Source organism: Ranitomeya variabilis, chromosome 2 (assembly GCF_051348905.1).
Source record: "Ranitomeya variabilis isolate aRanVar5 chromosome 2, aRanVar5.hap1, whole genome shotgun sequence".
Taxonomy (NCBI): domain Eukaryota; kingdom Metazoa; phylum Chordata; class Amphibia; order Anura; family Dendrobatidae; genus Ranitomeya; species Ranitomeya variabilis.
Window position 1 is genome coordinate 970,302,347 of NC_135233.1, and position 144,179 is coordinate 970,446,525.

Consider the following 144,179-nt stretch of genomic DNA (forward strand, 5'->3'; position numbering starts at 1 on the left):
GTAAAGTTGCATTCAACTTACCAATTGTAAAGGGAAAAACAGGCTGGATATTCCAAAGAACGTCACGTAGGATAATGTACTCTTATTTTGTTGGGTCATTGACAGGCGAAAACGGCGACTTTGGTAATGTATTTCGGCAGCATAGGTGGGGAATCAGGGTCCACAAAATACACTATTGTAATGCACAGCTCAGGCCCTATTTAACGGTATTTTTATCTCATACGGAAAAAACGGGGTGACAGGTTCCCTTTAATTAATATTGTGAAGTTTTTACTTTACTTACTAATTTCCTGCTGGACTTCACGTGTACTTTAATCATAATTGGGGAACATCTGGTAGCATATGCGTCTCCAAGCTGTATCCTTTCTATTGCAGTCCGCATAATGGGCGTCATGTTGAACCCATATTTCAGACCTATTCTGCACCAGAGCAATCAGCATTTCCACATTAATATGTCTGGCCATGTTGCTGGTGTCCGTGGAGGCGTGTTCCTGGCTTTTTTGTAGGTTGCCAGGAAAATTTGCATGCTAAGCTTCCTGTTCTTGGCTGATGCAATTTCCTGTCAGCTGGAAAATATGTGCGTATTTGTTGCAAGCTGCATGGATGGTCCATGTGGCATCCGAGTTACTTCTCGCACACATACGCTTGCATTGGTGATTCTCAGACATTTACCCATACAATCACAGTATGCTGCAATTTTACAGTGACGTAGAATACGCCTGAGAAAAAATACGGTGATTAACAGTTGTCCGAGTACTATGCAACGTTTTCTCGCATAACAGTCATCCGTATTCTACAGTAGTGTGACTCCGGCCAAACAGTTGCAGTTCAATTTTGGAGAATTTTGTTTATGCATTGGTAAAAAATACCCTCCTTGATAAAATACAGTAGATTACATAAGAAACGAAAACTATTGTGACTAGCAAACACACCATTTCTGACTAATCATGATTTCATTTTTTCTGTAAAAAATATTATGTTGGGTTACTGCTGCTGCTTTGCAGTGTATTTTGAATTAATAAAAAAGTTGTAACTGTAATTCAAATGCAGATACAGTAGATGACACCTACACCAACTCACTGATCAATCACTAAGTCTGGCACTACTGCTGGAACCCCTCCTATTTCACACCCCATATCAACTGAATCTCCATTTTGTTGGCAGACTACTACTCTCTTCTTTTGAGTGCTGCAGTTGTACCACAAAGTACTGTCTGGAGTATTTGTCTAATGTTTCAGGACTTTCCCTTCCTGTCTGCATTGCTGAGGTGTGAACTCTGATTTTGGCTCACTATACTAAATCAACCTAAAATGGTTATATAAGCTATGATAGTCCTTTCTGATTGGCTGCAATATACAAATCCAGATAATGGAGGATGCCCACATCCTGTGGAGTTAGATCCTATGACCCAGTGTAAAAAGGAAGAAAAACTTTCAAAATAAAAGCACAAAAGAGAAAAGCCCATAGGCAAGCGGCGATCAAAGAAACTTTTATTCTCAAAATAAAAAGGACCTGCTATTTTACCTAGCTCTAACTCGTTGTAGATTTTCTCTCTTGCTATATCTGGATGTTTTGACAGGGAAGGTAAATTATCAACTACTTTGCATTCCATCCCTTTAAAAGGGGGGACTTTGAAACCCTGGGAAAAACCATTAAATAGCAATTCACTTCTCTCCCGAACTGGATACCTGTCTAGCCAAATTACCATTCTTTCCAGTTTCACTGGTGTCTGAGCTTTTAATGTTAAAAACTTTAGTTGCTGATTGCTGTACATTCTGTTTTCTAAAGCATTTGGCCATGGGATGTGAGCCCCCGCAGAATGAACATTTGTGGCGAAATCTACAATTGTTAAGCCATCTGCAATATAATTCATTAAAAGCAAAGAAAATGCCTTTCTTAGAAAAATTAAGAGCAGGTGGTCTTGCCACTGAATCTCTTTGGAGCATTAAATGAATCCAAAGGCCAACATCCTTAACACCCCAAGTGACATCAGGATGAACTGACAATTTTTGTTTGAAAGCCTCATTATAATTAGGCCAGGCCAACTCACCAAAATTACAATACACTTCCAGTATTATATTGTTATGTTGGAACAATTTACTACATAAATTAGGGAACTTTTCGTTAAGGACAGCTGAGTTTATTGAGAAGGCCTGGAGCCAATTATTGAAAGACTTGAGAACTCTGTGCTTTTTTTCATCCGAATCAAACTTCTCTAATCTAGCAAGCTGTTCTATAATTATTTCCCCAAATAAGCTCCTTGACAGAGGCACTCAAGTGAAATCCCAAAGGACAAAACTCACAAGTGTGTGCCTCCTTAAAAGGATTTTGAGAGACCACACTGCTTTTAATAGAAGGAGCAGTTACTTTATCTGAATTACACTTATTAGCTGAAGGAGAAGCAGAATTAATTGCTTCACCTAAAGCTTCAGCCAAAACACCCTTAATAATGGAACGAAAATTAGAATGGGAGACAGACAGGGGTACGTTGAACATCTCACCCCTAGTCATGGTCAGCGTCGCAGCCCACACTCGAGCCCTGCTAGCAGGGCGAGTGCAGCTGAAGGTCAGCTGTAGGAATTCAGTCTTCTTCCCTGTCTGACAAAGGGGTCAATAAGCTGGTTGAGGAGGTCAGATCTGGGACATTGCTCAGGTTGGAGACCGGAGCCAACGCAGCTGGAAGATGAAAAGCCGCCACAGCGCTTTTACGGCCGTGGCGGTCACAGGCTTTGCTGGCAGCTAGGGTTGAGCGAAACGGATCGTTCATTTTCATAAGTCGCCGACTTTTGGCAAAGTCGGCGTCTCATGAAACCGAGCCAATCCCTGTGTGGGGTCTGCCATGCGGTACGCGACTTTCGCGCCAAAGTCGCGTTTCAATGACGCTAAAAGCGCCATTTCTCAGCCAATGAAGGTGGACGCAGAGTGTGGGCAGCGTGATGACATAGATCTCAGTCCCCACCATCTTAGAGAAGGGCATTGCAGTGATTGGCTTGCTTTCTGCAGCGTCACAGGGGCTATAAAGGGGCGTTCCCGCCAACCGCCATCTTACTGCTGCTGATCTGAGCGTAGGGAGAGGTTGCTGCAGCTTCTTCGGAAGCAGGGATAGTGATGGGCAGGGTACATAAAGCCACAAACCGCTTGTGCTGTAGCGATTTCCACTGTCCAATACCACCTTTTGTTTGCAGGACAGTGGAAGCTACATTTTTTTTTCCTCAGCGCTGTAGCTCATTGGGCTGCCCTAGAAGGCTCCCTGATAGCTGCGTTGCTTTGTGTGTACGCCGCTGTGTAAACCAACTGCTTTTTTCAAAGCACAAATCCTGTTTTTCCTTCCTTTCTGCACAGCTATCTTGTGTGTTTGTCCACACTTTTGTGTGCAGCAGTCCTTTTTACAGCTGCCTGCCATACTTTTCTGAGATAACTGCAGGGAGATCAATATTGGCAAGTCTGCCTCCGTGCCATTGCTGTGTGTGGCATCTCTCTCTCATTGTGTGGCACCGAAAACACTGTGTAATACTTGGCCTTTTTTTTTTTTTTTTTCTAAATTCTCCCTTTTCCAAAAAACAAATTAGTGGGAGATAAATATTGGCAAGTCTGCCTCCGTGCCATTGCTGTGTGTGGCATCTCTCTCTCATTGTGTGGCACTGAAAACACTGTGTAATAGTTGGCCATTTTTTTGGGGGGGGTACATTCTCCCTTTAAAAAAAATAAATAAATATTGGGGGATAAATATTGTCAAGTCTGCCTCTGTGCCATTGCTGTGTGTGGCATCTCTCTCTCATTGTGTGGCACCGAAAACACTGTGTAATACTTGGCCTTTTTTTTTTTTTTCTAAATTCTCCCTTTTCCAAAAAAAAAAATTAGTGGGAGATAAATATTGTCAAGTCTGCCTCCGTGCCATTGCTGTGTGTGGCATCTCTCTCTCATTGTGTGGCACTGAAAACACTGTGTAATAGTTGGCCATTTTTTGGGGGGGGTACATTCTCCCTTTAAAAAAAAAATATATATATTGGGAGATAAATATTGTCAAGTCTGCCTCTGTGCCATTGCTGTTTGTGGCATCTCTCTCTCATTGTGTGGCACCGAAAACACTGTGTAATACTTGGCCTTTTTTTTTTTTTTTCTAAATTCTCCCTTTTCAAAAAAAAAAAATTAGTGGGAGATAAACATTGTCAAGTCTGCCTCCGTGCCATTGCTGTGTGTTGCATCTGTCTCTCATTGTGTGGCACCGAAAACACTGTGTAATACTTGGCCTTTTTTTTTTTTTTCTAAATTCTCCCTTTTCCCAAAAAAAAAATTAGTGGGAGATAAATATTGTCAAGTCTGCCTCCGTGCCATTGCTGTGTGTGGCATCTCTCTCTCATTGTGTGACACCGAAAACACTGTGTAATACTTGGCCTTTTTTTTTTTTTTTTCTAAATTCTCCCTTTTCCCAAAAAAAAAATTAGTGGGAGATAAATATTGACAAGTCTGCCTCCGTGCCATTGCTGTGTGTGGCATCTCTCTCTCATTGTGTGGCACTGAAAACACTGTGTAATAGTTGGCCATTTTTTTGGGGGGGGTACATTCTCCCTTTTAAAACAAAAAAAATTATTGGGAGATAAATATTGGCAAGTCTGCCTCCGTGCCATTGCTGTGTGTGGCATCTCTCTCTCATTGTGTGCCACTGAAAACACTGTGTAATACTGGGCCTTTTTTTTTTTTTTTAGGGTAAATTCTCCCAGAACAAAAAAAAAAATAGTGGGAGATTAAGATTGGCATTTCTGCTTGAATGCTGGGCCTGTGTGTGCCATCTGTCTCAAATTATTGGGCCACAGAAAACCTAGTGTGTAACATTGGGCCTGATTTTCCTTTCAGTGTCAGGCACCTATAAAGGTATATATAAATCCTACAGAAGTTTGAGTTCACCTTATAAGTTGTTTTACAGTAACAAATAGTGTTACTTTGGTTACGTTTTGCAAGCAATGAGGAAGTCTAGTGGAAGAGGTCGTGGCCGTGGGCGGTCATTGTCAGCTGGTAATGATGGTAGTGGTGGTGGAGCATCAGGTGGTCGTGGTAAAAGCAGTACAGCACCTAAGTCTCGAGTTGTTGAGCCAGGTTCATTGTCTGGCTACACAAGGCCTCGAACGCTCTCTTTTCTGGGAGTAGGAAAACCACTTTTGAAGCCGGAGCAGCAGGAACAAGTATTGGCTTTCATTGCTGACTCTGCCTCTAGCTCTTTCGCCTCCTCCTCGCAAAGTGCCAAATGTCAGAGCAGTGCATCGTCAGTGGATGCTCCCGGTCAGGGACAAGTCGCTTCCTTGTCTTCTTCACCCAGAACAAGAGAGAAGGATGTGTCAGGAGACACAACGGGTTACTCCATGGAGCTCTTTACACATACCGTTCCTGGGTTAGACAGTGAAACAGTTAACAGGCCATGTCCATTAGAAGTTGAATCGGACATGGAGTGCACAGATGCACAGCCACAGCCAGATTACTATGCTGTTCCTTTGACTCAGACCAGAACATTGCCCTCGCAGTGTACTGAGGCAGAATCAAACCCAGCGGAGACTATGGTGCCCCGTCACGGACGCTATACCACCGGCTTACACGGTGACACAGACGAAATCGCACATGACATAGAAGAGGAGGTCATAGATGACCCAGTTGTGGACCCCGATTGGCAGCCATTGGGGGAACAGGGTGCAGGCGGCAGTAGTTCTGAAGCGGAGGAGGAGGAGCCGCAGCAGGCATCAACATCACAACAGGTTCCATCTACCGGGCCCGTATCTGGCCAAAAACGCGTGGCAAAACCAAAACCAGTTGGAGGACAGCGTGGCCATCCGGTTAAAGAAGCTCAGTATGCAATGCCTGAAAAGGTATCCGATAGTAGAAAGAGTGCAGTCTGGCATTTTTTCAAACAACATCCAAATGATCAGCGCAAAGTCATCTGTCAAAAATGTTCAACAACCTTAAGCAGAGGTCAGAATCTTAAAAGTCTAAATACAAGTTGCATGCATAGACATTTATCCACCATGCATTTGCAAGCCTGGACTAACTACCAAACGTCCCTAAAGGTTGCAGCACCCTCGGCCAATGAAGCTAGTCAGCAACGCTACATCCCTTCCCTCCCTGTAAGCCGACCATTTCCCACACCACCTGCAGTATCTGTGCAGCTTTCGTCGCCAGGCCAAAGCAGTCAGGGAATCACCAGGTTAGTAGTAGGAAACACTGCATGTAGGGCACCGGCAAGAATACCATCTCCAACCCTCTCTCAGTCACCCATGTCCACCGGCACCACCGGTAGTTCCATGATCTCCAGCTCTCCAGTCCAGCTCACCCTACATGAGACTCTTGTTAGGAAAAGGAAGTACTCATCCTCGCATCCGCGTACACAGGGTTTGAATGCCCACATTGCTAGACTAATCTCATTAGAGATGATGCCCTACCGGTTAGTTGAAAGCGAAGCTTTCAAAGCGCTGATGGACTACGCTGTACCACGCTACGAACTACCCAGTCGGCACTTCTTTTCTAGAAAAGCCATCCCAGCCCTCCAACAGCATGTTAAAGACCGCATCGTCCATGCACTCAGGCAGTCTGTGACTACAAAGGTGCACCTGACAACAGATGCCTGGACCAGTAGGCATGGCCAGGGACGTTACGTGTCCATTACGGCACACTGGGTGAATGTGGTGGATGCAGGGTCCACAGGGGACAGCAATATTGGGACAGTTTTGCCTAGTCCACGGTCAAGGAAAGAGTTGGCTGTAGGCGTTCGCCCCCCCTCCTCCTCTTCCTCCTCCTCATGCAGAAGCGAGAGCTCGTCCACACACCGCAGTCGCACATCCACTCCATCCGCAGCTGCCACTGTTGCACACCAGGTGTGCCATTATGGGACAGCTAGTGGCAAGCGTCAGCAGGCTGTATTGGCAATGAAGTGTTTGGGCGACAACAGACACACCGCGGAAGTTCTGTCAGAGTTCTTGCAGAATGAAACTCAGTCATGGCTGGGCACTGTACATCTTGAGGCAGGCAAGGTTGTGAGTGATAACGGAAGGAATTTCATGGCTGCCATAGCCCTTTCCCAACTGAAACACATTCCTTGCCTGGCTCACACCTTAAACCTGGTGGTGCAGTGCTTCCTGAAAAGTTACCCGGGGTTACCCGACCTGCTCCTCAAAGTGCGCAGACTTTGCTCGCATATCCGCCGTTCGCCCGTACACTCCAGCCGTATGCAGAACTATCAGCGGTCTTTGAACCTTCCCCAGCATCGCCTAATCATCGACATTTCAACAAGGTGGAACTCCACACTGCACATGCTTCAGAGACTGTGCGAACAGAGGCGTGCTGTTATGTTTTTGTGGGAGGATACACATACACGGGCAGGCAGTTGGATGGCAGACATGGAGTTGTCAGGTGTGCAGTGGTCGAAGCTACAAGACCTGTGTCAAGTCCTTCAGTGTTTTGAGGAATGCACACGGCTGGTTAGTGCAGACAACGCCATAATAAGCATGAGCATCCCCCTAATGCGTCTGCTGATGCAAAGTTTGACGCACATAAAGGAGCAGGCGTCTGCAGCAGAGGAAGAGGAAAGCCTTGATGACAGTCACCCATTGTCTGGTCAGGGCCGTGTAGAGGACGCGGTAGCGGGCGAAGAGGAGGAGGAGGACGAGGAGGATGATGGGGATGAGTACTTTTTTAATGAGGAAGCTTCTCCTGGGCCAACAGAAATTAGTGGCGTTGCAAGGCCGGGTTCTGTTTTTTTAAGGGAGACAAGTGACGTAGATTTGCCTGTAACTGCCCCTCAAACCAGCACAACCGCAGATTTACCAACAGGAACTTTGGCCCACATGGCGGATTATGCCTTACGTATCCTCAAAAAGGACCCACGCATTACTAAAATGATGAGCGATGACGATTACTGGTTGGCCTGCATCCTTGACCCTCGCTATAAAGGCAAATTGCTAAATATTATGCCACATGAGAACCTCGAACAAATCTTAGCAACCAAACAAGCTACTCTTGTAGACCGTTTGATTCAGGCATTCCCAGCACACAGCGCCGGTGATGGTTCTCACACAAGCTGCAGGGGGCTACATGGCAGAGGTGTTAGAGGTGCACAGATCAGAAGTGGCGTTGGACAGAGGGGTTTTCTGACCAGGTTGTGGAGTGATTTCGCAATGACCGCAGACAGGACAGGTACTGCAGCATCTATTCAAAGTGACAGGAGACAACATTTGTCCAGTATGGTTACTAACTATTTTTCTTCCCTTATCGATGTTCTCCCTCAACCGTCATTCCCATTTGATTACTGGGCATCAAAATTAGACACCTGGCCTGAATTGGCAGAATATGCATTGCAGGAGCTTGCTTGCCCAGCAGCTAGTGTGCTATCAGAAAGAGTATTCAGTGCTGCTGGTTCAATATTAACCGAAAAAAGGACTCGTCTGGCTACCCAAAATGTGGATGATCTCACCTTCATTAAAATGAACCACTCCTGGATTTCAAATTATTTTGCCCCACCTTTCCCGCCTGACACCTAGCTTTCCTATAAAAAGGTCTTGCTTGTGGACTGGTCTTACTGAGTGTTCCAATCTGTTAATTTGCAGCAGCTGTTTGTCCAGCATACGACATGTTTACACCTCCCCCAATGGGAAAAATCCCCCCACGGGGCCGTTGTCTCGCCACTTGGCGCAAGCACCCGTTACAGTGCTGATTGTCTGAGGAGGTGGGTGTGCCCGCTTTTGGTTGACGGCATTGCCACTGGGTCCCTCATAGTACAATGTAGTGTCTCTGGCGGTGCGCAACCAACGTCAGACACACCGTTGTAACATGAGGGGCCCTGGGGCGGTACCGCCGGCCACAAGAGAGTTCCCCCCCCAGCTCAAACTGTGCTCTACCACGTGCAAAATTATCTCGCACAGCTCCACCAATGTTTAGTCTATGCACTGACATCATTCAATGCCTGGCACTGACAAACAATACCAATTTGTTTGCATCTATGATGCTAGTTAAAGTAGTCTGGGTCAGTGTCCTATATTGACACCAGTAAATACTAATTTACTGCCAAATTACTTTGTCATAAACTCTGCAGATGAGCCCACCCCTGTACCTAAGCATGCCACCCTTTTTTTACTTATAGTTGTTTTGCGAGACATTAACATCTATTTATTTTTTTGGAGTACTAACTGTGTCAGACACTCCTTGCAATACTCCTCCACTGACCACAATGCTGCCTGCCTGTGTATCCATGTAACCGATGTAAAACTGCCATGACTGCCTACTGTTTGTTATTTTAGGCCTTTGTGAGCCTGTCTGCGGCCCCTACTTGCAATACTCCTCCACTGACCACAATGCTGCCTGCCTGTGTATCCATGTAACCGATGTAAAACTGCCATGACTGCCTACTGTTTGTTATTTTAGGCCTTTGTGAGCCTGTCTGCGGCCCCTACTTGCAATACTCCTCCACTGACCACAATGCTGCCTGGAGTGCCTGCCTGTGTATCCATGTAACCGATGTAAAACTGCCATGACTGCCTACTGTTTATTATTTTTGGCCTTTGTGAGCCTGTCTGCGGCCCGTACTTGCAATACTCCTCCACTGACCACAATGCTGCCTGCCTGTGTATCCATGTAACCGATGTAAAACTGCCATGACTGCCTACTGTTTGTTATTTTAGGCCTTTGTGAGCCTGTCTGCGGCCCCTACTTGCAATACTCCTCCACTGACCACAATGCTGCCTGGAGTGCCTGCCTGTGTATCCATGTAACTGATGTAAAACTGCCATGACTGCCTACTGTTTGTTATTTTAGGCCTTTGTGAGCCTGTCTGCGGCCCCTACTTGCAATACTCCTCCACTGACCACAATGCTGCCTGCCTGTGTATCCATGTAACCGATGTAAAACTGCCATGACTGCCTACTGTTTGTTATTTTAGGCCTTTGTGAGCCTGTCTGCGGCCCCTACTTGCAATACTCCTCCACTGACCACAATGCTGCCTGGAGTGCCTGCCTGGGTATCCATGTAACCGATGTAAAACTGCCATGACTGCCTACTGTTTGTTATTTTAGGCCTTTGTGAGCCTGTCTGCGGCCCCTACTTGCAATACTCCTCCACTGACCACACCAATGCTGCCCGTGTACCCCTGGAACCTATTTAAAAGTTCATAGAGCCTAGTTATATATTTTATTTACTAATAATAAGGCCATGATGGACTACGCTGTACCACGCTACAAGCTAACCGACACTTCTTTTGCGAGAAAAGCCATCCCAACCCTCCACCAGCATGTAAAAGACCGCATTGTCCATGCACTCTGGCAATCTGTGAGTACAAAGGTGCACCTGACAACAGACGCATGGACCTGTAGGCATGGCCACGGAAGATTACGTGTCCATTACGGCGCAATGGGTTAATGTGTTGGATGCATGGTCCACAGGGGACAGCCTACTAAGTCTGTCTGCAGTCCCTAATTCAAATTGTCCTCCACTGTCTAAATCGGAGCTTCCACCTTCTGGCTTTCGGCCTATAGTATCAGAAATTAAACTGCATTTGGCCTTCAACTTTGGTTACGGCCTACTAACGGTGTCTGCCCCTGCCTGGTGTTTTTCCTCAACTGAATAAAGCTGAGCTTCAACCTTCTGGCTCTCATTAAGTGCTGTTATTTTAAAAATTGGTGGTTAGGGCCTACTAACGGTGTCTGCCCCTGCCTGGTGTTTGTCCTCAACTGAATAAAGCTGAGCTTCATCCTTCTGGCTCTCATTAAGTGCTGTGTTTTCAAAAATTGGTGGTTAGGGCCTACTAACGGTGTCGGCCCCTCCCTGGTGTTTGCTCTCAACTGAATAAAGCTGAGCTTCAACCTTCTGGCTTTGGGCCTATAGTATCAGATATTAAACTGCATTTGGCCTTCAACATTGGTTACGGCCTACTAATGGTGTCTGCCCCTGCCTGGTGTTTGCCCTCAACTGAATAAAGCTGAGCTTCAACCTTCTGGCTCTCATTAAGTGCTGTTATTTTAAAAATTGGTGGTTAGGGCCTACTAACGGTGTCTGCCCCTCCCTGGTGTTTGCCCTCAACTGAATAAAGCTGAGCTTCAACCTTCTGGCTTTGGGCCTATAGTATCAGATATTAAACTGCATTTGGCCTACTAGTGTGGTTGGGCCCTTAAAACAGTGTCTGCTGCTCCTGGGTTTGCTACTCCACTGAACAAAGCAATGCCGCCTGTTTAGTCCTGTCCTGTTACCAATTTTGAACTGCATTTAGCCTACTTTATTCTTTGGCCCTATATCTGTTTCCTCCTCATCCTGCCCATTGCCCAGCCACTGCTAGATGAGTCTGCTGGTACATTGACCTAGACCACTACATTCCCCTTGCACTCTACACAGCCAGAATCTGACGCTGCTGAAAGTTAGGTTCCCCTTCCCGCATGTTATACCACCTTACACAGGGACAAAGAGGAAGGTGCAGATGAAAGTGCAGGTTCCTTCATCAGGTGGGGGGGGCATACTCGTTGGCGATGTCACTGGCACAGGGCCCCTCAGAGTACGCAAAAGTGTCGCTGGTGGGAGGCGCCCCCGCCGTGCAAACACACCGCTGTACTTTGAGGGGCCCTGTGCCAGTGCCAATGCGAACAAGTGTGCCCCCCTGCTTGCTCAGGATCACAGCACTTGCAACGTTGAAATACTTTCCTCTCCCTGCTCCACCGCCGTGACGTAGTCCACGATTCCTGGGCCCACTAAAACCTTGAACCAGCCCTACCCCCCACAAATTTGCCAAATGACCCCCAAGTTCCATTGAACAACTATTATTATAAAGTTAATTAAGATTGACAAGCTTCAGAAACAAGAATGGATGTTTTTGGCATTAAAATGGGCACTGTAGGTGTTTTCCTGGCCTCCACTCACTGCCGACTATGCTTCCCCATTGACTTGCATTGGGTTTCGTGTTTCGGTCGATCCCCGACTTTTAGCGATAATCGGCCGACTGCACTCGACTCGACTCTGGACAAAGTCGGGTTTCACAAAACCCGACTCGACCTTAAAAAAATGAAAGTCGCTCAACCCTACTGGCAGCCACTGATGATACCCTGGCACAGCAGATTGACAGTGATGGAAGTCTCACACGAGGCTGCAAGACTTCTGGCAGCGAGGATGTCGGAACTTCGTGCGCACTTCATGTGCGCGACTGCTGGACCTTGGTGAAGACAGCGGCGGTGAAAAGAGGTCCTGGGCTTCCTAATTCGGCTGGCGCTGCTGGTCCTCCGCGACCTAGGTATGGAGGAAGGGTGGCTTTGGAAGTCTATATAGACTCCAGACATTTGATAAAATCCAACATCATAGAAGCTAACAGGAGACAAGCATCCATTGGAGGCGGATCCTATACAGGATTATTACAAGGAACTAAACAATAATAAGAGAAAAAAGTAATGGATCTACCATCTGGGAGTATAAACTTATGACAACCTTTGACACGCTCAGTGCAGGAATGAATGTGTTGCATGGATTTATGTCTTTTTACATCAATTAAGGAATTTGCTCCTCAGACCTTGTGGGGGCATCACAACACAGAACCAGACCCCAATCACAGGACAATAAAACATTTACACTCCTTCTCTATGAACTGTTCCAATATTTATGGCCACAACTGTTGATCACTCTCCCATAATGGTACTTCTGCTTCACATCACTTGCAACAATGACCTGTGATGACGTAGTGGTCTCACGAGACCGCTACGTCATCTGGGGTCATTGTCACGAGGCATTACTGGGAAAGGGAGCATCGCGAGGAGTGGTAAGGCTGCGGGGGACGCCGGAAGGTGAGAATATGATGATTTTTTATTTTTTTAATTATTTTTAACATTAGATCTTTTACTATTGATGCTGCATAGGCAGCATCAATAGTAAAAAGTTGGTCACACTTGTCAAACACTATGTTTGACAATTGTGACCAACCTGTCAATCAAACAACATCCAAACAGATCGCTTGCTTTCGATAGCATTCTGCAAGCTAATTACGCTTGCAAAATGCTAGTGTTTAGCGGGAATATGCATGCCAATTCTGCATGTATATTTCCCTAGGCAGGGAGTTGCAGAATTGCTGTGGAAATTTCCGCGGCAATTCTGCAACGTGTGCACATAGCCGCCTTAAACCTTTTAACTTCCTAACATAAAAAATGATGTTTCAAAAATTGTGCTGATGTAAAGTTGATATGTGGTAAATATTATTTATTAACTGTTTTGTGTGATATATCGCTTTGATTAAATGGCATAAAAATTAAGAGTTTGAAAATTGTAAAACTTTAAAACTTTTCACCAAATTTCCATTTTTATACTAATAATCACAAGTCATATTGAAGAAATTTTACCACTATCATAAAGTACAATATGTCACGAAAAAACATTCTCAGAATAAGTGGGATCCGTTGTTCCAGAGTTATTACCTCATAAAGTGACACTGGTAAGAATTGTACAATTTGGCCTGGTAATGAAAATGAAAACAGGCTTGGGGGGCAGAAGGGGTTAAAGTCTACAGTGACTATTTGTGACTGCGGACTTCTGAAACCTCACAGGCTTCGTACACTAGGAGGATTCTTTGGTGTTGGCAGTGGGAGTTGGTGATGGTGATCATGTGCAGTGGCTTACTGAACAGCATGGGCCCCAAAGCATTGGTGTTTTCATAAAGGCCAAAGGGACTTTTGGGGCAAGAGAGGCTCCAGGGCCCCAGTGTGATTGTATCCCTCGCACCTACTGTAGTTACACCCCGATTATGTTACCGCAAGTATGCGATTTGCATACATTAGGTCACATGCTAACTAGACGTACATGGCTTCTCTCAATACAAGTGAAATTAGCAAAGCCTAATACAATTAGTTGAAATGTGGCGGAAGGTGTGTAAATTGCATACTTACGATAAAATGATGGCCGCTTCAAATGCTGGTATCAGAGAATCTTTACAGTGTGCACTATGAGGATTCATAAGTCTGAGGTTAATGTATATACACTTTAACCCCTTTACTCCCAAGGGTGGTTTGCACGTTAATGACCGGGCCAATTTTTACATTTCTGACCACTGTCCCTTTATGAGGTTATAACTCTGGAACGCTTCAATGTATTTCGGTAATTCTGACATTATTTTCTCATGACATATTGTACTTCATGATAGTGGTAAAATTTCTTTGATATTACATGTGTTTATTTGTGAAAAAAAAACGGAAATTTAGCAAGCATTTTGAAAATTTCTCTATTTTCCAACTTTGAATTTTCATGCCCTTAAATCACAGAGATATGTTACACAGAATACTTAATAAGTAACATTTCCGACATGTCTACTTTACATCAGCACAATTTTGGAACCAAAATTTTTTTTGTTAGGGAGTTACAAGGGTTAAAAGTTGACCAGCGATTTCTCATTTTAGAAAATACCAAAAAGTTACACCATTCTAAAAACTTCACTCCTCAAGGTGCTCAAAACCACATTTAAGAAGTTTATTAACCCTTCAGGTGGTTCACAGGAATTTTTGGAATGTTTAAAAAAAATGAACATTTACCTTTTTTTCACAAAAAAATTAATTCACATCCAATTTGTTTTATTTTACCAAGGGTATCAGGAGAAATTGGACTGCAAACGTTGTTGTACAATTTGTCCTGAGTACGCCATGGAATTGAACTAGGACGCCATGTCATTTTTGGAGAGCCCCTGATGTGCCTAAACAGTGGAAACCCCCAATTCTAAATCCATCCCAAACTCCAACACACCCCTAACCCTAATCCCAACCCTAACCACACCCCTAACCCAACACACCCATAACCCCAACACACCCTTAACCCTAATCCCAACCCTAACCATAAGCTTAGCTAACCACACCCCTAACCTGAGAACACACCTAACCCTAATCCCAGCCCCAACACACCCCTAACCCCAACAAACCCCTAACCCAAATCCCAATGTAACCATAACCCTAACCACACCCCTAACCCTGAACCAACCCTAACCCAACCGTAAACGTAATCCAAACCCTAACCCCAACTCTAGCCCCAACCCTAACCCTAACTTTAGCCCCCACCCTAACCCTAACTTTAGCCCCAACTGTAACCCTAACCCTAATGGGAAAACAGAAAGAAATACATTTTATTTATTTTACTAATTTTCCCTAGCTAAGGTGGTGATAAAGAGGGGGTTTGATTTACTATTTATAGCGGGTTTTTATAGCTGGTTTTTATGTTTGGAAGCTGTCACACACTAAAAGACACTTTTTATTGCAAAAAATAGTTTTTGCGTCACCACATTTTGAGAGCTATAATTTTTCCATATTTTGGTCCACAGAGTCACGTGAGGTCTTGTTTTTTGCGGGACGAGTTGATGTTTTTATTGGTACCATTTTCGGGCACATGACTATTTTATCGCTTTTTATTCCTATTTTTGTTAGGCAGAATGAACAAAAACCAGCAATTCATGAATTTCTTGAGGGGGGGCGTTTATGCCATTCTGCGTGTGGTAAAATTGATAATGCAGTTTTATTCTTCGGGTTAATACGATTACAGCGATACCTCATTTATATCATTTTTTTATGTTTTGGCGCTTTTATATAATATAAACTATTTTATATAAAAAAATATTTACTTTGCATCGCTTTATTCTGAGGGCTATAACTTTTTAATATTTTTGCTGATGACGCTGTATGGCAGCTCGTTTTTTGCGGGACAAGATGATGTTTTCAGAGGTACCATGTTTATTTATATCCGTCTTTTTAATTGCGTGTTATTCTACTTTTTGTTTGGTGGTATGATGATAAAGCATTGTTTTTTGCCTCATTTTTTAATTTAATTTTTATGGTGTTCACTGAAGGGGTTAACTAGTGGGTCATTACGGACGCGGAGTTACTAAATATGTGTACTTTTATTGTTTTTTTATTTACATAAAGAAATGTATTTATTGGAACAATATTTATTTATTTTTTCTTTATTTAGGAATTTTTTTAAATATTTTTACAGTGTAATATATGTATATTTTTTTTTACTTTGTCCCAGGGTGGGACATCACTATATAGTGTCAGATCGCTGATCTGACACTTTGCAGAGCACTGTGTCACATCAGCGATCTGACAGGCAGGGCATGAGGCTTGCCGGTGCCTGGTCTCAGCAAGCACTGACAAGCCACCTCCCTGCAGGATCCAGAAGGACCAGTGGCCATCTTGGATCCGGGGGCCTGCAGGGAGGAGACAGGAGGAGATGCTCGGAACAACGTGATCACATTGCGTTGTTCTGAAGGTCTCAGGGAAGCACGCAGGGAGCCCCTTCCCTGCGCTATGCTTCCCTTTGCCACCAGAATGCTGCAATCATGTTTGATCGCAGTGTCCTGCTTGTTATAGTGCCGGGAGCAGTCACCGCTAATGATGAGCGAATATACTCGTTCCTCGAGATTTCTCAAGCACGCTCGGGGGTCCTCCGAGTATTTTTTAGTGCTTGAAGATTTGGTTTTTCTTACCGCAGCTGAATGATTGACATCTGTTAGCCAGCTTGATTACATGTGGGGATTCCCTAGCAACCAGGCAACCCCCACATGTACTTATGCTGGCTAACAGATGTAAACCATTCAGCTGTGGCAAGAAAAACTAAATCTCCGAGCACTAAAAAATACTCGGAGGACCTCCGAGCATGCTCGAGAGATCTCGAGTAACGAGTATATTCGATCATCACTAGTCACCGCTCCTGGCACATAGTGCCGGATGTCAGCTGTAATAATCACCTGACACCCGGCCGCGCTCCTCCTGTGAGCGCGGCTGATCGCGTATGACGCACTATCCTATCGATGGTCATACGGGCCCGGGTCCCCTCGACGGGATAGTACATCTAATATCAAAAAGGGGTTAAGCTCAACCCCTAATAATTAGTATGGTGGTATTATCAATATTATAAATGCTGGTAATATTTGGTTATAGTTTGTTGGTATTTGTCTGTAATGTTGCAATATTATTATTTTGATATAATAATTATTTAATAATATATAGCAATATTGTTGGTATTCGTAGAAATATTCGTCTTGTCGTACATTTTGATTTCCTTCAGGCAGGGTAATATTAGTAATATATATATTTCCATCAGGTGCTTGGGGGAAGGATAGCATGGTCTTGTGTGATTTCAAATGCCGGGGCTGAATTTCAGACCAAACGCTGCGGGAGGAATAAAGTTAATTTTCTCCCTGCAGCGTTCAGGTAAGTGCAGGTGCTATTAACCTGCAGATTAACCCCATATCTGCAGATGAATAGCATTTTTTCTGGTGACAGGTTCCCTTTAAGTGGTGTTTCATTCATTTTAGAGGACAAAACTGTTTTGCTTCAGACTAGAGATATTATGTTTGCTCTTGAATGAGAGATAAAATGTTATCTAGTAGAATCTGGATAATCTTAGAATAATGTAAGATAATCACATGTTGTCTATTGTAAGAAAATAAAAGGAAAAGAAACAAGTTAGAAGAAGCCAGCAGACAAAATGAAGCTGTTCCTACTTTTGTGCTGTGTTGCAGCCAGTCTCAGCGTCCCTCATGGCCGGCGATTTGACAAGTACTGTTCTTTTCTATGCATAGTGAAACTTTCTTTGAATGGATGATGTGCTGATCTGTTAATATGGACAGTATTACATTTTTTTGTTTTTTTCTTATTGTAATTTATATTCATCCTTTTGCAGTGAGAAACTATTTCATGTTACTCCTGGAAATGAAAATGAGGTGGAATTCATTAAATATTTGGGCAGCATAATGCAGGTGAGTAGTTTGATATCTGGATATACAGGTCCTTCTCAAAAAATTAGCATATAGTGTTAAATTTCATTATTTACCATAATGTAATGATTACAATTAAACTTTCATATATTATAGATTCATTATCCACCAACTGAAATTTGTCAGGTCTTTTATTGTTTTAATACTGATGATTTTGGCCTACAACTCCTGAAAACCCAAAAAACCTGTCTCAATAAATTAGCATATTTCACCCGTCCAATCAAATAAAAGTGTTTTTTAATAACAAACAAAAAAAACCATCAAATAATAATGTTCAGTTATGCACTCAATACTTGGTCGGGAATCCTTTGGCAGAAATGACTGCTTCAATGCGGCGTGGCATGGAGGCAATCAGCCTGTGACACTGCTGAGATGTTATGGAGGCCCAGGATGCTTCAATAGCGGCCTTAAGCTCATCCAGAGTGTTGGGTCTTGCGTCTCTCAACTTTCTCTTCACAATATCCCACAGATTCTCTATGGGGTTCAGGTCAGGAGAGTTGGCAGGCCAATTGAGCACAGTAATACCATGGTCAGTAAACCATTTACCAGTGGTTTTGGCACTGTGAGCAGGTGCCAGGTCGTGCTGAAAAATGAAATCTTCATCTCCATAAAGCATTTCAGCCGATGGAAGCATGAAGTGCTCCAAAATCTCCTGATAGCTAGCTGCATTGACCCTGCCCTTGATGAAACACAGTGGACCAACACCAGCAGCTGACATGGCACCCCACACCATCACTGGCTGTGGGTACTTGACACTGGACTTCAGGCATTTTGGCATTTCCTTCTCCCCAGTCTTCCTCCAGACTCTGGCACCTTGATTTCCGAATGACATGCAAAATTTGCTTTAATCAGAAAAAAGTACTTGGGACCACTTAGCAACAGTCCAGTGCTGCTTCTCTGTAGCCCAGGTCAGGCGCTTCTGCCGCTGTTTATGGTTCAAAAGTGGCTTTACCTGGGGAATGCGGCACCTGTAGCCCATTTCCTGCACACGCCTGTGCACGGTGGCTCTGGATGTTTCCACACCAGACTCAGTCCACTGCTTCCTCAGGTTCCCCAAGGTCTGGAATCGGTCCTTCTCCACAATCTTCCTCAGGGTCCGGTCACCCCTTCTCGTTGTACAGCGTTTTCTGCCACATTGTTTCCTTCCAACAGACTTACCATTGAGGTGCCTTGATACAGCACTCTGGGAACAGCCTATTTGTTGAGAAATTTCTTTCTGGGTCTTACCCTCTTGCTTGAGGGTGTCAATGATGGCCTTCTTGACATCTGTCAGGTCGCTAGTCTTACCCATGATGGGGGTTTTGAGTAATGAACCAGGCAGGGAGTTTTTAAAAGCCTCAGGTATCTTTTGCATGTGTTTAGAGTTAATTAGTTGATTCAGAAGATTAGGGTAATAGGTCGTTTAGAGAACCTTTTCTTGATATGCTAATTTATTGAGACAGGTTTTTGGGGTTTTCAGGAGTTGTATGCCAAAATCACCAGTATTAAAACAATAAAAGACCTGACAAATTTCAGTTGGTGGATAATGAATCTATAATATATGAAAGTTTAATTGTAATCATTACATTATGGTAAATAATGAAATTTAACACTATATGCTAATTTTTTGAGAAGGACCTGTATATATATATATATATATATATATATATATATATATATATATATATATATATATATATGCTGTGTGTGTGTGTATATATATACAGTTGTGGTGAGATGTTTACATACCCTGGCAGAATTTTTGCTTTCTTGGCCTTTTTTCAGAGAATATGAATGATAACACCAAAACTTTTTCTCCCCTCATGGTTAGTGGTTGGATGGAGCCAATTATTGTCAAACTAATGTGTTTTCTCTTTTTAAATCATAATGGCAACCCAAAACATCCAAATGACCCTGATCAAAAGTTTACATACCCCATTTCTTAATACCGTGTATTGCCCCCTCTAACATCAATGACAGCTTGATGTCTTTTGTGGTACTTGTGGATGAGGATTGTTGTGAATTCTGCTCTTGGGCTCCCTCCGGTGGTTATGAGTGGTAGCGCTGCTCTCTTTGGATCATCAGGTGTCTCCACTTATTACAATTCTGACTGGGCTATTTAGTCTGGCTTGACCCTTTAGCCAGTGCCAGTTGTCCATTGTTCCTGGAGGATTCACATCCCTGCTTGGTCTCTCCTGCTTGCTGTTCATTTCAACAAAGATAAGTTCTGGCTTTGTTTTCTGCAGTCCACTTGCTGTGGGCCTATAGTTCAGTACATTTCCTTGTTTTGTCTTGTCCAGCTTGGTCTGTATAAGGGTTTGTTCAGCCAAGCTGGTATCTCTGAAGATGCAGATATACCCTCCATATCTTTAGATAGATGTGGAGATTTTTGTATTTTCTGTGGTGGATATTTTCTAGTGTTTAATACTGACCGCATAGTACTCTGTCCTATCCTTTCTGTTTAGTTAGACCGGCCTCCTTTGCTAAATCCTGATTTCAGTCTGCGTATGTTTTTTCCCTCTCCTCTCACAGTCAATATTTGTGTGGGGGCTGTCTATCCTTTGGGGATTTTCTCTGAGGCAAGATAGTTTTCTGTTTCTATCTCTAGGGGTATTTAGTCCTCCGGCTGTGACGAGGTGTCTAGGGAGTGTCAGGTACATCCCACGGCTACTTCTAGTTGCGGTGTTAAGATCAGGGTCTGCGGTCAGTACAGGTACCACCTTCTCCAGAGTATATCTCATGCTGCTCCTAGGCCATGTCGTAGCTGTTTTCATTCTGACCCAAATGTCAGCTGACAGATCACCAGTGAGGCCTAATTGTGGAATTACGCCCGTTATTTTACAAGCGCGCTTGGAGACAAAGGACACCTCACACATATCCTGTGAGCAAGTCACTTTTATCTGATATATTAAAACCAAGGCAATGCTTTACACCATTTACACAAAATGCATTTCAATGTAACTCATGTAGCCCCCACCAGCACCCAGGGCCACACCGACCTTTATTCCTCACAACGTACCAAAAACATGTTGTGACTGACTATTGAGAACATACATGATAAGAAGTGTAGTCTCCTTGAAGGGGAGACCATCAGACTACTGCGTTAGCAGATTCTAGTAATTCTAGCAATTAAAGGCAAGAAGCACTTAAAGGCAAGGCAGTTAAAGGCAAACTATTAACCCTTCTATAACAGCCACCAGATCATAACAGAGGATCTTTCAGATGGTAAAGCTGCCCACTCTTCTTGGCAAAAAGCCTCCAGTTCCTATACATTTCTGGGCTGCCTAGCATGAACTGCACTCTTCAGATCTCCCCAGAGTGCTTCAATGATAGTGAGATCTGGAGACTGAGATGGCCATGCCAGAACCTTCACTTTGTTCTGCTGTAGTAAATGACAGGTCGACTTGGCCTTGTGTTTTGAATTGTTGTCATGTTGGCATGTCCACGAACGTCCCATGCGCAGCTTCCGAGCTGATGATTGCAAATTTGCCTCCAGTATTTGCTGATATTGTGCTGCATTCATCTTTTCTTCAACTTTGACCAAGTTTCCTGTGCTCTCACATCCCCAAAACATCAGCAATCCACCTCTGTACTTTAAATAGGAATAGTGTTCCTTTCATTATAGGCCTTGTTGACCGCTCTCCAAATGTAACATTTATGGTTGTGACCAAAAAGTTCAATTTTGGCCTCATCACTCCAAATTACCTTGTTCCAGAAGTTTTGAGGCTTGTCTCTGTGCTGTTTTGCGTATTGTAGGTGAGATACTTTTTGGCATTTGTGCAGTAATGGCTTTCTTCTGGCGACTCGACTATTCAGCCCATTTTTCTTCAAGTGCCACCTTATTGTGCATCTTGAAAAAGCCTCACAGCTAGTTTTCAGTGAGTCCAGTATTTCAGCTGATGTTATTTGGGGGGTTTTCTTTGCACCCCAAACCATTTTCCTGGCAGTTGTGGACGAAATTTTTGTTGGACTACGTGACCGTGGTCTTGTTTTTTGAACGCTGCTGACTGACATTATCAATTCCTTGGATATCTTTTTGTACCCCTTTCCTGTTTCATATAGTTCAACTACATTTTCCTGTAGATCCATTGACAATTATTTTGCTTTCCCCATGGCTCACAATCCAGAAATGTCAGTGGCTGGATGAACGATGCAAGAGTCTGTCTGGTTCCCAGAAACTCACAACATTAAGAGCAAACTCACCAAAACCTTATCAGCTGACAATTTTTTTTATGTCAGCTGTTTTTGATATTAGAGTAGGACTCGCAAGTTTATGAGGACCCTTGACGTTGGGTTGCGAACTTATCCATTTTGACCAAAATTGTAACTAATACCTCATCTAATGTATTATATACATTATTTAATTTTTCATCTTTTTTGCACTTTTTATCATCTTTTTGCAGGGTGCAGCAGGGCCCCTTTATGTTGTTCCTTGTGTGTTGCATGTATACATATAGTCCTGGACGGCCCGCCTGCTAATACTATGGGCGTGATCAATAGGTTGTCCAGACACTGTGCATCACATTTATCTGTGTGAGCAGTGTCTTATGCAAGCCTTACCTGTGTGCATTTTTGCTACTAGGCAGCCAACCCCTCTAATGTTTGGGCGAGCGGGTGGTTTCTCTCATCAGTAGCTTGCACCTGTGCTGCTTTAGCATTTATTATCATGGGCCTGCTGCACCCTGCGAGTGTATTTGTCATCTGACAAGGTTTTGGTGAGTTTGCTCTTCATGTTGTATCCCAGAAACTCACTCAGCATTTATGCACACATACTGATTACAAGTAAACAGGTTATAGGTGAGGATGTTACCTTTAGTAGCCATTCAAACCCATTTGTGTCAACTTATGTGCATGTATTAAAGCCAAAATCGCCAAGGTATGTAAACTTTTGTTCAGGGACATTTGGATGTTTTGGGTTGTTGTTATAATTCAAAAAGCGAAAACACAGTAGTTTGACAATATATGGCTTCACCCAAAGCTAACCATGAGTGGAGAAGTTTTGGTGTTATCATTCACATTCTCTGAGAAAAGACCAAGAAAGCAAACATTCTGCTGGGTATGTAAACTTTTGAGCACAACAGTATGTATATACACTCACCGGCCACTTTATTAGGTACACCATGCTAGTAACGGGTTGGACCCCTTTTGCCTTCAGAACTGCCTCAATTCTTCGTGGCATAGATTCAACAAGGTGCTGGAAGCATTCCTCAGAGATTTTGGTCCATATTGACATGATGGCATCACACAGTTGCCGCAGATTTGTCGGCTGCACATCCCAAAGATGCTCCATACAAGGCAGGATGGATCCATGCTTTCATGTTGTTTACGCCAAATTCTGACCCTACCATCCGAATGTCGCAGCAGAAATCGAGACTCATCAGACCAAGCAACGTTTTTCCAATCTTCTACTGTCCAATTTCGATGAGCTTGTACAAATTGTAGCCTCAGTTTCCTGTTCTTAGCTGAAAGGAGTGGTACCCGGTGTGGTCTTCTGCTGCTGTAGCCCATCTGCCTCAAAGTTCGACGCACTGTGCGTTCAGAGATGCTCTTAGGCCTACCTTGGTTGTAACGGGTGGCGATTTGAGTCACTGTTGCCTTTCTATCAGCTCGAACCAGTCTGCCCATTCTCCTCTGACCTCTGGCATCAACAAGGCATTTCCGCCCACAGAACTGCCGCTCACTGGATTTTTTTTCTTTTTCGGACCATTCTCTGTAAACCCTAGAGATGGTTGTGCGTGAAAATCCCAGTAGATCAGCAGTTTCTGAAATACTCAGACCAGCCCTTCTGGCACCAACAACCATGCCACGTTCAAAGGCACTCAAATCACCTTTCTTCCCCATACTGATGCTCGGTTTGAACTGCAGGAGATTGTCTTGACCATGTCTACATGCCTAAATGCACTGAGTTGCCGCCATGTGATTGGCTGATTAGAAATTAAGTGTTAACAAGAAGTTGGACAGGTGTACCTAATAAAGTGGCCAGTGAGTGTATATATATATATATATATATATATATATATATATATATGTTTGGAGCGGCCCCCAAATGCAGGGCAGCGGGGTACTCGGTACCGGGTCCTCCCGTCTCTGTTCTAGGGGTGTCACGGTGGCCCGACCCGGTCCATGGCCCTGCGAAGGGGCGCCCAATTAAAGGTGTAGGTGAGAGTTTGTCAAGTGTTTGTGACGCCTCCTGTGGTATTCGGTCAGGGTGACCGACGCTGCTAGGGGTCCGCTGAGGTGATGGAATGGCAGCTAGATGGTGAAACTTCCAACAGGTGAAGTATGTCCCCAGGGCTTCCCTTGATGAGTAGATGGTGATGGTGTAGGTCGCAGTAAATGACGAGGACACAGGGTTGCAGTCTCTTTACCTTTTTACTGAAGGCTTCGGCATCCACAATCCAGAGCACTGCTAACAGGGCTGGCTGAGACCGGCCGGTCCGAAGGCACATCCAGAGTTCCCTTTGCAGGTGGAAATCAGTAGCCTTCCTACTAGCGCCTGTGTGTTGTATTACCTCCCTGCTGAGCACCACGGGATACTCCTCACAACTGTCGTGTATGTTTCTGTTCTCTCTCTCCGTCCCCCAGATGGTTTGGATAGGACGCACCCGTATGACGGCGTAGGCCTGGAGTTATTTTATAGGGACCCTAGAGACGCCCCTCTCCCACAATTGCCTCCGTTGTCTTCATTAGGTGTAAAGGTGAGACAGCCAACCTAGAGTTAACTGCCCTGCCGTAGTTCAAAGTAATGCGTAGAGCCTATTACTCCCTCGGCGTTCCGGCCGCCGGCTACGCGCCTCAGAAGGATGTTGCCGATCTTGGGGCATGACTCCTCGTGGTTCTATCTCCTTTGTGCTGTGATCTCGTTTCTCACTTCTCCACAATATACTTCGCTTCATGTCCTTTCTTAGGATGCCGCCGCAATGAGGTGCAGGCATGGCTCCGTAACCATCTGTCTCGTGCTAGGCCACTGTCAGGATCCCACCCCTGACAGGGACCTCCCTGAGTCTTCCCAAGCAACGCTCTCTCTCACTAGATGTTACCTGGGCAAAACCCAGTCAGCTTCTCTCTAACTTCCTATCCGACTCCCAGTTTTACCAGAGTGTGAGGAGTGGCCTAATAAATAGAACCTTTTGCTCCCCCTGGTGGCCGGAGTGTGAAGTGTAGTGTGTGAGTGTGATACCTGGTCAGGTGAACTCCTTCAGTGCCATCAGACGTACCATCACTCCCCTTAGCGGCAGAGCAACGTTACTGCAATGACCAGGACTCTGGGGCGCTGCACTTATATATCTTTCAGTGGGCATGGAAAGTATTCAGACCCCTTTACATTTTTCACTCTGTTTCATTGCAGCCATTTGGTAAATTCAAAAAAGTTCATTTCTTTTTCTCATTAATGTACACTCTGCATCGGATCTTGACTGAAAAAAGTGGAAATGTAGACATTTTTGCAAATTTATTAAAAAGAAAAGCTGAAATGTATAAGTATTCAGACCCTTTGCTCAGACTATCATACTTAAGTCACATGCTGTCCATGAACTTGTGATCCTACTTGAGATGGTTCTACTCCTTCATTGGAGTCCAGCTCTGTTTAATTAAACTGATAGGACTTGATTTGTAAAGGCACACACCTGTCTATGTAAGACCTCACAGCTCACAGTGCATGTCAGACCAAATGAGAATCATGAGGTCAAAGGACCTGGCCAAGGAGCTCAGAGACAGAATTGTGGCAAGGCACAGATCTGGCCACGGTTACAAAAGAATTTCTGCAGTACTCAATGTTCCTAAAAGCACAGTGGCCTCCATAATCCTTAAATGGAAGAAGTTTGGGACCACCAGACATTTGCCTAGACCTAGCCATCCAGCCAAACTGAGCAATCATGGGAGAAGAGCCTTCATGAGAGAGGTAAAGAAAAACCCTAAGATCACAGTGGCTGAGCTCCACAGATGCAGTATGGAAATGGGAGCAAGTTCCACAAAGTCAACTATCACTGCAGCCCTTTACCATCCTGGGCTTTATGGCAGAGTGGCCCGACAAAAGCGTCTCTCCACTGCAAGACATATGAAAGCCCGCATAGAGTTTGCTAAAAAGCACATGAGGGACTCCCAGACTATGAGAAATAAGATTCTCTGGTCTGATGAGACGAAGATGAACCTTTTTGGTGATAATTCTAAGCTGTATGTGTGGAGAAAGCCAGGCAATTCTCATCACCTGCCCAATACAATCCCAACAGTGAAACATGGTGGTGGCAGCATCATGCTATGGGGGTGTTTTTCAGCTGCAGGGACAGGACAACTGGTTGCAATTAAAGGAAACATGAATGCAGCCAAGTACAGAGATATCCTGGATGAAAATCTCTTCCATAGTGCTCTGGACCGACTTGGCTGAAGGTTCACATTCCAACAAGGAAATGACCCTAAGCACACAGCTAAAATAACAAAGGAGTGGCTTCAGAACAACTCTGTGACCATTATTGACTGGCCCAGCCAGAGTCCTGACCTAACTCAATTGAGAATCTCTGGAGAGACCTGAAAATGGCTGTTCACCAATGTTCACCATCCAACCTGATGGAACTGGAGAGGATCTGCAAGGAAGAATAGCAGAGGATTCCCAGGTGTGAAAACTTGTATCATTCCCAAGAAGACTCATAGCTGTATTAGCTCAAATGGTGCTTCTACTCAATACTGAGCAATGGGTCTGAATACTTATGACCATGTGATATTTCAGTTTTTCTTTTTTAATAAATTGCAAAAAATGTCTACATTTCTGTATTTTTTTGTCAAGATGGGGTGCAGAGTGTACATTAATGAGAAAAAAAATGAACTTTTTGAATTTATCAAATGGCTGCAATGAAACAAACAGTGAAAAATTTAAAGGGGTCTGAAAATGTTCCGTACCCACTGTAGTACATGACAAAATGTGTAAATGCAAGCAACTAACAGAAAAAACTGTAGGAGGGGACAAACACATGGTAAGGTGAGGGTAGGGAGAAGGGAGGGAAAAAGGGAGGGGTGGGGAATGAAGTAGGTCTTGAGGATGAGACTGATTGATTCTTCTAGATGAAGGTAGTTCATAGAGAATTAGAGGTGTTTAAACCTTTAAGCATAATGGAGATTTAGCAAAGGTGGTATGGTTGGTGTATTCCACGTAGGGTAGGAACATTTTTTTCAAATCTATGTACTATGTGAGTACAGCTGATAGCTTTTCATTAATCATATACTAAGTGTGAGGCAGTGAAGGGAATTATATGCGAGGGACAGTATGTATCCCCCAGGATGCGAATAGAAGCATTGAGCCTACTGGAGTGCATTGCAGTCACAGACATAGCTGTGGTTGCAGAGCAGGATAAAAGTAAGTTGGGAGTTGGTCAAGCTATTTGGCCAAGGCAGAATTAAGAAAAACCGGCATAGGGTTTTATTTTTGGAGTGAACTACAGGATGGCAGTGGAGTGGCTCACTCCCTCCAGCCGGGTCTTACAAGTGGCCCATGGCCACAGATCCCATTTAAAAACCCTGCAGCACAGGTTTGGGTGTTTTAGTGTTTGTTTGCAAGCTGCAGAGCAGGTGGCTCTGCAACATCTGGCTTGTGTGAAGTTAACACAGAGCCAAGGGAAGCAAAAAGTCTGGCGTCCCTCAGCGTGCCACGGTGGTGCAGTCGCCCATGATAACAGGTTTTGGAGATGGACTGTTTGAATGCCCCGGCTGCGATCCAGAGGATACCGTCTGCTTTTCATCTGTGAGTTTTTGGACAATGGAGACATTTGTGTTTAACTTTACTGGGTCACTGCCTCATTACTACATGGTGTTAACACCGCCACACTACACAAGATAAATGTCTTTTGACTTCAGCTAGAGAGTAAAAAGTCCCACATTTTAATCAAATGCAATATGATAGGAAGAGTGGTATGTCTTCGTTGGACAGGCAGGAGTCATAATAAGGTGTTGAGAGTTAGTGGATGGCACTCTGGAGCTTCTAGGGAGAGCCAGAGATGTGGATCAGATAAGGCATGATATAGTGTCAATTGGGCTAGTTGAGCTGCTTGATAATATTTGGTGAGACTGGCAACACTCAGGTCTCCTATCAAGTGATGGCAGTATAACATGGCTTTGTTGACTCGGGGGACACCACTCTTCCAAACGAAAGTATTGATTAAATGTTGAACTATTTTAAGATAAGGAGTTCTGAATGAAACCGAGGGAACTAGGAATAAGTAGAGTAGTTTGGGGAGCAGCACCAATGAATGTACCCATGAATGCAGCCATGAGAGCTGCAATTTCCCCAACATTTGGAGTATTGTAGGAAGCTTAGGTAGCATTTGGGGGTAATTAGCAGAGAAGAGGGAATCTAGAATAGCAGTTAATTTCCCACTTAGGTAGTCTAAGTTATTAAAGGACCATTGGAATGTGAAGTTTCACTTAAGCTGTGAGACCATGGAGGCTGGATGAGAGATGTGCATAGCCTGATATTTTGACTATTTAATCTCTAGGTCTAAATTTTGTTCAAAGTTTTGTAGAGATTAGAGCAGAGAGGGAAGTGATGTTTGAGGGGCGGCAAGAAGAAGCAGAATATCGTCAGCAAACATTAAAAGCTTGGGGGGATTGACGAGATTTCTATGCCTTCGATGTGAGGGTTGTAGCGAAGGCTAATTGCTTGGGGGTTTGATTGTAAGAAAAGAAGTCAACAATTTGTCTGAAATGTTGCCTGTTATCAATAAGTAGCAGCCATCAATATTTGCAATCTTGGAATTTGAAGTCTAAAGGGACGGATTTCTTGAAGCAAATGGCTACACTTTTAGTTTCATTTTAAGCGTTGGAGGTATAAAAAAAAGTGGGTAGGAGGGGGACAAGATTTTGGGGTATGATGTTTTGGACAAGTGTGTCTCTTGCAGACAGATTACATTCACCTGTTGGGATCTATAATAAGGAAGCACTTTATTGCATTTGTGCAAGGAGTTGAGGTTTTATTCACCACCCCCACTGGTGATTAGCCACCCCCACAACAAAGCTATGTTTCAGTCATTACTTACTTCACACTGGTAATGCTCCTTTTCATTTAGAATAAGTGGTGAAGGCAGATTCTCAGGGAGATCTATGTTCATGTGAGGTACACAGGGCGGTAGTCACGGGCGAGATGCTGTTGTTTTCCCACACCCTGACAGCCTACAAATAAATGGTGTCTCGATTTTCCTGTGCTATACCTGGTGTGCTTAACACTCACATTTTGGTTGCAGGCCTCTGCTGTCTCCAGTTCTTGAACTTCATGAACCGCCACACACACATTAGGGGACATCAAATTTGTTTTATAGTAAATAAGTTTAATTGACTCTCCATTTCCATCATATTGAAACATACAGTATTCGACACAAACATTTCTGTTTTCAAAGTCCATAGCACAGCACATTCTGATGCTTGTGGTTCGCTTCCCCTGGACTATACCTTTCCTGTCTGGTATCTCTGACCCCTGGGTTACTCTGTCTGGCTCTGTAGCTTCCATAAGTCCCAACTCTCTCATGCAATTCCCCATCCGACTTTGTCTCCTAGGAAGATATTGAGGCATACTTCTCAGTGCCTCAGTTGGACCGTAGACCCCATACATTCCAGTAAAGTCCATTCCGAGTTTATGACTGATGTTCTCTTGCTGCTGAACAGCCCGTGCTCCTCATGCTCGCAGACCTCCAACCACTTCTCTCTCTATCTAATCTCCTCCACTAACCAGGAAGTGTTCCACTTGTTAACTGGCCCTGCCCCTCCCACAGTGGAGCTGTTCCTGTACACATTAACTGTTTCTAATCTAAACCTGTCAATTTCATGAACTTATTGTGCCCACCACTGCATTATACCCAATCTCATCTTATAACTAAATCTTACCTTATGTTTAATGTATTAATCTTATCTTATATCTAATGTATTTATCAGAACACGTTGAATCATCCACATATTATGACAATACATTAACCATGCACCTTAGTGCCTATAAGGTTCTATGCACTATAAAACACTTTTTCGTATAACCATTTTCTTCTAATCAAAGGAAAAGCACATGACCATCGCAGTGACCCTCTTACATTCAGCCCATAGATCTTAACATTTAATTTACATATTTATAAAAACATAGAATTCTCTGCAATAAGACATCATATTGCACATATTAATGTGTCATTTTATTCAACTTTCTGTGACCTACATGCTCATATTGATGATTTAGTAACATGGTAACATAGTTAGCAAGGCCGGAAAAAGACATTTGTCCATCCAGTTCATCCTATAATACATCAGACTAAATCCCCAGATCTACGTCCTTCTAAAGAACCTAATAACTGTAAGATACAATACTGTTATGATCCAGGAAGACATCCAGGCCTCTCTTGAACCCCTTGACTGAGTTCACCATCACCACCTCCTCAGGCAAGGAATTCGAGATTCTCACTGCCCTAGCAGTAAAGAATCCTCTTCTATGTTGGTGGAAAAACCTTCTCTCCTCCAGAAGCAGAGAATGCCCCCTTGTGCCCGTCACCTTCCTTGGTATAAACAGATCCTCGTAGAGATATTTGAAATGTCCCTTTATATACTTATACATGGTTATTAGATCGCCCCTCAGTTGTCTTTTTTCTAGACTAAGTTTATGATTAACTAGGATCCCCAAAGCCTTCTCCATGTCAGATTTACCCAGTGGTTTCCCATTCAGTCTGTAATGGTGATATTGATTCCTTCTTCCCATGTGTATAACCTTACATTTATCATCATTAAACAGCATCTGCCACCTCTCAGCCTAGGTTTCCAACTTATCCAGATCCATCTGTAGCAGAATACTATCATCTCTTGTATTAACTGCTTTACATAGTTTTATATTATCTGCAAATATCGATACTTTACTGTGTAAACCTTCTACCAGATCGTTAATAAATATGTTGAAGAGAATAGGTCCCAAGACAAACCCCTGCAGTTCCCCACTGGTCACAGCGACCCAGTTACAGAATATACCATTTATAACCACCCTCTGCTTTCTATCACTAATTACTTACCCATTTACACACATTTTCCCCAAACCCAGCATTCTCATTTTGTGCACCAACCTCTTGTGTGGCACGGTATCAACAGCTTTGGAAAAATCAAGATATACCAATGACTCACCTTGGTGCAGTCTATAGTTTAGCTCTTCATAAAAACTGATTAGATTGGTTTGACAGGTGCGATTCCTCATAAACCCATGCTGATATGGATTTAAACAATTATTATCATTGAGATAATCCAGAATAACAACCCTCAGAAACTCTTCAAATATTTTACCAACAATAGAGGTTAGACTTACTGGCCTATAATTTCCGGGTTCACTTTTAGAGCCCTTTTTTAATCTTGGTACCACATTTGCTATGCGCCAGTCCTGTGGAACAGACGCCATCACTATAGAGTCCCTAAATATAAGAAATAATGGTTTGCCTATTACATTACTTAATTCTTATGGGTGTATGCCATCCAGACCTGGAGATTTATTTATTTTAATCTTATTTAGCTGGTTTCACACCTCTTCTTGGGTTAGATTGGTGACCCTTAATATAGGGTTTTCTTTGTCTCTCCGCATTTCACCTAGCATTTCATTTTCCACCGTGAATACCGTGGCGAAGAAGGTGTTTAATGTATTAGCTTTTTCCTCATCATCTACAACCATTCTTTTCTCACAATTTTTTAAGGGGCCTACATTTTCAATTATGAATCTTTTACTATTGACATAGTTGAAGAACAGTTTGGGTTTAGTTTTATTCTCTTTAGCAATGTACTTCTCTGTTCCCTATTTGGCAAGCTTTAATTAGTTTTTTAGATAAAGTATTTTTCTCCCTATAGTTTTTAGAGCTTCAATGGTGCCATCCTGCTTTAGCAGTTTAAATGCTTTCTTTTTACTGTTAACTGACCCTCTTACTTCTTTGTTTAGCCACACTGGGTTTTTCCTATTTCTTGTCATTTTGTTCCCACAAGGTATAAACCGCTCCCAGTGAACCAGAATAAGGCCATCTCTAAGATGATCAAACTTTGCCTTCCTAAAGTTCAGTGTTTTTTTGACTGCCTAACAAGTCCCCCTAGTGAAAAACAAGTGAAACTGTACAATATTGTGGTCGCTATTTCCTAGATGCCCGACAACATGCAGATTTGTTATTTTGTCTGGTCTACTAGATAGCATTAGGTCTAAAAGTGCTGCTCCTTTGGTTGGATTCCCCACCAATTGGGAAAGATAATTTTTCTTGGTTATTAGCAGAAACCTGTTGCCTTTATGGGTTTCGCAGATCTCTGCTTCCCAGTTAATATCCGGGTAGTTAAAGTCCCGCATAACAAGGATCTTAATATGGGTTGCAGCTTCATCTATCTGCCTTACAAACCAACACAGCTGCTTATCAAATGCTAAGAGAATGGGGCACCTATGGTGGCCCACCCTAAAACAGCTACACCAACTCAAAAAACATGGCAAATAGGAGAAAAAGGAGTACCAGCTGATAATTTAACTAAAAAACAGTATAAATCTTTATTAAATATCAAAAAGAATAAATAAACCACATTATATAAAGTAGCCCATAGTCCACGGAGGTACAGACAGGAAGAGAGGTAACCACCTCAGCAGTGAAAAGTATCAGGCATCATATTAATAATAATAATAATCTTTATTTATATAGCGCCAACTGTTGTGAATTCTGTTGTGGGTTCTGCTCTTGGGCTCCCTCCGGTGGTTATAAGTGGTAGTGCTGCTGTTTGTCCTTCACAGCAGTCATCAGGTGCGTCCACTTCGGACGGGGCTATTTAGTGTGGCTTCACCCTTTAGTGAGTGCCAGTTGTTCATTGTTTCTGGAGGATTCGCATCCCTTCCTGGTCGCTCCTGCTTGCAGTTCATTTCTTCAAGATAAGTTCTGCTTGTTTTTCTGCCCACATGTTGTGGGCCTCATTGTTCAGTGCATTGCATGTTTTTTTCTTGTCCAGCTTAATCTGTGTAAGGATTTATGCAGCCAAGCTGGAATCTCTGGAGAGGCAGATTTACCCTCCATGTCTTTAGTTAGATGTGGAGTTTTTTGTATTATCTGTGGTGGACATTTCTTAGTATTTTAATACTGACCGCATAGTTCTCTGTCCTATCTTTTCTATCTAGCTAGATTGGCCTCCTTTGCTAAATTCTGTTTTCAGCCTGTGTATGTTTTTTCCTCTCCTCTCACAGTCAATATTTGTGGGGGCTGCCTATCCTTTGGGAATTTTCTCTGAGGCAAGATAGTTTTCCCTTTTCTATCTATAGGGTTAATTAGTCCTCCGGCTGTGTCGAGGTGTCTAGGATTGGTAGGTACATCCCACAGCTACTTCTAGTTGCGGTGTTAAGTCCAGGGTCTGCGGTCAGTACAGTTACCACATTCTCCAGAGTACGTCTCATGCCGCTCCTAGGCCACCAGATCATAATAGTACAACTGGCCAACAATGAGTTAACCGCATCTCAAAAGAAGGGAAAGAAAGTGCTGAGCCATTTTTTTTTCTGTACTCTGTTGTGTTTTTTTTCCCTCTTTACCTCTGGGTGGCTCAGGAGTTAGGCGCTGACATGAATGTTCAGGGACTTGCTTCTCGTGTGGATCAACTTGCTGCTAGAGTACAGGGTATTTCTGATTATATCGTGCAGACTCCTGTTTTAGAGCCTAGAATTCCTACCCCTGATCTGTTTTTTGGGGACAGGTCCAAATTTTTGAGCTTTAAAAATAATTGTAAACTGTTTTTTGCTCTGAAGCCCCGTTCCTCTGGTGATCCCATCCAGCAGGTAAAAATTGTCATATCTCTGTTGCGTGGCGACCCTCAGGATTGGGCATTTTCCCTGGAACCTGGGAATCCGGCCTTGCTTAATGTAGACACCTTTTTTCAGGCACTTGGGTTATTGTATGATGAACCTAATTCTGTGGATCATGCTGAGAAAACCTTGTTGGCCCTGTGTCAGGGTCAAGAAGCGGCAGAATCGTATTGCCAGAAATTTAGAAAATGGTCTGTGCTTACTAAATGGAATGAGGATGCTTTGGCGGCAATTTTCAGAAAGGGTCTTTCTGAATCTGTTAAAGATGTTATGGTGGGGTTCCCCACGCCTGCAGGTCTGAGTGATTCTATGTCTCTGGCCATTCAAATTGATCGGCGCTTGCGTGAGCGCAGAGTTGTGCACACTATGGCGTTGTCTTCCGAGCGGAGTCCTGAGCCTATGCAGTGTGATAGGATTGTGTCTAGAGCTGAAAGCCAAGGATTCAGACGTCAGAATAGGTTGTGCTTTTACTGCGGCGATTCTGCTCATGTTATTTCTGATTGCCCTAAGCGTGCCAAGAGAATCGCTAATTCCGTTACCATCAGTACTGTACAACCTAAATTTCTGTTATCTGTGACCCTGATCTGCTCATTATCGTCATTTTCTGTCATGGCATTTGTGGATTCAGGCGCCGCTTTAAATTTAATGGACTTAGAATTTGCCAGACGTTGTGGTTTTCCCTTACAGCCTTTGCAGAGTCCTCTCCCTTTGAGGGGCATTGATGCTACACCATTGGCTAAAAATAAACCTCAGTTTTGGACTCAGTTAACCATGTGCATGGCGCCAGCCCATCAGGAAGATTGTCGTTTCCTGGTGCTGCATAATTTGCATGATGCTATTGTGCTGGGGTTTCCATGGTTACAGGTACATAATCCGGTGTTGGATTGGAAATCTATGTCTGTGACTAGTTGGGATTGTCAGGGGGTTCATGATGACGTTCCTCTGATGTCAATTTCCTCCTCCCCCTCTTCTGAAATTCCTGAGTTTCTGTCAGATTTCCAGGATGTTTTCGATGAGCCCAAGTCCAGTTCCCTTCCACCGCACAGGGACTGTGATTGTGCTATTGACTTGATTCCAGGCTGTAAGTTCCCTAAGGGCCGACTTTTCAACCTGTCTGTGCCGGAACATACCGCCATGCGGAGTTATGTTAAGGAGTCTTTGGAGAAGGGGCATATTCGGCCATCTTCTTCTCCATTGGGAGCAGGTTTTTTTTTTGTTGCCAAGAAGGATGGCTCCTTGAGACCCTGTATTGATTATCGCCTCTTGAATAAGATCACGGTCAAATTCCAATACCCTTTGCCTTTGCTTTCTGATTTGTTTGCCAGGATTAAGGGGGCTAGTTGGTTTACTAAGATTAACCTTCGAGGGGCATATAATCTTGTTCGTATTAAGCAGGGTGACGAATGGAAAACTGCGTTTAATACGCCCGAGGGCCATTTTGAATATCTTGTGATGCCATTCGGACTCTCTAATGCCCCATCTGTGTTTCAGTCCTTCATGCATGATATTTTTCGGAATTATCTTGATAAATTCATGATTGTATATTTGGATGATATTTTGATTTTTTCAGATGATTGGGAGTCTCATGTGAAACAAGTCAGGATGGTATTTCAGGTCCTTCATGATAATGCCTTGTTTGTGAAGGGGTCTAAGTGCCTCTTTGGAGTACAGAAGGTTTCTTTTTTGGGCTTCATTTTTTCTCCATCATCTATAGAAATGGATCCGGTTAAGGTTCAGGCCATTCATGATTGGATCCAGCCCACATCCGTAAAGAGCCTTCAGAAATTTTTGGGCTTTGCTTATTTTTATCGCCGTTTCATTGCCAACTTCTCCAGTGTGGTTAAACCCCTGACCGATTTGACGAGGAAGGGCGCTGATGTAACGAATTGGTCCTCTGAGGCTGTTTCTGCCTTTCAGGAGCTTAAGCGCCGATTTACTTCTGCCTCTGTGTTGCGTCAGCCGGATGTTTCTCTTCCTTTTCAGGTTGAGGTTGACGCTTCTGAGATTGGGGCAGGGGCCGTTTTGTCTCAGAGGAATTCTGATGGTTCCTTGATGAAACCGTGTGCCTTCTTTTCTCGAAAGTTTTCGCCTGCGGAACGCAATTATGATGTCGGCAATCGTGAGTTGTTGGCTATGAAGTGGGCATTTGAGGAATGGCGACATTGGCTTGAGGGGGCCAAGCACCGTATTGTAGTCTTGACCGATCATAAGAATCTGATTTACCTCGAGTCTGCCAAACGGCTGAATCCTAGACAGGCCCGATGGTCCCTGTTTTTCTCCCATTTTGATTTTGTTGTCTCGTATCTTCCGGGTTCTAAGAATATTAAGGCTGATGCCCTCTCTAGGAGTTTTTTGCCTGATTCCCCTGGGGTTCTTGAGCCGGTTGGTATTCTGAAGGAGGGGGTGATTCTTTCTGCCATCTCCCCTGATTTGCGACGGGTTCTTCAGGAGTTTCAGGCTGAAAAACCTGATCGCTGTCCAGCGGGGAAACTGTTTGTTCCTGACAGATGGACTAGTAAAGTGATTTCTGAGGTTCACTGTTCTGTGTTGGCTGGCCATCCTGGGATTTTTGGTACCAGAGATTTGGTTAGTAGGTCCTTTTGGTGGCCTTCTTTGTCACGGGATGTGCGTTCTTTTGTGCAGTCCTGTGGGACTTGTGCGCAGGCCAAACCTTGCTGCTCCCGCGCCAGTGGGTTGCTTTTGCCTTTGCCGGTCCCTGAGAGGCCTTGGACGCATATTTTTATGGATTTTATTTTGGATCTTCCTGTTTCCCAGAGGATGTCGGTTATCTGGGTGGTCTGTGACCGGTTTTCTAAGATGGTTCATTTGGTACCTTTGCCTAAATTGCCTTCCTCTTCTGAGTTGGTTCCGTTGTTTTTTCAGCATGTGGTTCGTTTGCATGGCATTCCGGAGAATATTGTGTCCGATAGAGGTTCCCAGTTTGTTTCGAGGTTTTGACGGTTCTTTTGTGCTAAGCTGGGCATTGATTTGTCTTTTTCTTCCGCATTTCATCCTCAGACAAACGGCCAAACCGAGCGAACTAACCAGACTTTGGAAACTTATTTGAGATGCTTTGTGTCTGCCGATCAGGATGATTGGGTTGCTTTCTTGCCATTGGCCGAGTTTGCCCTTAATAATCGGGCTAGTTCTGCTACCTTGGTTTCGCCCTTCTTTTGTAATTCTGGGTTTCATCCTCGTTTTTCTTCAGGGCAGGTTGAGTCTTCTGATTGTCCTGGGGTGGACTCTGTGGTTGACAGGTTGCAGCAAATTTGGGCTCATGTTGTGGACAATTTGGTGTTGTCTCAGGAGGAGGCTCAGCATTTTGCCAACCGTCGTCGGCGTGTGAGTTCCCGGCTTCGGGTTGGGGATTTGGTCTGGTTGTCTTCCCGTCATGTTCCTATGAAGGTTTCTTCCCCGAAGTTCAAGCCTCGGTTTATTGGTCCTTATAGGATTTCTGAGATTATCAATCCAGTGTCTTTTCGTTTGGCCCTTCCAGCCTCTTTTTCCATCCATAATGTTTTTCATAGATCTTTGTTGCGGAAATATGTGGTGCCCGTGGTTCCCTCTGTTGATCCTCCTGCCCCGGTGTTGATTGATGGGGAGTTGGAGTATGTTGTGGAGAAGATCTTGGATTCTCGTTTTTCAAGATGGAGGCTTCAGTATCTTGTCAAGTGGAAGGGTTATGGCCAGGAGGATAATTCTTGGGTGGTTGCCTCCGATGTTCATGCTGACGATTTGGTTCGTGCCTTCCATTTGGCTCGTCCTGATCGGCCTGGGGGCTCTGGTGAGGGTTCGGTGACCCCTCCTCAAGGGGGGGTACTGTTGTGAATTCTGTTGTGGGTTCTGCTCTTGGGCTCTCTCCGGTGGTTATAAGTGGTAGCGCTGCTGTTTGTCCTTCACAGCAGTCATCAGGTGCGTCCACTTTGGACGGGGCTATTTAGTGTGGCTTCACCCTTTAGTGAGTGCCAGTTGTTCATTGTTTCTGGAGGATTCACATCCCTTCCTGGTCGCTCCTGCTTGCAGTTCATTTCTTCAAGATAAGTTCTGCTTGCTTTTCTGCCCACATGTTGTGGGCCTCATTGTTCAGTGCATTGCAAGGTTTTTTTCTTGTCCAGCTTAATCTGTGTAAGGATTTATGCAGCCAAGCTGGAATCTCTGGAGAGGCAGATTTACCCTCCATGTCTTTAGTTGGATGTGGAGTTTTTTTGTATTATCTGTGGTGGACATTTCTTAGTATTTTAATACTGACCGCATAGTTCTCTGTCCTATCTTTTCTATCTAGCTAGATTGGCCTCCTTTGCTAAATTCTGTTTTCAGCCTGTGTATGTTTTTTCCTCTCCTCTCACAGTCAATATTTGTGGGGGCTGCCTATCCTTTGGGAATTTTCTCTGAGGCAAGATAGTTTTCCCTTTTCTATCTATAGGGTTAATTAGTCCTCCGGCTGTGTCGAGGTGTCTAGGATTGGTAGGTACATCCCACGGCTACTTCTAGTTGCGGTGTTAAGTCCAGGGTCTGCGGTCAGTACAGTTACCACATTCTCCAGAGTACGTCTCATGCCGCTCCTAGGCCACCAGATCATATCAGCCAACATACTCCGCAGGGCTTTACAGTTTAACAGTTTCAAACACAACAGTCATAAGTAACAATGTTAACAATACAAAAATTAAGGCAAAATAAGACGACCCTGCTCATGAGAGCTTACAATCTACAATGAGTTGGGGAAGATACAAAGTACAGGGGTGTATTTACAATGATGGTCCAGCCATCTTCAGGGGGTGGGGGATAGATGGAGATAGTGAATGGGCTACACACACATACAAACATAAAATGACTTTGATTAGTGAACGTGGTAGGCCTCTCTGAACAAATGTGTTTTGAGCGAGCGCCTAAAACTATGCATATTGTGGATGGTCCTATTATCTTGGGGTAGAGCATTCCAGAGGATTGGCGTAGCATGTGAGAAGTCTTGGAGTCGGGAGTGTGAGGTACGGATAAGTGCAGAGGTTAGTCGAAAGTCATTTGCAGAGCGCAGCGGTCGGTTAGGCCGATAGACCGAAATTAGGGCGGAGATGTATGGGGGTGCCACACTGTGGAGAGCTTTGTGGGTGAGATCAAGTACTTTGACTTGTATCCTGTAATGAATAGGCAGCCAGTGTAATGACTGGCGAAGAGCGGACGAGTCCAAGTAACGATTAGCTAGATGGACAACCCTGGCTGCTGCATTAAGGATAGACTGGAGAGCGGAAAGTCGAGTAAGGGGGAGGCCAATTAATAGAGCATTGCAGTAGGCCAGGCGGGTGTGGATCATGGCGACAGTGAGGGTTTTTGTTGTTTCCATGGTGAGAAAAGGGCGGATTCTAGAGATGTTCTTTAGGTGTAAGCGGCATGACGGGCAAGAGATTGGCAAGAGATTGGCAAGAGATTGTATATGGGAGGTGTAGGAGAGATCGGAGTCAAACATAACACCCAGACAGTGCGCCTGCTGCCGGGGTGTTATTATGGTGCCACCCACAGAGAGGGAAATCTCAGATTTAAGGAGGTTAGTAGACGGCGGGAGCAAAAGAAGTTCAGTTTGGGAGAGGTTGAGTTTCAGATAGAGAGCGGAAATAATGTTGGAGACTGCAGACAGACAGTCAGTGGTGTTCTGTAGTACAGCAGGGGTAAGGTCAGGGGATGACGTGTATAGTTGTGTGTCATCAGCATAAAGATGGTACTGAAAGCCAAATCTGCTGATGGTCTGTCCAAATGGGGCTGTGTAGAGGGAGAAGCGAAGGGGGCCAAGGACTGAGCCCTGAGGTACCCCAACAGTGAGAGGAAGAGGAGATGAAGTGGAGCCTGAGAACAGAACACCGGTCGGAAAGATCGGAGGAGAACCAGGAGAAAGCAGTGTCCTTAATGCCTAGTGGCTGGAGCCTAGAGAGTAGGAGAGGGTTGTCAACAGTGTTGAAAGCTGCAGAGAGGTCGAGAAGAATGAGCAGAGAGTGGTCACCGTTACATTTTGCTGTCAGAAGGTCATTGGTCACCTTGATGAGTGCAGTTTCTGTCGAATGTAGGGGGCGGAAACCGGACTGTGAAGGGTCTAGGAGGGAGTGAGTGGAGAGGTAACGGGTAAGGCGGGAGTAGACCAGGCGCTCCAAGAGATTTTAGCGATGAAGGGGAGATTGGAGACCGGTCTGTAGTTATTTGTGCAGGATGGGTTGAGGGTGGGTTTCTTTAGTAATGGAGTAATAATAGAGTGTTTGAAGGAAGAGGGGAAAATGGCAGAGGAGAGGGAGAGATTAAAGATTGTAGTTAGGTGAGTTGTGACGACTGGAGAGAGAGACTGAAGGAGGTGTGAGGGAATGGGGTCGGTGGTGCATGTAGTCGAATGAGAAGAAAAGAGAAGCTTGGAGACTTCTTCTTCTGTGATAGTATTGAATGTGGAGAGTGAGCCAGGGGAGATGCAGGGACGGATAAGAGTCACTGCACTTGGTGTCTGGGAGCAAATTTCCTGATGGATATTATCTATTTTGTCTATAAAGTGGGAGGCTAGGTCATCAGCACAAATGTCTGTGATAGGGTCTTGTGCTTTTGGCCTGAGGAGGGAGTGAAAGGTGTCAAAAAATTTCTTGGGGTTGTTGAATAGTGAGGAGATCAGAGTGGTGAAGTAGGTCTGTTTGGCGAGGTGACGGGCAGAGTTATAGGTCCTTAACATAAATTTGAAGTGTATGAAGTCTTCTGGTGTGCGTGTTTTCCTACATAAGCGTTCAGCACACCTAGAGCATCGCTGGAGAAATCGGGTTTGCGATGTGAGCCAGGGCTGTTTCACTCTGTGTTTGGAGGTTCTGAGGGTGAGGGGAGCTACTTGGTCAAGGGTGCTTAGAAGAGTGTCATTGAAGTGATGTACAGCCAGATCAGGACAGGAAAAAAAAGAGATTGGGGACAATGATGAGTGTAGGGAGTCTGAAAGTGCATGAGGATTAATAGCATATAGATTTCTGAATGTGTGGTAGGTGTAGGTGGGAGAATGCTGGGGTGGGCGAGCAATTGTGAGTGTGAAGGATAGAATGTTGTGGTCAGAGAGGGGAAGCGGTGAGTTATCTAGGTAGGAGATTGAACAGAGCCGGACAAAGACCAGGTCCAGGGTGTTACCGTCTTTGTGTGTTTCAGAGGTTGAGAGCTGTGAGAGGCCTAGAGAAGTGGTTAGTGATAGAATCTGGGATGCAGATGTGGAAGTGGGGCTGTTAATGGGGATGTTGAAGTATCCCAGGATAAGGGTTGGTAGTTCTGAGGACATGAAGTATGGCAGCCAGGTAGAGAAATGGTCCAGGAAGTGGGTGGGTGAGCCTGGGGGCCGGTATATGACCGCTACTCTGAGGGAGAGGGGACAAAAGAGCCTGATGTTGTGGACCTCAAAAGAAGGGAATGAGAGTGATGGAGCTGGAGGAATAACCTGGAACGTGCATTGCGGGGACAAGAGTATGCCTACTCCACCACCATGTTTGTTTGTGGGTCTCGGGGAATGTGAGAATTGTAAGCCACCATGGGAAATGGCAGCAGGGGAGACAGTGTCAGAATCCTGAATCCAGGTTTCCATGAGGGCCAACAGATTAAGAGAGTTTTTTAGAAAGTAATTGTGTAGGAAAGGAAGCTTGTTACATACAAACCGTGGATTCCAAAGGCCACAATTAAAAGAAGGAGATGAAGGAGTGCAATTAATATTAGTAAGATTATTAAGGTTTGATGTGAGGTAGGGTAGGGGTTGAGGTTGGTGGATGGTGGACCAGGGTTGGGGGAGATGTCCCCTGAAAACAGTAGGAGAAGGAAGATAAAAAAGCAAGTAGTTTTTGGAATTTTATGAAGTTTTTTTGTGCAGTGTGTTTGGGCAAGATGGGCTGAGGTTTCTCAGGAAGGTGAGAAGTGCATGGGAGCTGTACATGGGAGAGGAAAGGAGAGAGGAGCTGATGCATATGAGTGGTGATGGAAGGGGGATTGGGCGGTGGATGTGGTTTGCAAGGGACCATAAGAGGATAGGAATGAAGTACGTGGATAGAAGGGAGAGCACAGTGTGGGTTACCTGACTCCTGCCCTGACTAACTGCCATGGAATAACTGCTGTATCACGATGCTTAGCTTCGTGACGCTTTGCTTCTCGGATGCTTGCGTGCACCCCCACATTTGTGCACCCCTAAGGATGTTTCTAAATTTATAGTCCAGACTGCTGGGTCAGAAGAGATGGATTGTGGGAACTGGTTGGGGATAATTTGGCAGCTGGGGCAAGCACGCCAGGGTTTTTTTTTAGATGATCAAAGACATTCTGCCTGGCAAAATCTATTTTAACACCTTCCACCAGATAAGATCTAAACTGATCCCAGTCATGGATATGCAACAGTGAGTATTAAGTACAATGCACCAAATGAATTACAGTATATCAATGTAGTAGCAGGCACATTAAAATATGTTTCTAGATGGTAAAGCGGCAGATGACAGACAGCAGACAGCAAGCAGAGGTGGGAAGTTGTACCATTAGAGTCTATTGCAGGAGATCAGACAGCAAGCAGAGGTGGGAAGTTGTACCTGTGTGAAGAGAGAAGAGAGATATAGTCATGATGCAAAAACAAGACCACGGGAAAAGGATGCCCCCATATTAATTAAATAAACACACATAACACAGGATAATGCCTAAAAAGTACAAGGGGGCAAGCTTACCCAGGTCTGTGAGATAGAGAGGTGGTCACCCCAAGGACAGATGTCAGCCCCGATGCGCGTTTCGCTTGCATAAACGCATCTTTCTAAAGGGGAAATAAATATAATAAAGATGTATACTGTTTTTTAGTAAAATTATCACCTGGTACTCTTTTTTCTCTTATTTGCCATTTATCTGCCTTAGTAGTAGGCGTTCCATGATTTCTGTTATAGTTGGGGGTTTGTAACAGACGCCAATGAGAATTTTCGTCCCCTGACGAAGCCAAGGCAGTGAAACGTGCGTCGAGGCTCTCCTTTATCCTGACAGCATGCCTGCACTTCCCTGCTAAAATGTCTCAAGGTATGAGTACTTAGCCATTACTGGCATAAGATTGATGACTGACTACTTTGGACTATAGTCATTATTAGTTGCACTGGTGGACTATTGGTAGGCTACTTAGCCCAGTCACTTCCTTAGCATGTCCTCTCTGTATATGATTACTCCATCTATGATGATTTAGCCTAGTGCATTGCAGGTGTTGCAGCAGGATAATTTTGGTCACTACCTGTGTACCGATACTATTTTTGTAATATATAGGTACACTGGCTATATTTTAGTTGCTATCATTCATCCACTGTTTGTTTTGTTTGTGTGCATATTTAATTTTTGAAATAAAATTTGTTATATTTCATCAATAACCCCTATCTTGGCATGGATTTTGTACACAAAGATTTTATGAATGGCGGTATATTGCCCCGATAGTATTCATTGATCCATTGCCCTGCTGCTTCTCTGTAGGTTGATATGTAATGGCCTAGAGGTTTTTTCTTTCCTCTGCTGGCCTAGAAGTTTTCTCTTTGTAGGTTTAATACCCAATGAGAATTTTGTTACTATTTTTCCCTCCATGTATTTTGACCCATATGGACTCCACATCCTCATTCCTTTTGTTAATATCCTCCCTTAAAGTGGACTTTAGACAAGACTTTACATAAAGACAAAGCCCTCCTCCTCTCCGATTTTTACAATCCTTTCTAAATAGACTGAAACCCTGTAAGTTAACTGCCCAGTCATAGCTTTCTGGCATTTGTGAGCATGCAGTGCAGAGGATTTTGTTTTGTTCCAATCTCCTCCCTGTGGATTGTTTTAGAAATTTTCTCACCTCCTTTCTGAGTATGTTATCTTGGATCTTCTTTGCCACACCTCATATCCTTCTTCAGTATATTTTCTGGCTTCATGTTGGAGTCTAATGTTTTTCTTCCCATCCCCTCTTCATTTAGGAGACTTGAGTCAATTGACATATTCACTTTAACCCCTTAACGTCCAATGAGGGACATTGTCCATCATTGGACGCCTCCCCCTATTTGGTGTGGACTCCTGAGATGAGCTTGCACCTTTTCTGGGACATGACATCTGATCTGTACAGCTGACATGGGCCCAGAACAGCTGCAGGTGAACTCTGACAGCGGAATTTAACATGCACACACAGGAAGTGCATGTTTACATCCTCCCATTGGTGCCCGTCTCACATGACCGCTGGTCGCTGATGGGTTGTAAGAGGGTGGTGCTGTTATGGACAGTAAGGAACATGCTGTCACTTTAAGAGGCTGCTCCCCCTTGTCTGGCGTGATGGAATGTTCTGCTTCTCCCCTGTAATAGTCGGTGTAATGAACTAGTCTGTGCAGAGTGCAGGTGTGGATCTGGAGCAGCGTGTGTGAGCTGAGGCTGCTGCAGAGAAGACTTTTTGTGCTGATAGCTGAAAGAGAGAACTGTGTCCTGATATAGCTGCAAGAGAGCCACGAAGATACAGAGAAAGGAATTTACAGTTTCCAGGAGCACCCCTAGGATCCAGAAGCAAGGAGAAGACCACGCTTCACAGAGCTGACAGAAAGCCATGCGCACCACCATATTAGACTGCTGGGGGCCCCCCTGGGACTGGAACTGATTCTCGAACATCACCATGAGTTTGTTCCTGTTTGGTGCACCTGTTAGGGCCTAGTGTAGGCTTCAATAGTCAGTACACGGGAGCCGTGTGGCCTGCTTAGTAAAGGCCAGGGAGGTTATACATAGAGTAGCATCATCACCTATTTATTGTTTACATTTGCTGGTTAGACATATTTTGAGTCTGTAATAGTTGGAGCACCGTGCTATTTTACGGAAAAGATAAAGTTTATAATTCTTGTAAATTGTCTTTTGCCATTGTTTACCCCTGTTTGCATCTTCCTCATCCACTTCGTTCCTTGCCTTCCAATAAATCTACCCTTTGTTGTTTGCACCTCATCCTGTGTACAGTAGTCTTCCTACACCGTGGTGGTCCCCCGGCCATCGCTTCAGCATGACAATCCGGGGTCAAGAGAAGGCCCCTGTGATTGTCATTGCTGGATCGCTATCAGCGCCGCCTGTTGGTCGGCACTCATATCAAGTGAGCATTTCTGCTACATGGAGCAGGGCTGCAGCCCTGCTCTATGTAGCAGAGGCGATCGGACAACTGCAGCTTCAAGTCTCCCATGGAAACTACTGAAGCAAGTAAAACATTTAAAAAAAATTATTTTAAAAATATTTAAAAAATAAAAAATATATAAAAGTTCAAATCACCCCCCTTTCGCCTCATTCAAAATAAAATAAAAATCAAATGTACACATAGTTGGTATTGTCGCTTTTAGAATCGCCCGATCTATCAATATAAAAAAAGAATTAATCAAATTGGTAATCAGTGTAGCGAGAGAAAAAATCAAAACGCCAGAATTAATTTGTTTTTGGTCACTGCAACATTGCAATTAAATGCAATAACGGGCGTATCTGCATCAAAAGAAAGAATAAGCCCTCACCTGTCACAGATCCTGAAAAAATCAAGACTCTATGGGTCTCGGAAAATGGCAACTTTTGTTTTTTACAAACTTTGGAATTTTTTTTCACTCGTTAGATAGAAGAGAACCTACACGTTTGGTGTCTATGAACTCGTAATGAGCTGGAGAATCATAATATCAGGTCAGTTTTAGCATTTAGTGAACTCAGCAAAAAAGCCTAACAAAAAACAAGTGTGGGATTGCACTTTTCTTGCAATTTCACCGCACATGGAATTTATTTCCTGTTTTCTGTTACGTGAGATGGTAAAACCAATGATGGTGTTCAAAAGTACAACTCATCCTGCAAAAAGCAAGCCCTCACATGGCCATTTTGACAAAAAGTAAAAAAGCTATGGCTCTAGGAAGAAGGGAAGCAAAAAATGAAATTGCAAAACCAAAAATACCCCTGGTCGTTGGGGTTAAATGAGGCTCCAATAGGAGGTCTAATATGGGAGCTATGGAAACCACTGTAAGGCCTGCCAAAATCATGGTAACATATCAGCTTGTTTGGGTCTCAAAGGTATGTGTCCACGTGCCGTTTTACATCCGGAATAACAGCGGTTTGAACGCTGCGTGGAGCCGCAGCATTCAATCCGCAGCATCCAGATGTTACAGCATAGTGGAGGGGATTTTATGAAATCCCGTCTCCACTATGCGTGGTAACACGCACCCGGCGGCCCTGCGATTACGGACATGCGGCGCGTCTTTTTAGATCACAGCATGTCCGTGTACCTTGCAGCGCCGCTGCGCCGTCGTAAGGTAAATCACAGGGCCCTATGTGTCGGGTGCGATGATGCCGGATGTGTGCAATGAACACATCCGGCATCATCGCGTCTCCAGAAGGGGCGGAGCTTTGGGCGGAGCAAGTTTGCCGCTCCGTCCAAACCGCCGGCCATCCTGAAAGTGGACACATACCCTAAGAAGTGATGAGTTGATGGAGGGAGCCCCCTCCATCTGTGTTATCAGTGGTGCTTTTGACATCAACATCTAAGGGGATAATACAGGGATTGATAAGATACTGATCCCTTGGTTTTTTCACAAGCAGCATATTTGTTGTAGAAACTTCTGAATCCGTCTCATTTATTTGAATGGAGATTGAAGTGAATTTTAAGTCAGAAAGCATTCTTCAATAAATGTGCCTTATGTGAGCAGATCCCTAGAATCCTAGATGCTGCTAGTGTAATCTGTGAACCTATTCATACCTGTGGAAACTATTACCTGTACTTCAAATAAAGATTTTGTTGTTATCTTTACAGCTTGACTTCTGGAAACCCAAATATAGCCATCATGTTACCCCAAAATCTAATGTTTATTTTCATGCTGATGTAGAACAATCTAAAGTGATTACAGAGCTCCTGGAAAAAGAGAGAATCAAGTACAAGTAAGTAATCTATACATATATATATATATATATATATATATATATATATATATATATATATATATATATATATAAAAATGAGTGCATGTATGTGTGTATGAATGTGTGTGCGTGTGTATGCATGTGTGCGCGTGTGTGCGCGCGTGTGTTTGTGTATCAGACCACGCCCACTCCACATAGCTACACCCACTCAACACATAGATGCACAGCTCAGCAGACAGTATCACACAGGATAGGATTCGATACATAGTTCAGCAGGAAGGAACTCACAGGATACGATTAGATACCCAGCTCAGCAGACTGTATAACACAAGATAGGATTAGATACACAGCCCAGCAGACTATCACACAGGATAGGGTTAGTGTCATGATCTCAATGGCAAGAGAACATAGCATAAGCATATATAGAAACTAGCTCTTGGAAGATGGGAACTGAGCTGACCATGAACTAAACCTAACGCACAACTAGCAGTGGCCGGGTAGCATGCCTACGTTGATTCTAGATGCCCAGCACCAGCCGGAGGACTAAATAAAACTAGCAGAGGAAAATATTAGTCCTAGCTCACCTCTAGAGAAATACCCCGAAAGGAGACAGAGGCCCCCCACATGTATTGGCGGTGAGTTGAGATGAAATAACAAACGTAGTATGAAAATAGGTTTAGCAAATTTGAGGTCCACTTACTACATAGCAGAAGACAGAAAGGACACTTTCATGGTCAGCTGAAAACCCTATCAAAAACACCATCCAGAAATTACTTTTAAACTCTGGCATTAACTCATAACACCAGAGTGGCAATTCCTGTTCACAAGAGCTTTCCAGACACAGTAACGAAACTACAGCTGTGAACTGGAACAAAAATGCAAAAACAAACATGGACAAGAGTCCAACTTATCTAGTAGTTGTCTAGGAGCAGGAACAAGCACAGAGAGGCTTCTGATAACATTGTTGACCGGCAAGCAACTAACAGAGCAGCAAGGTTATATAGCGACTCCCACATCTTGATGGGAACAGGTGAACAGAGAAGATGAAGACACCAGTTCAATTCCACCAGTAGCCACCGGGGGAGCCCAGAATCCAAATTCACAACAGTACCCCCCCCTCAAGGAGGGGGCACCGAACCCTCACCAGAACCACCAGGGCGATCAGGATGGGCCCTATGAAAGGCACGAACCAGATCGGAGGCATGAACATCAGATGCATTCACCCAAGAATTATCCTCCTGGCCGTATCCCTTCCACTTGACCAGATACTGGAGTCTCCGTCTGGAAACACGAGAGTCCAAGATTTTCTCCACAACGTACTCCAACTCACCCTCAACCAACACCGGAGCAGGAGGCTCAACGGAAGGCACAACCGGTACCTCATACCTGCGCAATAATGACCGATGAAAAACGTTATGAATAGAAAAGGATGCAGGGAGGTCCAAACGGAAGGAAACAGGGTTAAGAATCTCCAATATCTTATACGGGCCGATAAACCGAGGCTTAAACTTAGGAGAAGAGACCCTCATAGGGACAAAACGAGAAGACAACCACACCAAATCCCCAACAGAAAGCCGAGGACCAACACGACGGTGGCGGTTGGCAAAAAGCTGAGTCTTCTCCTGGGACAACCTCAAATTGTCCACCACCTGCCCCCAGATCTGATGCAATCTCTCCACCACAGCATCCACTCCAGGACAATCCGAAGATTCCACCTGACCAGAGGAAAATCGAGGATGAAACCCCGAATTACAGAAAAACGGGGACACCAAAGTGGCAGAGCTGGCCCGATTATTGAGAGCGAACTCCGCCAATGGCAAAAAAGCAACCCAATCATCCTGGTCAGCAGACACAAAACACCTCAGATATGTCTCCAGGGTCTGATTAATCCGCTCGGTCTGGCCATTCGTCTGAGGATGGAAAGCGGACGAAAAAGATAAATCTATGCCCATCCTAGCACAGAATGCCCGCCAAAATCTAGACACGAATTGGGTCCCTCTGTCAGAAACGATATTCTCAGGAATACCATGCAAACAAACAACATTTTGAAAAAACAGAGGAACCAACTCGTAAGAAGAAGGTAACTTGGGCAGAGGAACCAAATGGACCATCTTAGAAAAACGGTCACACACCACCCAGATGACAGACATCTTCTGAGAAACAGGCAGATCTGAAATAAAATCCATCGAGATGTGCGTCCAAGGCCTCTTAGGAATAGGCAAGGGCAACAATAATCCACTAGCCCGAGAACAACAAGGCTTGGCCCGAGCACAAACGTCACAAGACTGCACAAAGCCTCGCACATCTCGTGACAGAGAAGGCCACCAGAAGGACCTTGCCACCAAATCCCTGGTACCAAAAATGCCAGGATGACCTGCCAACGCAGAAGAATGAACCTCAGAGATGACTCTACTGGTCCAATCATCAGGAACAAACAGTTTATCAGGTGGGCAACGATCAGGTCTATCCGCCTGAAACTCCTGCAAGGCCCGCCGCAGGTCTGGAGAAACGGCTGACAATACCACTCCATCCTTAAGGATACCTGTGGGCTCAGAGTTACCAGGCGAGTCAGGCTCAAAACTCCTAGAAAGGGCATCCGCCTTAACATTCTTAGAACCCGGTAGGTATGACACCACAAAATTAAACCGAGAGAAAAATAATGACCAGCGCGCCTGTCTAGGATTCAGGCGCCTGGCGGTCTCAAGATAAATCAAATTTTTGTGGTCAGTCAATACCACCACCTGATGTCTGGCCCCCTCAAGCCAATGGCGCCACTCCTCAAAAGCCCACTTCATGGCCAAAAGCTCCCGATTCCCAACATCATAATTCCGCTCAGCGGGCGAAAATTTACGGGAAAAGAAGGCACAAGGCCTCATCACGGAGCAATCAGAACTTTTCTGCGACAACACTGCCCCAGCTCCGATCTCAGAAGCGTCGACCTCAACCTGAAAAGGTAGAGCAACATCAGGCTGACGCAACACAGGGGCAGAGGAAAAACGGCGCTTAAGCTCCCGAAAGGCCTCCACAGCATCAGGGGACCAATCAGCAACATCAGCACCCTTCTTAGTCAAATCGGTCAATGGTTTAGCAATATCCGAAAAACCAGCAATAAATCGACGATAAAAGTTAGCAAAGCCCAAAAATTTCTGAAGACTCTTAAGAGAAGAGGGCTGCGTCCAATCACAAATAGCTTGAACCTTGACAGGATCCATTTCAATGGAAGAGGGGGAAAAAATATATCCCAAAAAGGAAATCCTCTGTACCCCAAAAACACACTTAGAACCCTTCACACACAAAGAATTAGACCGCAAAACCTGAAAAACCCTCCTGACTTGCTGGACATGAGAGTCCCAGTCATCCGAAAAAATCAGAATATCATCCAGATACACAATCATAAATTTATCCAAATAATCGCGAAAAATATCATGCATAAAGGACTGGAAAACTGACGGAGCATTAGAAAGACCAAAAGGCATCACTAAATACTCAAAGTGGCCCTCGGGCGTATTAAATGCGGTTTTCCACTCATCCCCCTGCCTGATTCGCACCAAATTATACGCCCCACGAAGGTCAATCTTAGAGAACCACTTGGCCCCCTTTATGCGAGCAAACAAATCAGTCAGCAACGGCAATGGGTATTGATATTTAACAGTGATTTTATTCAAAAGCCGATAATCAATACATGGTCTCAAAGAGCCGTCTTTTTTTGACACAAAGAAAAAACCGGCTCCTAAGGGAGATGACGATGGACGAATATGTCCCTTTTCCAAGGACTCCTTTATATATTCTCGCATAGCAGCATGTTCAGGCACAGACAGATTAAATAAACGACCCTTTGGGTATTTACTACCCGGGATTAAATCTATGGCACAATCGCACTCTCGGTGCGGAGGTAACGAACCAAGCTTGGATTCTTCAAAGACGTCACGATAGTCAGACAGGAACTCAGGAATTTCAGAGGGAATGGATGATGAAATGGAAACCACAGGTACATCCCCATGAGCCCCCTTACATCCCCAGCTCAACACAGACATAGCTCTCCAGTCGAGGACTGGGTTGTGAGATTGCAGCCAAGGCAATCCTAGCACCAAATCATCATGTAGATTATACAGCACCAGAAAGCGAATAATCTCCTGGTGATCCGGATTAATACGCATAGTTACTTGTGTCCAGTATTGTGGTTTATTATTAGCCAATGGGGTGGAGTCAATCCCCTTCAGAGGAATAGAAGTCTCCAAAGGCTCTAAATCATACCCACAGCGTTTGGCAAAGGACCAATCCATAAGACTCAAAGCGGCGCCAGAGTCGACATAGGCGTCCGTGGTAATAGATGACAAAGAGCAAATCAGGGTCACAGATAGAATAAATTTAGACGGTAAGGTGTAAATGGAAACAGATTTACCAAGCTTTTTAGTGCGCTTAGAGCATGCTGATATAACATGAGTAGAATCACCACAATAGAAACACAACCCATTTTTCCGTCTAAAATTCTGCCGCTCGCTTCGGGACAGAATTCTATCACACTGCATACTCTCTGGCGACTTCTCAGTGGACACCGCCAGATGGTGCACTGGTTTGCGCTCCCGCAAACGCCTATCGATCTGAATAGCCATTGTCATGGACTCATTCAGACCCGCAGGCACAGGGAACCCCACCATAACATCCTTAATGGCATCAGAGAGACCCTCTCTGAAAGTCGCCGCCAGGGCGCACTCATTCCACTGAGTAAGCACAGACCATTTACGGAATCTTTGGCAGTAAATTTCCGCTTCATCTTGCCCCTGAGATAGGGACATCAAAGTTTTTTCTGCCTGAAGCTCCAAATGAGGTTCGTCATAAAGCAACCCCAAGGCCAGAAAAAACGCATCCACATTGAGCACCGCAGGATCCCCTGGTGTCAATGAAAAAGCCCAGTCTTGAGGGTCGCCCCGGAGCAAGGAAATCACAATCCTGACCTGCTGTGCAGGGTCTCCGGCAGAGCGAGATTTCAGGGACAAAAATAATTTGCAATTATTTCGAAAATTCTGAAACCCGGATCTATTCCCCGAGAAAAATTCCGGCAAAGGAATTCTCGGCTCAGATACAGGTGCATGACAAACAAAATCTTGCAAATTTTGTACCTTCGTGGCGAGATTATGCAAACCTGCAGTTACACTCTGAAGATCCATTACAAACAGGTGGACACAGAGCCATTCAAGGGTTAAGAGGAGGTAAGAAGCAGCTAGACAGCAATTAAGGGCTAGGCAGCAAACTCTGAGGGGAAAAAAAAAAATTTCCCTTCAACACTTCTTTTTCTCCTGCTTCAGCCCAAACAATTAACACTTTGAGGGCCGGTCAAACTGTCATGATCTCAATGGCAAGAGAACATAGCATAAGCATATATAGAAACTAGCTCTTGGAAGATGGGAACTGAGCTGACCATGAACTAAACCTAACGCACAACTAGCAGTGGCCGGGTAGCATGCCTACGTTGATTCTAGATGCCCAGCACCAGCCGGAGGACTAAATAAAACTAGCAGAGGAAAATATTAGTCCTAGCTCACCTCTAGAGAAATACCCCGAAAGGAGACAGAGGCCCCCCACATGTATTGGCGGTGAGTTGAGATGAAATAACAAACGTAGTATGAAAATAGGTTTAGCAAATTTGAGGTCCACTTACTACATAGCAGAAGACAGAAAGGACACTTTCATGGTCAGCTGAAAACCCTATCAAAAACACCATCCAGAAATTACTTTTAAACTCTGGCATTAACTCATAACACCAGAGTGGCAATTCCTGTTCACAAGAGCTTTCCAGACACAGTAACGAAACTACAGCTGTGAACTGGAACAAAAATGCAAAAACAAACATGGACAAGAGTCCAACTTATCTAGTAGTTGTCTAGGAGCAGGAACAAGCACAGAGAGGCTTCTGATAACATTGTTGACCGGCAAGCAACTAACAGAGCAGCAAGGTTATATAGCGACTCCCACATCTTGATGGGAACAGGTGAACAGAGAAGATGAAGACACCAGTTCAATTCCACCAGTAGCCACCGGGGGAGCCCAGAATCCAAATTCACAACAGGTTAGATACGCAGCTCAGCAGTCAGTAACTCACAGGATAGGATTAGAAACAAAGCTCAGCAGACAGTAACACACAGGATAGGACTAGATACATAGGTAAGCAGACAGTATCGCACAAGACAGGATTGGATATACAGTTTCCAGTTTGTCTGGCATTTGTAATGTCCATTAACAAGGCTCAGGGACAGTCCTTGAAAATAGTAGGGATCGATTTGCAATCTCCATGCTTTTCTTATGGTCAACTTTACGTGGCCTGTTCAAGAGTTGGAACTGCCAAAAATTTGTTCATCTTTGCATTGGAAGGAAAAACCAAAAATGCTGTTTATCAAAAGGCTCTTGAATGAGTTGAAAATAAAATACTATCAATACTTGGGTAATCATTTAGTTAATTTTTGTTGCAAATCTGTAGTGTTGAATATATGGGGTGAAATGTTTTTATGCGCAATATAATCATTATAATTTGTTACAACTAACCACAGTTAGTGCCAGTTAATTATAATTCTGAATAATGATCATCGGGCTCTGCTCCATTTATTGTAGCTGTCTGCTCTATGATTTATGACAAAATCATAACTGGGTAAAGAACATTTCTTCATTGACCCTTTTAATAATATTTTTCATTTTGTGTGCAACCAATTAAAATTAACCAATTTATTGTTTAAATTGTTGTTCCAGTTTACATAAATGCTTAGTTTCTCAAACCCATTAAACAGTAGAATACAGACAGCACACAGATGGCATTCAGGTGCTATCCATTTGTTTTTATAGAGTTATTGACTTACATTGGTGGGTTTATCCATCAAAGTGGATTATGTCTACGTTCATTTTTTGAAAACAATCGGTCAGCAAATAAAAATGAACGTGTGGAAAAGCACATTTATTGTAATGGGTCCATTCCCTATCCAAACAATGAAGGTTAGCATATCTACCCGAAAAACTAATGTGTGAAACCGAACTGAATTAATAGTCCAAGGAAGTAAGCTCTGTCCTACAGAATCCGTAAAACTATCAAGCCTATTCATAAAAGGGTAAACATACCTTTTTGCTATGTAATCTGAGATGTAGGGACAGACACCCTGATTCCAACGATGTGTCAGTTACAGACTTGTGTTTTGCTGTTTCAATGCATCAGCGTTTTATCAGCAGGAGATCATGACCACAGAAATAGATGTCTCCTGCGTCCTGGTCCATCAACGCCCCTCCACTCATTGACAGCTTTCTGTCAATACATATTGTGCACAGAAAGCTGCTAATAAGTGGTTTGAGCAGGATTACAAAGCACCAACCAACAATAGAGAGGAGGATAGGGACAGGGAGCAATGATCTAAACAGTAACAGGGACCAAGAGATAAACGCACACGTACTACAGAACACCTCCACAACAACTTCTCTCCACTTAGTTTAACCCCTTAGTGACAGTGCCAATTTGGTACTTAATGACCAAGCCAATTTTTACAATTCTGACCACTGTCACTTTATGAGGTTATAACTCTGGAATGCTTTAACAGATCCTGCTGATTCTGAGAATGTTTTTTCGTGACATATTGTACTTCATGTCAGTAGTAACATTTCTTCGATATTACTTGCAATTATTTATGAAAAAAACAGAAATATGGCAAAAATTTTAAAATTTTGCAATTTTCAAACTTTGGATTTTTATTCCCTTAAATCAGAGAGATATGTCACAAAAAATAGTTAATAAATAACATTTCCACATGTCTACTTTACATCAGCACAATTTTGGAAACAATTTTTTTTTGTTAGGGAGTTATAAGGGTTAAAAGTTGACCAACAATTTCTCATTTTTACAACACCATGTTTTTTTAGGGACCACATCAAATTTGAAATCATTTTGAGGGGTCTATATGATAGAAAATAATCAAGTGTAACACCATTCTAAAAACTGCACCCCTCAAGGTGCTCAAAACCACATTCAAGAAGTTTATTAACCCTTTACGTGCTTCACAGGAACTGAAACAATATGGAAGGAAAAAATGAACATTTAACTTTTTTTTTAAACATTTTACTTCAGAACCATTTTTTTTATTTTCACAAGTGTAAAAACAGAAATTTAACCATAAATTTTGTTGTGCAATTTCTCCTGAATACGCTGATACCCCATATGTTGGGGTAAACCACTGTTTGGGCACACCGCAGAGCTTGGGAGAGAAGGAGCGCCGTTTGACTTTTTCAATGCAGAATTGGCTGGAATCGAGATCGGACGCCATGTCGCGTTTGGAGAGCCCCTGATGTGCCTAAACAGTGGAAACGCTCCACAAGTGACACCATTTTGGAAACTAAACCCCTTAACGAACTTAAATAGATGTGTGGTGAGCACTTTGAGCCCCAAGTGCTTCACAGGAGTATATAAAGTAGAGCCGCGAAAATAAAAAATCGCATTTGTTTACACAAAAATGATCTTTTCGCCCACAAATTCTTATTTTCACAAGGGTAACAGGACAAATTAGACCACTAAAGTTGTTCTGCAATTTCTTCTGAGTATGTCGATACCCCATATGTTGGGGTAAACCACTGTTTGGGCACACCGCAGAGCTTGGGAGAGAAGGAGCGCCGTTTGACTTTTTCAATGCAGAATTGGCTGGAATTGAGATCGGACGCCATGTCGCGTTTGGAGAGCCCGTGATGTGCCTAAACAGTGGAAACCCCCCAAAAGTGACACTATTTTGGAAACTAGACCCCTTAACGAACTTAAATAGATGTGTGGTGAGCACTTTAAACCCCCGGGTGCTTCACAGAAGTTTATAACGTAGAGCTATGAAAATAAAAAAATCACATTTTTTCTACAAAAATGATTTTTTGCCCCCAAATTTCTATTTTCACAAGGGTAACAGGAGAAATTTGACCACAAAAGTTGTTGTACAATTTCTCCTGAGTACGTCGATACCCCATATGTGGGGGTAAACCACTGTTTGGGCGCACCGCAGAGCTTGGAAGAGAAGTAGTGCCGTTTTACTTTTTCAATGTAGAATTGGGTGGAATTGAGATCGGACGCCATGTTGCGTTTGGAGAGCCTCTGATGTGCCTAAACAGTGGAAACCCCCCACATGTGACATCATTTTGGAAACTAGACCCCTTAAGGAACTTATATAGATGTGTGGTGAGCACTTTAAACTCCAAAGTGCTTCACGGAAGTTTATAACGTAGAGTCGTGAAAATAAAAAATCACATTTTTTCTAAAAAAAAGGATCATTTTACCCCAAAATTTTTATTTTGACAAGGGTAACAGAAGAAATTAGACCACAAAAGTTGTTGTGCAATTTCTCCTGAGTATGTTGATACCCCATATGTGGGGGTAAACCACTGCTTGGGCGCCCCGCAGAGCTTGGAAGTGAAGGAGTGCCTTTTTACTTTTTCAATGTAGAATTGGCTGGAATTGAGATCGGACACCATGTCGCGTTTGGAGAGCCCCTGATGTGCCTAAACAGTAGAAAGGCCCCACAAGTTACCCCATTTTGGAAACTAGACCCCTTAAGGAACTTATCTAGATGTGTGGTGAGCACTTTAAACCCCCAAGTGCTTCACAGAAATTTATAACGTAGAGCCGTGAAAATAAAAAATCCTTTTTTTCCTCAAAAATGATTATTTAGCCTGCAATTTTTTATTTTCTCAAGGGTAACAGGAGACATTGGACCCCAAAATCTGTTGACCAGTTTGTCCTGAGTACTGTTTGGGCACCCATCGTGGCTCGGAAGGGAAGGAGCGCCGCTTGGAATGCAGACTTTGATGGGATGGTCTGCGGGCGTCATGTTGCATTTGCAGAGCTCCTGATGTACCTAAACAGTAGAAACCCCCCACAAGTGACACCATTTTGGAAACTAGACCCCCCAATGAGCTTATCTAGATGTGTGGTGAGCACTATGAACCCCCAACTGCTTCAGAGAAGTTTATAATGTAGAGCCATGAAAATAAAAAAAAAATCATATTTTTTCCACAAAAATGATCTTTTCACCCCCAAATTTTTACTTTCACAAGGGTAACAGGAGAAATTGGACCCCAAAATTTATTGTGCAATTTATGCTGAGTAGGCTGATACCCCATATGTGGGGGTAAACCACTGTTTGGGCGCATGGCAGAGCTTGGAAGGGAAGGAGCACCGTTTTGGAATGCAGACTTTGATAGAATGGTCTGCGGGCATTATGTTGCGTTTGCAGAGCCCCTGATGTACCCAAACAGTAGAAACCCCCCAAAAGTAACCCCATTTTGGAAACTAGACCCCCAAGGAACTTATCTAGATGTGTGGTGAGAACTTTGAATGCCTAAGTGCTTCACAGAAGTTTATAATGCAGAGTCGTGAAAATAAAAAATATTTTTTTTTCCACAAAAGAGTTTTTAGCCCCCAAGTTTTTATTTTCTCAAGGGTAACAGGAGAAATTGGACCCAAAAAGTTGTTGTCCAATTTATCCCGTGTACGCTGATGCCCCATATGTGGGGGTACACCACTGTTTGGGCACACGGCATAGCTCAGAAGGGAGGGAGCACCATTTGACTTTTTGAGCGCAAAATTGGCTGTGGCATTTAGAGACCCCCTGATGTACCTAAACAGTGGAAACCCCCCAATTCTAACTCTAACCTTAATGCCAATACACCCCTAACCCTAATCCCAACCCGATCCATAATCCTAATCACAACCCTAACCCCAAAACAACCATAACCCTAATCAGAACCCTAAATCCAACACACCCCTAATCCTAATCTCAACCCTAACCTCAAACATAACCCTAATCCCAATACACCCCTAACCCTAATCCCAACCCTAATCTTAACCCTAATCCCAAACCTAACCCTAATCCCAAAAGTAACCCTAATGCCAACCCTAATCCAAGCCCTAACCCTAATCCCAACTCTAACCCTAACTTTAGCCGCAACCCTAGTCCTAACATTAGCCCCAAACCTAGCCCTAACTTTTGCCCCAACCCTAACCCTAACTTTAGCCCCAACCCTAACCCTAACCCTAGCCCTAACTTTAGCCCCAACCCCAACCCTAAATTTAGCCCCAACCCTAACCCTAACCCTAAATTTAGCCCCAATCCTAACCCTGTCATGATCTCTGCAGGCAGAGATCATAGCAAGCCTATAGAGGGACAAGCTCTCGGAAGATGGAACTATACTGACCATGAACTAAGCCTGCCGCGCAACTAGAAATAGCCAGGTAGCATTTCCTATTTATCGCTAGATGCCCAGCTCTGGCCTAAGACCTAAATAGCTAGCAGAGGGAAATATAAGACCTGGCTCACCTCTAGAGAAATATTCCAAAGAAGACAGTAGCCCCCCACATATAATGACGGTGAGTTCAGATGAAACAACAAACGCAGCAGGAAAATAGTCTTAGCAAATTTGAGGTCCGCTTACTAGATAGCAGAAGACAGATAGTATACTTTCATGGTCAGCAGAAAAACACTAACAAAACACCATCCAGAGATTACCTTAAACTCTGGCATTAACTCATAACGCCAGAGTAGCAATCCCTGATCAACGAGAGCTTTCCAGACACAGTAACAAAACTTCAGCTGTGAACTGGAACAAATAGGCAAAACAAAACATGGACAAAAGTCCAACTTATCTAGTAGTTGTCTAGAAGCAGGAACAAGCACTGAGAGGCATCAGATAACATTGTTGACCGGCAAGAAACCACCAGAGAAATGAGCTTAAATAGCGACACCCACTACTGATGGAACCAGGTGAAACAGGAAAGAGGATGACAAGTCCAATTCCACAAGCGGCCACCGGGGGAGCCCAGAATCCAAATTCACAACAGTACCCCCCCCTCAAGGAGGGGGCACCGAACCCTCACCAGATCCACCAGGGCGACCAGGATGAGCCCTATGGAAGGCACGAACAAGATCAGAAGCATGAACATCAGATGCATTGACCCAAGAATTATCCTCCTGGCCGTAACCCTTCCAGTTGACCAGATACTGGAGTCTCCGTCTAGAAACACGAGAGTCCAAAATTTTCTCCACAACGTACTCCAACTCACCCTCAACCAACACCGGAGCAGGAGGCTCAACTGAAGGTACAACAGGTACCTCATACCTGCGCAATAACGACCGATGAAAAACGTTATGAATGGAAAAGGACGCAGGGAGGTCCAAACGGAAAGAAACAGGATTAAGAATCTCCAATATTCTATAAGGGCCGATGAACCGAGGTTTAAACTTAGGAGAAGAGACCCTCACAGGGACAAAACGAGAAGACAACCACACCAAATCTCCAACACAAAGCCGAGAACCAACACGACGATGACGGTCGGCAAAACGCTGAGTCCTCTCCTGGGACAACTTCAAATTGTCCATAACCTGCCCCCAGATGTGATGCAATCTCTCCACCACCGCATCCACTCCAGGACAATCCGAGGATTCCACCTGACCGGAGGAAAATCGAGGGTGAAACCCCGAATTACAGAAAAACGGGGACACCAAGGTGGAAGAACTGGCCCGATTATTGAGGGCGAACTCTGCCAATGGCAAAAAAGCAACCCAATCATCCTGGTCAGCAGAGACAAAACACCTCAGATATGTCTCAAGGGTCTGATTAGTCCGCTCGGTCTGGCCATTAGTCTGAGGGTGAAAAGCAGATGAAAAAGACAAATCTATGCCCATCCTAGCACAGAATGCCCGCCAAAATCTAGACACAAATTGGGTACCTCTGTCAGAAACAATATTCTCAGGAATACCGTGCAATCGGACAACATTCTGAAAAAACAGAGGAACCAACTCAGAAGAAGAAGGCAACTTGGGCAGAGGAACCAAATGGACCATTTTAGAGAAACGGTCACAGACCACCCAGATGACAGACATCTTCTGGGAAACAGGCAGATCTGAAATAAAATCCATCGAGATGTGTGTCCAAGGCCTCTTAGGAATAGGCAAGGGCAACAGCAGTCCGCTAGCCCGAGAACTACAAGACTTGGCCCGAGCACAAACGTCACATGACTGCACAAAGACTCGCACATCTCGTGACAGGGAAGGCCACCAGAAGGATCTTGCCACCAAATCCCTGGTACCAAAAATTCCGGGATGACCTGCCAATGCAGAAGAATGTACCTCAGAGATGACTCTGCTGGTCCAATCATCCGGAACAAACAGTCTATCAGGCGGACAACGATCCGGTCTATCCGCCTGAAACTCTTGCAAGGACCGCCGCAGATCAGGAGAAACGGCCGACAAAACTACTCCCTCCCTAAGGATACCTGTGGGTTCAGAATTACCAGGAGAGTCCGGGTCAAAACTCCTAGAAAGGGCATCTGCCTTAACATTCTTAGAACCCGGTATGTATGACACCACAAAATTAAAGCGAGAAAAAAATAAAGACCAGCGCGCCTGTCTAGGATTCAGGCGTCTGGCAGTCTCAAGATAAATCAAATTTTTGTGGTCAGTCAATACCACCACCTGATGCCTAGCCCCCTCGAGCCAATGGCGCCACTCCTCAAACGCCCACTTCATGGCCAAAAGCTCCCGATTCCCAACATCATAATTCCGCTCTGCGGGCGAAAATTTACGAGAAAAGAAGGCACAAGGCCTAATGACGGAGCAGTCGGAACCTTTCTGCGACAACACTGCCCCAGCTCCGATCTCCGAAGCGTCAACCTCAACCTGAAAAGGCAGATTCACATCAGGCTGACGCAACACAGGGGCAGAGGCAAAACGGCGCTTAAGCTCCTGAAAGGCCTCTACAGCATGAGGGGACCAATTAGCAACATCAGCGCCTTGTCTGGTCAAATCAGTCAGTGGTTTAACGACATCCGAAAAACCAGCAATAAATCGGCGGTAAAAGTTGGCAAAGCCCAAAAATCTCTGAAGACCCTTAAGAGAGGAGGGCTGAGTCCAGTCACAAATAGCTTGCACCTTGACGGGATCCATCTCAATGGAAGAGGGAGAAAAAATATACCCCAAAAAGGAAATTTTCTGGACCCCAAAAACGCACTTAGACCCCTTCACACATAAAGAATTAGACCGCAGAACCTGAAAAACTCTCCTGACCTGCTGGACATGAGAGTCCCAGTCATCAGAAAAAATCAGAATATCATCCAGATATATTATCATAAATTTATCCAGAAAATCGCGGAAAATATCATGCATAAAAGACTGGAAAACTGAAGGGGCATTAGAAAGACCAAAAGGCATGACCAAATACTCAAAGTGGCCCTCGGGCGTATTAAATGCGGTCTTCCACTCATCCCCCTGCCTGATCCGCACCAAATTATACGCCCCACGAAGATCAATTTTAGAGAACCACTTAGCACCCTCTATACGAGCAAACAAATCAGTAAGCAATGGCAATGGGTATTGATACTTAACAGTGATCTTATTCAGAAGCCGATAATCAATACATGGTCTCAAAGAGCCGTCTTTTTTTGAGACAAAGAAAAACCCAGCTCCCAAGGGAGAAGAAGATGGACGAATATGTCCCTTTTCCAAAGACTCCTTTATATATTCCCGCATAGCAGCATGTTCCGGCACAGACAAATTAAACAAACGACCCTTTGGATATTTACAACCCGGTATCAAATCTATGGCACAATCGCACTCACGGTGCGGAGGTAACGACCCAAGCTTGGGTTCGTCAAAGACGTCTTGATAATCAGAGAGGAACTCAGGGACTTCAGAGGGAATGGACGACGAAATAGAAACCAAAGGTACGTCCCCATGAATACCCTTACATCCCCAGCTCAACACAGACATTGCTCTCCAGTCCAAGACTGGGTTGTGAGACTGCAACCATGGCAATCCCAGTACCAAATCGTCATGTAAATTATACAGCACCAGGAAACGAATACTCTCCTGGTGATCCGGATTGATACGCATGGTTACTTGTGTCCAGTATTGTGGTTTATTATTAGCCAATGGGGTGGAGTCAATCCCCTTCAGAGGAATAAGAGTCTCCAAAGGCTCTAAATCAAAACCACAACGATTGGCAAAGGACCAATCCATAAGACTCAGGGCGGCGCCAGAGTCAACATAGGCGTCCGTGGCAATGGATGACAAAGAGCAAATCAGGGTTACAGACAAAATAAACTTAGACTGAATGGTGCCAATGGAAACAGACTTATCAAGCTTCTTTGTACGCCTAGAGCATGCTGATATAACATGAGTAGAATCCCCACAATAGAAACACAATCCATTCTTCCGTCTAAAATTCTGTCGCTCGCTCCTGGACAGAATTCTATCACACTGCATACTTTCTGGCGTCTTTTCCATAGACACCGCCAGATGGTGCACCGGTTTGCGCTCCCGCAGACGCCTATCAATCTGAATAGCCATTGTCATGGACTCATTCAGACCTGCAGGCAAAGGGAACCCCACCATAACATCCTTAACGGCATCAGAGAGACCTTCTCTGAAAGTTGCCGCCAAGGCGCACTCATTCCACTGAGTAAGCACAGACCATTTACGGAATTTTTGGCAGAAAACTTCAGCTTCGTCTTGCCCCTGAGATAGTGCCATCAAAGTTTTTTCTGCCTGAAGTTCCAAATGAGGTTCCTCATAAAGCAAGCCCAAGGCCAGAAAAAACGCATCCACATCGCGTAACGCAGGATCCCCTGCTGGCAATGAGAAGGCCCAATCTTGAGGGTCACCCCTGAGCAAGGAAATCACAATCCTAACCTGCTGAGCAGGGTCTCCAGCTGAACGAGACTTCAGGGACAAATAAAGCTTACAATTATTTCGGAAATTCTGGAAGCTAGCTCTATTCCCTGTGAAGAACTCCGGCAAAGGAATTCTCGGCTCAGATACCGGAGCATGTACCACAAAATCTTGTAAATTTTGTACTTTCGTGATGAGATTATTCAAACCCGCAGTTACACTCTGGAAATCCATTATTGTCAGGTGCACACAGAGCATACAGAGATTAGGAGGAGAGAGAGAAAAAAGACTGCAGCAAGGCAGACTGGAGGAAAAAAAAAAAAAAAAAATTCCAGCAGACTTCTTATAACTCTCCTTTCTCAACCTGGGTCTTTAACACTTTATGGGCCGGTCAAACTGTCATGATCTCTGCAGGCAGAGATCATAGCAAGCCTATAGAGGGACAAGCTCTCGGAAGATGGAACTATACTGACCATGAACTAAGCCTGCCGCGCAACTAGAAATAGCCAGGTAGCATTTCCTATTTATCGCTAGATGCCCAGCTCTGGCCTAAGACCTAAATAGCTAGCAGAGGGAAATATAAGACCTGGCTCACCTCTAGAGAAATATTCCAAAGAAGACAGTAGCCCCCCACATATAATGACGGTGAGTTCAGATGAAACAACAAACGCAGCAGGAAAATAGTCTTAGCAAATTTGAGGTCCGCTTACTAGATAGCAGAAGACAGATAGTATACTTTCATGGTCAGCAGAAAAACACTAACAAAACACCATCCAGAGATTACCTTAAACTCTGGCATTAACTCATAACGCCAGAGTAGCAATCCCTGATCAACGAGAGCTTTCCAGACACAGTAACAAAACTTCAGCTGTGAACTGGAACAAATAGGCAAAACAAAACATGGACAAAAGTCCAACTTATCTAGTAGTTGTCTAGAAGCAGGAACAAGCACTGAGAGGCATCAGATAACATTGTTGACCGGCAAGAAACCACCAGAGAAATGAGCTTAAATAGCGACACCCACTACTGATGGAACCAGGTGAAACAGGAAAGAGGATGACAAGTCCAATTCCACAAGCGGCCACCGGGGGAGCCCAGAATCCAAATTCACAACATAACCCTAAATTTAGCCCAAACCCTAACCCTAAATTTAGCCCCAACCCTAACCCTAACTTTAGCCCCAACCCTAACCCTAACCCTAAATTTAGCCCCAACCCTAACCCTAACTATCACATCAGAGGACAGAGAATTACACATCGGGTTGTTTTTTTTGCGGTTGCCGGTAAACAGTTAATTACTGGCGATCGCAAAACAGGGGTCGGTAAAAACCGACCCCGATCATGTTCTTTGGGGTCTTGGCTACCCCCAGCAGCTGAGACCCCAAAGATCTCCTGGGTGCCAGAAGAAGATGGTGGCGCCCATCTGGAGCCACGAGGAGCACCGGGGGAGACTGGTGAGTATTGGGAGGCTATCGGGGGTAATCAGGGACCCCATTTCTCTGTCCTCTGATGTGCGATCACATCGGAGGACAGAGAAATTAAATGGGAAATCACGTTTTTTGGTGTTTTTTGCGACCGCCGGTAAATGGTTAATTACCGGCGATCGCAACTCGGGGGTCGGTAAAAAACCCCCGAATCATGTTCTCTGGGGTCTCGGCTACCCCCAGCAACCGAGACCCCAGAGAAAATCCGACTCTGGGGGGCACTATTCACTTTTTCCACAGCACCGTTAATTAACGGCGCTGTGGTTTAAGTCCCCTTAACTGCCGCCGTTAGAAGGCGTATCGGCGGTCGTTAAGGGGTTAAGCATGCAGCACAGGAAGATGAATCTCCAATAGCAACAATAAACTTCTCTTCAACACAGTGTCTCCAAAGAGCTTGGAAGCAGAGCTTTCATCGGCAGGACAGAGAAGGTTTGGTCAGGTTTTATAGGGTAACAACCTGATCAGAAGCAGCTGAAAATGGAGCTCCACTTTTCAGACCATTAAAGAAAGGGTCTTCAGCACTAAAGAAAACTAAATTCATTTAATTTGGGAATCAATCATGCAGGCTAAATGGAAGATCTGTGATTCACAATATGCAGAAATCTTCAACTCTTAGATCTCCCAGGTTGACATGACACACTCATGACTGTACCCCCCCCCCCCCTTCTACAAGGGATCCCAGGACCCTCGGGCCAGGTTACCCGGATGGTCCAAATGAAAGGACCATATCAAACTACCAGCATTAACTTCAGATGCCAGCACCAACATCCTCTCCTCCAGACCATATCCTTTCCAATGTACCAGGTACCGTACAGAGCGGCTAACAATACGGGAGTCAGTGACTTTTGCTACCTGAAATTCTAAATTGCCATTAGTGTTGAGCGATACCGTCCGATACTTGAAAGTATCGGTATCGGAAAGTATCGGCCGATACCGGCAAAATATCGGATCCAATCCGATACCGATACCCGATACCAATACAAGTCAATGGGACTCATGTATCGGACGGTATTCCTGATGGTTCCCAGGGTCTGAAGGAGAGGAAACTCTCCTTCAGGCCCTGGGAACCATATAAATGTGTAAAAGAAAGAATTAAAATAAAAAATATCGCTATACTCACCTCTCCGACGCAGCCGGGACTTCAGCGAGGGAACCGGCAGCGTTGTTTGTTTAAAATTCGCGCTATTACTTGGTTACGTGAATTCCCGGCTTGTGATTGGTCAGGTCGGCCATGTTGCCGGGACGCGGACCAATCACAGCAAGCCGTGACGAAATTACGTCACGGCTTGCTGTGATTGGTCCGCGTCCCGGCAATATGGCCGCCCTGACCAATCACAAGCCGTGACGTCACGGGAGGCTGGACACGCGCTCATTTTAAAATGGGCGCGTGTCCAGCCTCCCGTGACGTCACGGCTTGTGATTGGTTGCGCCGCGGTCAACCAATCACAAGCCGGGAGGCTGGACGCGCTCATTTTAAAATGGGCGCGTGTCCAGCCTCCCGTGACGTCACGGCTTGTGATTGGTTGCGCCGCGGTCAACCAATCACAAGCCGGGAGGCTGGACGCGCTCATTTTAAAATGGGCGCGTGTCCAGCCTCCCGTGACGTCACGGCTTGTGATTGGTTGCGCCGCGGTCAACCAATCACAAGCTGGGAGGCTGGACGCGCTCATTTTAAAATGGGCGCGTGTCCAGCCTCCCGTGACGTCACGGCTTGTGATTGGTCAGGGCGGCCATATTGCCGGGATGCGGACCAATCACAGCAAGCCGTGACGTAATTTCGTCACGGCTTGCTGTGATTGGTCCGCGTCCCGGCAACGTGGCCGACCTGACCAATCGCAAGCCGGGAATTCACGTAACCAAGTAATAGCGCGAATTTTAAACAAACAACGCTGCCGGTTCCCTCGCTGAAGTCCCGGCTGCGTCGGAGAGGTGAGGATAGCGATATTTTTTATTTTAATTCTCTCTTTTACACATTTTAACATTAATGTTGTTGCGATACCCGATACCCGATACCACAAGAGTATCGGAATCCCGGTATCGGAATTCCGATACAGCAAGTATCGGCCGATACCCGATACTTGCAGCATCGGAATGCTCAACACTAATTGCCATCAACAATAATTGGTGGTGGTGGTAGAAGTGATGGTTCCACAAACGCAACAAATTTTTTCAGCAAAGACCTGTGAAAAATATTATGGATCTGGAGAACTGAGGGAAGCTTATGATGAAAAGCTACAGGGTTGTGTAGTAATCAGAGTAGACACAGAGGAAAAACCAGTTAATATATAGAGGGCTAATATATAGACAGATATCCCATCAATCAGTATTAATTATAATAAAACTGGTCACCACTCACCACCTGTGTCAAACAATATAGTGCAACCACTAAGAATACAGAAATAACATGCACCAAGTATGAACCAAACCAGTGGAAAAAATAATGACAGAGAATTTTTTCAATTTTTTAGATATGTATCTTTTTTATTTCATGGCAAGAGCAGAAAAACAATTTAATATTAAAAATAGTATTAATAAAATAATATTATTAAAACTGTATATATGTATATTGCTCACTGGCACATATCAAAAAAAATATATACAGTACATATGTTTATATAGTACAATATATGATTGCACAAGGCTGGTCTAAATTTTTATATATATACTGGATACCCCAATAAGTATAATCAATGTCAAAAAAGCAAAGTAGGGATCATATGCGACATATATTAAAAAAAAAAAAAAAAAAAATTATAATATAAAAACCAAAAGTGAGAGTGTGTAAAATATTATATATATAAATACATATACATGTATACACACATATAAAAGGTGTACTACACATAAAAATTAGTATTAAATTTTATAAAATTATCAAAGAAGTGCAAAAAAGTGCAAACAAAATGCAATTAGCCAATAGAATTTGATTCTAGTATAAATACAGGTCGTGTATATTACACACAAAAAAAGTGCTGTATGCACATTGTTGTGAATTCTGCTCTTGGGTTCCCTCCGGTGGTTGTTGGTGGTAATGCAGTTGTCCCTGGGCTGCAATCCTGGTCAGGTGTCTGCTGATTGCAGCTCTGACTGGGGTATTTAGGTGTGCAGGATTCATTAGTCCTTGCCAGTTGTCCATTGTTCATGGAGGTTTTGCATCTCTGTCTGGTTCCTCCTGCCCTGCTGCCAAATCTACAAAGATAAGTGTCTGGTTATTGTTTCTACAGCACACATGCTGTGTGCATTACAATTCAGTGCTATTCATTGTTTTTTCTGTCCAGCTTAGACTGTGTTAGGATTTTCTCAGTCTAGTTGGATTCTCAGGAGATGCAGATATACATTCCATGTCTTTAGTTAGATGGTGGAATTTTTGTATTATCTGCTGTGGATATTTTTAGGGTTTTAATACTGACCGCTTAGTATTCTGTCCTATCCTTTCCTATTTAGCTAGAGTGGCCTTTTTTGGCTAAATCCTGTTTTCTGTCTGCGTGTGTCTTTCCTCTCCTACTCACAGTCAATATTTGTGGGGGGCTGCCTATCCTTTGGGGTTCTGCTCTGAGGCAAGATAGTTTTCCCATTTCCATCTATAGGGGTATTTAGTCCTCCAGCTGTGTCGAGGTGTCTAGGATGTGTTAGGTACACCCCACGGCTACTTCTAGTTACGGTGTCAGTTTAGGGTTTGCGGTCAGTACAGGTTCCACCTACTCCAGAGAAAGTCTCATGCTGCTCCTAGGTCACTGGATCATAACAGTACAACTGGCCACTAATGAGTTAAATGCATCTCAGAAGAAGGGAAGAAAGGTGTTGAGCCATTTTTTTTCTGTAGCCTGCTTTGTCTTTTCTTCCCTCTTTTTCTCTGGGTGGCTGAGGAGTTTTGTGCTAGCATGGATGTTCAGGGATCAGCTTCTCATGTAGACCAGCTTGCTGCTAGGGTACAGGGTATTTCTGATTATATTGTTCAGACTCTGGTTTTAGAGCCTAAGATTCCTACTCCTGATTTGTTTTTGGGTGACAGGTCCAAATTTTTGAGTTTTAAAAACAACTGTAAACTGTTTTTTGCTCTGAGACCTCGATCCTCTGGTGATTCCATTCAGCAGGTTAAAATTGTCATCTCCCTGCTGCGTGGCGATCCTCAGGATTGGGCATTTTCCCTGGAATCTGGAAATCCGGCCTTGCTTAATGTAGACGCCTTTTTTCAGGCTTTAGGATTATTATATGATGAACCATATTCTATGGATCAAGTGGAGAAGACCTTGTTGGCCCTGTCTCAGGGTCAAGAAGTGGCAGAATTGTATTGTCAGAAATTTAGAAAATGGTCTGTGTTGATTAAATGGAATGATGATGCTTTGGCGGCAATTTTCAGAAAGGGTCTTTCTGAATCCGTTAAAGATGTTATGGTGGGCTTCCCCACGCCTTTCGGTCTGAGTGATTCTATGTCTCTGGCCATTCAGATTGATCGGCGTTTGCGGGAGCGCAGAACTGTGCGCGCTGTGGCGTTGTCCTCAGAGCAGATGCCTGAGCCAATGCAGTGTGATAGGATTCTGTCTAGAACTGAACAACAAGGATTCAGACGTCAGAATAGGTTGTGTTTTTATTGTGGCGATGCTTCTCATGTCATTTCAGTCTGCCCTAAGCGTACAAAGACGATCGCTGGTTCGTTTGCCATCAGTATTGTACAACCTAAATTTCTGTTATCTGTGTCCTTGATCTGCTCATTGTCATCATTTTCTGTCATGGCGTTTGTGGATTCAGGCACCTCCTTGAACTTAATGGACTTTGAGTTTGCCAGGCGTTGTGGTTTTCCCTTGCAGTCTTTGCAGAACCCTATTCCTTTAAGGGGCATTGATGCTACACCTTTGGCTAAAAATAAGCCTCAGTTTTGGATACAGGTGACCATGTGCATGGCGCCAGCCCATCAGGAAGATTGTCGATTTCTGGTGTTGCATACTTTGCATGATGCTATCGTGCTGGGTTTTCCGTGGTTGCAGGTACATAATCCTGTGTTGGATTGGAAGTCTATGTCTGTGACTAGTTGGGGTTGTCAGGGGGTTCATAATGACGTTCCTTTGATGTCAATCTCCTCTTCTTCCTCTTCTGAAATTCCAGAGTTTTTGTCTGATTTTCAGGATGTATTCGATGAGCCCAAGTCCAGTTCCCTTCCACCGCATAGGGATTGTGATTGTGCGATTGACTTGATTCCAGGCTGTAAGTTTCCTGAGGGCCGACTTTTCAATCTGTCTGTGCCTGAACATACCGCCATGTGGAGTTATGTTAAGGAGTCTTTGGAGAAAGGGCATATTCGGCCATCTTCTTCACAGTTGGGAGCGGGATTTTTTTTTTTTTGTTACTAAGAAGGATGGTTCCCTGAAATCCTGTATTGATTATCGCCTCTTGAATAAGATCACGGTCAAGTTTCAATACCCTTTATCTCTGCTTTCCGATTTGTTTGCTAGAATTAAGGTGGCTAGTTGGTTTACGAAGATTGACCTTCGATGGGCATATAATCTTGTTCGTATTAAGCAGGGTGATGAATGGAAAACTGCGTTTAATACGCCCGAAAATCATTTTGAATACCTTGTGATGCCATTCGGGCTCTCTAATGCTCCATCTGTTTTTCAGTCCTTCATGCACAATATCTTCCGGACTTATCTTGATAAATTCATGATTGTATATTTGGATGACATTTTGATTTTTTCCGATGATTGGGAGTCTGATGTGGAACAGGTCAAGATGGTATTTTAGATCCTTCGTGAGAATGCTTTGTTTGTGAAGGGGTCTAAGTGTCTCTTTGGAGTGCAGAAGGTTTCTTTTTTGGGCTTCATTTTTTCTCCCTCATCTATAGAGATGGATCCGGTTAAGGTTCAGGCCATTCATGATTGGATTCAACGCACATCCGTGAAGAGCCTTCAAAAATTTTTGGGCTTTGCTAATTTTTATCGCCGTTTCATTGCTAACTTCTCCAGTGTGGTTAAACCCTTGACCGATTTGACAAAGAAAGGCGCTGATGTGACGAATTGGTCCTCTACGGCTGTCTCTGCCTTTCTGGAGCTTAAACGCCGATTTACTTCTGCCCCGGTGTTGCGTCAACCGGATGTTTCTCTTCCGTTTCAGGTTAAGGTTGACGCTTCTGAGATTGGGGCAGGGGCCGTTTTGTCTCAGAGGGATTCAGTTGGTTCCTTGTTGAAACCGTGTGCCTTCTTTTCCCGTAAGTTTTCGCCTGCTGAACGCAATTATGATGTCGGCAATCGGGAGTTGTTGGCTACGAAGTGGGCGTTTGAGGAGTGGCAACATTGGCTTGAGGGAGCTAAGCACCATATTGTGGTCTTGACCGATCATAAGAATCTGATTTACCTGGAGTCTGCAAGATGGCAGAATCCTAGACAGGCTCGATGGTCCTTGTTTTTTCCCTGTTTTGATTTCGTGGTCTCGTATCTTCCGGGTTCTAAGAATATTAAGGCTGATGCCCTCTCTAGGAGTTTTTTGCCTGATTCTCCTGAGGTCCTTGAACCGGTCGGCATTCTGAAAGAAGGGGTGGTCCTTTCTGCCATTTCCCCTGATTTACGACGGGTTCTTCAGGAATTTCAGGCTGACAAACCTGACCGCTGTCCTGTGGGGAAACTGTTTGTTCCTGATAGATGGACTAGTAGAGTCATTTCTGAGGTTCATTGTTCTGTGTTGGCTGGCCATCCTGGTATTTTTGGTACCAGAGATTTGGTTGGTAGGTCCTTTTGGTGGCCTTCTTTGTCACGTGATGTGCGTTCTTTTGTGCAGTCCTGTGGGACTTGTGCGCGGGCCAAGCCTTGTTGTTCCCGTGCTAGTGGGTTGCTTTTGCCATTGGATTTTATTTCTGATCTTCCGGTTTCCCAGAGGATGTCGGTTATCTGGATTGTTTATGACCGGTTCTCTAAGATGGTTCATTTGGTGCCTTTGCCTAAATTGCCTTCCTCTTCTGATTTGGTTCCGTTGTTTTTTCAGCATGTGGTTCGTTTGCATGGTATTCCGGAGAATATTGTGTCCGACAGAGGTTCCCAGTTTGTTTCTAGGTTTTGGCGGGCCTTTTGTGCTAGGCTGGGCATTGATTTGTCTTTTTCTTCCGCATTTCATCCTCAGACAAATGGCTAGACTGAGCGAACTAATCAGACTTTGGAAACTTATTTGAGATGCTTTGTGTCTTCTGATCAGGATGATTGGGTGGCTTTCCTGCCATTGGCCGAGTTTGCCCTTAATAATCGGGCTAGTTCGGCTACTTTGGTTTCGCCCTTCTTTTGTAATTTTGGTTTTCATCCTCGTTTTTCTTCGGGGCAGGTTGAGCCTTCTGACTGTCCTAGTGTGGATTCTGTGGTTGACAGGTTGCAGCAGATTTGGGCTCATGTGGTGGACAATTTGGTGTTGTCTCAGGAGGAGGCTCAACGGTTTGCTAACCGTCGTCGGTGTGTTGGTTCCCGGCTTCGGGTTGGGGATCTGGTCTGGTTGTCTTCCCGTCATGTTCCTATGAAGGTTTCTTCCCCTAAGTTTAAGCCTCGGTTTATTGGTCCTTTTAGGATTTCTGAGATTATTAATCCGGTGTCTTTTTGTTTGGCCCTTCCGGCCTCTTTTGCTAGCCATAATGTCTTCCATAGATCTTTATTGCGGAAATATGTGGTGCCCATTGTTCCCTCTGTTGATCCTCCGGCCCCTGTGTTGGTTGATGGGGAGTTGGAGTATGTGGTTGAGAAGATTTTGGATTCTCGCTTTTCGAGGCGGAAGCTTCAGTACCTTGTCAAATGGAAGGTTTATGGCCAGGAGGATAATTCTTGGGTTTTTGCCTCTGATGTCCATGTTGCTGATTTGGTCCGTGCCTTTCATCTGGCTTGTCCTGATCGGCCTGGGGGTTCTGGTGAGGGTTCGGTGACCCCTCCTCAAGGGGGGGTACTGTTGTGAATTCTGCTCTTGGGTTCCCTCCGGAGGTTGTTGGTGGTAATGCAGTTGTCTCTGGGCTGCAATCCTGGTCAGGTGTCTCTGCTGATTGCAGCTCTGACTGGGGTATTTAGGTGTGCAGGATTCATTAGTCCTTGCCAGTTGTCCATTGTTCATGGAGGTTTTGCATCTCTGTCTGGTTCCTCCTGCCCTGCTGCCAAATCTACAAAGATAAGTGTCTGGTTATTGTTTCTGCAGCACACATGCTGTGTGCGTTACAATTCAGTGCTATTCATTGTTTTTTCTGTCCAGCTTAGACTGTGTTAGGATTTTCTCAGTCTAGTTGGATTCTCAAGAGATGCAGATATACATTCCATGTCTTTAGTTAGATGGTGGAATTTTTGTATTATCTGCTGTGGATATTTTTAGGGTTTTAATATTGACCGCTTAGTATTCTGTCCTATCCTTTCCTATTTAGCTAGAGTGGCCTCTTTTGCTAAATCCTGTTTTCTGTCTGCGTGTGTCTTTCCTCTCCTACTCACAGTCAATATTTGTGGGGGGCTGCCTATCCTTTAGGGTTCTGCTCTGAGGCAAGATAGTTTTCCCATTTCCATCTATAGGGGTATTTAGTCCTCCGGCTGTGTCGAGGTGTCTAGGATGTGTTAGGTACACCCCACGGCTACTTCTAGTTGCGGTGTCAGTTTAGGGTTTGCGGTCAGTACAGGTTCCACCTACTCCAGAGAAAGTCTCATGCTGCTCCTAGGTCACCGGATCATAACAGCACATGTGATCCAATACTACTTACTTATAAAGCTGGGGAAATATTTCCAGGACCGCCAGGTGTTTGATAATGTGCACTCCGACACGTGTTTCGGACCCAAAGTCAGGGGGTATATTGCACTGTGACCGAGGGGTTTATATATCATTGGAATAATTACCGATGTCAGCGTCCACAGTATGTACGGCGCACGCGCCACTCAGACAACCCGGAAGCCCTGGACCCAGTATCACGTGACCGGATGCACATGATAGTTCATGGCGTCGCCAAGGACACTGTGACGCCGCAATCCCGACCTCAAAGCGCTGGGTGCGTGTGCGCACTAACGCAGGCCCGACATGGGTAAGAAATGTAAAAAGAACAGTGTCTGCCGTATAAACGGCACATGCGCTGACAGGAACACCAGACGTCCAGGGCACAACGTAGTGCTACCACATACCCATGGCAACAAGACGCCGAACCCCAAACAGCATGGCGCCGGACGCGCACGCGCACTATAACATAACATGGGCTATAATGCTGGGAAAGGTAAAACCAACAATAAATAAACAAATAATAATTAGACAGGTACCGATGCTAGTGTCCGCAATGTTTATGGCGCCGCACAAACATCACAGCAGTCCAGGACATGACGCCACGCGGCCACGGCAACCATGGCCCCTATGACGCCGCATCATAGACAGCCCGATGCCGGGTGTATGCGCACACAAACAGCGCAGCATGGGCTGTACAAAAAAGGTACTATATTGCAAATGTATTTTAATGCATATAGCGAAAATATAACCATAGAAATTAAGGACAATTGTATCACATTAGAAAAAATAATAATAATAATAACAGCAGCATTAATATGTATATATAAACATGTATGTATATGAAATTCACACAAGTATTCAATATATTATAGCAGAAGTCCATGTGATGGAGAAGAGTTCCCTATTAGGACTTCAGAGTTCCAGGAATCCCGTTGGGAAGCAACACGGAGTAAGTACCCACAAAGGTAAGTAATACAATTGCCTGAATTAAAAATAAAAATGAAGTAAATAAAAAGCGTGCCAATATCGGTCAAGAAACATGATAAAAAAGGCATAAAAGTCCTAAAATATACATATACACTAAAATATTAAACATTTATTAAAAATATAGATTATTATTAATTATTAATTCTTATTCATGTTTATGGAAAGGTATACAAAAATGGTGTACATAAAGATATATATGTATATATCATAAAAATGGAGCGAAACTCAAGTTTTCATTTAGACCATTTCTGGAAACTGTATCTAATAGCCAGATCCATTTTGTTTCGAGTTGTGCTAGAGGTATACTGATTTCCCTCCCCCCCCCCCCCTCATTGGGTTCAGTTTTGTCTATCCCAAATACTTTTAAGAGGGAAGCATCACAGTTATGATATAGCTTAAAATGTTTAGGTATGGTTTTCAACATTGTTATGTCCTCAGTCTCCTTGGCTGCCTGTATTCCACGTACATGTTCACGTGTACGGATTTTTAATTGACGGGTTGTCATCCCCACATATATGAGGGAGCAGGGACATACCGCATAATAAACTACGGCACAAGATGTGCACGTAATTGAATGTTTGATCTTATATGTCCCTGTTCCCTTAGCATTTTTAAAAAACTGAGATCTCACAATGTTGGGACAGGCCACGCATTTTCCACATGGTTTGCAGCCCGTCTGAGGTTTAGTCCTCGTTAAAAAGGTGGAAGGGGATGTCAAATTACTAATATAGTAGCTTTTCACAAGGGAGTCACCCCGATTACGTGATCGCCTGAATGTAAATTCCGGGCGTTTGCCGATATATTTGGACAATATTGGATCACTTTGGAGGATTGGCCAAGATTTTGACAAATAATGGCGCATCAAGTCTTCCTGGCCGTGGAATTGAGTAATATACCTAATAGGTTGTCTCTCAGTTGCTGGTTTCATGGTATACAGGGCCTCATGTCTTGTAGTATACTTTGCCTGGTTATACCTTGGAAGAATTGGCGCGTGAACACAACGAACCTGAGGGAGGTAAGATCCCAGATTCAATAAAACCACATTCACGGAAATTTCCACCTCTGTCTTCTTGTTCTACTCTTGATATTTTTGTACAAACTGTGAGCAGGGAGTTTGACAAAATTCCATGCTTCCCAAATACAGGAAATCTCAGCAAAAAGGAGAAAAAGAGTTTAAAAAGACCACAGGGGATGCAGGATGTCCTTTTTAAACCTGTGGATAAAGGCGGAAATATAGTGGTCTGGCCAAAATCCCTCTACGAAGTAGAAGCATTTAAATAGCTTAGGGTTGATACTTGTTATAAGAAGCTAACCTTCAACCCCCTAAACAAATTCCAGAATGAATTATTGGTTATTTTAAAAGAGGCTAGAGACAGTGGGACAATAACAAAGGATCTATTTATGGCGTTGCAAATTATGGAACCATCTATACCCACTTTATATTTTCTACCGAAAATTCATAAAAACAAAAATATACCACCAGGGAGACCGATTATCTCTGGTTGTGGCAATCTTATGGAAAATGTAAATAAATTTATTGACTCTAAGCTACAACCATTGGTTGAGGAACTTCCGTCATTTATCAAGGATACTCATGACTTCCTCAAAAAAATAGATGGTTTACACATCGACAATGACACCCTCCTGATGTCATACCATGTGGAATCACTCTATACGAGTATACGCCACAATGATGGATTACGTGCAGTTCGTTATTTTTTGAATTCTTCCCTTACATCTACCAATATGAGTGAACTGACTTTGAAACTCCTTGAGTTCTCCCTATCCCATAATTTCTTTTTATTTAGGGGGTCCTTCTACCTACAGCTCCAGGGCACAGCCATGGGTGCGTCTTTTGCACCGGCCTATGCAAATCTTTTCCTGGGGCTGTGGGAGAAGGACCTCCTGATGTCTGACCTGATGCCAGAAATGGAGAGTATCCTGTTATGGGTACGTTTCATTGATGACGTTTTTATTCTTTGGCTGGGATCTAGGACATCTCTTGAATCATTTATGCATCAACTCAACCAAAACCCGTATAACATACACTTAACATATAAATGTGATCGGGAACAAATTGAACTTCTGGACGTCAGTATAAAGAGGGGGGTTGGCAACATTTTTCAAACTGATTTATACCGAAAACCAACAGCGGTAAACTCATTTTTGCATGCGACGTCCTCACACCCCAGGGCCATGATCAACTCTATACCAATTGGTCAATTTCTACGGCTTCGGAGGTTATGTTCAAACGAAGAGGATTTTGAGAAGCAAGCAGATATCCTAAAGAACAGATTTTTTGAACGAGGATATAGCCGCAGATCAGTGAAGAAAGCCTATAACCGGGCAAAGTATACTACAAGACATGAGGCCTTATATACCATGAAACCAGCAACTGAGAGACAACCTATTAGGTATATTACTCAATTCCACGGCCAGGTAGACTTGATGCACCATTATTTGTCAAAATCTTGGCCAATCCTCCAAAGTGATCTAATATTGTCCAAATATATTGGCAAACGCCCGGAATTTACATTCAGGCGATCACGTAATCTGGGTGATTCCCTTGTGAAAAGCCACTATATTAGTAATTTGACATCCCCTTCCACCTTTTTAACGAGGACTAAACCTCAGACGGGCTGCAAACCATGTGGAAAATGCGTGGCCTGCCCCAACATTGTGAGATCTCAGTGTTTTAAAAATGCTAAGGGAACAGGGACATATAAGATCAAACATTCAATTACGTGCACATCTTGTGCCGTAGTTTATTATGCGGTATGTCCCTGCTCCCTCATATATGTGGGGATGACAACCCGTCAATTAAAAATCCGTACACGTGAACATGTACGTGGAATACAGGCAGCGAAGGAGACTGAGGACATAACAATGTTGAAAACCATACCTAAACATTTTAAGCTATATCATAACTGTGATGCTTCCCTCTTAAAAGTATTTGGGATAGACAAAATTGAACCCAATGAGGGGGGGGGGGGAAATCAGTATACCTCTAGCACAACTCGAAACAAAATGGATCTGGCTATTAGATACAGTTTCCCCAAATGGTCTAAATGAAAACTTGAGTTTCGCTCCATTTTTATGATATATACATATATATCTTTATGTACACCATTTTTGTATACCTTTCCATAAACATGAATAAGAATTAATAATTAATAATAATCTATATTTTTAATAAATTTTTATATTTTAGTGTATATGTATATTTTAGGACTTTTATGCCTTTTTTATCATGTTTCTTGACCGATATTGGTACGCTTTTTATTTACTTCTTCTTCTTCTTACAAAATTTTTTAATTCAGGCAATTGTATTACTTACCTTTGTGGGTACTTACTCCGTGTTGCTTCCCAACAGGATTCCTGGAACTCTGAAGTCCTAATAGGGAACTCTTGTCCATCACATGGACTTCTGCTATAATATATTGAATACTTGTGTGAATTTCATATACATACATGTTTATATAGAAACCACCCCAAACAACTAGATAACGGATCCACAGAGGGACACCAAACAGGAGGTGAGTTATAAAAATGCCTTTATTTTATCAAGCTGGCAATACCATAAAATAATACTATGTGCGCTCAATAGGACCAGGAGCCATTAAGTATATATGCTCAAATATATAGGGACGACCCAGTTCACATATTGTAGTATCCACAGAATACAATATATATAAAAAAGTGCAACAGTGCAAAGAACCTTGTAAAAACCAAACCAAGTTGTTATATTTTGTATAAAAGCTCAAAGTGACAGTGCTAGATAAATGTAAAGTGTTCTCTCATAATAATATTAAAGTGCAATGCAAGGTGCCAACAAGAGAGAATATATAACCAATATTCTATGCTGATTGTTACCTTCACTGGTCGCCTTGTCCTGAATAGCGCACCCCATGGCTCCTGGTCCTATTGAGCGCACATAGTATTATTTTATGGTATTGCCATCTTGATAAAATAAAGGCATTTTTATAACTCACCTCCTGTTTGGTGTCCCTCTGTGGATCCGTTATCTAGTTGTTTGGGGTGGTTTCTCTTGGTTGGGTAGAACGTACCTACTTTTCACAGAGCACTGGCACTGTGGTTCTATTATTTATACACACCTATTTTGTGTGTATGCACATATATATACAATATTTTGGTTTTAGATTTTAGGGTAATTTGCAGTGCATCTGTGATTTCTAATACTATACATGTTTATATATACATATTAATGCTGTTATTATTATTATTATTTTTTCTAATGTGATACAATTGTCCTTAATTTCTATGTATATATTTTCGCTATATGCGTTAAAATACATTTGCAATATAGTACCTTTTTTGTACCAGCCCATGCTGCGCTGTTTGTGATTGTGATTGGGGTTCGGCGTCTTGTTGCCATGGCTATGTGGTAGCACTACGTTGTGCCCTGGACGTCTGGTGTTCCTGACAGCGCATGCACCGTTTATACGGCAGACACTGTTCTTTTTACATTTCTTACCCATGTCGGGCCTGCGTTAGTGCGCACGCGCACCCAGCTCTTTGAGGTCGGGATTGCGGCGTGACAGTGTCCTTGGCAACGCAATGAACTATCATGTGCGTCCGGTCACGTGATACTGGGTCCAGGGCTTCCGGGTTGTCTGAGTGGCGCGTGCACCGTACATACTGTGGACGCTGACATCGGTAATTATTCCAATGATATATAAACCCCTCGGTCACAATGCAATATACCCCCTGACGAAGGAACTTTGGGTCCTAAACACGTGTCGGGGTGCACATTATCAAACACCTGGCGGTCCTGGAAATATTTTCCCCAGCTTTATAAGTAAGTAGTATTGGATCATATGGGCATGCAGCACTTTTTTTGTATGTAATATACACAACCTGTATTTATACTAGAATCAAATTCTATTGGCTAATTGCACTTTTTTTGCACTTTTTTGCACTTCTTTGATAATTTTATAAAATTTAATACTAATTTTTATATGTAGTACACCTTTTATATGTGTGTATACATGTATATGTATTTATATATATAATATTTTACACACTCTCACTTTTGGTTTTTATATTATAATTTATTTTTTTTTAATATATGTCGCATATGATCCCTACTTTGCTTTTCTGACATTGATTATACTTATTGGGGTATCCAGTATATATATAAAAATTTAGACCAGCCTTGTGCAATCATATATTGTACTATATAAACATATGTATATATATTTTTTTGATATGTGCCCATGAGCAATATACTTATATACAGTTTTAATAATATTATTTTATTAATACTATTTTTAATATTAAATTGTTTTTCTGCTCTTGCCATGAACTAAAAGAGATACATATCTAAAAATTTGAAAAAATGCTGTCATTATTTTTTCCACTGGTTTGGTTCATACTTGGTGCATGTTATTTCAGGGTTGTGTAGTGCAGCAGGGCTGGGTCAGTGTGACAATGACCACAGGAAAAGTTCACAGCAAAACGTGTTTAATTGTCCAAACTCATTCAGTGTACAGCACCTGGTATCCTCTGGATCGCAGCCAGGAAACAAGACAGTTCATAAATGTGTCCGATTGTTGAGGCCGATTGCATCACCGTATCATGCTGCGGGGTGCCAGGAGTTTGCTCTGCTAGTTCTGTGCTACCTCACACAGACGGAGCTTCTGCAGTGCTGACTGTGCCACAGGATGCAAGCTCTAAACTAACACACCCAAACTCTTCTTGCAGGGTTTTTTTTTTCCTCTAAACTGGAATCTGTGCCCATGGGCCACTACTTGTAAGATCTCGCCTGGAAGAAACCCATACCGGGTTTACCTGAACAATTCCTTGGCCACATAACTTGACCAGGTTCATGCTTACTTTTATTCTGCCTTGTGACTCCCAGGCGTCCTGCTGTGACCCCAAGGCACTCCAGTGGATCTTATACGCTTCTGAGTGCATCCTGGGGGACACATAGCGACCCTCACAAATTACACCAGTCGCTACCTCACATACCCCCCTCTGTTCAAACTTGTGGGGTTGAACATTTGTCACCATACAGGGGGCCCATGACAGGACATCTGCATTTCCCTGTGAGTTCCCTGTCCAGTGTACCACGATAAAATTAAAATTTTGCAAAGACAGGAACCACTGGGTGACCCGCACATTTCTCTCCTTGGCATTCCTCATTTAGACCAAGGGTGAATGGTCTGTTACCAAGCAAAATGGTCAACCGAGAAAATAATAACGTAGGGACTCCAAGGCCCACTTAATGGCCAGGCATTCCTTCTCCACTACGCTATAGTTTTTCTCGGCCAGGGTGAGTTTCCGGATGCGCCTCTCCATCCACCTCCTTCGACAGGACTGCTCCTAGGCCCACGTTAGAGGCATCTGTCTATAAAATGAAGTGTTTCTGACAGTTGAGGCTAATGAGGATTGGTACGCCTCCTCCGCCTGGGTGTTCCACCGAACCATGACCAACTTATTTCCCTTGAGGATATTGGTAAGGGGTGTTGTTCTGCCTGAAAAATTGAGTATAAACCTCTGGTAATACCCAATGATCCTGAGAAATTCTCTTACCTGTTTGGTGGTAACAGGTCGGGGCCAGTTCTGAATGGCCACAATTTTATTTATTTGGGGTTTAATTACCCCATGGTCGATCACATAACCCAAGTACTGGGCTTCTTTGAGTCCTAACGCACATTTCTTGGGATTCGCCGTCAAGCCCACGGCTCTGAGCGAATCCAGCACCACTTGTACCTGGGACAAGTGGGTCTGCCACTCCGAACTAAAGATGATGATGTCATCTAAGTATGCTGATGCATACTTCTGATGGGTTTCAGCACTATATCCATCAGCCTCTTGAATGTGACAGGGGCCCCATGTACTCCAAAGGGCAGGATGACATAGTGGTAAAGACCTTCTGGTGTTATAAAGGCAGTATTTTCCTTGGCCGACTCTGTAAGAGGCACCTGCCAATAACTTTGGTCAGGTCGAGCGTGGTGAAGTACTGGGTCTGCCCCGGGGCATTGGATAAAGGTCAAACTTCGACACCTTATTCAATACATGTGGCTCGGTGACAATGTCATGCTGGATGACTGAGGTACGACCGGGTAATCCCGAGAATACATCAGTATTCTCCTGTACCAATTTCCGCACCTCTCGCTGCTGCTGTTTCGAGAGGGTGTCTCCTCTCCCTCAGCCTCCGGCCAACTGACATTGGAGGGTCCCCAGATGACATGTTAGGAGTCACTTCTGTAAGCATACAATCCCGGTCCTTCCACACTTTCAACAAATTTACGTAATATAACTGTTTGGGTGTCCTTTTCTCTGGCTGGTAAACTCGGTAGTTTACTTCCCCCACTTTTTCCCCAAACTTCATACAGCCCTTACCACTTGCTTTCAGTGGTGAGCACCAAAACCAACACCCAATCTCCTGCTTTAAAGGAGCGGGCTGTGGCCTTTTTGCTATATACTGTACATGGCCTTGCGCTGCCTGAGCACCCATTAAACACTCTTTTACAATAGGCCTGACTGCTGCAATTCGGTCCTGCATATTGAGCACGTGCTCAACGACTCTCTTATGCGGCGTAGGTTCCTTCTCCCATATCTCTTTGGCTACGTCCAGCAGACCCCTAGGATGTCTGCCATACAGTAGCTCAAAGGGTGAGAATCCCGTGGAAGCCTGTGGTACCTCACGAATGGCAAGCATCAAGTAGGGCAACAGCATGTTCCAATCCCTTCCATCCTTGAAGACTACTTTCTTCAGCATGGATTTGAGGGTTTGTTGAAACGATCGAGGGTGATACACTGACGTGCGCAACTGTTTTATCTTGAGGAGCTTTCACAGTTCCTGACACCTTGGACATGAAAGGATTCCTCTGATCAGTGTAGATCTTGTTTGGTAGCCCAAGGTGACAGAACATGGCAAACAACTCCCGGGCGATAAGTTTAGCTGATGTGTACTGGGTGGCGTCGTATACGAATACTAATATGTGTTGGTGGTCCTGGGCGGATTTTACTATTGGCCCTACCAGATCCATCGGAATCAGCTCAAAAGGTACCTTTATAATGGGCAGAGGCACCAATGGTCTTTGGTAGTTTGTGGTGAGTGAAGTTAGTTGGCACCCCGGACACGTATCACATTACCTCTGAACCTCAGCGTAGACACCAGGCCAAAAAAAAACGCTGCAGTATGCGCCTCTACATCTTTTTGGCCCCCAAATGCCTTCCCAGCATATTGGTGTGAGCCATGTCGAGCAGCACCACCTGATGGTAGAACTGGGTCACTACCAGTTGTTCTACCACCTCATCCCAGATTTTATCAACCCTGTATAGTAACTAGTGTTGAGCGATACCTTTCGATATTCAAAAGTATCGGTATCGGATTGGATCGGCCGATACCGGCAAAATATCGGATCTCGCCGATACCGATACCCGATACCAATACAAGTCAATGAGACACAAATATCGGAAGGTATCCTGGATGGTTCCCAGAGTCTGAAGGAGAGGAAACTCTCCTTCAGGCCCTGGGATCCATATTAATGTAAAAAATAAAGAATAAAAATAAAAAATATGGATATACTCACCCCTCCGGCGGACCCTGCACCTTAACGATGTAACTGGCAGCCTCCGTTCCTAAGAATGCAGAGTGAAGGACCTTCGATGACGTCGCGGCTTGTGATTGGTCGCGTGACCGTTCATGTGACCGCTCACGCGACCAATCACAAGCCGCGACGTCATCGCAGGTCCTATACTCACTGCATTCTTAGGAACGGAGGCTGCCGCTAAGGTCCAGGGTCCGCCGGAGGGGTGAGTATATCCATATTTTTTATTTTTATTCTTTATTTTTTACATGAATATGGATCCCAGGGCCTGAAGGAGAGTCTCCTCTCCTCCAGACCCTGGGAACCATACACTGGGAACTTCCGAATCCGATTTCCGATATCACAAAAATATCGGAACTCGGTATCGGAATTCCGATACAGCAAATATCGGCCGATACCCGATACTTGCGGTATCGGAATGCTCAACACTAATAGTAACTCCTGGTTGATCGCAATCTGTGAGAACACCGTCTCTGCACCTGGTTGCTGATCCACCCTGTTGTGAATTCGGTTTGTGGGCTCCCCCGGTGGTCTGTTATGGTAGTGTCTCTTATGTGCCTTCCTCCATCTCTGATTACCTGTCGCCACCCTCTTGGGGAGTTTCCTATTTAAGGCTGCTTGGCTGTTAGTCACATGCCGGCCAACAATGTGCTAGTAGCATTCTGTTGCATTCACCTGCCTCAAGTTCCAGTTCAGCTAAGTTGAATTTTGTTTCTTGTTTTGCTATTTTTGTCCAGCTATCTGCAATGTGACTCTTCAGTGCTGGAAGCTCTTGTGGACAGAAAATTACTACTCCAGTGGCATGAGTTGTCACTGGAGTTTAAAGTATTTTCTGGATGGTGTTTTTGAAGTGATTTTTAGGTCGCCCGTGAAGTAACACTTTCCTGTCCTTCTGCTATCTAGTAAGCGGACCTCACTGTGCTAAATCTGCTGTTCATCCTACGTATGTCATTTCCTCTGAACTCACCGTCAATATCTGTGGGGGTCTACTATCATCTTTTGGGGTTCCTCACTGGAGGTAAGGCAGGCCTGTATATTCCTCTTATAGGGGTAGTTAGATCTCCGGCTGGCGCGTGGTGTCTAGGGCATCGTAGGTACATCCCCCGGCTACTGTAAGTGTTGGGTCAGGTTCAGGTCACGGTCGACCTTAGTTTCCATCACCCGAGAGCTAGTCCGTTTTGTATTCTTTTTCCCATGGTCATTGGGGTAACCATAACAGTTTGGCCGGCCTATAAAAAATCTATGTGTTAAAATATGCACTAAAGTAGGAAGGAGAAGAAAAGGTTTTTTTTTTTTTTTTTTTTTCTGTGTTTGAAAGTGCACCTTAGTTTGATCATTTGTATTCCTTGCTTAAACTGCAGTCTTCAGACTTTTTTTTCTCTCCTCTCCTCTTAACCTCTGAATGCTTGGGTTACACCCATTTGAAACATGGATCCACAGAGTTTAGTTGCAGGTTTGAATAACCTTGCGACAAAAGTACAGAACCTACAAGAGTTTGTTATACGTGCTCCAATGTCTGAACCTAAGATTCCTCTGCCTGAATACTTTACCGGAGACAGATCCCGGTTTTTGAGTTTCAGAGAAAATTGCAAATTGTTTTTGTCTCTGAGATCTCACTCTGCTGGTGATCAGACTCAACAAGTTAAAATTGTTATCTCTCTACTGCGCGGCGACCCACAAAGTTGGGCATTTGCATTATCGCCAGGGGATCCTGCGTTGTTAAATGTAGATGCGTTTTTTCAGGCTTTGGGGTTGCTTTATGAAGAACCTAATTTGGAGATTTTGGCTGAGAAAGCCTTGATAGCTCTTTCCCAAGGGCAAGATGAAGCTGAGATATACTGCCAGAAATTCCGTAAATGGTCGGTGCTTACTAAATGGAATGAGTGCGCTTTAGCAGCTAATTTCAGAGAAGGTCTCTCTGATGCCGTGAAGGATGTCATGGTGGGGTTCCCTGTGCCTACAGGTCTGAATGATGCCATGAAATTGGCTATCCAGATTGATCGGCGTTTGCGGGAGCGCAAATCTGTGCACCATATGGCGGGGTCTTCTGAGGAAGAATCTGTGCACCATATGGCGGTATCTTCTGAGCAAAAACCTGTGCACCATATGGCGGTGTCTTCTGAGCAAAGACCTGTGCACCATTTGGCGGTGACCTCTGAAAAGGCATTAGAGCATATGCAATGCGATCGTGTTTTGTCTAGAGGCGAACGTCAAAATTACAGGCGCAAAAATGGATTGTGCTTCTACTGTGGAGATCCAGCTCATGTTATATCAGCATGCTCTAAACGTATAAATAAGGTTGATAAAAAGGTTGATAAATCTTTTTCTACAGGTACCTTGCAGTCAAAATTTCTTTTGTCCGTGACATTGATTTGTACCTTATCATCTGTGACTGTGAATGCTTATGTGGATTCTGGCGCCGCTCTGAGTCTCATGGATTGGTCCTTTGCCAAGCGTTGTGGGTTTGATTTGGAGCCGTTGGAAGTTTCTATTCCCCTGAAGGGTATTGATTCTACACCTTTGGCTAGCAATAAACCACAATATTGGACACAAGTGACTATGCGTCTTACCCCAGACCATCAGGAGATTATTCGTTTCCTTGTATTATATAACCTACATGATGTCTTAGTGCTTGGATTACCATGGTTACAGATTCATAATCCCGTCTTGGACTGGAAATCTATGTCTGTGTTGAGCTGGGGATGTCGGGGTATTCATGGGGATGCACCTTTGGTTCCTATTTCTTCATCTACTCCCTCTGAGATCCCAGCATTTCTGTCAGATTTTTATGATGTCTTTCAAGAGCCTAAAGTTGATTCTCTCCCTCCCCACAGAGAGTGTGACTGCGCTATTGAATTGATCCCCGGTAGTAAGTTTCCTAAGGGTCGCTTGTTTAATTTGTCTGTACCTGAACATACTGCTATGCGGGAGTATATCAGAGAATCCTTGGAAAAGGGTCATATTCGCCCCTCGTTGTCTCCACTAGGGGCAGGATTTTTCTTTGTAGGTAAAAAGGATGGTTCATTGAGACCTTGTATCGACTATCGACTTCTGAATAAGATTACAGTTAAATACCAGTACCCGTTACCTTTACTTACTGATCTGTTTGCTCGTATAAAGGGGGCTAAGTGGTTCACTAAGATCGATCTACGTGGTGCGTATAATTTGGTGCGGATTAAGCAGGGGGATGAGTGGAAGACCGCATTTAATACGCCTGAAGGCCATTTTGAGTATTTGGTAATGCCTTTCGGTCTCGCAAATGCCCCTTCCGTTTTTCAGTCCTTTATGCACGATATTTTCCGTGAATATCTGGATAAGTTTATGATTGTGTATTTGGATGATATTCTTGTTTTTTCGGAGGACTGGGAATCTCACGTTCAACAGGTCAGGAGAGTTTTTCAGGTTTTGCGAGCTAATTCTCTTTTTGTAAAGGGCTCAAAGTGTAGTTTTGGAGTTCAGAGAATTTCCTTTTTGGGATATATTTTTTCCCCTTCATCTATGGAGATGGACCCTGTCAAGGTTCAGGCTATTTGTGATTGGATGCAACCTACTTCTTTGAAGAGTCTGCAAAAGTTCTTGGGTTTTGCTAATTTCTATCGCCGATTTATAGCGGGTTTTTCTGCCATTGCTAAACCTTTGACTGATTTGACCAAAAAGGGTGCTGATGTTGCTAATTGGTCCTCTGCGGCTGTGGAGGCCTTTCAAGAGCTTAAGCGCCGCTTTTCTTCCGCCCCTGTGTTGCGCCAACCTGATGTGTTACTTCCGTTCCAGGTTGAGGTGGATGCTTCGGAGATCGGAGCAGGTGCAGTTTTGTCGCAGAAAGATCCTGACTGCTCAGTAATGAGACCATGTGCGTTTTTCTCCCGAAAGTTTTCGCCCGCTGAGCGAAATTATGATGTGGGAAATCGGGAACTTCTGGCCATGAAGTGGGCGTTTGAGGAGTGGCGTCATTGGCTTGAGGGTGCTAGACACCAGGTGGTGGTCCTCACTGACCACAAGAATCTAATTTATCTTGAGTCGGCCAGGCGTCTGAATCCTAGACAGGCGCGCTGGTCGTTGTTTTTCTCCCGATTTAACTTTGTGGTGTCATATCTGCCTGGGTCCAAGAATGTGAAGGCGGATGCCCTCTCTAGGAGTTTTGAGCCTGACTCGCCTGGTGATTCCGAACCTACCGGCATCCTGAAGGATGGGGTGATATTGTCAGCTGTCTCCCCAGACCTGCGGCGTTCTTTGCAGGAGTTTCAGGTGGATAGGCCTGATCGCTGTCCGCCTGGTAGACTGTTTGTCCCTGATGATTGGACCAGTAGAGTTATCTCGGAGGTTCATTCTTCCGCGTTGACAGGTCATCCTGGAATTTTTGGCACCAGGGATTTGGTGTCTAGGTCCTTCTGGTGGCCTTCTTTGTCTCGAGATGTGCGCATGTTTGTGCAGTCTTGTGATGTTTGTGCTCGGGCCAAGCCCTGCTGTTCTAGGGCCAGTGGGTTGTTGTTGCCCTTGCCTATTCCTAAGAGGCCTTGGACGCACATTTCTATGGACTTTATTTCTGACCTTCCGGTTTCTCGTAGGATGTCTGTCATCTGGGTGATTTGTGACCGTTTTTCCAAGATGGTTCATTTGGTACCTTTGCCCAAATTGCCCTCCTCCTCTGTGTTGGTTCCTCTATTTTTTCAGAATGTGGTGCGTTTGCATGGTATTCCTGAGAATATAGTGTCTGACAGGGGTACTCAGTTTGTGTCTAGATTTTGGCGGACGTTCTGTGCCAGGATGGGTATCGATTTGTCTTTTTCGTCTGCATTCCATCCTCAGACTAATGGCCAGACTGAGCGTACTAATCAGACCTTGGAGACTTACTTGAGGTGTTTTGTGTCCGCTGATCAGGATGATTGGCTTGACTTTTTGCCATTGGCAGAGTTTGCCCTTAACAATCGGGCTAGTTCTGCCACTTTGGTTTCTCCATTTTTTTGTAATTCAGGGTTTCACCCTCGGTTTTCGTCCGGTCAATTGGAGTCTTCGGATTGTCCTGGAGTGGATGCTGTGGTTGATAGGATGCATCAGATTTGGGGACAGGTTGTGGACAATCTGAAGTTGTCCCAGGAGAAGACTCAACAGTTCACTAATCGTCATCGGCGTATTGGTCCTCGTCTTGGTGTTGGGGACCTGGTGTGGCTGTCTTCTCGATTTGTTCCTATGAAGGTCTCGTCTCCTAAGTTTAAGCCTCGGTTTATCGGCCCTTATAGGATTCTGGAGGTTCTTAATCCTGTGTCCTTTCGTTTGGACCTCCCAGCATCTTTTAATATCCATAATGTTTTCCATCGGTCATTATTGCGGAGGTATGAGGTACCGGTTGTTCCTTCTGCTGATCCACCTGCTCCTGTGTTGGTTGAGGGTGAATTGGAGTATGTGGTGGAAAAGATCTTGGACTCCCGTGTTTCCAGACGGAGACTTCAGTATCTGGTTAAGTGGAAAGGTTATGGCCAGGAGGATAATTCTTGGGTGACAGCATCCGATGTTCATGCTCCCGATTTGGTTCGTGCATTTCATAGTGCTCATCCAGGTCGCCCTGGTGGTTCTGGTGAGGGTTCGGTGCCCCCTCCTTAAGGGGGGGGTACTGTTGTGAATTCGGTTTGTGGGCTCCCCCGGTGGTCTGTTATGGTAGTGTCTCTTATGTGCCTTCCTCCATCTCTGATTACCTGTCGCCACCCTCTTGGGGAGTTTCCTATTTAAGGCTGCTTGGCTGTTAGTCACATGCCGGCCAACAATGTGCTAGTAGCATTCTGTTGCATTCACCTGCCTCAAGTTCCAGTTCAGCTAAGTTGAATTTTGTTTCTTGTTTTGCTATTTTTGTCCAGCTATCTGCAATGTGACTCTTCAGTGCTGGAAGCTCTTGTGGACAGAAAATTACTACTCCAGTGGCATGAGTTGTCACTGGAGTTTAAAGTATTTTCTGGATGGTGTTTTTGAAGTGATTTTTAGGTCGCCCGTGAAGTAACACTTTCCTGTCCTTCTGCTATCTAGTAAGCGGACCTCACTGTGCTAAATCTGCTGTTCATCCTACGTATGTCATTTCCTCTGAACTCACCGTCAATATCTGTGGGGGTCTACTATCATCTTTTGGGGTTCCTCACTGGAGGTAAGGCAGGCCTGTATATTCCTCTTATAGGGGTAGTTAGATCTCCGGCTGGCGCGTGGTGTCTAGGGCATCGTAGGTACATCCCCCGGCTACTGTAAGTGTTGGGTCAGGTTCAGGTCACGGTCGACCTTAGTTTCCATCACCCGAGAGCTAGTCCGTTTTGTATTCTTTTTCCCATGGTCATTGGGGTAACCATAACACCACCCCATTTACCTCGATTACTCTTTCCTGTGGGATCCTAGAGCTGAGCCCTCCTGAAGTTACCAGGGAACACTTCCAGCTTGGGGATCAGTGAGGTCTCCTCGACCTCCCCTGCCAATACCTCTAAGGAAAACTTAGCGGGGTTATACTCTGTCCATAGGTTGGCAACCCCTACGGCAGGTATCCCTTACTCGGGATCTTCAGATTCTGTTCCCTGAATGGCATTTACCCTGGGAGGTTTAATCCTGGTCTCCCACAGGGACCAGAACAGGGGTAAGTCTCTTCCTAACACAGTCCCATACGGAAGAGTCTTTACCACTCCCGCCACATGTCTTATCTCTCCACTCGGGGTGGAAAATGTAACCTCCGAAGTCGGGTACTCCCGGAGTTCCCCATGTAAGCATACCACCCCACCTTCCATCCATTGGGGTTGTTCCCAGTAACCAGGGACCCATGTACAAGTGTCACCAAGCTCCCCGAGTCCAAGAGAGTGTCTGCCTCGTCCAATTAACGAGTACCTTGCACTGCTGGGGTTCGCTACCGGCAGGGCCTGGAGTGGCAGTGCAGACTAGCATAGACACACAGCGATTATACCCGCAGTCCATGGGTTCCGCTGTCAGGGGGCAGTTGGCAGCCACATGTCTGGACCTGTGGCATTGCCAACACTTAATAACTGTGACACAAGGGGATTTTGGGGCCAATTTAGGAGACATGGGTCTGTTGTCATTCTCCTTCCAGGATATCCGCTCAGTAAGGGCATGTTCTGTATTGGCCCCATTGGAGGGTTGTGGATTTATCCCAGGCTCCTGAGCTGGAAGTGGAGCAGTGTCCCTATACAGTCCAGAGTGGCTGTATACTGCTCAATCAGTCCTACCACCTGGTCTAGAGTGTCCGGGTCCCCTTGTCTCACCCAACGTTGTATGGCTGCTGGCAGAGCCCTCACCAGCCAGTCGACCACCACCCTCTCTACCATCTGGAAGGGATTCAAGGTCTCAGGCTGGATCCAAATTTTAACCAACTGCAGCAAGTCATATGCCTGAGACCAGGCGGTAGGCGACTCCACAAAATCCACTGGAATACCCATTGAGCCCTCACATAAGTATTAACCTCTAGTCAGGCAAGGATCTCACCTTTCAGCTTCCCATAGTCCAGGGCATCGTCCCGACTGAGGCCCAGGTAGGCATTCTGTGCATCTCCTGTCATGAAGGGGGCCACCACTTCAGCCCTGGGTCATCGGCAAACTCTCCCGCTCTGATGTGCGCTCAAAGACGGTGAGGACGTCCTCCATGTCATCCTCAGGACCCATCTTCCTCAGCACTGACCAGACTTTATGCCGTGTCTCCGCACAGATCGAGGTTGCTTTTGGGGCCGCCTCTTGCATAGTCTCGATCTGCTGCATTAACAGGTTATTCATCTACTCCTGCTGCCATTGCGGCTGCTGGTGCTGCTCATGTTGCCGTTGCTGAGCGAGGACCAACTGCTTCAGAAATTCCTCCATCATGTCAGCAGGTTTGAGCTGTAGCGTTGTAGGCTTATTTACTGACATGCAGCACGCTTTTGGGTATGCCTCTGTACACACTAACCGCATTCTCAAACCATATGTGGTTCAGCGGGGTTGTGTCAGTGTGATAGGCAGAGACCACAGGAAAAGTTCAGAGCAAAACATGTTTAATTGTTTAAACTCACTCAGTATAAAGCACACGGTATCCTCTGGATTGCATCCGAGAAACAAGACAGTTCATAAATGTGTCCGGTTGCCGAGGCCGACTGCACCACCGTATCACGCTGCGGGGTGCCAGGAGATCGATCTGCTAGTTCTGTGCTACCTCACACAGACGGAGCTTCTGCAGAGCTGTCTGCTCCACAGGTTACAAACTGCAAACTGACACACCCAAACCCTTACTGTAGGTTTTTTTTTTCTCTAAACTGGAATCTGTGGCATGAGCCACTTGTAAGATCTGGCCTGGAGGAAACAGACCATACCCACTATCTTCCTGCAGTCCGTTTCAAAAATAAAAGCCCATACCAGGTTTTCCTGAACAATTCCTTGACAACATAACTTAACAAGGTTCATGCTTACTTTTATTCGGCCTTATGATGCATAGGCGTCCTGCTGTGACCACAAGGCACTTCAGCGGATCTAATACGCTTCTGAGCGCATCCTGGGGGACACATAGCGACCCTCGCAAATAATACCAGTCTCTGCCTCACAGTTGATTACGGCAACCACTTTATAAGGACCAATAAACCTAGGACCTAATTTTCATTCACCCCTAGGTCTGGACTTGACAATCATTTGTTATCAGCCATACGTTTATATTTGCCCTCCATGATCTTTAAATTATTCTGAACCCCTTTCCATACCGATGAGAGTGAAGATGAAAATTGCTCCTCCACAGGAACCCCTACAGACTGATTTTTACTTAAGGCACAGAATTGTGAATGGAAGATATATCCCCCAAAAATGGTGACTTACCAGTGGAGTGGATGTCGATTGTTTAATGCAGACTCAGTGGTAGAAAAGAAGACCAATGCTCATGGTTATCTGACATAAAACATCAGAGGTAAGACTCCAAACTTTGGTTTGGGGGTGTTTAGTCTGGCAATTAGTTTGCAGATAGAACGCCAAGGAAAAGGATAGATGCATCCCTAAAAGAGAACAAAACGCCCTCCAAAATTTAGATACAAATTGGGTCCCCCAATCTGACACCACATCGGAGGTAACCCTGTGAAGCTTCATGATCTCAGTGACAAACACTTGAGACAGTGTCTTGGTGTTAGGGAGAGCAGGTAAAGCAATAAAGTGCATCATTTTACTAAACCTATCCACCACAAATAAGATAACAATTTTACCAGAGGATGAAGAAAGATCTGCAGTTAAATCCATGGATAAATGAGTCCATGGTTGTCCAGGAATGGTTAATGGTAAAAGAGCCCCAGACGGAAGAGTATGTGGGGTCTTGGAACTTGCACAGCCATAACAGGAGAACACAAAGTCAACTTCATCCTTACACAACCTTCACCACCAAAAATTGCAAGAAAGGAGGTCTAAGGTCACCTTGCTACCTGGGTGACCAGCCAGAGCTGAGTTATGATGTGCCTCCAAAATTTTAAGACACAGATGTACAGATACAAACATTTTCCCTGAAGGTCCAAGTCACTCTCAATTTTAGAGCACACTGTGGAGATGATCACACATTCTTGTAAAATAGGGACAGCATCATCAGTACTTCCACCTCCAGGGAAACTTTGAGACAAAGCATCAGCTTTAACTTTCTTAATCCCAGGATGGTAAGTGACCACATAATTAAACCTAGTGAAAAACAAAAAACATCTAGCTTGCCAGAGATTAAGACATTTAGTAGCTTCAAAGTACATCAAGTTTTTGTGATCAGTGATGACTGTGACTGGGTGATCTGCCCTTTCCAAAAAATGTCACCACTCCTCAAATGGCCAAAAGTTCCCTATTGCCTACATCAGTTTCTTTCGAATGATGACAATTTTTTAGAAAATAAGGCACATGGATGCCATTTACCAGTCCACAACCGTTGCGATAAAACAGTTCCGCCCCCATCTCTGAAGGCTGACTGGTCTAATAGTCCCCACTATCCTCCATACATTCTTCACCAAACCAATTGTGAATTGCTCCTTAATTTGATTCTCGGGATCATTAATCAACTCAGTGCATATGAGTCAGCCTCAATCCCCTGAAGATGCCAGTAATGGTGAAACATGTTGGGAAGGCAGCTGGTTTGAACAAAATTGTTTTTAGTTGGTCTACACTAAGCAATTATGTGTTGGTCCGTGGTCACACTATGCACTTGAGTTGATATATGATCGCAGAATATCACAGAACAATTAAATCACAGTCACATAAATATGTTGGTACAGTAACTTCATAGCTCACTTTAATCTTTGGATTATTATTTGTAGACTGACTATCACTCCCATTTTCAATATGCTTCAGCAAAAGCAGTGCAGTAGTATCACACAATCCAATGTTAGTCTTTTTCGGTCCCTACGTGGAATGAGTTGTGCGCTCTGACCTCCTATGCCCATACTGTGAAAGCATAAAATAGTGCTACTTTGCCCGTACCCATCTTTTAAACTGGCTATGATAGTACACCCTGAATGGCTTCACTAAACCATATCATGTGACAGCTGCAAGGCATTACAGGGAAGCCCACTTGACCACAGTTGTGACTGGTAGCCCACTCTGTGACTCTTCAATAGTGTGTCAAATGGCATAAGGCTTTTAGAGGGGGCAGTTCATTGTGAATTGAATAGCAAATTGTTTGAAATTGTGGGGACGTGCTAATTTCTTGAAATTTAATTTAAAGTCAATAATCAATAGATCGATATGATCATCCCTAATATATAGAGAGAGAAATAAATAGTAATTTATACTGTATGTGTCATAATGTACTGTTATATTTCTATTTCAAATACATTCTGTAAAAATTCCCTATAGGATCATATTTCATGACTTACAAAAAGCTATTGAGAATCAATTTAACAAAGGAAGTAAAAACAAGAAGGTCTCGACTCGCTACCGTGAATGGAAAGAGGTCAGGAACATCTCTAACCTACTGACCAGTCATCTGAATGTCAGTAAAAGAATGTGCAATTAAATATATATTTTACTTGTTACATTAGATTGTCATGTGGGCTTACTCCATCTCATTGAATCACCCAAACTTGGCATCCATAGTACAGATTGGAAATTCATATGAAGGGCGTCCCATGCTGGTTCTGAAGGTACAAATCTGCTTTTTCCTGATACTTAATAAAACAAATGTCTTCTTATACATACATTTTTATTTTTATTTTGTTTATATTGGTCAGAAGTGCGTGGAGCTGATATCTAGCGTGCAAGAAATGTGGAGCAATCCATAGCTACATATCAGATTGCTACTACTAGCAAGGTTTTCTAATCCCAATACACATCATTCAAATTGCAACACCAAGAAGGAAATGTCATGAAACTTTGGAAGTTACATGTTAAAGACATGATAAAAAGGAAAAAAAATAAAAATATATTGATTTATTATGGAGTGGGGTGGCATAATGCACAGTAGCCAAACCCCTCCAGCCTTCATTCCAGGTAAACAGTGTGGCGTTACGTTGATTTGGTGGTGGTACCAGGAATACGGCCGTGTCTCCAAAATGTCCCAGGCAATTGTGGACAAAATTTTTTTTGGTCTACCTGACTGTGGTTTTGTTTTTACAGAGCCCCGGATTTTCCATTTTTTAAAAATAGTTTGAATGCTGCTGACTGGCATTATCAATTACCATATTTTTCGCTTTATAAGACGCTCCGGATTATAAGATGCACCCCAAATATTGAGGCGAAAAACAGGAAAAAATGTTTTTTAATAAAATTGGGGTGCTTCTTATAATCCATGCGTCTTACTGGTGGTGGTGGCTGCGGTGAAGCAGGAACCCCAAGTCACTGCTGGAGAAGGCAGGAGTGGGGTGATGCTGCAGGCCACAGGCTGGGATGAAGGGGTGTCCGGCAATGCTGCTGGTGTCTGGTGCTGCTGCCCGTTGCTCTGCGAGTGTCTCCGGTGGCTGGCGGGGCTGCAGGGGTGTCCGGCAGTCCTGCTGTGGGTGTCCAGAGCTGCTGTCCAGTGCTCTGCTGGTGTCTCTGGTGCTGCAGGTGCCCGGATGGTGCTGCCCGATGCTGCTTCGGCGATCTCCAGTGCTGCCGAGGCTCTGCCGACATTTTGTGAAAGGCCAGAGCCCCAGTAGTCCCTTGATTTCCTGTGCAGTGGACTCCGGTAAAATGGCTGCCGGGGGAGCGGCGCATACACAGATGGAGATCAGCGCTGAAATCTAATCTCCCGAGATCTCGGTGCCAAGATCTGCATCTGAGCATGTGCCGCTCCCCCGGCAGCCATTTTACCAGCGTCCACCGCACAGGAAATCATGGAGCACCGGAGACTGCAGCAGCAGCATTGGGCAGTGCCGGTCATGCACCCGCAGCATTGCAGACACCAGCAGACACCGGGCAGTAGCACCAGACACCTGCAGTAGCACCGCCGGACACCGCCGCAGTGCCACCTGGCACCGGAGACACCCACAGAGCAGTGGGTAGCAGCCCCGGACACCCTTAGCACTGCCAGACACCCGTTCATTACAGCCTGCGGCCTGCAGCAATGGTACCGGTAAGGTACATTCGCATTATAAGACGCACTCCAATTTTCCCCCAAATTTGGAGGGGGGAAGTGCGTCTTATAATCCGAAAAAATACGGTGCTTGGATATCTTTTTGTATCCATTTTCTGTTTTATACAGTCCAACTACCTTTTCACATAGATTCGTTGACAATCCCTATGATTTCCCCATAACTCACAACCAAGAAACGTCAGTGGCTGGATGCAATAGTCTGTCTGGATCCCAGAAACTCACCTCGCTTTTATGCACACACACTGATTACAAGCAAATGGGTCACAGGTGAGGATGGCACCTTTAGTACCCATTCAAACTCATTTGTGTCAACTTCTGTGCATGTTATCAGGCCAAAATCACCAGGGTATTTAAACTGTTGATCAGGGTCATTTGGATGTTTTAGGTTATCATTGTGATGCAAAACACAGTAGTTTGACAATAAATGGCTTCACCCAACCAATAACCATGAGTGGAGAAAAAGGTTTGGTGTTATCATTCATAATCTCTAAATAAAAAGGCCAAGAAAGCAAAAATTCTGTCAGGGTATAATAAACTTTTCAGCACAACTGTATGTATTTGTGGCCAGCAATATTATTAGTTTAGAGACTCTAAAGCTTCTAGTACATAGGTGTCCTGTAATATAGACCCTATTAATACAATGTTACTGAACACGGAAGATATAGAGTGGTTGTCTTAATGAGGAAAAACACTTTTTTTATATTTACTTTTTATTTCTTTATATTACTTTATTGGTATCAAACTACAATTATGTTATTCATTTCACCTTTTAAAGATTGGAAATCATAAATCTGCCAAGAAAGGAGTCTTCCTAGAATGTGGAATCCATGCTCGGGAATGGATCTCTCCAGCATTCTGTCAGTGGTTTGCAACAGAGGTAATGGGACAAAAAGTTTTTGAATTAAGAAATAGAAACTCTAAAGTTTCTCATCTCTCAGTACAAGTCATGTGACTGCTCACCTGCTCCAAGCTGTTCCTTTGTGGTTTATCTCTTGTTTTAGTGAAGTTGTAAAGCCCTTTAGGAACAACTTGAGTTGCTGTTTTAGGTTTTATACATAATGTACATTGAATACAAATATTCAATTTTTTACATCCTAACCAGGCAATAAGAACTTATGGAAAGGACAAGGAAATGACTAGGCTTTTGGACAGTTTGATATTCCATGTGTTGCCTGTATTAAATATTGATGGATATATTTGGACTTGGACAAATGTAAGTATTAGACGTGGACAATCATCATACATTATATAACAAGAAGGAGATAAGATGTAGTACACCTGAAACTTAGTGGACTGACTCATGAACACTGAACATTGTGACTAAACATGAAGAATAGAAGGTTTTATAAGAATGTACACATAGATTCCTGTAATTGAGTATAAAGACAAAGGAGGAAATCAGGAATGAAACATTTATATATTGTATATTTTTCCACAAAATTGGTCATCTAGAGATTCTTGATGAAGTACATAGTCAGGAAAGCAATTACATTATAAACACATTAGAACAACCTAGAAAAAAAGGATTTCACAAACACTACAATATATAAAAAATGCCCTTTATTAGTATTATACATGCCATATAAAACATAGAATGCAAGAGAGAGAAGCATTTCAAATCTTAATAGCCCATTCTAACGTTTACACAGAAAATAACACCCTCCAATGCAACACATTGCAACAGCACAGGTTTATTATTTTCTCAATACCATGTCCAATAAAATGAGCATACTAGTTATACAGAATGACTACTGCCATACTGTGATGGTCTTCAGTAAGGAAGGGGGGCCTCAAGCTATCCCTGGTACTGGGACCCTAACGATCCCTGTCCTGATGGTACTCTTGATGGTAGAGAGGCCCGAGCCTCCAACCTTACTATGCTTCTGATATGACCTAAGCTGTCCCCTCACCCAGGAGGCCTGGGACAGATATATTCGCATATAAACACGTAAGACAAATAGGGATAACAAAAAGCATAAAGAATTGTCATAACAAGACGGGGTGAAGCCGCGCTCAGGTGTGAATGCTGCGTGATGAAGGACAGCAAGTCCTGAGCTCTGCGGACCAAGTGTATGTTATTTATTACATCTGACATATGACTGGTTTGGACCTCTAAAATTGGCTTCCACATTAATAAGTGGCTAAGTGTTTAAAATTAAATACTTTATTAGAACTACATAATTAAAACCTAGACATTATGTATTATATATCACTCATAGTGAGTGAATTGTTCTGCTTATTTTAAATGAATATTGCACTTGGACAGTCATAAAAACTGGAGATTAAAAGGTATATAAACTACTTGAGATTTAAAATATTTAAAACTACTGTGTAAAAAATTATTTTGGGTCAGTGGAGGTACCTGAAATAGGGGCATGGCCCTATCCTTGTGCCTCCTAATATAGCTACCCATTAGGGCGCCTGGGGTAGTATCTGTCCCTACATGCACCAGAAATTAAGCTGGACCTCCTAGTCTGTCTTATGTATGCACATCCCTATTATGAGGGTGGGACGGATGAGAGGGGGGAGGGGAGAGAGAGAGCGAGAGCGAGGATACGATTAAAAAATGGATAGATTATGTGTCTGTTGCGAAAGGAGGAGGAACAAGGGGGATCAAGGGAAGGGGTCACCACCATGTATTTAATAGGTTGAAATTACTTCTGATCTTGACGCCCACTTTAGATGGCATACAATTCCAACTCCTGGTTGAGGCCCCTTGGAGCTAGGCTATCCAGTAGAAATATCCATTGAGACTCAATTCTCGACATCTGTTTGAGGAAGTCCCCTTTCCTTGGGTTCAGTTGGATTTTCTGAATTCCACAGAAGTGTATGTCTTTTATCTTCCTCCCATGGTTCTCCACAAAATGTTGCGATAAGGGGTGTCCCATATATCCCTTTTGGATGTTGGTGAGGTGCTCTTTGATCCGTATCCTGAGTTCCCTCTTGGTTCGACCGACATACAATTTTCTGCAAGGGCAAATGATGATGTATATAACCCCCGTGGAGAAACAGGAGATTTTATTTTTAATACTAAAGGTCTTAGTATTATTAGTGTCCATGAAATGGACCTGACAGGTTTTCTTGAACGTTGTATTAATACAACTGAAACACCTGCCACAAGGTGTAAACCCCATATTAGAACTTGAGGGAATTCTGGTGTTCAGTGTCGGTTTACTAAGAGCCAGTTTTTTTGTTGGGGCAAGGAGATTGCCCAAGGTTTGGGCTTTCTTGAAGACGAACTTAGGGTGAGGTGGTAAAAATTCTCCCACCACCTTATCCCTTAATAAGATCGCCCAATGTTTGCGTATGATGCCCTGAAATTTTCTATATCCTGTGTGGAATTGTGTTACAATTGGTAGGGTTTTTATTTGTTCTGGAATACTTGTGGTCTCCCCCACTTTGGTTCTACTCCCATCTATCAGCGAGTCTCTCGATATATTCCTCACCTCATTTCTGGCTCTTTCCAGTGCGGTTAGGGGATACCCTTTTTCCACAAATTGCTGTGTAAGGTGTTCTGATTCATTCTCATAATTCTTTATGTTAGTACAGTTTCGTCGGACTCTAGTAAACTGGCCCTTGGGGATATTATTAAGCCAAACAGGCAGGTGACAGCTAGTTAGATGGATATAGTTGTTTGCGTCAACCTCCTTCCGATAGCATTTAGTGTGCAATTGGCCTTCCTCGATATATATAGTGAGGTCCAGAAAGTTGATACTGTTAGAACTTATAGTAGGCGTGAATTCAAGGCCAAAGTCATTGTTGTTTAAGTTAGACAAGAACAATTCCAATGTATTCCATGAGCCGTCCCAGATGATTATCACGTCGTCTATGAATCTTCGCCATAGTATCAAACCTTCATGTAGACGTCCATTCTTGTATATATGGGATTCTTCCCACTTAGCTACATATATGTTTGCAAAACTGGGCGCAAACCGCGTGCCCATCGCGGTCCCCCATGTTTGTATGAATAATCTATCCTCGTACATAAAGTAATTATGTTTTGTGATGAAGGTGATCCCCTCTTGGATGAACTGGATCTGATTATCTTGGTATATCCCTAGTTTCTGGAGGAAACAACCCGCCGCTTGGCATCCTTTTTCTTGGTTGATCACAGTATATAGTGATTTTATATCCAGGGTTGCTAGCAGATATTGTGGTTTCCAGACAATAGTATTTAGAACTTGTAGAACGTGCCCTGTGTCCTTCAAATATGCCGGGATGAGCGGCATGCACTTTTGCAGATGAGTATCCACATATCGGGATAGATTCGCCGTCAGGCTGTCTATACCGGAAATGATAGGTCTTCCCGGTGGTTTTGTTGTGCTCTTGTGTAACTTTGGTATATGATAGAACACTGCTATGCTGGGGTTCTCCTTATACATAAACTGGTATTTTCTTTTTTAACTTACATAAAAAACACTCATCAAGGGCAGGGAGAAATATCGGGAAGAATCGGCAGGTACCAACCAGATGGGAATACGACAATTGAGAAAGCATACACCCAAAAAGAGCATCCAATCATTTCCAGCAGCAACTGCAAACTGCAAAGTCAGCACACCATCTCCATCAAGCCAGGAAGTAAAACTCACAGGCAAGGATGACAAGGGCTGGCCAGATTTTATAGCAGGAGAGAACAAGCAGATCAGGAGCATCTGTAAGATGGAGCTGCATGACTCCAATCAGCATACAAAGAGTCATTAGCCTCTTCAGCCTCAAAGGAAACAAAGTCAGTTTAATATGAGGATCAAAACACTCAGGCTAAATGGAAGACCTGCAATTCCCAATTCGTAATGATTGCCTAACTCCAAATCTCCCAGGAGGATGTGTCACACTCGTGACAATGACACTAATAAGGGGTGAAAGCTCATGCCCCCAGGGAAGACTCTGAAGAAATGACAGTTGGACTACAGCAGAGATTTCACAAACTGTGCTCCAACAGCAAATGTGAATATCTCTGTAATGGAGTGTCACAGTGCAAAACAGAAAAGAGCGGTGGCGTTCAGGGATTTTTACAAGTTTAACATATTTTTTGGGGGGAGGAAGTGACATGTCCTCTTCAATATGTTTATTCTTTAAAACTTATTATGCTTATTCTATTTAACCTGGCATGGATGTTGAGAATTCAAAAAACTTCTACTCAATTCTTTGGAGCAAGTTCTGGGTGCTCTTTAATGAAACCCTATAGAATATTAAGCATGACCCAAATGTAAATCACGACAACAATAGATAAAAGCCATTATGGACTCCACAAATAATTATCAGAGAGCTGCGAGGTAACACCTGTAAGTGCAGCTAGTCCATTAGATCTAGTAATGAAATATAAAACTCAGAATACACCTGTAGACAAAATGGTGTGAATACGAGGAGCCCGTGAAAGACCCTCATGGCTTCGTCATGAGGGAAATATACATGTATCAAACAGGGCATTAAATACTGTAAGGGGACATTCCAACCAGAACTAATGAGCACACTTCTTCCAAGATGCCACTTCACAGTAGAAAAAAAGTACAATTTCCTGTGATCAGATATGGGTCAGTGTGATTTACATTACACCAACACATACCACCATGGTGACGTAAACACACAAGCGGACTCCTTCCACTGTGTGAAGAACACATGTGCAGTGTGCCCTCCTGCTAGGTAAGTACATAATAAGTGCAACTCTGGATTCAGAATTACAGGCAAGGGAACAAAATGAAGTACATGTACACAAAAAGAAAGTCCATTGGTTTCGCTTTTTCCATGGATATAGATTTGAAAATGCAATAAATACATTCATCCAATAATAGATCTCTAACAGATTTAATTATTGCAATAATTTCCAAAAATGCAAATGCCAAATATCAACAAAGTTGCAAATATAGAAGATATACCATACAGTACTGTGCTAAATTATTATGCGGGTGTGGAAAAAATGCTCCAATATAAGAATACTTTAAAAAATAGAAGACTAAAATAGGGGACTGCCTCCCAAATGGCAATTACAATTAGGCTTAACTTGACATATAATTCTGAAATCACTGCCATGAGCATCAAGAACATGTATCCTACCCATACATTAATCTGAAACTCAAGATTCAACTGATCAATTGACATATATGGAAGCAATTTTAAAAAAAAACTCATGTGCTACACAATGTACTTTCAATACATCTGTACAAATTAAAATGTCCTCTTCGACTTTTTAATAACATTCATTCCAAGTTATTTCAGACATTGGGCAATGCTCATATTTTATAATGACTGCAGGATCGTATTTGGAGGAAGAATCGTGCTCCAACACCCGTTGATAAATGTATTGGCACAGATCTTAACAGAAATTTCAATGTATCATGGAATGGTGAGTTGCAGATAAATCAGTAATGAAAACTTGACCCGCATACCTGTTTATTGCATATCATAGTAAAAATTGATAAACCTGATAAATATTGTGGCAAATGAATGCCGTACTTTATTCTTTTCATAAATGTCTTAAAGAATATGAGATGACCACTAAAGGGAACCCTGTCAGTACAATTTTACCATTGAAACTAGTGGTATGACTGTGTAGCTCATGACAATAAAAGTGATAATAATAATAATAATAATAATAATTTTTATTTATATAGCACCAACATATTCCGCAGTGATACCTGTTTTATAGTTATCCAATGTAACAGTGCTGAGAAACCAAGCTTTTGACGCCACATGCAAATTAGCTAACAAGTGCATATGGGGTGTCAATAAAATGAATGGACCAATACTCCCAAATAGTCTTTATGGGCTACTTTGCTTGTGGCCTCAAAGTTTTATTCCTCAGCATTGAAACATTGAATTACAAGAAAAGTAGTATCATTTTTATTGTACTAGAACATACAGAGCTACTGTCACGACTCAGCTTTCGGGTGACCCGGGACAAGCGGCTCCTTCACTGTCCCTAACACTAGCTCGCCTTATTCCGCTGGACACTTATGAAGGTGAAGATGCCAGGGCCGCCATCCTTGTCTTATCTCCTGAATTAGGCCACCCTCTGTTCTCTTCGCCCACCCAGGGAAGAGGGGCGCTACTGTGCACCGCAGTACACCAACCCGACGAACAAAGCAATACAAACTAGGGTAAACAGAAAATACCAAGCTTACAAATATTCACTCACATAACCAAAGTAAGAAGAGGGAAGGGTATTATCACACTTACAAACCATGCTACAGTCACAGATAACTCCTCCAAAACTCTGCCTCAAATAAACACCTCTCCTCCAAGCCATGCAGCAAAAGCTAGGTCTGACAAGGATTAAAATCAGAACCCAGTTTATAAAGGTTATGGGAGTGGTTAACTGAACTCAGCAGAAAGCTCATACTCCCAGAGTTCCCAACATTGCTGAATAACCCCTGTTCTGCCAAAATAAATAAGCACCATTTAAAAAGAAATAGAAGTGTTTCTTTTCAGTGCAGGAGTAGAAGCAATCAGACGCTGAAGTCTTCTGCATCATCATAGTTGCAGTAACCCCATGACAGCTACTATTAGTTTCAATAATAAAATAATTGTCCTGATAGGTTCCCTATAATACTAATCAGAAAATCTTAGAGCAGAAATGTACAGTTATACAAAAACAACAGTCATAAGCATTTTTCTCGTGCAGGTATTGGCTTTGATGATGAGCCATGTAGTGAAGGCTATGCTGGAACTGCTCCCGAATCTGCGCCTGAAATAAAAGCTCTTACTGCATATATTCGTGAAAATCTTCAATCATTGAAAAGTTACATAAGTTTTCACTCATTCTCACAATTATTATTATATCCCTTTGGATATAAAGAAGAAATGCCACCAAATCATGAAAAACTGGTAGGTCCAAATCTGGGACTGGTGAGCTATGTATGCACTATCTCATTGCAAAGTCATTTACAGCAACAGATTATTATCATCCGTGTGCATCCAGCTTTCTCTGTTAGCAAATGCTTGTATTCCTTATATTACAAGACTTCTGGAGCATGACTTTTTCCTCTGTTATTCCTCCTGGAAATTTATGAATAAATGAACAGTGGGGTAGTACCCTTGTTAATAACACAGCTTTGACACTAGAGTGGAATGCAAATTACTTTGAGCAGCACAAGTATTTCATGGGGTAATGAACATTTACTTTAAAAAAAAAACTTTCGCAAATGAGGCTACTCCACTTTTTTCTTGCTAACTGGACTACTATCATTTATTATTCAATGAATACAAACTACTGGTTAAAGGAAATACAGTTGTTAGAACTCACAGCAATCAGTTGAGATCTCTGTGGGCGTCTGGATGTAAGTGATCATTTCACTTGCAGTGCCTTCACAGGAGAGCTACAGCATCCCATGGAATCTGTTGAAAAGTATGGCCCATTTAGAAGAGCCAATCGGAAAATTGATTGTAGGAATCCTTATGCCCAATTATCAGCCTGTGAAAGATGGGGGTATATAGTGGCAGAATACTATCCTGAAGGTTGTGTAGCTGTAACAGAACACCTGGCTCAGCAGGGGAGCCTAGCTCCTTTGCTTCAAAGAAGGATTGCACCCCCCACACACACCAAATTGAATCCCCCATAGATCCAAACCATGCAATCTAACTGCTTTGTTCAGATGCCTCAGATTTTATAAGAATATGGGCTTACCGCAGGTACAAGCCACATGACGGTTACATTTTCGAGATCTCTGGAACAGGCAGAATGCCTTCCAGGGTCTCAATCAGTTCTAGCAACCCACAGAGGGGAGATATGTAGAATGGCTAGTAGGAACCACATAGCAAAGATGTGTTTAGTCTCTACATATAGCAGGGGACTACTCATCATTATTAGCAGTACATCTCCCCATGCAAACATGTGCTGCTGGTAACATGAAACTATATGTGGACAGAACAACCATATTTGCAATCAATTTCACTGTTAATGGTTCATAGACATGTGTAAAAAAAAAAAGACCTTCAGCCAGCTGTAACAGCCTGTATTGGCCTGTCTTAATGGGCCATAATGGACATCCAACTTTCTGCTCTTGCTTATAGATGGGGAGCTTAATATTCTGAGTATAAAAAAAGGAATCCCTCTTATAGATAAAACGGATCTTTAAAAAACTTCATTATACTTAATCTTTAATATGCCCTCAATTCAAAAAATGTCTGCGGAGCCTGATGTTAGCCTTTTCGGGCCAGCCCTCCCATTTTATCCCCACAAAGTTAGCTTTCAAAAGATAATTAATAGTGATGAGCAAGTATACTCGTTGCTCGGATTTTCACGAGCACGCTTGGGTGGTCTCCAAGTATTTGTGACTGCTCGGAGATTTAGTTTTCCTTGCCGCAGCTGCATGATTTGTGGCTACTAGACAGCTTGATTACATGTGGGGATTCCCTAGCAACCAGACAACCCCCACATGTGCTCAGGCTGGCTAGCTGCTGTAAATCATGCAGTTGTGTCAACAAAAACTAAATCTCCGAGCAGTTACAAATACTCGGAGACCACCCGATAATTAATAATTAACACAGTTACAACATTGAACTCTTCCTATAGGTAGTTAATACTTACAAGCACTCACCGACCTCTGCTTCACAGGAGTTTTCCTACCAGTAACTAGTCTTCCTTTCCACTCCATGTAAGTCTGCTGATCATCTGTCCTGCTAAGGCTGGTTTCACATTTGCGGTTGCATGCATTCGCCCGTGTTTGCTTACGCATGGGTATTTTCACAGTCTGCGGCTGACACACCATGTTAGAATTTTTGTGGTGGCAAATTTCCGCCGCCATACGCATGCAGACGCTTGCGGAAGGAGAGCGTCAAATAAACGCATTACAGTCTATGGGAACGCATAGGAAAGCAAGTACATGCGTTTGGTTTACGCTTGCACAAGGGTCTATATACAGAAATCCCATGAGCCATGCCCATTGGGCGTGGCTTGCTTCAAGGAAATTGTCCTTGAAAATGTTTTTCCTATCAAACGCATGCGCATAAAGAACGCGAACGCATGCAAACGTGTGCAAACGTTGTGTTTTTTATCCGCCATGCGTAAGTTGATGCGGATAAAAAATGCAGCGTTATCATGCTATCATGCGTTTGCATGCGTTTTGCCATGCGTTTGGGGTTGCATACAAAATGCTGAAGACTCAACTGCAAATGTGAACAGTGTACAAATGATCAAAACTATCATTAAAACACTTCTTACGTTAAAATCTAGTGGTGCACTCATCACATATGGGTTTCGTTGTCACTGTCTTCTTCTGAGGAATCTGCATGAATCAGAAGAATTTACACTTTATGGAAAGAACGCAATAGAAGACAAATGACAGTGATCTCCTGTAGATCATCTCCCCTGTGAAGTAGGGTTGGTGAATGTTCAATGTAATACCCTTACTGGATATATTTTTAAAGTTTATCTCACAAGAGTATCACCGCTGTCTATGACAATCAATCATGGATAGGGAAGTGCTGATGATCCACCTTCAATAGACAATGCCATTTGCCTAAAATTAAGGGATTTCTCTGCCTTCTGCTGCACCCATAGCTTGCCAATAGCATGTATATGCTTCTTCATATTTTATGTTATTTCTTTTACAGGAACAAGTAGCAAAGTCTGCAGTGAAAGAACTTAGCAGTTTATACAACACCACCTACACATACGGACCCATCTACACCACAATCTGTAAGTTTGTGTCTTTAACAGATATGAAAAATAAAAGTCATTTACATTTGTCACATATCCCAGGTTACAATTTTAATGGGAGACTGGACAAGTCAAGGATCAAATTTTCACATTTTATGACTTGCTGTTGACTGTAAGTGATTTGTCCATAAACATGCTCTGACAGTGGAATTTTCTTATTGGTTGTGCAAAAATCACATGCACTCCATTGCACATGATTTTTGACTATGTCAAAAGCCATGTAACAACTGCGTCACAACCGCACCATTTCACCACCCACGTACAGTAGGGAAAAAAAGTATTTAGCCGCCAATTGTGCAAGTTCTCCCACTTAAAAAGATGTGAGAGGCCTGTAATTGACATCATAGGTAGACCACAACTATAAGAGTCAAAATGAGAGAACAAATCCAGAAAATCACCTTGTCTGATTAGTCAAGATTTATTTTGCAAATTATGGTAGAAAATAAGCATTTGGTCACCTAAAAATGTGCACGTTTCTGGCTCTCAGAGACCTGTAACTTCTTCTTTAAGAGGCTCCTCTGTCCTCCACTTATTACCTGTATTAATGGGGCACCTGTTTGAACTTGTTATCAGTATAAAAGGCACCTGTCCGTAACCTCAAACAGTCACACTCCAAACTCCACTAGGGTGAAGACCAAATAGCTGTCAAAGGACACCAGAAACAAAATTGTAGCCCTGCACCAGGCTGGGAAGACTGAATCTGCAATAGGCAAGCAGCTTGGTATGATGAAATCAACTGTGGGAGCAATAATAAGAAAATGGAAGACATACAAGACCACTAATCATCTCACACGATCTGGGGCTCCACACAACATCTCACCCCGTGGGGTCAAAATGATCACAAGAACGGTGAGCAAAAATCCTAGAACCACACGGGAGACTTAGTGAATTACCTGCATAGAGCTGGGACCACCATAGCAAAGGCTACCATCAGTAACACACTAAGCCACCAGGGACTCAGATCCTGCAGTGCCAGACGTGTCCCCCTGCTTAAGTCCGTACCTGTCCGGGCCGGTCTGAAGTTTGCTAGAGAGCATTCGGATTATCCAGAAGAGTATTGGAAGAAAGTCATATGATCTGATGAAACAAAAGCAGAACTGTTTGGTGGAAACAAAACTCATCGTGTTTGGAGGAGACAATGCTGAGTTGCATCCAAAGAACACCATACCTACTGTGAAGCATGGGGGTGCCAACATCATGCTTTGGGGCTGTTTCTCTGCAAAATGACCAGGACAACTGATCCGTGTGCATGAAGAATGAAGGGGCCATGCATCGTCAGATTTTGAGTACAAACCTCCTTCCATCAGCAAGGGTGTTGAAGATAAAAGGTGGATGGGTCTTTCAGCATGAAAATGATCCCAAGCACACTGCCAGGGCAACGAAGGAGTAGCTTCCTAAGAAGCATTTGAAGGTCCTGGATTGGTCTATCCAGTCTCCAGATCTCAACCCCATAGAAAACCTTTGGAGGGAGTTGAAAGTCTGTGTTGCCCAGCGACAGGCCCAAAACATCACTGCTCTAGAGGAGATCTGCATGGAGGAATGGGCCAACATACCACCAACAGTGTGTGCCAACCTTATGAAGACTTACAGAAAATGTTTGACCTCTGTCATTGCCAACAAAGGATATATTCCAAAATATTGAGATTAACTTTTGTTAACACCTTCATGACCCCAGCTTTTTTCGGTTTTGCGTTTAAGTTTTTCGCTCCCCTTCTTCCCAGAGCCATAACTTTTTATTTTTCCATCAATATGCCCATGTGAGGGCTTATTTTTTGTGGGACAAGTTGTACTTTTGAACAACATCATTGGTTTTTGCATGTCATGTACTAGAAAACAGGAACAAAAATGTAATCCCACACTTGTTTTTTGTTTGGCTTTTTTGCTAGATTCACTAAATGCTAAAACTGACCTGCCATTATGATTCTCCAGGTCATTCCAAGTTCATAGACACCAAATATGTCTAGGTTATTTTTTATCTAAATGGTAAAAAAAATTCCAAACTTTGTTTAAAAAAAAAAAATGCAATTTTCCAATACCTGTAGCGTCTCCATTTTTTGTGATCTGGGGCTGGGTGAGGGCTTATTTTTTGTGTGCTGAGCTGACATTTTTAATGATACCAGGTTGGTGCAGATACATTCTTTTGATTGCCTGTTATTGAATTTTAATGCAATGTCGCGGTGACCAAAAAAACGTAATTCTGGAATTTCAAGTATTTTTCTCGCTATGCCATTTAGTGATAAGGTTAATACTTTCTTTTTATTGATAGATCAGGTGATTCTGAATGCGGCAATACCAAATATGTGTACATTTTATTTTTTTATTGTTTTATTTTGAATGGGGAGAAAGGGGGGATGATTTATTATAATAATAATAATAATAATTTTTATTTATATAGCGCCAACATATTTCGCAGCGCTTTACAAATTATAGAGGGGACTTGTACAGACAATAAACATTACAGCATAACAGAAATCACAGTTCAAAACAGATACCAGTAGGAATGAGGGCCCTGCTCGCAAGCTTACAACCTATGAGGAAAAGGGGAGACACGAGAGGTGGATGGTAACAATTGCTTTCATTGTTCGGACCAGCCATAGTGTAAGGCTCGGGTGTTCATGTAAAGCTGCATGAACCAGTTAACAGCCTAAGTATGTAGCAGTACAGACACAGAGGCTATTGACTGCATAAAGTGTATGAGAACACGATGCGAGGAACCTGATAATGTTTTTTTTTTCTTTAATAGGCCACACAGGGATAGTTAGGTTAATGTGTTGAGGCGGTAGGCCAGTCTGAACAAATGCGTTTTTAGGGCACGCTTAAAACTGTGAGGATTGGGGATTAATCGTATTAACCTAGGTAGTGCATTCCAAAGAATCAGCGCAGCACGTGTAAAGTCTTGGAGACGGGAATGGGAGGTTCTGATTATTGAGGATGCTAACCTGAGGTCATTAGCGGAGCGGAGGGCTTTTTTTTTTCATATTTTTTAAAACATTTTTTTTACTTTTGCCATGCTTCAATAGCCTCCATGGGAGACTAGAAGCTGGCACAACTTGATTGGCTCTGCTATGTAGGAGAGATGCATAGATCGCTCCTATGTAGCTGAATTACTGCATGGCTATGAGCGCCGACCACAGGGTGGCGCTCACAGCAATCCGGCATCAACTCCCATAGAGGTCTCCAATAGACCTCTGGTTGTCATGCCGATGCATCGCTGACCCCGATCACGTGACGGGGGTCAGCGATGCGCTCATTTTTGGCCCTATGGCCGGAAGCGCTAGTTAAATGCCGCTGTCAGTGTTTGACAGCGGCATTTAACTAGTTAATAGCTGCAGGTGGATGGCGATTCCACCTGCCGCTATTGCGGGCACATGTCAGCTGTACAAAACAGCTGAAATGTCCCAGCTTTGATGCGGGCTCCAGCAGTGAGCGGGGGTTCTGACCTCCGACGGGATAGAAAGGGGTTAATGACCAAATACTTCTTTTCCACCATAATTTGCTAAATAAATCTTGCAAAATCAGACAAGGTAATTTTCTGGATTTTTTTCTTATTTTGACTCTCATAGTTGTGGTCTACCTATGATGTTAATTACAGGCCTCTCTCATCTTTTTAAGTGGGAGAACTTTTACAATTGGTGGCTGACTACTTTTTTCCCCACTGTATTTAATGGATGTATTGCATCTTATGACTGTCATGCAGTAGCATCTGTTACCAATAGGCTACCTAGAAAAAAAAATCTTTCCTCCCAGTACACATTTATAGTAAACTTTTGTAATGCGACAGCATAATTTACTACATTATTCCATACCTTTTCTGTGGCAAACAGATCTACACCAGCTGCACAGAGATAACAGAAAAACACTCTTGTCCTGCCACATGGACACATTGGGAAACGGCCATTATATGTAACTTTGCTTATTTTAGTGAAATTAAATACACCGTTTGGTTTGAGAAAACATTTTAATGCGAAAGTTGCATGTCTCTAGGTATATATATTTAATTGTTATTAACTACCGTAATCATATCTGTTTCCAGATCCAGCGTGTGGCTCTTCTATTGACTGGTCTTATGACGAAGGCATTGAGTACTCATTTGGATTTGAGCTGCGTGATGAAGGTCAATATGCTTTTCTGCTTCCAGAACATGACATAGAACCAACCTGCAAGGAGACCATGTTGGCTGTGAGAAACATAGCTAGCTATCTCATTGAGCGAGATATTTAAGATTCTGCACGATGCAAGAAGGCGCATCGCTTCATTTTCCGCATCACTGTAAAGCTTTCACTTTTTATTCACTTTGATTCAAAACTTATAAGATAAACATTTTATTATTTTTTATGCAGTACTATGATCTCAGAATAATTACCTTCAATAAAGTTCCTTTGCTTCTTTTGCTCCAAAGTCATAGCCTTTCCATTGCAATATTTTCAGTGTATGAAATATCTTATCTTTGTATTACAGCCCAATGCTTTTTAAAGGTTTTCTCAGAGATTTCAGAGTTATAATTTCTAATGTGCGCTTCATAAAATGTAAAGTCACTTAGCAATCTGATGTGTGCATTATATGTGTTTTCTCAAAAAGTTATCCCCTTTACAAATACAAACGGAGATAACTTATTAATATCCAGACTGCCATCAATCCCAAGAACGCGGTTCTGCAGAGTCTACCTGAATGAAGAGGATGGCGAGCATGTGCACCTCTATTCATTGTCTATGAGACAGCTAGATATATCCAGGGAATGCGCTCAGTTTTCTTCAGTAGTCCCATAAACAGTGACCACAGTGGTGAGTGTATGTGCATCCTACCGTACATGTCATTCAGATGAGATCTGTAGAGACTAGTAATGAGAGAATATTTAAATGTTCGGTTCGGATTATGTTCGCCGAATTTGCAATATTCGCCAATTAACTCGTCGAATATTCAATGAACATAACCGAACGCCATTCACCTCAATGGAAGACAAAAAAAAACCATGCACAATACCTTATAATGGCCCAAAATGCTGCCAAAGCACATCAAATGAGGGACAGACAAAAGGAAAGTGGCCTCAATTCACCCACAGTGCAGATTTTAGCGTGGCATTGCAGCAATCAGCCAGGCATGAGGTATCGGGGTCTGGGACAGCATTTACAGCTTTCAATTGAACATCACAGCAAGACAAGGTGGGTGAGGGATCGGTGTGGGGCCCCTTTGCTAGGTGCCCTGATACCACATGCAACACCTCTACCTGCTTTCATGCTGAGCCACACTCAGGTGGCCTAAATATCAGTTTTCTAGACTACCATTGTCAGAAAAATTTAAGGATAGTAACACGAGTATTTGAGTCAAAGAAAGTGGAGGCCTGATGGTCTTGGAGGCCTACTGCTACAGGAAAAACGCATGAAGGAGACCCATCCAGGAGTCTACACATTTACAAAAATTAGTGGCAGACTGTTATAGCTAGTGGAATGCACCAAGTAATAGGGTGATAGATACGAGGTGCGTTCGCAGCCCGGGGTCCACCGTGCAGAGATACCTGCTGCAAGTAATGGCGGATGGACACTGAGCTCACACGTGGATTAAACTTCACCCCGTGTGAAATGAAAGCGAGCTCTGTTGTGTCACAGAGTCGCACTGTACACAGGGACTAAAACCCTAACTAAAAGTTGTGCTTCCTCTGGAACCCTTCTGTGCTAACCACACACATGAAGGAACAGATGCTAAGCCAAGGCTAATTGCCCCCACTGACGCTAGCTGCCTGCCTGAGTGTACAGCCCCAAGGCTAAACAGACTCACACCACTTATATGCAGTGTGGCAGAGTATCCACTGGCAACTGCCAAACACAAATGATACTAGCGCATGACCGTGCGGCCATGCGAACCTTTTATAGCTGTAGCAGTTCAGGACCTTCCTAATGGACCAATAGGAGCTGCTACAGGACTTAAGCGTGTGACCTCCGACCTCCAATGAGAGGTCTTCCCCTGGGCATGCTCAGGAGGGGAAAAGCAAGACTTAGTCCCAGGAACGCCTGCTCGCCGCCGAACAGCATTAGTTATAATGGCTGAACCAGGAAGGGCAGCAATAACCAAACATGCAGTATCTGTCCTGGCCAGGCGCTGGGATCGATGTCTCCGCTGAGCAGGCTACACTGCAGCTGGAGAAGAATGGGAGACCGCAGCGGACATGGCTCGAGATTCCCCCTGTGCAGCGGCAGGAACTTGACACCTAACACAGACACTGCCATGCTGCTGCAGTGCAGTATAGTGCAACCTCCACCAGGGGGAGCTTGAGAGGGAAGTGAGACTGCACACACAGAGCAGCAGAACAGACGCCACCAAGTGGCGAGAGAGTGGTTAGACAAGCCGAGTCAAAAGCACGAGATAGCACGACATTATGAAAGGATTAGACAGAACACACGTAGCAAGAGATCAGTAAACCAGAACGGGCAATATATGGTACAATAGGGACAAACAGTGACGGAGTCAATAGCCAAGCCAGGAGGTCAGAACCGGAGAATCAAGCAGATAAACAGACAAACAGAGAAACGCTGGGAAAAGGGCAAACAGAGGGAGTTAACAGACACAGGACAGTCAGGGTTCACAGCAGGACAAATCAAGAGCTACCAGAGTCAGATTCACATGCAGAACTATAGCTTACACTGCCAGCAAGATTCATGGGCGCTAAATAGCAAACCTGAACCCAGAATGAGGCAGAGCAAAGTTAACCCTTGACATGATCAGCCTGGAAAAAGGGCAGACAAGAATAAACCTTGGAATGGATCATGACAGACACCTCTTCCACTACAGCCAACCCAGCAGATGGAGACTGTAATGGGCAAGGTGGTGGAATTACAGTTCCATATCCCTCTAAAAGCCAGGAGGTGTAACTAGGTGGCCTACCAAATCCCTACTCGGACAAGTGGCAGCAGGCGAAAACTGCAACCCAAGGAGGTACAAAGAGGTGGCACCAGGTGCTACTCCATGGCTGACCTACAGAATGTTGCAGCTGACCAACTACAGAGGGAAAGCTGCTAAGGCCCCAAGGAGGGATGAAAAATGCAGGCAGGCACTGTAGGGACTCTGGAACCATGGGCGCAGATGGGACAAGCTGAGAAACAGAAAAGCACTGGCAGGTGCGTGCTGGACCGGGTGTTAGACAGATGGGTGCTGGCAGGTGCGATCTGTACCGGCTGATGGACAGAAGAGCACAGACATGTATGAGCAGACAGGAACAGATAGGTAAAAGCAGATGGCTACAAGGCTGACAAGCAGACAGACGGACCTGGGGAACCTGACAACTAGCAAGCAAGCAAGGCAAACTAGCAACGTAGCTCAGGCACCTCCATATTGGAGGAGAAGGTTTAAATAGATGTTGTCACCCAGCTATAGGTTGGGAATAACTTAGGTTGATGCGGGCGGTCCCTTTAAGAGGGAGCGTGCCGGTGCACCCTCTAAGCTTAGTTCCCGGTCCCACAACTGAACCTTGGTGGATACCAACACATAGGAGTCGAGATGAGGAACTGGTATGTGAGTTGGAAACACTGAATGTCCTGTCTGTTAGGTATGAGGAGATCCAACAAAGGGCCAAGTCTGTAATGTCAACAGATCAGAAAGTTTGTAGTAAGAGGGAATGGTCCACTGTGTCAAAGACAACTGCCAGGTCCAGGAGAAGGAGGAGGACAAGCTCGCATCATTTCATTTGGCGGTTAGTAGGTTGTTGTTGACTTTATTCAGGGCAGTTTCAGTGGAATGGTGCGGTCTGTACGCGGTCAAAGAGGGAGCAAGAGGAGAGGTGGGAGCACAGTTCAGAAGTCGGTTTGTTTTGCTGCAGTCAGAATTTGAGCAGCATTTTTACAACTTCTGTTACTTGATGGGCAACTCTGCTCAATTGCTTTGGCAGCCATACAGCGGTAAGCTTTGTAGATGAGGGCCAGAAAGAACATGTGCTCCAGTATATGACAAGCGCTGCATCAAGTGGCTTCTGCTCCTCTTCCTCCACCTTAACATCACACACAGTACAGTCCTCGGTTGTGGCACCCGAACCTTTTTTCCCCCACATTACAAGTCTCCAAGCACCCAACTAACTGTTGGGAACCACAGATGACTGAGTCTCCAGATCTCTGCACACATTGTATTCCATGGGCATGGGAAGTGTACTCTAAAGATTTGCAGAGTCAAGAGGAGGCAATCATCTGCACCGATGACCAATTTTTTTCGGACTTAGATCTATGGCCGGACAAAGTTTTGTCCGAGCATAAACCAAACCCTCTTCAACAGATGTTAACTCTGTTGGGTGAAGATGATCCATGTGTGGTGTGACTCAGATATTTGAGGCGCCTGCAGACTGTACTGTGCTGTCAAGGCAGGAAGAGGAGTGGAAGAACAGAGAGGATGACTATGAGGTAGTAGATCATACTTGGTGTAAACCCAGAGGCATACAGCTGAGAAGCTCGACGGAGGATGAAGATGAGGAGGCTACATAGACACAGAGTTATGCAACCACGGCAACCAATGCATCCAGAGGCCCAACTCTGGCAGTGGACAGCAGCTTTCACGGATCTGCAGTTGCCTAGTTTGGGTCTTTTTTTTTCAGATTGGCAAAAATTAAAAAAACATGCTATCTGTCAACTTTTTTAAAAACAACCTAGTAGAGTAAAAAAATTAAATCATTTCAGTACAACATGCATGACCTGGCACATGCATGATCAACATGTGTTAATCTGGGAATGTCATTGTGATAAAATGCAGACTAGAAGGTCTAGCCAACCACCATCTACCCCATCAACCAAATCTTCTGATTCTTCCTCCTCCCTCACCGTGGCAAGTGTTGTCACACAGGTCTCTGGCCGGAGAACCTCCACTTGTTTACCCCCTACTGTTTGGGCGATTGATAGCCTGTCAGCTGATACGGAATTGGACATGCCTGCTGTTTTTCACTGATCTTACGTACCAAGCACACCCTATCTTTCTCAATCCACCGTAACATCCCCACTTGCACCTCTCTCACAGTCCAGCAGCACAGTTAACAGCTTAAATTTCACCATGTTCAATCTACTAATTAAAAAAACTTAAAACACATTACGCATAGCTTTACGAGTCAGCAGTTCATATAAAACAGTCAAAAGTTTAAGATAATCAAACAATTTGAGCAAAAATAATGAAGACCCTGTTCTTCAGAGCTTACAATCTACAATAAGTTGGGGGTGACACCAATTACAAGTGCTTATTTACACTGATGGTACAACCATCATGAGGAAATGGGGGGTATATAAAGGCTGCATGAGCCTTTTGGGTACGGTTGAATTTGATGGTGAATTACAGTGGGGCAAAAAAGTATTTAGTCAGTCAGCAATAGTGCAAGTTCCACCACTTAAAAAGATGAGAGACGTCTGTAATTTACATCATAGGTAGACCTCAACTATGGGAGACAAACTGAGAAAAAAAAATCCAGAAAATCACATTGTCTGTTTTTTGATCATTTTATTTGCATTTTATGGTGGAAAATAAGTATTTGGTCAGAAACAAAATTTCATCTCAATACTTTGTAATAAATCCTTTGTTGGCAATGACAGAGGTCAAATGTTTTCTGTAAGTCTTCATAAGGTTGCCACACACTGTTGTTGGTATTTTGGCCCATTCCTCCATGCAGATCTCCTCTAGAGCAGTGATGTTTTTGGCTTTTCGCTTGGCAACACGGACTTTCAACTCCCTCCAAAGGTTTTCTATAGGGTTGAGATCTGGAGACTGGCTAGGCCACTCCAGGACCTTGAAATGCTTCTTACGAAGCCACTCCTTCGTTGCCCTGGCGGTGTGCTTTGGATCATTGTCATGTTGAAAGACCCAGCCACGTTTCAACTTCAATGCCCTTGCTGATGGAAGGAGGTTTGCACTCAAAATCTCACGATACATGGCCCCATTCATTCTTTCATGTACCCGGATCAGTCGTCCTGGCCCCTTTGCAGAGAAACAGCCCCAAAGCATGATGTTTCCACCACCATGCTTTACAGTAGGTATGGTGTTTGATGGATGCAACTCAGTATTCTTTTTCCTCCAAACACGACAAGTTGTGTTTCTACCAAACAGTTCCAGTTTGGTTTCATCAGACCATAGGACATTCTCCCAAAACTCCTCTGGATCATCCAAATGCTCTCTAGCAAACTTCAGACGGGCCCGGACATTTACTGGCTTAAGCAGTGGGACACGTCTGGCACTGCAGGATCTGAGTCCATGGTGGCGTAGTGTGTTACTTATGATAGGCCTTGTTACATTGGTCCCAGCTCTCTGCAGTTCATTCACTAGGTCCCCCCGCGTGGTTCTGGGATTTTTGCTCACCGATCTTGTGATCATTCTGACCCCACGGGGTGGGATTTTGCGTGGAGCCCCAGATCGAGGGAGATTATCAGTGGTCTTGTATGTCTTCCATTTTCTAATTATTGCTCCCATTGTTGATTTCTTCACTCCAAGCTGGTTGGCTATTGCAGATTCAGTCTTCCCAGCCTGGTGCAGGGCTACAATTTTGTTTCTGGTGTCCTTTGACAGCTCTTTGGTCTTCACCATAGTGGAGTTTGGAGTCAGACTGTTTGAGGGTGTGCACAGGTGTCTTTTTATACTGATAACAAGTTTAAACAGGTGCCATTACTACGGGTAATGAGTGGAGGAAAGAGGAGACTCTTAAAGAAGAAGTTACAGGTCTGTGAGAGCCAGAAATCTTGATTGTTTGTTTCTGACCAAATACTTATTTTCCACCATAATATGCAAATTAAATGTTAAAAAAAACAGACAATGTGATTTTCTGGATTTTTTTTTCTCAGTTTGTCTCCCATAGTTGAGGTCTACCTATGATGTAAATTACAGACGCCTCTCATCTTTTTAAGCGGTGGAACTTGCACTATTGCTGACTGACTAAATACTTTTTTGCCCCACTGTATGTTCAGAGAAGTAGAAAATAAGCTATACATATAAAAAGGACTTTGATTAGGGAACGTGATAGACCACTCTAAACAGATGTATTTTTAGGAAGCACCTAAAAATGTCTAAGTTGTGGTTATACTCTTAGTTTCATGTGGGACAAAGGGGAAGAGGTGAGTCATCTAGGTAGGAGATTGAACTGAACTGGACAAAGTCCAGATCAGGGGTGTTACCATCTTTGTGTGTCTCAGAGTTCAAAAGTTGTGAGAGGCCACGAGAATTGGCTAGAGATAGAAGCTATGATGCAGTTGGGGAGGTGAAGCAATTGAAATTTCTCAGGATAAGGGTTGTCAATTCTGAGGACATGATGTGTGGCCGCAACGCATAAAAGTGGTAAAGGAAGTGTGTGGGTGAGCTTTGGCCGGTATATGACTGCTACTCTGAGGGAGAGGGGATGGAACACCCAGATGGTGTAAACCTCAAAAGAAGAATGGCATCCAGTCAGCCTACATTTATTTATTGGGTTGAAAACAGGATTGTTGTTGGCAGTGAGGAGTGTAGGTTTATCGTGAAGTTAGCAGTGATCGTATAGTGGGATATACAGTGGGGGAAATAAGTGTTTGATCCCTTGCTGATTTTGTTAGTTTGCCCACTGACAAAGGCATGAACAGTCTATAATTTTAAGGGTAGGTTAATTTTAACCTTGAGAGATAGAATATCAAAAATAAAATCCAGAAAATCACATTGTATAAATTATATACATTTATTTGCATTTTGCAGTGATAAATAAGTAGTTGATCCCCTTCCAACCATTAAGAGTTATGGCTGCTACAGACCAGTTACTCTCCCAATCAACTCATTACCTGCATTAAAGACAGCTGTATTACTTAGTCACCTTTATAAAAGACTCCTGTCCACAGACTCAATATTCAGTCAGACTAACCTCTACAACATGGGCAAGACCAAAGAGCTTTATAAAGATGTCAGGGACAAGATCATAGACCTGCACAAAGCTGTAATGGGCTACAAAACCATAAGTAAGACTGGGTGAGGAGGAACCAACTGTTGGGCCAATAGTAAGAAAATGGAAGAAGAGGAGTTAAGCTGGACTGGAGAGGACGAATCTGAGCTGAGCTCTGTACATTCTACACAATACTCTAGGGAAGAATCGCCTACTTTCTCAAAACTAGCCTCAACATTCTGAGTGAGCAGAGAAGCAGTGAAGAAGTGTGTGAACACTGGGAGTCCACTGGGTCAGCCCTGAAAGGAGAATCTGATCTGGTGAGGCAGAGCCCGGGAAAAGCTACAGCTGCCATCTTGATAACTGTGCTCAGTGCAGCCCTGAGAAGAAGAGTGCGGTCCCCTGACTGGAACACAGCTCACGAAGATCTGCTGATTAGGAAGGAGACCTCACCTGACCAGACGCTTGCTGCCTGGCAGAGATCGAGGTGTCAGGCTGCACTGCGGTTTGGGAGAAGTGTGGAAGCTCCCTGGGTACTTGCACCCCCAGCTGTCAAGGTCTGAGGTCTCCTGCAGTCTAGTGGCAGGTAACAGGAGGGAGGGGGGAGAGCAGGCAGGCTGGTGCCATCTGAGGCTGGACTCCTTCACCCTGAGTTATAGAGCAAATCTGATCCAGCAGGGAAATTGCTTAGCTTGTTAATCTGTCGCACACATGCTGAGACCTGCACTGTCTGTGTGAATAATATCACTCCTGATAGCTCCCCTTCCCCTACCTGGCTCAGAAACAGACAACCTAGTCCCTCTCTAGCTTCATTTATAACCTGTCAAACTGCTGATTGCTTCTGATTGCATAGTCTCCTGTTTTTCAGATAAGTGTTGGAGCCACACCTGGTAGCAGAAGAAGGACATAGCATCTTCCTCTTTGTATTCTTGACTATATCACCAGTCATCACTGTCTTGGAGGATTGCTTTCTTTGCTTCATTGTTTGAGGTGCCTTAACTAGCATATTCCCTATAATGTGAGTTCCTTGGAGTTTAAGGCACAGAACTCTAAATTATGCAGCAATAATTTTACACCACATACAAAATGGTTCAAATAGGAGGACCCTCCAGGGAAAGAAATATAAAAGGAAATATTGAAAGATTTGCTAAACAACTAAAATTTATCTCCCCAGACATCATCTCAAAAAGTGTCTCCTCTCCCCAAAGACCTAGCCGCTACTACAAGGGGCTCAATAGCTGAGGGCATGGACAGTGACATGGATGAATCTACTCAAGATACGAGGCCAGTTTCTCGTTCTTTTATTCAGAAGACTCTTCTCACAGCACTAGACCCCCTGATGAAGGATAGCAAAGACATTAAACAAGAAGTAACCCAAATTGGATCGAGAGTGGAAACACTGGAAAATAGTCAAGAGTCCGCATTCAATTTCTCCATAGTGGCCGAAGAGAGTCTTCATAAGTGTTAACACTACTTAAACACAGCTTTTGATGCCTTGGAGGATCAGGAGAATAGAGGATGTCGGAACAACTTACGTGTCAGAGGCCTTCCTGGGTCTGTGCTTCCTGAGTCTATACCTACTACAACCAAGACCCTCTTTATTCAAATTTTAGGTGATTAATATCAAGAAGAGGTTGTTATAGAAAGAGCACAGGAAAGAAAGAAGAAAACTTAAGCCCTCTGAACCTCTCAGAGACTAAATATGATGTCTACTAAACTACAAAGTAAAGGAGGATATTCTCACAGAATCTAGACAAGTAGACAATATCTCTTTTGAAGATTCTCATATTCAGATCTTCCAGGACATCTCCCCCTGGACTCTCCAGAAAAGAAGGATCCTCAAACCTCTCACGAAAGCTCTATGAACGACGAAGATTCTTTATTCGTGGAGGTTTCCATTTGGGATAGCGTTTTCAGTAGAGGGGAAAAGAGTGACTATCCACACTAGAGAGGACCTAAAGGAAGCTCTCTCAATACTAGACATCCCTGATATGCACATTGAAGAGTGGAACATTGTGTAAGATCTAACAACCACCTGCCCAGTCCCCCCTCCGATGGCTTGGGAACCTGTCCACACTGGCAGCGCAGGGAAAATAAAGAAGTAGGGAAAGCTCACTCCCAAGTGGCTGATTCAAGATTGACTTTCATCTGTAAGGGATACGCCCTCTGTGTTCTACTTTTCCTGCCTTTTCGTCTATAGACTGAGATAATTCGCTCAGAGCCCAGCAGCCCAGCAGCCCAAGTGCTAACCCCACTACTAAAGATTTCACTCACTTCTCAGCCCCTCACAACTCTGACCAGAGAATGGATTATATATTTGTACAGGCGCAGTATCTGGAGCGTTTCTCTAACCCAAAGATAAAATCCTATATTTTCTCTGATCATTCTCCAAACGAGGTGGATTTCTCTAATCTAAATATCCCCAAAAGAGAATTTAGCTGGAGACTAAATTAGCTTTTAATCAAGGATGCAGAAAACTGTAGTGAGATCTCTCGAAAACTCAATGAATTCTTTCAAATTAATGATAATAATGAGGTACCCCTCCAGACTGTATGGGAAGCCCACAAATCCTTAATTAGAGGAGAATTTATATCGTTGGCTGCTATTAAAAAGAAAAAAGAGGAGGAAGTGCAGGACTTACTTGCAAAATTCAGACTATTGAAAAACAACATGAAAAAAATCCCTTTTGCTTTCCCAAATCTCTCTTTTAAATGAGCTAAGGAACCAGTAAAGTAACCTTATAAACCTACAATCGGCAAAGCAATATTTATATTCTAAGTACAAATACTACGCACACGGAGATAGACCAACCAGGTTTATGATGTCTCAAATCAATAAACGAAAGGCAAAATCATTCATGCCCCGGATGATGACTGATACGGGGACCTATGTTTTTATGGCAGAAGAGATTACTGCAGAGTCAGAAAATATTATGAGAAATTACATAACTTAAGCGCACAAATCCCAAAGGTGAATCGAGATAAAGGAGAGGAAATTCAAACATTTCTAAAAACCATTTCCTTCCCAAAGATATCGGACGCCCAGAATAAATCTCTATGCACCCCGATCACAGAAAAGGAAGTGGCAGAGGAAATATCCTCTGCACCAAAAAATAAATCCCAGTTCACAAACGGGCTATCCTCCTTTTCTTATGACACTTTTGGCAGTAATGTACATCCCTGCTTGCTTAAGCTTTTCAATAATGCTCTTAATGGTACGCCCCTCCACGCACAGACACTTGCAGCTCAGATTACAATACCGTAATTCCAAAAGAGGGAAAAGATACTTCGCTCTGCAGTATCCCTACTCAACAGAGATCTTTAATTACTCATATACAAAAATCCTGGCCAATAGACTAAGAACAATTCACCCAGACATTATTAAATTGATCAAGTTGGATTTATTCCTGGCAGAGAGGGCAAAGATAATATTCAACGAGTTATTCAAATCATCCAAAATGCGCAGACCTCGCAAGTCCCTCTAGTGTTGCTGGGACCAGATGCAGAAATGGCATTCGATTGGGTGGATAGGCTTTATATGAGAAAAGCTCTAGCAGCTTTCAATATTCCAGATCAATTAATTGAAGCTATCTTCACAACGTATAGCAGGCCAACCGCAAGAGTAATGGTGAATGATCAGTTGTCTGCGTCCTTCAATATTTATAATGGCACCAGCAGCTCTCTCCCCTGCTCTTTATAATAACCCTTGAAACATTCCTAAACAAACTTAGAGGGGACAGGAGGGTGGCGGGTATCAGCTGTGGAGGAATGGAACATAAAGTAGCTGCATCTGCAGAAGATTTATTGATAATGATCAGAAACCCGAAGTAGGCCTTCCCGGCAATACTGGAGCTTCTGGACTTGTTTGGGGACCTCTCCAACTTCAAGGTGAACCAGAGTAAATCACAGGTCCTGAACATATCTGCCCCGAATTCCCTGAAGACCCAACTTGCTGCCAGCTGTCCCTTTAACTGGTCTTTCCCCTCTATCAAATTCTTGGGCATCTCGATTTCGCCTAATCTGCGTGAACTTTTTAAACTGAATTTTCCTTCCATGCTACAGAGCATAACTAAACTTATACCTAAGTGGAATATTCCATATATCTCATGGTTGGGTAGAAAAAAACTTTTGAAAAGTATTATTTGGCCCAAAGTAACATATTTAATACAAGCTATTCCGATTCATCTTCCCAAATCTTTTTTCTTAGAGCTGCAGAGACTGTTTGGACAATTCCTCTGGCAAAATAAGAAGCCAAGAATTGCAGCACATATAATGACTCTTCCACACCATAAGGCATTGATCTTCCAGACCCCAGAACATTTCAAAAGGCCATACACCGGCAAAGGATCGTAGACTGGATCAGGCATCCTACACACAAAACATAGATTGATATAGAAGAGACAAACGTTAAATTTCCACACAGGCAACTAGTCTTCCGCGCCCACAACCATATTAGGCCCTCCTTGGTTAAAAACCTGTTTATGACTACAAAATATAAAATATGGTCCAGTCCACAGATCAGACAACTCTGCTGTCCCCTCCCATCACCTCTTCTCCAACTAAGAGGTCTTCTCACATCTTCCCCATCACAAAATGCAACAATACACTGCGTTATACGAGACTCTACCACCCCTTTACAAGAAACATTAGATGAAGTGATCATTCCCTATAATGAGGAATTAAACAAACTTATGGGCACTACAGTGATCAATCGTTTTCTCTCACATAAACTATTTATTGAACTTAAATCCATCTTTAGAGAATCCAACATTAATAGGGAAGTAATGGGATTTGAATCCTTCATTGCAGTAAGTAATCCTAAGAGACTTGTAGCGGCCTTATACAAACTACTAATTTCAGAGCAGTCTCCAGGGAAATTACCTTTTATAGCCAAATGGGAGGTAGACCTGAAAAGATCTGTCCCCCTCTGAAATAAAAAGGGCACTAATAGCATCAAAAAAATCCTCTAGATGCATAAAGGTACAAGAGATTGGGTACAATGTCCTGTCGAGGTGGTACATGACCCCGGCAAAACTCCATAAATTTAATAAAGAAATTAATCCCAACTGTTGGAGATGCTCCTCGGAGGTGGGTACAATGATACACATGAGGTGGAAGTGCCAAAAAATTAAGCCTTTCTGGCTAAAAGTAATCCAGGCTATAAATAAAATTTTGGACCTGCAATTAATGGTTTTTGCTGCATCTGTTCCCGAAAGGCATCCCTAAAAATAAGCACACCCTCCTTTGTCAACTCCTGGCTTCTGTCAGAATTCTAGTTCCTAGCATGTGGAAATCAGATAATGCCCCATCACTACAACACTGGAGGACCAGGGTAGAGCAAATATATAGATTAGAGGAACTGGCAAGTTGGGAGGCGAAGAAATATAAACAGTTCACTGATACGTGGTGCCTTTGGCAGAACACTCATTCTAAAAAACAATATTCACTACAGTCTCTAGGAATTCTGATACTTACCTACATTCTCTCCCCCTCCCCCTCCCTCCCCAATCCCATTTGCATTCTAAAATTGGATCTTCCCTTCTCCTTCTTTCTGGCTCTCTACTTTTCTACTTTCTTCTCTTATTTTATCTTTTTTATCCTGGTTGCAAGTACTTTATATATATGTATATGCAAGAGGAGAGGTGGGTGAGTGCGTGCCGGACGGTGGGCATCTGGGCAGGTGTTATGGACCTGGTGGTTAGGTGTACCCAGAATGACCTGATAGTTAATCTCAGAATCGGGGACAAGCTCTGGGGAAGTGGGAACTCTGCTGACCGCAACCCTACTCCTATCACACACACTAGAAATAGCCGTGGAGCATGCCTTACTCTGCCTAGACGCCTCTTCACAGCCTAAGAGCTAACTACCCCTAAAGATAGGAAATAAAGCCTCACCTTGCCTCAGAGAAATTCCCCAAAGGAGCAGGCAGACCCCCCCACAAGTATTGACTGTGAGTTAAGAGGAAATCACATACACAGGAATGAAATAGATTTTAGCAAAGGAGGCCAGTCTAACTAAACAGATTGAGGATAGGAAAGAGAACTTTGCGGTCAACACAAAAAACTACAAAAACCACGCAGAGAGAGCAAAAAGACCCCTGCACCGACTCACGGTGCGGTGGTGCCACTCTGCACCCCCAGAGCTTCCAGCTAGCGAGACAATTTCATGATAGCAAGCTGGACTAGAACATAGCAAGAAAACAATAAGCAACAAAAGAACTAGCAGGAACTTAGCTTCTGCTGAAGTAGACAGGTCCTCAGAAAGGTCCAAGAGAGATCTGAACCAGTGCAAAGACATCGACAGCTGGCATACACTAACGATCAGAGTGGAGTTAAATAGAGAAGCCAGTCCCACAATAAACGAGAGCAGGTGAGGAAAGAACCTCAATGGCTAGTGGCTCCACTCACAGCCACCAGAGGGAGTTCACAGACAGAACTCGCCGAAGTACCATTCATGACCACAGGAGGGAGTTCAAGAACGGAACTCACAACAGGCAGGGCTGGGCATGCTCATATACACAATCTCGTCCCACAGACTACAACACATTGAACAATGTTGCTGTGCTGCTGGAAACAATGAGACAGATTGGGACCTTTTCTTTATCTTGTTGCTTGAGACTTGTGGATTTCAGTGCTGGCTGCAGCTGACTGGAAGTAGTGAAGACTAACTTTTTAGGTCTAGTTTATACTGTAGGCAACATAATTAATGTAACTTTTTCTTCTTTTTTTTTCTCTACCTTTCCTCTCTCTTTTGTCTTTGCTCTATGTCTTTATAAGTAAGTCTTTATAAGTTCCGTTTTTTTTTCTATGATGATCTATAGTTTTGATGTCTATATTCACAAAATTTAATAAAAAGATGTTTAAAAGAAAATGGAAAAAATGCAAAATGACTGTCAATCGACATCGATCTGGGGCACCATGCTAAATTTCACCTCATGGGGTATCCTTGATCATGAGGAAGGTGAGAGGTCAGCCTAAAACTACACAGGGGAACTTGCTATTGATCTCAAGGTAGCTGGGACTACAGTCAACAAGAAAACCATTGGTAACACATTACGCCATAAAAGTTTAAAGTCCTGCAGTGCTTGCAAGGTCCCCCTGCTCAAGAAGGCCCATCTGAAGTTTGCCAATGAACACCTGGATGATTCTGTGAGTGATTGGGAGAAGGTGCTGTGGTCAGATGAGATAAAAATTGAGGTCTTTGGCATTAACTCAACTCGCCTCAAGAATGGAGGTTGGTTCATTATGTTTTAGGGGGTGTTTCTCTGCTAAGGGCACAGGACTACTTCACCGCATCAATGGGAGAATAGATGGAGCCATATACCATAAAATTCTGAGTGACAACCTCCTTCCCTCCTCCAGCAAGACAATGACCCAAAACATACAGCCAAGGCAACAAAGGAGAGGCTCAAAAAGAAGCACATTCAGGTCATGGAGTAGCCTAGCCAGTCTCCAGGCCTTAAACCCATAGAAAACTTATGGAGGGAGTTGAAGCTTTGAGTTGCCAAGCGACAGCCTCGAAATCTTAATGATTTAGAGATGATCTGCAAAGTAGAGTGGACCAAAATTCCTCCTGACACGTGCGCAAACCTCATCATCAACTATAAAAAAAAGTCTGACTGCTGTGCTTGCCAAAAAGGGTTTTGCCACCAAGTATTAAGTCTTGTTTTGCCAGAGGGATCAAATAGTTATTTCTTGTTTGTCAGAGGGATCAAATAGTTATCAAATAGTTATTTCTCACTGCAAAATGCAAATAAATTTATATAATTTATACAATGTGATTTTATTTTTGATATTCTATCTCTCAATGTTAAAATTAACATACCCTTAAAATTGTAGACTGTTCATTAGTGTTGAGCGATACCTTCCGATATTTGAAAGTATCGGTATCGGATTGGATCGGCCGATATTCAAAAAATATCGGATATCGCCGATACCGATACCCGATACGAATACAAGTCAATGGGACACAAATATCGGAAGTGATCCTGGATGGTTCCCAGGGTCTGAAGGAGAGGAGACTCTCATTCAGGCCCTGGGATCCATATTCATGTAAAAAATAAAGAGTAAAAAGAAAAAATATGGATATACTCACCCTCGGACGGCCCCTGGCTGTCACCGCTGCAAGCGTCTGCCTCCGTTCCTAAGAATGCAGAGTGAAGGACCTTCGATGACGTCGCGGCTTGTGATTGGTCGTGTGACCGCTCATGTGACCGCTCACACAACCAATCACAAGCCGCGACGTCATCGCAGGTCCTACACTCACTGCATTCTTAGGAACGGAGGCAGACGCTTGCATCGGTGAGAGCCAGGGCCCGTCCGAGGGTGAGTATATCCATATTTTTTATTTTTATTCTTTATTTTTTACATGAATATGGATCCCAGGACCTGAAGGAGAGTCTCCTCTCCTCCAGACCCTGGGAACCATATGCACCGCACACGCCGGGAAACTTATAGGAACTTCCGATTCTGATTTCCGATATCACAAAAATATCGGAACTCGGTATCGGAATTCTGATACAGCGAATATCGGCCGATACCCGATATTTGCAGTATCGGAATGCTCAACACTACTGTTCATGTCTTTGTCACTGGGCAAACTTACAAAATCAGCAAGGGATCAAATACTTATTTCCACCACTGTACGCATATTCCATGTGCTGTAATCTGGATATGGATAGGCCATACACTCACTATTACTTTTCTGAGAACTAATTATTGTGAACAGCCTGCGGCATCCTCGGATGATTCATGGCCACGGAATGCAGCCTTTACGCCTTATGGATACAATTGGTTTCCAAATACCAGTTGCCCAGTCATCATCACTTCTGTAAGAAAGATGTGCCTGCGCTACAGCAACAAATTGTAGACAACATCACCTGTTCCCTGGAAAATTCTATGTCTGCCAGGGTGAATTTCAACAATGACATCTGGACAAGCAAGCATGGACAGGGGAATTACACTTAGATGACTGGGAACCGGTGGACTCTAGTGGCTGTAAAGGCATTCGGGGAAGGGGCTGCTACACAAGTTTTGCAATCCCTATGGCTTGCAGGGCACTTGAGGAGTGAAAAATAAACCACTACACACCATAAGATAGGTAACTAATCTACTAGACAACAGGGGTTCGAGAACTAAACTACTAAACAGCTATGATTGCAGAACTAAACAAATACACACCAGAATATGGAGAACTAAACTACTAGACAACAGGGGTTGGAGAACTAAACTACAAAACAGCTTGAGTTGGACAACTAAACTACTACACACCAGGGGATGGAGACTTAAAGAAATAGACAGCAAGGTGTCTATAGACACCAAGTCTTGCAGAACAAAATTCTATATCTAATACCTCCTCCAGTGCTTCTGCCTCCTCCACCTCCTTTAGGGCCTCCACCTGTACCCTCAACCTCTGCCTTAATGAAACTGTCATGCCTATCACACAGCTCCACTGATACTGCTCACCCTGTCCGTGGCTCCAGATGATCGGGTGATTCTTTCTCTACTAGGAACTAGGAGGCCTCCATGAAATGCTCTTAGGATGCGTGCCTCGCTTCCTGCATATACTTAAATCAGCATGGCACCTGTTCTCTATTAGGTCTGTCTGTGCTGTGGTGCTCTTCGCATAAAAGGCATCCTCAACTTATATGGAGGTGCCTGGGCAACATGTTCATTCTGTGGGATCGTTGCCTCCTACTCAGGCCACACTCTGCTGTGCTCTGCGATCTGAAGATTGCTGCTCTGCAATATAATAATACCTCTGTCTCCTCAGAATCCTCTACTGGCAGTTCCCTATCCTTGATTCTTCTGGACACTCCAGTTTCTACTCCAGGCTGACCAAGCCGCTCCTCACAGAACCGACCAGATATCACTGCTGGCAAGCCAGGATTCTCTCCACGAACAGAACCAGTATTCCACAGTCTTGTCTATATGATCTGTACGGGTCATCCCTCTGGTCCGGGTTTTGTGGCATTTAGGCCACCTGGTGTTGCTACTGGGGAGTCCCTTTGATCGGTGCTCCACTACATGGTACAGTGTTGTGTTAAAGTGGGTTATCCCCTCATGCACTTTTTCCTTTTTGTCAAGCGTCCTCTAATAAATACCTTTGGTTTTTTGAAGCTCATTCTCCTGCATCTTGCGTATCAGATATACAGCTACCACTGCACATACAGTTGTCTAGTGAGTCCACTACACTTTATCACGCCATGTGTGCACAACAGAAACTGCAGAGGGAATCCCCACCACCTCTACTGCGCAGCCACAGCTCACCGCAATCAGGTAGCCTTTAAATTAATATGCCTTGGAGATCGCAGTCATACAGATCCACAGTTGTGGACAGCTATCCATGCCGAGGTTGAGCAATGGCTGCCTACACTCAACCTGGAGCCAGGGAAGGTCGTGTGCGATAACGGTTCAAACCTGGTGGTGGACCTTCGCCGGGCCAACCTTACACATGTGCCTTGCATGGCTCGCATCCTCAGCCTGATGGTACAGCAATTCCTACACCACTGTCCCAGCATGGATGCACTGCTGTAGAAAACACTGTTGTTGTGTGTTCACTTTCACCATTCCACTTAAGTTGGTATAGAGATCTTTTGGACTACCGGTTAACCGATTGATATGCGAAGTGACCACACCATGGAATTCATCTCTGCACATGTTGCAGTGACTGTGGCAGTAGTGCTGAGACCTTGTGCAGTATGACATTTTGCATAGCCTGGCACATAGCAGTAAGGACGTGGTGCAATTCACACTTGTGTAGCGGACACAGATGAAGGACCTCTGCACCCTTCTGCATGTTTTTGAAATGGCTGTTAAGATAGTTAGCAGTGATGATGCCATCATCAGCATCACTATTACTGTAATTTAAATGCTGGACAACACTTTAAATAGTCCGGGTGAGGAGGTGGTGGTGGTATCGGGGGAAGACGAGGAAGCAGAGGAGGATGAAAGAAAAAGAAAAAAGAGGGATGGCACTACCTTCCACTTGGATACCTTCAGCCTCTGTGCACATCAAGTGCTTTCATGCAGAAAAGCAGTCCAAATTCCACCACAAGCTACCGGGTGCTCCTCCAGAAATCACATGAAAATCAGTGCATTGCATAAGAAAGGAAGGAGGGCACTCACCGATCTGAAGCTTGACTTTGCTTTATTAAATGTTCATTAAAACATCATGGCCGGGAGAGTAAACAAGGAGCTCCTGTGAGCAGTGTGAAGACGACGGCCGTTTCGAGCTCTCACTGCGCTTCCATGGGTCTGTATATCCAGAGCAAAGTCAAGCTTCAGATCGGTGAGTGCCCTCCTTCCTTTCTTATGCAATGAAGCAGAGGAGGATGTCTTTAGGGTTAACACTATCTCTAAGTTTAGGTCTGTCATCTCACATGCGGTTGCCATGGGAGGAACAAATGGAGAAGTACCATGCAAAGGATGAGAAGGAAGAGGTGATGGATGTGCACCAGCTAGGAGATGAGGAGGATAGTGATTCCATCTCTGTTGTCCATGGTTGCCACAAGGGGATGCAGGAAGAAAGCTTGAGTGTTATCCCCCCACCAACACACTGTGGAGTTGGACCTCATGAAAGAGACCGACCCATGTGCGCCTTTCCAGTATGTTCTATCCATGATACAAAAGTGCATTTTGCCATTTGACTCCCCCCCTGAAAAAGGGATGCACCCATTCTTAGTATCAAAATATGCTTTAAGATAATCTTGACAGTGGTTTTCCCCAAGACAGCAGTGATGCACACAGTTTACATCACAGTGATAGACTTCCAACCACAGAAACGTTGAGTCGTCGACACAAAAACGTTAGCAGCCTTGCAGCGCTGGAGTCCTGTGTTCCAACCCCACCAAGGACACCATCTGCAAAGAGTTTGTATGTTCTTTTTTTTGTAATTTATTATTTAAGACATTTTTTGAAAACATAACAATACAAAGTTAATGGCTCCGCCAGCTAACACGCGTCGTAGGTTTAAAAGAGAGGTACACAATTGTTCCATAATATAACAAGTGCAACCCAGTAAAAACGAGATGGAGCATCAGGAACAACTCTTTCGAGACAGGCTGGAAAAAAGCCATAGAACAATTAAACAATAGAGAGAACAATTTTCAGGTATTAAAATCAGAGTAAGAATAATAACGGCTCCAAAAGACCGTAACCGTATCTTCTGGATATCTGCACAGATGAGACATTTGGACACTAAAGATAATAACGCAAAGAGTAAAAACAGGTAAGAGATTTTACAAGTAAACGATGAGATCCAACTGGTCTAGAATAATTATTTTAAGTTGAGGTTGGGCTCCGTCACTTCGGCATTGGTCGAGCACAGAATTTCGGCAACAGAGGCAGGATCAAGGAAGGTAAAAGGGAATAGGTGGACAAGAAAAAATGACTAGAGCAGTCATGGGGGGGATGGGAGTTATTTATCCAAGGAATCCAAGTTGATAGAAATTTACCATGTGTGTGAGAATCCCAGCTTGTCATCTCTTCCATTCTACAAATATCTTGTTCTTTAATTATCCACTCACCGAGTGTAGGGGGAGATGATTGTCTCCAGTGTATTGAGATCCGGTGCTTTGCCGCCACTAACAAAAGAGGGAGTAAATCATGATTCTTTGGTTTAAACTCGTTAGTAGGTAGCGAAAGCAAAACTTCTTGAGGAGTTAGGTTTTGCTTAATTAATCCTAAATGACGAAGGTATTTGTTAATATCTGACCAGTATTTGGAGATAATAGGGCACAACCAAAAAATATGAACCAAGGTTCCAACCGAACCAGAGCATCTCCAGCAGAGAGGAGAGGAAATTAGGCCCATGTGGAATAATCTTTCCGGAGTTCTATACCAATGTGAGATGATTTTAAAGGCATTTTCCTGTAATAAAATACATCTTGAAAAGTGGTGGGAGTTACACAAGATTTGGTTAGTTTCTTGGGGAGACAGGGACAGGTTAAATTCTGATTCCCACGAGAATAGGTAGATTGGTTTGAATTGAGGGGGCGGATTACTGAGATTAGCATACAATTAGGAAATGAGTTTAGGGGGTGGGGATTGGAGACCTAGCAAAAATTCCAGCCAAAGCCAATCAGAGTTATGCTTACGTCCTGACTTAAGTTTTGATAAAACAAAGTTTACATGATGTTTTTGTAAGAGATCACGAGGTCGTTTCTTGGCTTCCCTTGGCCAGTCCTCTATGCAGGGGACTTGGCCAAAGAGAAGGTGTGAGATTGGCAGGTTAGGTAAGGAATCCCAAAGTCCAAAAACATCGATATAATTAGGATCAATAAGCCATGGAATGATTTTTAATGGGATATTTTCTAAAAAAAAACAATGAGGTAATTAGAGTTTGTATGTTCTAACCATGTATGCAATGGTTTCCTCCTAGTACTTATTTTTCTACTCACACTCCAAAGACATACAGATAGTGAATTTTGATTGTGAATCCCAATGGTGACAGTGGCAGTAGTGTTTGTAAATGTCTGTAAAGCGAATGTTGAATTATTGGCCCTATACAAGTGATGAAAAAAATTGAAATTGATGCTCAGCCACACTCAGATGGCACAAATATCAGTTTCATAGATTACTATTGTCAGAAAAATGTAAGAATAGTACCATGGGTAGTAGACTCAATGAGAGTGGAGGACTGACGGTCTCGAAGGCCTACTTCTACAGGCAACACACATGAAGGAGACTCAACCAGGAGTCTACACATTTCCAAAAATGTTTAGGCAAACACTAACAAAGTTACATCAATTTCATCACAGTAGAAATAGTATAATAGGGCCCGACAAATCTTGCTCTACAGCCAACCCAGCAGATGGTCACCCAACCATGATTGTTCACATTTTCAAAAATTAGTGGCAGACACCAACAAAGTGGCAGCAATTTAATCACAGTAGAAATAGTATAATGGGGTATAATTGGTCCTCATCAGAAAATAGGTGTAACAGATGCGCGTCTCAAGCTAGGTATAAAAGATACCTGTGAGAAATTGGATGCCAAAGATGCACATAATCTAGAAGATAGGCTCAAAACAATTTCGAACTTAGATCTCGGTAGCTGTATCAAGTTTGTAAAAAAAATGAAATAAATGAATTTTAACCCCTTTCTGACATTAGACGTACTATCCCGTCAAGGTGGGGTGGGCCCGTATGACCACCGACTGGATAGTACGTCATACGCGATCGGCCGCGCTCACGGCTCACGCGCTGCCGATCGCGGCCGGGTGTCAGCTGCATATCGCAGCTGACATCCGGCACTATGTGCCAGGAGTGGTCACGGACCGCCCCCGGCACATTAACCCCCGGCACACCGCGATCAAACATGATCGCGGTGTGCCGGCGGTATAGGGAAGCATCGCGCAGGGAGGGAGCTCCCTGCGGGCTTCCCTGAGACCCCCGGAGCAACGCGATGTGATCGCATTGCTCCGAGGGTCTCCTAGCTCCTTCCTCGCTGCAGGTCCCGGATCCAAGATGGCCGCGGCATCCGGGTCCTGCAGGGAGGGAGGTGGCTTACCGAGTGCCTGCTCAGAGCAGGCGCTGGTAAGCCTGCAGCCCTGCACAGCAGATCGCAGATCACCGATCTGTAATGTCCCCCCCTGGGACAAAGTAAAAAAGTAAAAAGAAAAATTCTCCACGTGTGTAATAAAAAAAAAAAAAATCCTAAATAAAGAAAAAAAAAAAAATATTTATTATTCCCATAAATACATTTCTTTAGCTAAATAAAAAAAACAAAACAATAAAAGTACACATATTTAGTATCGCCGTGTCCGTAACGACCCAACCTATAAAACTGCCCCACTAGTTAACCCCTTCAGTAAACACCGTAAGAAAAAAAAAAAAACGAGGCAAAAAACAATGCTTTATTATCATACCGCCGAACAAAAAGTGGAATAACACACGATCAAAAAGACTGATATAAATAACCATGGTACCGCTGAAAACGTCATTTTGTCCCGCAAAAAACGAGCTGTGATACAGCATCATCAGCAAAAAAATAAAAAAGTTATAGTCCTGAGAATAAAGCGATACCAAAATAATTATTTTTTCTATAAAATAGTTTTTATCGTATAAAAGCGCCAAAACATAAAAAAAATGATATAAATGAGATATCGCTGAAATCGTACTGACCCGACGAATAAAACTGCTTTATCAATTTTACCAAACGCCGAACGGTATAAACGCCTCCCCCAAAAGAAATTCATGAATAGCTGGTTTTTGATCACTCTGACTCACAAAAATCGGAATAAAAAGCGATAAAAAAGTCACGTGTCCGAAAATGTTACCAATAAAAACGTCAACTCGTCCCGCAAAAAACAAGATCTCACATGACTCTGTGGACTCAAATATGGAAAAATTATAGCTCTCAAAATGTGGTAACGTAAAAAATATTTTTTGCAATGAAAAGCGTCTTTCAGTGTGTGACAGCTGCCAATCATAAAAATCCGCTAAAAAACCCGCTATAAAAGTAAATCAAACCCCCCTTCATCACCCCCTTAGGGAAAAATAAAAAAATTAAAAAAATGTATTGATTTCCATTTTCCCATTAGGGTTAGGGCTAGGGTTAGGGGTAGGGTTGGGGCTAGGGTTAGGGCTAGGGTGAGGGTTAGGGCTAGGGTCGGGGCTAGGGTTAGGGTTAGGGCTAGGGTTAGGGTTAGGGCTAGGGTTAGGGTTAGGGTTAGGGCTAGGGTTAGGGCTAGTGTTACGGCTAGTGTTAGGGCTAGTGATAGGGCTAGGGTTATTTCTAGGGTTAGGGCTAGGGATAGGGCTAGGGTTGGAGCTAGGTTTGGGGCTACAGTTAGGGTTGGGGCTAAAGATAGGGTTAGGGTTTGGATTACATTTACGGTTGGGAATAGGGTTGGGTGTGTCTGGGTTAGAGGTGTGGTTAGGGTTACTGTTGGGATTAGGGTAAGGGGTGTGTTTGGATTAGGGTTTCAGTTATAATTGGGGGGTTTCCACTGTTTAGGCACATCAGGGGCTCTCCAAACGGGACATGGCATCCGATCTCAATTCCAGCCAATTCTGCGTTGAAAAAGGAAAACAGTGCTCCTTCCCTTCAGATCTCTCCCATGTGCCCAAACAGGGGTTTACCCCAACATATGGGGTATCAGCGTACTCAGGACAAATTGGACATCATCTTCTGGGGTCCAATTTCTCCTGCTACCCTTGGGAAAATACAAAACTGGGGGCCAAAAAATAAGTTTTGTGGGGAAAAAAAAGATTTTTCATTTTCACGGCTCTGCGTTGTAAACTGTAGTGAAACACTTTGGGGTTCAAAGTTCTCACAACACATCTAGATAAGTTCCTTGGGGGTCTAGTTTCCAAAATGGGGTCACATGTGGGGGGTTTGTACTGTTTGGGTACATCAGGGGCTCTGCAAATGCAACGTGACGCCTGCAGACCAATCCATTTAAGTCTGCATTCCAAATGGCGCTCCTTCCCTTCCGAGCTCTGTCATGCGCCCAAACAGTGGTTCCCCCCCACATATGGGGTATCAGCGTACTCAGGACAAATTGGACAACAACTTTTGGGGTCCAATTTATCCTGATACCCTTGTGAAAATACAAAACTGGGGGCTAAAAAATCATTTTTGTGAAAAAAAAAAGAATTTTTATTTTCACGGCTCTGCGTTATAAACTGTAGTGAAACACTTGGGGGTTCAAAGTTCTCACAACACATCTAGATAAGTTCCTTGGGGGGGTCTAGTTTCCAATATGGGGTCACTTGTGGGGGGTTTGTACTGTTTGGGTACATCAGGGGCTCTGCAAATGCAACGTGACGCCTGCAGACCAATCCATTTAAGTCTGCATTCCAAATGGCGCTCCTTCCCTTGCAAGCTCTGTCATGCGCCCAAACAGTGGTTCCCCCCCACATATGGGGTATCAGCGTACTCAGGACAAATTGGACAACAACTTTTGGGGTCCAATTTATCCTGATACCCTTGTGAAAATACAAAACTGGGGGCTAAAAAATCATTTTTGTGAGAACAAAAAGAATTTTTATTTTCATGGCTCTGCGTTATAAACTGTAGTAAAACACTTGGGGGTTCAAAGCTCTCAAAACACATCTAGATAAGTTCCTTAGGGGGTCTACTTTCCAAAATAGTGTCACTTGTGGGGGTTTTTAATGTTTAGGCACATCAGGGGCTCTCCAAACGCAACATGGCATCCCATCTTAATTCCAGTCAATTTGGCATTGAAAAGTTAAATAGCGCTCCTTCCCTTCCGAGCTCTGCTATGCGCCCAAACAGTGGTTTACCCCCACATATGGGGTATCGTCGTACTCAGGACAAATTGCACAACTTTTGTGGTCTAATTTCTTCTCTTACCCTTGGGGAAATAAAAAAATGGGGTGAAAAGATCATTTTTGTGAAAATATGTGATTTTTTATTTTTACGGCTCTGCATAAACTTCTGTGAAGCACTTGTTGGGTCAAAGTGCTCAACACACATCTAGATAGGTTCCTTGGGGGGTCTACTTTCCAAAATGGTGTCACTTGTGGGGGGTTTCAATGTTTAGGCACATCAGGGGCTCTCCAAACGCAACATGGCGTCCCATCTCAATTCCAGTCAATTTTGCATTGAAAAGTAAAATGGCGCTCCTTCCCTTCCGAGCTCTGCCCTGCGCCCAAACAATGGTTTACACCCACATATGGGGTATCAGCGTACTCAGGACAAATTGCACAACAATTTTTGTGGTCCAATTTCTTCTCTTACCCTTGTGAAAATAAAAAATTTGGGGCGAAAAATAATTTTTGTGAAAAAATATAATTTTTTATTTTTACGGCTCTGCATTATAAACTTCTGTGAAGCACTTGTTGGGTCAAAGTGCTCACCACACATCTAGATAAGTTCCTTAGGGGGTCTACTTTCCAAAATGGTGTCACTTGTGGGGGGTTTCAATGTTTAGGCACATCAGGGGCTCTCCAAATGCAACATGGCGTCCCATCTCAATTCCAGTCAATTTTGCATTGAAAAGTCAAATGGCGCTCCTTTCCTTCCGAGCTCTGCCATGCGCCCAAACAGTGGTTTACCCCACATATGGGGTATCAGCATACTCAGGACAAATTGTACAACAACTTTTGGGGTCTATTTTCTCCTGTTACACTTGGTAAAATAAAACAAATTGGAGCTGAAATAAATTTTGTGTGAAAAAAAGTTAAATGTTAATTTTTATTTAAACATTCCAAAAATTCCTGTGAAACACCTGAAGGGTTAATAAACTTCTTGAAAGTGGTTTTGAGTACCTTGAGGGGTGCAGTTTTTAGAATGGTGTCACACTTGGGTATTTTCTATCATATAGACCCCTCAAAATGACTTCAAATGAGATGTGGTCCCTGAAAAAAAATGGTGTTGTAAAAATGAGAAATTGCTGGTCAAATTTTAACCCTTTTAACTTCGTCACAAAAAAAAATTTTGGTTCCAAAATTGTGCTGATGTAAAGTAGACATGTGGGAAATGTTACTTATTAAGTATTTTGCGTGACATATGTCTGTGATTTAAGGGCATAAAAATTCAAAGTTGGAAAATTGCGAAATTTTCAAAATTTTAGCCAAATATTCGTTTTTTTCACAAATAAACGCAAGTTATATCGAAGAAATTTTACCACTATCATGAAGTACAATATGTCACGAGAAAACAGTGTCAGAATCGCCAAGATCCATTGAAGCGTTCCAGAGTTATAACCTCATAAAGGGACAGTGGTCAGAATTGTAAAAATTGGCCCGGTCATTAACGTGCAAACCACCCTTGGGGGTGAAGGGGTTAATGTGCAACAGCTCTGCATACAGAACAATTGCAATGCCACTAAATGAAATGGTTGGATATAGCGGGCTGTATCTCGTTTATCAACAGGAAAAAAAATACTATTTTAATGTGCTTGAGGTCTGCAGACAGGTTCCTATCACTGCCACAACATGACAATGTTGGATACGGCGGGCTATATCTCAATCAGCAACAGGAAAAAAAATAGAATTTTCTTTTAATACGCGTTAGGTCTGTTGTGCTGTGCTTACAAGAACGCTGAGCCTCTGGGCACTGAAAACACCCACACTCATCAAACTGTGCCAAACACTCATGATACACCACCATTATCACTGCTAAAGTGCTGAAAATATTTTTGTGGCAGTGCAAATATTTTCCCGCACTTTTACTGAATGTTACCGATTTTTACAGATTTTATAACATTTTGCTCCGGTTTCCAATCACGAATCCAAATGTGCCATATTTGTGCCAAATTTATGTTTGGTGATCGTTTTCCGAATAAATTAGCTCATCACTAGTAGAGACCCATTCTTGAGATCATTGATTGTCCCAGAGGTCATACATGCTCCCAGAGATCAGTAACTATCTCATATCCTAATTTTAGAAGATAACTTTCAATAGTTGAAAAATCTTTTGAACTTTTTGCCTTCTTCCCTCTTTATAAAACCCTATGCCTTGTATATGACTTCAGAACATGTGAAGACAAACCATTTTAAGGTCCTTTTACAAGTTCGTGTGAGAGAATGTCCACACGATAAGTAAACGTTTTGGGACGGATGCTGCGTACTTGCGCAGCGTCCAACCCGCAGCATCCAGATGTTACAGCATATTGGATGGGATTTCAAGAAATCCTATGTCTACTATACATACACCAACGCCTGCAGCTCACCTGTGCAGAAGAGCGTGCGGCGCGTCTTTCCAGACCGCAGCATGTCTATTTATCTTTCAGAGATGCAAATCTCCACAAGATAAATCCCACCCATACCAAATGTAATGGACATGGTGATTCCACACGGTTCAGTGAACACATGTGGATTCACCTGCATTCAATAGACGGCAGCGCTTTGGATGCAGCTGACATGTGCTGCGTCCAAAGCGCTGCCAATTTCTGAATGTATGCACATAATCTAAGGGTACAGCCAAACAGTAAGCTCAGCTGAGTGTATTCAATCGGAAAGAGGAGAAAGCTGCTTGCAGATACATTTGGCAGCGGACCAACAGCCATCTCTTTAAACTGCTCAATACAAATATATGCCAGTCAGACCACTTTAGAATTGATCAGATCACTGAAATTCCAATTGCTCAATTATTCTCTTCCCTGAAATTATCATTTAGGGAAAGTTGAGAGGCCCCCATACACATCAGATGACAGGGCGAACCTTCCGAATTCAGAGGGTTCCGTCGATTTTCATATAATGTCTTTGGAAAAGTAGATTAGGTATCAGGGAGGCAGAGGGTAAGGTCACCCTAGGCCCTGCGCTCAGAGGGGCCCATCCAAAACTATAATACCCTTAACTATATCAGAGTGCGCACCAATATAGTTAATCTCCACGGTAGAGCACAGAAATACCATTTCCCTGCACTATCGCTGTCTGTTCTGTAGATCCAGAGGTGGGCTGGTCACTGGCAATGTACCTGTATGCTGCCTCCGCATACTGAAGGTACACCCACATTGCACGCTGTGTGACTGTGTGTGCTGCAGATAAGTCAGGGCACAGGCAATGCTCCTTCCTGCTAGAGAGGAGTAGGACAGTAGACAAGATGGTGCTGTAAGTAACAGGACACTGCTCATCTCCTGACAATCCTAGATGGATTCTTGTCTTGTATCTGTGGTCTTGCTATCAGAGGCACAATGAGATTTATGGTGGCGGCTTGAACTTTTAAATAGATCAGTTTCCCTGTCAAAGCGAGAGACACTGGAGCATCACCTGATCTGTAAAAGACTTAAAAGCAGTTGCCATAAAGCTCATGGTGCCTCAGAAAGAGCGATAGACATGAGTGTCAGTATAGTGAACTGATAGGTGTGACCCTGGATACAGGACAGGACAGATAAGAATATGTCTCTTTTCATACAGACATATATATATATATATATATATATATATATATATACAGTATATATATATATATATATATATATATATATATATATATATATATACTGTATATATACAGTTGTGCTCAAAAGTTTACTTAGCCCTGCAAAATTTTTGATTTCTTAGCCTTTTTCAGAGAATATGAATGATAACAACAAATATTATTCACCACTCATGGTTAGTGGTTGGGTGAAGCCATTTATTGCCAAACTATTGTGTTTTCTCTTTTTAAATCATAATGACATCCCAAAACATCCAAACACACACTGATTACAAGCAAACTGGTCACAGGTGAGGATGTAGCCATTCAAACCCATTTGTGTCAAACCCATTTGTGTCAACTTCTGTGCATGTTATCAGGCCAAAATCAACAGGGTAGGTGAACGTTTGATCAGTGTCATTTGGATGTTTTGGGTTGTCATTATCATTTAAAAAGAGAAAACACAGTAGACTGAAAATAAATGGCTTCACCTAACCACTAACCATGAGTGGAGAAAACGTTTTGGTGTTATCATTCACATTCTCTGAAAAAAGGCAGAAAAGGCAAAAATTCTGCCGGGGTATGTAAACTTTTCAGCACAACTGTATATATGGTGGCAAACATGAAAACCCCATTACCAAACCTTTTCTTAAAAAATAAATTCCCACAAAGTTGAGGATGAATATATATATATGGAAAATAGAAACAGCCAGTAGGTGCATATAGAGAATCACATAGGTGTAGGCCCCTGAACGTATAATCAGTCTGGAGAGCACAACCCCCAAAGAAGGAAAGGGAAAAAGGGAGGAAAAGATGTACCAGGGGACACACTTTGTGCTTTACATGCATAATATTCTACCACCCCCTCTTTCTTCTCATTCTTGCTTTCTTTCCGTTTCCCTCTTTGAGGTCTTGTCCAGACAAGAGTATTCATTTTAGGGTTAACTGAATACATTCAAGGATCTCCACCCATATGCTGGCCGCTATACACGCCTACTAGCTGCTTCTATTTAGCTTTTTGTCATGTTTATTGGGGCTATATACAGAGGGAGCAACTGTGCGAGGCTGTCAAACTGTGGGGGCCATTATTCAGTGTTGGGACTACTGTTAGGGTACAAAGGAGACATTTTAAAATGCAAAGGGCACCGTGGTGACTTTACTATGTGAGGCAATTTATTATTTATTATTGTTATTTATTTATAAAGCACCATTAATTCCATGGTGCTGTACATGAGAAAGGGGTTACGTACAGAGTTATAGATATCGTTTACAGTAAACAAATTTACAGTGACAGACTGGTACAGAGGGGAGAGGACCTTGTCCTTGCGGACTTACATTCTATGGGAGTTAAATATGGCAATACGATGAGCATTACTTTTGTACCACACAGTAGGTGTGGAGATTTTTTTCAGTTACAGCAGGGTCATCTGCTGAGGTTTCCCTATTCCCTTATTAGAATGCGCCACCATAGTTGTAATCAAGGGTTAGGGTCCCACTCAGATGTTTTGCCCTCCACTGAGCTGAACCTGTTTTGTCCCCCTGAGCTGAACCACTAGCTACGCCACTGCTTTGGAGGCCTCATCCACTAAAGAATAAACTGAATACAAACTGCCTTTCCTTCATCTCATCTAACATTGTACACATTAAATGTATCCTGTCGATATTTGTGGGATTTGACTGACTTTGATCGAACATACCCTTGTCACCCTGGGATATTGCAGATATCTACTGTATTTGGGCATTTTACTTCATGCATGCAGTTATTATTATTCATCTACATTTGCTGTTGAGACAATGACCTATAACTAAAACTTATGACATTACTAAAAAAACTGACCAGCAGGAGCAAACAGAAAAAGACAAGTGTGAACAAGTGCAAGCTAAGAGAGCCACTCTATTTAACTAATAAATTAAAGCTGCACTTTGAAACGCTATAATACGTAAACATTGAATATTTGAAAATCCAACTGCATTACTGCTATAGAAAATATGTTACATAATGAAGGTACTTAGCGCACAAATTGGCCTATTTATGTGAGCCCAACAGCCTAGGACAAGGCATACTCCTTTATTGGGACCCTAAACCTAACATGATGTCTCAAGTTAAGTAGGATCAAGTTCTATTTAAAAATGCTTTAGGCTGATGCGACTATGCTCAGTCAGAAGGCATTTACTGCAAATATCAAAAAACTCACCTACACTTTTAAGCAGAAAAAGACAAGTGTGAACAGCAACCAGGAAAATAATTGCTGTATAAAGGAGGGAAATAGGAGTACAGGTGACTCTATAATTAGGAGGACAGACAGCGTCATCTGCCGCCGAGACCATGAATACCGTACAGTGTGATGTTTGCCAGGTTCTGGGGTTTAGTTTATTGTGCGACAGATAGAAATATTGCTGGGGAAAACCCAGCAGTCATGGTACACATAGGTACCAATAAAAATGTTAGAGGGAGGTGGAAGGTCCTTAAAAATTATTACAGGGAACTCTGAGAGAGACTGAAAGCCAGGAACTTCAAGGTGTTTTTTTTCAGAAATACTGCCAGTGCCACAAGCATCACAAGAAAGACAACGGAAACTTAGGGAGATAACTTGCGGGCCCCCCAAGGAAGCTGTGGGTGAAACGCACGTAGGGGCGCGCGTTTACACTAATGGACAGAAATATGGGTAAGAATATTTGATCGGACTGTTTGTCCTTTTTTTAGCTGTTGGATTTTGGGGGTCACTGGACCATGGAGATAGTTCCCTCTCAACCTGTGTGATAGGTTTTTACTATGTGATAGTAGGGTGATGTCGATATTCCTATACTGGTTATGCACTGGCACTTTAGTATGATATAGTAGATGACCATGGCGACTTACTCTGCTATTTATGCCCTATTTCTACCTCCATGGTGTAACACTGTATATTTGGTGCACCTATACCTTGTATTCAAATAGCTCTGGATGTTATATCTTGCTTGTAATATTATTGGATTACTATTTGTAAATTATAGTGTTAATAAAATTATATTTACTCTTTTAACATAAATACTTGTGAGTTGGTATGCTTCAGTTTCTATGGTTATTATGTATTAGGAAGTGTCACAGGGAGTCTGGGGTGGTTTTCCCAGGACTATCTAGTGATTATGGTATCTGTATCTAAGTCTGTGTAAATGACCATAATTTGGTAAGTTTGCAAAAACCTGAAATTTTAGGAAAGCTGATTTCAACAAATTAAGGGAAGAGCTTAATCATGTTAGGTTTAGAGTCCCAACAAAGGTGTACGCCTTGTCGCTGGCTGTTGAGCTCACATGAATTGACCAATTTGTGCGCCATGTACCTCCATTTTTAACATGTTTTCTACAGCAGTAATGCAGTTCCAATTTCATATATTCACTGTTTACAAATTTTAGCTTTTTAGAGTGCAGCTTTAATTTGTTAATTACTAAGTTTTGTGATGGAGACGATTTGTTAGTTAAGTATATTCTATATACATCACTGCCAATATGTCATGTTTTCCGAACAAGTCTTCAGACTATGGAGACTAATTATTCTGAAAGGAGAGTCCCTTTAAATGACACAGATAACATGTACAACTGTCACAATGTACTGTAAAGCTTATCATTATCAAGAGATTCATGGATAATATTCTTGAGACCAATTTTCTCCTTTATCTTATCAGCACTTTAATAGATAAGTATTGTGACCAACAGTTTTTAAACCGTAACTTATGTACTCGAGTAATGATCATATTTCACTAATCGCACCCTGTTATCAGACCTTAAGCAAAACGTTAGAGAGCAAATAAAAAAATATTACTAGTGAAAATTAAAGTAAATGCATTTATTAAGCTCTTCATCAGTGGTACCAACTTTTTTTACCTTGTTAGGCCGGTTTCACATTTGCATATCTGTGTACAGCGTTTGATCCACATAGATCCACATGCGTCTTGCGTACCTATCTTTACTATTGAGTACGCAGGGACATGCGTCTGCATCAGTTCACATGCGGATGCGTACGCATGCATCGTTTCGCAGTGTGCAGCGGGGTCCAGCGAATGCAACATGTTGCTTTTTTTCAGGCGTCAATTATGTGCAGTCATCCGCAAGGCCATTTCTTTCAAGACTCTGGATCTGACAACAACACTGGCTATGTAAGTATAGTACCTTTGAAAATGTCTGTCTCTCTCACTGCAGTCTGTACTTTGTACTAATTTTTTTTTGTTCCCTGCAGACTGGTTGTCTCCTGGTGCTGCCGTCTCTCCTGGTGCTGCCATCTGTCCTGGTGCTGCCATCCTGGTGAGGACAACACTGTCTATATAAGTATAGAAGCTTTGAAAATGTCTGTCTTGCTCACTGCTTTTTCTGTTCCTTGTAGACTGGTTTTCTCTCCTGATGCTGACAACTCTGTCTATGTAAGTATAGAACTTTTAAAATGTCTGTCTCTCACTGCAGTCTGTACTTTGTACAATTTTTTTTCTGTTCCTTTTAGACTGGTTGTCTCCTGGTGCTGCCGTATCTCCTGGTGCTGCCATCTGTCCTGGTGCTGTCATCTCTCCTAGTGCTGCCATCTGTCCTGGTGCTGCCATCTGTCCTGGTGCTGTCATCTCTCCTAGTGCTGCCATCTGTCCTGGTGCTGCCATCTCTTCTAGTGCTGCCATCTTTCCTAGTGCTGCCATCTGTCCTGGCACTGCTCTCTCCCCTGGTGCTGCCATCCTGGTGAGGACAACACTGTCTATGTAAATATAGAAGCTTTGAAATGTATGTCTCTCTAACTGCTTTTTCTGTTCCTTGTATGCTGGTTGTCTCTCCTAGTGCTGCTGTCTCTCCTGGTGCTGCCATTTGTCCTGGTCCTGTCATCTGTCCTGGTGCTGCCATCTGTCCTGGTGCTGCCGTCTGTCCTTGTCCTGTGCTGACTGCTGTGCTGTTGGACTACTGCCTGTAGTGTAAGTATTGTTGTCCATTGTTTTATTTTCTTTTAGCTACATTGTGTTTGGCTCTTAACAAGTTTAATTTTTCTTATCTGTTCTTTTCTGTAGTGTTTCACTTGACTGCGGCTTGCTCTTCAACCATGTCCTCAATTGAAGAACTGACTGCTTCCCAGGGTTGACATGACACCGATTATGTAATCACATTTGCTATACTGATTGGTATGTATTGACTGGCAATACTATACATGTGGTAAATCATGTAATTTCTTTACAGGTACCTTCCAGTGATGAAGAGCAGGAGCAGTCGAGGGGAAATGAATCTTCCCAGGGTCGTCGGGCTCATGTGTCTCATGAGGAAAGACGGGTGTAAGTACCGTATTTTTCAGACTAAAAGACGCACTTTTTTCCCAAAAAATGTTAGGGGAAAATGGGGGTGCGTCTTATAGTCACAATATACTTACAAATCATACGGCAGTGGCAGCGGCGGTGGTCCCGATGCAGCCTCCCTTCCCATGCTGGTGCGGCTGTGCTGTGGGCAGGGGATGTGCTGCGGGCAGTGGGTGTGCTGTGGGGCTGTGGCTGTGCTGCGGGGCTGTGGCAGCGGCTCTCTGTGCTCCGTGGGGGCTCCGACAGCATTTCGTCAAAGCCCGGAGGCCCCCCGCTCATCCGTTAATGGCATGTTGCGGTGGCTTCCGGGAACATGGGCGCCGGGAAAATGGCCGCCGGGCCAGCGCACGCTCAGATTCAAATCTCTTCAACGAGATCTCGGGGCGAGATCTCGGCAACAAGATCTGAATCTGAGCGTGCGCCAGCCCGGTGGCCATTTTCCCGGCGCCCATGTTCCCGGAGGCCACTGCAACATGCCATTAACGGATGAGCCTCCGGGCTTTGACGAAATGCATCAGAGCCCCCGCGAAGCCCAGAGAGCCGCTGCCACAGCCCCGCAGCACAGCCACTGCCTGCAGCACAGCCCCTCCCTCGAAGCACAGCCACTGCCCCGGAGCACAGCCACTGCCCTGGAGCACAGCCACTGCCCCAGAGCACAGCCAATGCCCCAGAGCACAGCCCCTTCCCCAGAGCCCAGCCACTGCCCCAGATCACAGCCCCTTCCCCGGAGCACAGCCCCTGCCCTGGAGCACAGCCCCTGCCCTGGAGCACAGCCACTATTCAGGAGCACAGCCCCTGCCCTGGAGCACAGCCCCTGTCCTGGAGCACAGCCACTATTCCGGACCACAGCCCCTGCCCCAGAGCACAGCCACTGTTCTGGAGCACAGCCCCTGCCCCGGAGCACAGCCACTACCCCGGAGCACAGCCACTACCCTGGAGCACAGAGCCTCCACCCCTGCCCAAGCACAGAGCACCGCACCAGCCTGGGATGGGATTTCCTGGAGGCCATCGCACCAGCCTGGACCACCGAAAGACCCCTGTGACCACTCCTCCACCTGTGCCGATCCCTTCACTGGTAAGCTGAATTCGGACTGTAAGACATACCCCCATTTGAAACATTATTTTTTTTCCTTATTTTTATTCTGAAAATTTGGGGTGCGTCTTATGGTCCGGTGCGTCTAATAGTCCAAAAAATATGGTAGTATTTTCATCAG

At 43.6% G+C, this 144,179-nt stretch overlaps 1 protein-coding gene across 1 annotated transcript; it reads left to right on the forward strand.

The window, feature by feature from the left end:
* Nucleotides 1–17,423: 17,423 nt before the first annotated feature.
* LOC143808307 (mast cell carboxypeptidase A-like) lies at nucleotides 17,424–109,391 on the forward strand. The gene is made up of 11 exons (XM_077290825.1): nucleotides 17,424–17,531; nucleotides 17,656–17,731; nucleotides 46,288–46,412; nucleotides 92,623–92,719; nucleotides 92,808–92,909; nucleotides 95,115–95,216; nucleotides 95,442–95,552; nucleotides 100,589–100,679; nucleotides 101,958–102,160; nucleotides 104,888–104,972; nucleotides 109,027–109,391. The coding sequence occupies exons 1-11, from the start codon at nucleotides 17,461–17,463 to the stop codon at nucleotides 109,212–109,214; spliced, it is 1,251 nt and encodes a 416-aa protein (XP_077146940.1). The 5' UTR covers nucleotides 17,424–17,460; the 3' UTR covers nucleotides 109,215–109,391.
* The last annotated feature ends 34,788 nt before the right edge of the window (nucleotides 109,392–144,179 follow it).

Bases quoted from the DNA above. Each gene is read 5' to 3' on its own strand.
- LOC143808307 (XM_077290825.1), top strand. From the start codon at position 17,461: ATGAAGCTGTTCCTACTTTTGTGCTGTGTTGCAGCCAGTCTCAGCGTC. The intron at 92,910-95,114 runs GTACAAATCTGC...CACCTTTTAAAG, and splicing joins GTCCCATGCTGGTTCTGAAG to ATTGGAAATCATAAATCTGC. The intron at 95,553-100,588 runs GTAAGTATTAGA...TAATGACTGCAG, and splicing joins ATATTTGGACTTGGACAAAT to GATCGTATTTGGAGGAAGAA.